Genomic DNA, 102082 nt, shown 5'->3' on the forward strand with positions numbered 1-102082 from the left:
ACTTCATTAAAAATACACTTGTTTTTAAAAGCTATCAGTGTCCCAGGATCAAAACATGTTTAAAAACTAGTATTTTTTTTAAATATTTTCACAGACTTGAACCAGCTGAATAAACCAGTGTTCAGGCAGCCAGTATCACCATCATGTTAATCCCGTTCTCAAACTAATCTGATAAGCACAGCTAATGATATTTCAAAGAGTAACTTGTGCCAAAACAGGCTATAGCTGTCATACACTGAAAGCATGTTTTTTTTCGCAGGAACACACACACACACACACACAAGCTTGCATCTTTTTCCCCTTCCACACACACACACACAGATTTATGTGCAGGCACCCCAGAAGGCACTGCAGTGCTGAACCAATCCGCTTTTGTTGACTTGTACCTCTGCCAGCTCCCACTATGAAGACGTCTGATCAGCCGAACGGTCAAATACCTGCGATACACAGCGTGTAAAATATTTACCTACATTTGAAGCACTTAGCTAATGCTGCATGCCGCACAGAGGACGAGTTCATTCACTGCGAGAGCGACTGTGCAGGATGTCATCAGAAGCAACAGCAGACGTGACAGAAAGTGGCCAAGCTAAACTGTCACAATATGATAATAATGGGATCCACAAATATGGGATGAAGACATCTTTGGAAAATGTATGAAGATACTTGATTTCGCAATACAATGCAGGCAGCAGCTACAGGCTCATGAAATGTCTCACAGGCCATCAAATAAACACCTGTTCACCCTCAGACTGTCTGCTGGGGGATTCTTTTTTCTTTAATAAGAAATCGTAGTTTCTGTCGAATACTAGCCGGTAAACCATCCTCTGCTCCGTGCACACATTACTCACATAATAACCTCCTTTTTTTTTTACCTATATTTAAATATTTAAAATTCTCCCCTTCTGCAATATCTCTGAGTGGCAGCTGCAGTGTAGTTAAGGCGAGCGATTATAGTTATGGTAAATAAACTATGGTTAAAGTATGACTAGGGTTAGGTAACTAAAAAATAGGGTTATTTTGAGCCAGTGTCAGACAAAACAAGCTCACATTTTACCTTAAAACTGTCACAAATATATTGTTAGTTGTACGAAAAGATGCATATGACATTCAAAACTGGAAAGGGTACACATATTATAAACAATCAGGAGCACCCAGACATTGAACACCGTTAAAGCTAAAAGTAGCATCTGTCACTTTCCGTGCCTCCATTGCTCCGTGTGAAACATACACCGACTGAAGGACATTTGTCAGACATAATTATGTTAGCTACATTTCATAAATCTCTCCAGTTGTTTCCCTGTTCATAATCTGTTTGTGCGAGAAGAATTTGGCTTTATCTCTGCTTGTTCCGGTCGGTTGCAGATAGCACAACAGTTGCTGCAGCATATTTTGGGGAAGCGTTTTATTTCTTTAAATCTTTGTCGATTCCAAACAAACAGAGTCAGAGTATCAGAGAGGTGTGAAACACAGTGTAAAATATAAATATGTACTTGAGGCTTGCAAAGGGTTCAAGAAGTGCCTGTTTCACTGTCTTCCTTTTTGTATTTTGCTTATTTTCTTGATTTGTTTTTAAGACATCACTTAAAAACTTCCTGGCTCTTCTCTCAGAGCTAAAAATAGCTCCCGCTCCGATTGTAAACTTCGTCTCCGATACAGTTTCCCTCCACGGCCCCAGTGTCTCATCCAGGGATCAATACCACCACACACCACAGCCCTTTACTCACACTCCAGCCTGGCAGTAAGGGATTGCAGGGAGCCGGCGGGTCAATGGCCGAGGTCCCGGTCGGTTGATGGCCGTTCGTTAAAGAGCGGTCGACACGGCGGAGCTCGGTGTTAACGGTGTCAGCCCTGATACTCCCGCTGGGCCGCTCTCTCCTAATGACCAGCCAATCAATAGCCGTCTGCCCTCAGCACTGACCAATCAAATTGACATCTCTTGTTGACACATCGAACCGGAGGGGAAGTGGAAGGCTTCGCTGGGAGTCCATTTCATTTATGAATATGTGGCTGCACTGGTGGAAGCTCATGACAGCGTTACAGTTATTTTGTGACACATTTACAGACACTAAAGTTAGTATTGATTAATTGGAGAGTGCCTATGCAGGGTTAAAGAGTGATACAAATGGAAAAGGAAGGATTACGTCCAATGTGGTGGCGTATATTACATTTTTTTTGTTGTAAAATCAGAATTCGAAGGCGTCCAATTCAAAGAAAAGGTGTTTATTAATAATTACTAATGCAGGAACAAACTCTACAGTTCCACTCTGTAGCAGTGTTTGGCACTATTTTGTTTCTGTGACAAATTCACCTGTGTCTCTGCTGGTGAACTTGTTTTTTTTCCCTCTTCTCTCTTTTGGGGTGAGATATTTTTATCGGCTCCATGGGGTTTCTTTTTCTCAACCGCACAGTTTGTATTTCTGCCTCTCTGTCTCTGTGCTCTTGTCAGCTTTTTGGCATTTGTATTTGCAAATAAACCAAACCAAAAATATTTGTATATAAATAAAGCCAGGAGCTGTTTGAAAGTAGTTATCATTGGGAAACGGCCCGATCTTGTTCTTTCGGAACGCCGATCCTTCCCTTAAATCCGTCGCCGTGTGCTGCATCATGCTCGGGTGTGTTTGCGCCAGTGAAGGGACAGGAAATGGACGTGTTGCGGAGATGAAAGGGGATTCAGGCCACGTGGCGGCGGCTACACTGGAGCCTCAGTCCTCTGTGTCTGTCGCCGAGTCGCCCCGTCCGTCCATCTGTCCGTGCGCCCTCAAAGGGACGTTTGTCCCGCCACAAGGGTCATTCAGAACACACACACACATACAGACAGATAAAGAAAGAAGCGCACCCTCTTCTGACTGGACAAATGGACACTCGGTGAGGCACTTCAGGACCACTTTAATCGCCTCGTACAATGAAAGTAGAGGACTTTGTTTTTAATGTAAAGAAATGTATCAACACTCAGAGGACAAAACAGACGTACAGCAAAGCTTCTGTTGTTCTTGTTCTGTTTTTATTGTCATATTCCAAACATACAGCATTTGGTATCCATAAAAATTATACTTTTCTCAATGGAGTTTGGTATTAAAAACCTCTGCACATTTCAGGCACAAGAAATTCCTTCAAACATAATACAAGTGTGTTATTTGACATCATGATACAGGGGTAAAACTTGACATTTACCTTGACACTGCACTTGAATTCATTCATAAAAACACCACAAATCATTCATACTATGAGCATTTTCTGTCTTATTATGAGCACATAGTGTACATGTTGTAGAAAATTGCCGGTTACATAAACTGATAAGTCCCACCTCAGCTCTGCCAAAATACCTTATGAAACAGTATATCTGAGAGGAGCTGGCGATGGAGTATTTTCAGTAGGAGACGTGACAATGTGACATCATGCTGAGGGGAAATGAGCACGAGCAGAGATATATTAAAAAAAAAAAGGGAAAAAAAAGAAATTCTACCGGCTCTATCCCTGAGCTTCACTGACAAAAATGTCTTTAGGTGGTGGGGATTATGGATTAATCTATAATAACTAGTGAAGGAAAAGAGAAAGGAAGAAAAAAAAAAACTCCAGAGCCCAGAGTCTGCCATACCACCACCAGAAATACTGCCTCATCATCTAATGTTCCCACTAATATTCCCAAATTATATCGTTTAGACCTGTATCGGCGCCGGAGAATTAATCATCGTTTCTCTGACGCGGCCCGTCCCCAGAGTTCATTAAATAAACTATATCTCCCCCTCTAATTTCTACAAGTTGTGGGGATATTTTCTTTCTTTCTCGGTTCCCTTCACCCAACCCCACCCCTCTTTTCCTTGATAATCTGTTTATCCGTAAGTGTCACATTACATTTGCAAAGCAGCTGGGGGGACCACTGCCATCTTGTATGGAGGGGCTTGAGTGTGATTACCCGGCCTCATATTTGGCGCACACTCAGACTTGTCAAATCCTTTGATCTGAACTGTCTTCATAATCACTTCAAAAAGTCTTCCTGAGAGCGTGAGGGCTTTACAAATGGGCTTCCCACTATCACAGGCCTCCACTCTTATTCTCTCTCTCGCTGAGTGTGTGTGTGTGTTTCAGTCTCTGCTTTTGTATATGTGTGTGATTGACTCTTTTTGTGTGTTCATGGTCTTCACTTTCACTCTGAGTGTGTGTGTGGTTGTGTGTATTCTGTCTTTCTGTACGTCTTCAACACGTATAAAGACAAATAGTACATAAAACACTGATTCGTGTCATAGAAATTCTTCTTTTCATGCGTAGAAGTCAGATGCCTTTACAAACTAGCAACAGCGTAAGAACCAAACGCAGGTACACTACATGACATAATAATGCCAAATCAGAATTTAACACCTTTCTCTGCAAGAAAATAATGTATTTCAGTGTTTTATACTAGTATACTTTATACCAGTGGTAGAAAATATCTAAGAACATCGTATATTTCTCCCTGAGTATTTTGATTTTCTGCTACGTTTTAGAGGGAAATATTGTAACTCTGTGCTCCTCTACATTTATCTGACAGCTGTAGTTACTCTGCACGTATAATATACAACACATTGTTATAGGTTAAAGTACCTGTATCTGTAATAATACACCAATTTGTAATGTATATAATAATTTAACGCTCTGCAAGTACTTTTGATAGCTGATAATACTCTTGTATTATTAATACTTATTAATACTCACGACATTGTGAGCACACACAACACCAGGACCCTGGAACTGAAGGAGCTAAATGGATCTCAGCCACAGTTAATGTTATTTACTTGTGCTTTTCTTGCTGCGACATGGAGCATTTTTTACACTCTGGTATCACAGTGTTTACTTTGTCCTCTCTCCTCTTCTATCAATTAAATTCAAGTCAGATTTGTTGGCCATTAAATCAGTGTCGGCTCTGACACATACGTTACGTACAGTATACAGGACGTGATAAAGGCCTCTGCCTCTCTCTTAAGGCCGTTTGTAGCTCTGGCCTTGTGGTTTGTGTGATGGATTTTGTTATCTCAATAGCTGCAATACGTGTGTGTGTGTGTGTGTGTGTGTGTGTGTGTGTGTGTGTGTGTCCAGAGAAAAGGCCTCAACTGAAACAGACAATGGTGGCCTTTCAGCATATTTTTAATATCCTGCCCCTGTTGTCTCTCCCTCTCTCTCTCTCTCTCCTTGGTCAGACCTAAAGCTCGCTCTCTCTCTCTCTTGCCATGTAGTAGATGGATGGATGGAGGCGGAAGCAGCAACGGTGGCAGCAGGGAGGTGAGGGGGTGTAAAAGGAGCACCCCTCCTCCTCCTCCTCCTCCTCCTCCTCCCTTCGCTCTGCGCTTCAACAATAGCATTTGCATATTTTTATACTCCGTCTCTCCCTCTGTCTCTCTGTCTCTCTCTCAAAGAAAAAGAAAACAGCCTGAAGCGTGAATACTCCAGCAGCGAGCAGGAAAACGGAAGCTGGGGAGACGGCGTGTCCGCTTTAGCTGGGGGAGAGAGACGCGCACACACAAGCTAAGGCCCTTACCTCCAGAGGTTGAGCATCAGGGGGGAGGACGGGGGACAAGGAGGGGTGTCGTAGGAGGACCAAAGTTTGGTGTGTGTGTGTGTGTGTTTGTGTATGTGTTGCCAGGGGACTGTGGATCTCCTGAAAGAGGAAGAGACAAAGAGACAAAAACATCAGAATCAGACTCAAACTATATCAAAACGTTACAAACCCAGTACATTTACTCAAGTACAGTATATAAGTACAATTCTGAGGTACTTTTACTTCACTTGATGCTACTTTTATATATCTATACAACATTTCATATGTAAATATTGCACTTTTTACTTTTTTACTATATTTATTTGACGCTACTTTGCAATTTCAGATTTTACACACAGATCATGATGCATTGCAACAGATTAAACTACGCAACAGTATATAAAATACTTAAAATTAGCTCTCAGCAAAATGCTGCTTGCACGGTGACGCATCACTCGATAATGATATATAATCGAAAGATATAATAAGAAATAATATATAACACTCACTTATGATGCTTTAACTGCATTTTGCAACTGTTACTTTGTGTAGAACTTTTCCTTGCGATGGAGTATTATTACAGTGTAGTATTGCTAGTTTTACTGAAGTGCAGGATCTGAATACTTCCTCCCCCTTCACGTTATTTTTACTTTGCAGATTAACTTTTTACATGCAAAACATAGAACAATAATACAGATGAATCTACGTCCACCTGTATTTGTCTGCTCACTGGGTTTTCTTTTGTTGGATGCTGTCAGTACAGCATGTAGCTCTTTTTGTCTGACTTTGTCGTTTGATTTTTGATTTTTTTTTTCCCTGATGCGCTGACGGATTACATGTTCTGTTTTAGGTTGAGAAAACGCGCCGACTTCTTAAGATAAAAACATTTTAAAGTTGACATTTTGGAAATCGAATAATTTACAAAATATAATAATACAACTCTGAAGGAGGCCATTTGCTGTTAATACTTTACATTTCGTTGATAATACTTCTCTATCTTTATCAAAGTAAGATTTTTAATGCATGACTTTTACTCGTAAGTATTTTTACACTCGTATTGCTACTTTTACTTGAGTAAAGCCTGTAGTTCAGCTTTATAGCAAGTTCATGAAGCTTTTCTCAAACTCTTTGTGTGCCTGGAAACTCTTTACTGGGAACATGATATGTTTCTTCACAGAAGAAGAAGAAGAAGAAGAAGCTACTTAGCATGAGCAGTGATAGTGATGGCCCTGCTAACTGAGACATAGAAAAAAATACAGCTAAGAAACTCAAATGTCAACAACAGAGAATGCATGTAAAAGGACAAAGCGGTGCCGCCTACACTGTTTGATTGGCAGGAGAAAGTGCAGTGCAGGGATACTGAACCATAGCAGTGAGCCACGAGAGTGCAGTGCTTATGATTTGCCATTTTCCTGATTCAAGTCTTGTTTCTAGAAACTTCCTGAAACAGGAGACCTCTTAGATTAAAGGTGTGGCTTTAAGGGTGTGAATCGGCTTCTGTATGAAGATCAAGTTATTACTGGGGCTTCTTGTGACCCCAGTTGAGTTAAAACAAACATCCGAACTTTGTAAAAATATACATACAATGTTTTGCACAGTAGCAGGAATGACTGCAGCTGAACCTTGAGATCAGCTGTTTCCTCCAACATGTTGTATTTAAACGTCAGAATATGGATCAGAGCTCTGACATGGATTCCTGCGGGTGCAGGTTTTTGTCTGAAGACATACAGTCAGATTACTTGGAGCAGCGTTACGTAACAGTGTCATTCAGAGTTTCAGCTGGAGAACACACAGGTTGGATAAATGTAGGCTAAACAGAGTTTCTGTGGCAGATGCTGACGACGTATCGAGACGTGTGTTAGTCATTGTTGGGAGGATTTGTGTTTGTGGACCGCTAATCCGAAAAGGTCTACGACAAACACAGCCGCGCGCACACCGGGGAGGGCTGAATTTAAAACACACACCCTCGCTCGCTCGTCACCAACCACAGGCGTAACCGCTGAGAATTGGCCATGCTTTGCTAAGCTTTCGTCTCACACCTACAATATGAAGGTTACAGTCTGAGAACAAGACGCGCCGCGCTGTGCAGAGGAGTGCCGCATGTAATTTCATTTTACATGACACCCTGCATTATCTCAAGTTCAGTCATACAAAGGAGGCGTCCCTGTGGAAGACCTTGATTTAGAGGTTGTAGGAATATATAATACAAGCTTTCAGTCTTTTTTCCTATTTTGACAATGAAGACATCCACATGAGCAGCGATACTGTTTGAGGCAACATATATTAATACCAGCCATGTGTGGTGCCATATGCCGCTTTGAAAAAGTCGCAAAAATGTGTTTTGTCCCAAATTGACGACACATGACATGTCGAATGTGACACTACCTTTCAGGCAGCGTGAAAAATATTCAGGAAAAAATGTGAAAACTATTTATATCAAGATAGGAAAAAAAAAAAAAATGTTCAAATCCTCAGAAGGACAGATTTAATGTGATCCTGCTCGACTAAAAACAAATCCTGGTGTTTGGTTTTTTGAAGAAAACGCTCGCCAAAACAGGCAACAAATGGAGAAGAAGCACACACACTTATACAGCGCACATGTTCACACACAGTCAGCATCACTTCCTGGAATGACGAACTGACAGTGCACGACCAAAAGCCAAAAGCTGAGAGGGATATTCGACTTGACAGTCCATGCTGAGGCAATTTTCCAACATGGCTGAACAACAAAGTTCTATTGTGCTCTATTCTGTGCTGCATTGTTTAACTCTCCTCTAACGACTCATCATTTATACAAGCTAACGATTCCCCTTCAAAGTAAAACAAAAAAACCAAACTCTGAAACGAAAACACAGGAAAGAGGCTGCAGTGTAAGAGTCCCCCCTCCAGTCCTCTGACATTACACTATTTCCTAGCACGGTTCGCAGCCTGCACTAAGGCCTGCTGGTGAGTAATGTGTGGTGGGTGGGAGCTCAGAGGGGTCGGCGGCCAGCATGCAATCCCCTCAAAGCTGCTTTTGTGATGCTGCTGGCTTGAACGCTCACGCCAGGCCTGGACGAAGAAGGAGGGAGGAGGATGAGGGGTTGGGTGGGGGGGTTAAGGGGCTAGCAGCAGCTCTGTGAAGCAGGGAAGAGAGAGTGCGCCTGTAAGTGTGGCCAATCATACTACGATAGAGGCTTTGCAGCTGTCACACATCCAGAAATCACGTCTGGTGGCTACTCGAGACTGTAAAGTTTAAGGGTTAAAAGTTCAAGAAGACATTTCTGACTTCTATAATAATAACAGGAAAACATTATAGTTTAAAAAGAGAGAGAGAATAATACGTTTGCCACAAGCTGTTGATCGACAATGTGAGTAAAGTTGACACTCATCAACAAACGCCTATGAGCTTAATAGCTAACCAGGCTGATTTAGCAAAGCAGTGTTAGTGATAGCGTGTTCATTTCTCCTGTAGCTTCATAATAATGAAGTGCAAATAATAAAAGTACAAACAGCTCAACAGCAGAACGGACAAAAACACTAAAATGACAAACGACTGAGGTAGTTTTGTTGCAGGATCTGAGCTCACTAATGTTTCAAAACGTGAGTGTATCTCTGTTACGTTAAATATTTATGACTAACAATCAAAGTTAAAGTCTGGAAAAAAACAAACATCTAACAACTAATTATTATTTATGAAGAATTCATGAAACACTCAAAAACTCTGATCTGCTCCATCAGGACTGCGTGGGTGTGGTTTGATCGCAACAACCCCACAACAGTCATCAGATTTTCATTCACATACTGCTGAACCCCGATTGGTGCGCAGAAGTATGTGATGTCACCCTTTTTACAACCCGAGCCCCGCCCACTTCAAACCAGTGAGAGGAACACAGAAAACAAAAACTTGAATGCAGAAATCTCTCTTGTTAAATAATCAAAACAGTCAGGGCCTTTCGGTGTGGACTCCTGGGGCCGCGAGCAGAGTTTTGTTGCAGGATCTGCGGCTGAATTTTGGTACAAATGGGCACAAAAACAAGAGCATGGGGTGCTTTAAAATATAAAACCTTAAAATCAACAGGAAGACAATGCAAACGGGCTAAAAGCTGAGATCTCTCTGAACGAATGAGGTGTTTTTTTAGAGACAAAATCTGAGAGAGCTTAAGTCCAACCTGCAGAAGCATAAAGGCCTTTTAAATAGTCCAAATACCTCCAACATGGCCGACAGAGGGTGAATTGCATCACCTAAACGCCCTCTGTTGCAGTTGATATAGCTGCATGTTTGTAGCTTCTAGTTTACCCAATCTGTATGTGTGTGTGTGCCAGAGCTGTAAGCCCAGGGAGGGGAAGAGGGAGAGTCATTTGGAGGAAGATGTATGTAAACCCATTTCCAAACAAATGGGCCTGACTGCACGGCAACAGGGAGAGGTGCCATAAGCGTCCGGCGTGCATAATGCCCACATGAATCAAGACTTCCCGGCTGCTGAACGTGACCACACAAGCTCGCGTATGAATAGCACATGTCACCCGCGGCCGCATATCATCAACAACAGTCGCCGACCCCAACAGCAAGGCCCCATTCTGAAGTTGAGAGTCACTGATCATTGTTATAGACGCCTTGAAGCTGCTGCTAGCTAGCAACGCTCAGCCAGTCGAACATGTTTACAATATAATGCATGCAAAACCTACATAGCCTCATACAGGGGTCTTAAAGTGTGGCCTGAGGACACACGGGGGGGCCTGTGGAGGCTTATAAAGGACCATAGAAATGTATAAGTTATAGCTCCTTTACAAATTCATGTATACTTTTGATTTTTGTTGGCTATTTTCAAATGCATGCTGTGCAGTTTGGATTTATTTTTCCAACTATGGCAAGCAGCCATTGGTTTCCATTCATTTCTATACAATATGGAAGTCAATTACCACACTTTTTTATGCAAATCATGTGTCTGTGCATTCTGAATTCATTTCCCCTACTGATCCAGGCAGCCATTGGTCTCCATTAATTTCTATGCAGTATGACAATCGATGAGCCGACTCTTATCTGCACTACTTTACCTCGTAACATTTATGTAACTTTGACAAAAAATGAATGCAGTCAAGCAAGTTTTAAGAGTGTGCTAATAGGTTGGGAAATCAATTAAAATCAATGGCTGCCTCCGACAATTTCAAAAAATGTACTCAAATGTGTAAACCTGTGCAGAGTGCTTTTTGAAATGGCCAGCAAAAATCAAAAGTGTACATGAATTGCAGCAATAATTTAAAAAGAAGCCCTTCATGGCATAGAGAAATGAATGGAAGCCAATGGATGCCTTGAACAGTAGGAGAGATACATTAAAAACACAGCAACATGATTTGCTATGATGTTAAGTGTAAGTTATTTGTCTTCCACGGGCAAAAACATGCAAAATCACTGGTAAGAGTTGCTCCAAAAATAAAGTTTAGCAAAAGTTATCACTCGGAAAATAATACCTAAAATGCGTAATGATCTTTTGAGGGTATAACAACAATGTGCATACGAGCACTTAGCCTACATTCGTGACGCTGCGTCATTACAACCTTTTAAGAGCTCATTTTGGAGTTTACATCCTTTATGTTCCCCTCCATCCAACCTGCACTGGTCCCATTAGAGCTGCAGATTTTCTGCTCATTTGCTGAGCATCACGGATCATCAGACGGACGTCGGTACGTGATGGCGAACCGTTCACGCCGTCTATCTCTGCATCACACCTGCACCTCGACACACGTATAAACTATACAAACGCGTGCACATACAAGCTGGAGAAACTTGACAGCTATGTATACGGAAGTAGGGATACCGTGTACACACTTGCAGATACATGGAAGCCAAATGTGCAGCTTTCTGCGCTCTACAAGTGGAATAGTCCTATACGTACACACTTCGTCCATGTATCGTACACCGTGCAGGCTGACGGCCTTCACCCCGAGAGGCCTGGCTCTGAGTCAGGCAACTCCAGCTGCCCCCCATACACCCTAGCATACATGTCAGCAACAGTATGTGTGCGTTTGCATGCATTTGAAAGCCTGTGTGTGTGTGTGTGTGTGTGTGTTGCGGGGTGGCAGGGTTGCCTCCAACGCGTCTCACCAAAGCCATCATTTATCCCTGATTGGGACGAAGGCAGCAGCGTTGAATTTGCGCTACAATGCGGCGCCCATAAAGACCGAGAGACGACATTTCCTCCCCATTTCCCTCATGAATATCAAAGCGCCACCAGTGCCACAACAACACATAAGGAAAAATTACAGCCCTATTATTTTATTTGCATTACCTGTAATAGGCAGCATATTGGGGGCTGTATTTATTGCCTTATCAGCACCAGCTTGGCTGTAAACATTTGCTGATTTATTAGCCAGCCAGGCTTTTGCCCAAACATCACACATAATTACTTAGCAAATAGAGCAAAGACGGTGTCGGACTTTTTTGCTGTTTTTACTACTTTGTGGGTTTAGCGATGGCTTGACCAGACTTAGCGGAGAGAAAGCAGGCAGCTTTGGTGCTGGAGGTTGACGCGTCTATTACAGAAGGGGGGATCTTAGATCTTAGAGGCTGGTTTTTCCTGCTGCTGGCTCGGACCCAGACATGCCTACAGCCTCGACAGGGAATCAGAGAATGGCTGTTATTTGTACAGCTCTATATCCAGAGTCACTCCTATCGGGGATGTGGTTAGTGTTGTTTTTTCTCTACCTGAGCGCCCGCTTCCATCCAATTATGTTGTTTGTCTTCTCAAAGGCCTCAATACCTCTAGCTTTGCAGCCCCCCCCCCCTCCTCCTCCTCCTCCTCCTCCCCCCCCCCTGCTCTTCCACGCACACTGTTCCACAAAGTTAGATAGAACTAGATCCATTAAGTTGGTGAAATGAGCAAAAAAAAAAAAAAAGCACGAGAGAGGGTTACCCTAGATGCGCCCGTTCTTCTGTTATCCAATTTTACTGGGATTTGGAGTGATTTGCGCCTAGCTCCCCGAGGGAAATAAATACTTTGATTAATGTAATCCTGGGCAGGGAGGTGCCACAAACCCCCTCTGTATCCTCGGGGAACGCCACTGTTTAACAAACAAAAACAAAAAGCAGGGACTATGGAGAGACATGCACAGTGGCTACAAACCAGGCTGCTGCAGCAACGAGACTTCTATAGATTTGATTTCCTGCGGATTTAGTTTATTTATTAATTACTCTGCTTAATAACACAATATCATTCTTGATTAGCATGTGTAATACAGTCTAATAGAATAGAAAAATGCCAGCGTGTCCGTCTACTGATTTGCATATACAATAACACTGTGGTTTGTTTTGATGCTGCTGCTGCTGCTGCTGCTGGAAGGTGGGGGTGTTTAGGCATGTGTGTCCATGCTGATGTGTTTAACATCTGTATGTATATATATGTGTGTGTGTGTGTGTGTGTGTGTTACAGAGAGAGAGAGAGAGAGAGAGAGAGAGAGAGAAGAAGAAGGAGGGATGTGGCCGAGACTGTGAGGCAACCAGCACCCAATGAGGAATGGGTGGATGGATGAGGGTGGGGGTGGGGTGAAGCTGAAGACTGACAGACAAAGCACCCCCCCCCCCCTCCTTCCTTCACACACATGCACACACCTCTTTCCTCTCTCTCCTCCGCCCCTCTGACTCAGAAAGCTGCACTTCATCTTATCTTTGCCGATCTGTCCCCCGTCACTCACCTCCTCACCAGCCGGCACTAGTGGCTTTTTCCCTGTGTGTGTGTGTGTGTGTGTGTGTGTGTGTGTGTGTGTGTGTGTGCAGTACAAGCACCTGCATTTGGATCATACAGATTTTTTTTTTTTTTTTACGAAAAACCAACCTCACTGCAACTTTTGACCTTTTAATTCGTCAAATTAATTCACGCCTCAGATGTTTCTCTAAAGCCACAAAGTGACGCATTTTAATCTGTTGCTCATTCTCTCTTATGCCCTCAAATAAAAACTTAATTAATTTTGTCCAATTGAAACACTTTTCCTGAAATTGTTTACTTCATTGCTAAAAAAAAAAAAAAAAAAAAATCTATTTTAATCATTTAATTCTGTGCCAAAGCACAAAAAGCACAACACCAACCAAACTCTGTGCTCTAAACTGCATTTTTTTGCACAACAGAACTTTATTTTAACCCAAATTATGACATCCCTGTATTGATTCCCAATCCAAAATCAATACCAACTGTGCTGATACACGTCTGAGCCATGGCTCTTGGAGGAGTGAGCACTGAGCGCTGCTGTGATAACACTAAACATGTAATCTTTACCTGCATGTCAGCCCATTTACAAGCTGCAGGCCCACAGCGCTGCACGGCTAATACAGGGCAATTACTAACCCCACGTAGAGGAATAAGAGGTGCATATGACTCTATACTGGCCTTTATTAATAGAATATTAATAAAGAGCCTCTGTCTCGTTTGGATGGGTTAAGAAAAAAACCCCATTCACGTCTGAAATTGAAGGCATGTTTAATGCTTACACTGATATTCAGTGTAGCCCATTTAATTAACGGTATAGTAGCTACATTATCATTAAGTGCTCCAAGTTGGATTCGGCTTTAAATCAACGTTTGGCCTGACGTGAGACACACTCAACGTATGTCGTCTCGGATTAGTGACTGGACCAAGGGGAAGAAAATAAATTATGTAGCCCTATAGGCAACTTAAGTAGGCCATAATTAAAACGGCAGGAATTGCATCAATTTAATCTGAATATTGTAACCAGGGGTGCACCTACACTGGGTTTACCCACCTTCTGAGGCTGACATAAATCTGTTTGTCAGGTGTCATAAATCCACCGCGGCTGCAGAAAGTGGAGTCAAAGTGATGAGACTATGAGGATGTTTTATGAGGGACAGAGAATAGATTAATGTTGTGGGTGAATAGATTTTTATCCCGCGCTGAATGTGATTATATTCATATTTTAACATATTTTCTAATTAAATCATCTTTAAAACAGCAGGAAAGGGCTCCACTCCCTCATCACCTCACCCGCGTTTCCTCTTTTTAATTCAAACGTGCAGCTTGTGATGTGTTTCGCCTCTGATTTGGGGGGAAAAGCAGGTTCATGGAAGCATCTTGATGAATTAGACAATCTGCTCCTGGAGGAGTAAATAAATGGCCTCCTGCTACCAATAACCGTCATTGTGCAGCGTGACAGAATGGGTGCATAATGCAGAGTAATAACGCGCAGTGCTGCTTTGTTGCTGCTGCAGGTTTCACTGGTGCTGGTGATGATGACGATGATGAAGAAGAACGCTGGGTAGTGCAAACACTAAATGGCCGGTCATGCATGCGGAGAAATTGCAATGCACTAATTCCCGGGATGATTCATGAGTCCTGCCCAGCCCTCGTTTGCTAATAATTCTTAAAGTCGCCGGTTAGTCATACGTTTCCACAAAGACCTGCTGGCTCAGACTTATGGCTCGTAGGCTACTGCAGATGGCGACTGGCTTAAAGCAGCGCGCGGGGCCCATCTAATCACACGCTATTTGCATATCAACGAGGGCTGCTGCTGTCATTGATAGGCTGCTGCTGCTGTCACAGGCCGGATCAATACGCGCAGGCTTCTTGAATATGTGTAATATAATAATTCATGTGGGGATCTAGCCTGCAATCAAATCGGGTGGGATGTCTTTAAAAAATTGGGTAATTAAATTAAGGTGATTTAATTGCCTCTGGGATTGAGGGATGAACCAGAGTATAGTCTGAGCCCTCGTTTTATTTAGCAAGAGCAGGAATGAGCGAGGTTCGTGCTTATATGTGCTGCCTCGCTGTGTGACATTGTTTTTCCACACTGACCCCCGGCCAGTCACTTCCTCCCTGCAGCTCGGTGATATCTTAATTGCCAATCGTGTCATCCGGCCATCAATTCATGTCTGCTCTCTGAACGGCGGCCATGAAATTACAGGAACGCACCTTTACGCTGCAAGAACATATGCATCCATTTCAAGGAGTTGTATCCGAGTGGAGTCAGCTCCCCCACACCAGACTGTGTAGAATAAATCAACAATTCTAGTAAAAACGTGAAAAGTACTCAGAAATGTGACATAAGATGAGTGTTATTTTTTGCAGTGTAAGCTATACATATTTGCATCATGAGTGAGCGCGACACCTGGCGGCAGTTAGGATCTGATTTATTTATGATCAAGGCAACAATGACTCCCAAAATCTGCCTCACCTCCACCCTGACTCACGCAACAGCTGCCTGCATCAGAGGCTTCATGCGGGAGATTCTAGTAACAAAATTTAGCCAGGATATGCAAAGTAGTTACTTTCTCGTTACGCACCACAAAATGATCGTATTTTAAATATCGCGATAGCTTGGTTGCCTCTCAAGGAAATCCACCAGCCAAGTCATCATTTGGCTGAATGAAAGCAAACAAAACTTCTACTTAAAAAAAGTCAGATTTAGGCTTCTCTTTCTTTTCCAAGACAACAATGTGATGGAAACTAACAGGTTAATCTGACGTGATCACAGTTTGATGATGTTTATACCTAAAATCACAAAAAAGACATTAAACCAGAATAACAAACAGTTGTTTTTGGTTGTTGTTTCGTTACTGTAACGCGTTACCGGCCAGCACCGGTGCTGCTTGGCCCGGGACACCGAGGCTCTTTTCATCTCGACTCCAGTGCACAAACATACAGCTTAATGCGACTAGTGTTTCCCCCTTTTATTGGGCTCACCATGGCGACCAAGTGCTGGGCTCAGAAATGCACTCCCCATCAATGAAGGAAAAGGAGTTAACCCGTGAGAAAAAAAGGAAAAAAAAAAGAAAGTAACCCTCGAGAAAACCGAACGACTTCTCCACAAGCTGTTTCATGTGTGGTGCATCCTCAGCGGCGGAGCAGAAAGTTGTGACAGACGCGGATGATGTTATCTGCTGTTAAACAACCAATATTATTATTTATTCATTGATTTTTTTAATCTGCCTTTTTTTTTAGGTTTGAGTCGTCGTGACATTTCCTCGCTCGCCCCTCGATTCGGCTCCAAAACCAAACCCGAGAAATAAAGCACAAGCCAGCCGGTCAGCATGCTCTCAGATCGCGGGCTGCTGGTGCGCTTTGTCTGTCTGGCTGCAGTTTGGGGAGCTGCGGTCGACAGCCTGCTGCATAGAAACTTTAAACAAACTTTGCAGCGGCGAGATCGATTTATATTAAACGATTTCATATTGCACTTGCCCACGCGATCCCTCAGGAGGATTCAACCGAGGGGTCTCTCTCTCTCTCTCTCTCTCACTCTCTCCCCCCCCCCCCCCCTCTCTCCCTGCTTAAAATGTGATTGATTGCACTTTTCTCCGGTGGACATTCACTACAAAACAGCACAGCTTATCCATCTGCCCGCTATTTCTATAAAAAGCAGAACGGGCTGAGGCGCAAAAGCAAACAGCGGCGCGCCTATTGATTTTTACGCATTCAGGGTAAAGGTAAAAAAAAAAAAAGGAAAAAAGAGGAAAGGACACGCATTTGTAATTCGGTTTTAAATCGAAGTTAGAGAGAATAAGACTGCGAACAGGCGCAGAAGTAGGCAGAGATGTCACGCACAGCAGCGGGCAGGCGGAGTGCAGCAATGCGCGAGAGAAGGCGAGAAACTCCAACATTCCTCAAGCGTGAAAAAAGAAATCCGCAGAGATAATTGTTGACTTACCTTGTGTCCGAGAAAAGGGGAAATAGCTTCACATTGTTCCCACGGAGCCTGTAAATGGTTATCTCCCTTTCCTACGACTCGGTGCTCCCTAAGATTTTCTTTCCTCTGCCTCAACTGAGCAGGAGCACTCCTCGGCTCCCGCTATTATTTTCACTAAAATATATGAAAATTTATGCAAATGAAAATCAGCACTAACTGTTCGTCTCTTGTTATACTTGGGGATGATTTTTTTTCCTCTCCCCCCTTTTCTTTCTTTTTTTTTTTTTTTTTTCTTTTTTTTTTTGCATGCAAAATAAATGAACTCCCCCAGCAGGGAACTTGGGGACCTTTTTTTATAATAAGCAAATAAATAATAAACACATCATATATCAGAGAGCAGCGTTTTTTATCGCCGCGCGGTGATTTCGGGGAGCCTTTTGACTCCCCCTTTTACACACATAACATGTCTTTTCCCCCTTTTTGAGGGTTATCTCTCTCCTCCATGGTGTCACGTTTCTGCTGGCCGCCTGAGACGCCCCTTCAAAGGCGTGCAGTGCGGATTGAACGGCAGTAATTTAGACCGAAATCCTCACTGTATATTAATGAATAGAGGGCCCCATGGTTCTGGCCCCTAGCCTGCCTATTCAATGTAAACACATCCACGAGGCTCCCTCGGTTTTGAGCCCAGTCCAAATTAAATCTACTGGGATGAGAAGAAGGATGGAGGAGGAGGGGGGGGGCTGGCATGGCGCACACAACTACTCCACTGCCTCATATTTGCCCTTAAATCCCTTTTGCAATAAAATCTTTGCGTCTTGTTTGATTTGGGGATCTTCTGAGGTTAGCACGTGACATGTAGTCCTAACCTGTGTACAAAGTGCAGTTAATCCTGTCAGAGGATCACGTGCCACGGGCCCCGGTCTGACCAGGTGGACTCAACAGGCTGCAGACACCCTGAACTCTTCTAATGGGAGCAGTGGGACCTATATATCTGGCACTTATTGCCACCCATGGGTGCGTCCATAGGCGCAGGGGTCCCACGCACTAACAAAGGCCCCATTCATGTCCGGGGTGATGCGGTCATCTTGAGGGATGGTGCGCGTTTTAAGGGCTATATCTATACATGTTGTTTTGTGCTTAAGCAGACGTTTCCAGCACCGCCACCCTGCACGCACAAACCCCCCAAGGACTGCTCAATTTGCCCCTTGTTTTGGTTGCCACTTTCTCTTTCACTGTGCTTCAGTGAGGTCGCCTGTGCGCGGCGTTTCCGCATGGAAGCATCCCCGCAACCTTTTGTGCGTTAACTCCTGAGCAGCCGAGGCTGCACTGGCTCGCGGCTGCAGCGCCTTTTCCTGCACTCACACCATGACACACACACACACACACACACACACACACACACACACACTCCCTCTCTCTGTGTTGTGTCTTACACACGTAGTCTAGGTGCTGCTCTGAGATTTAGGGTGCACTGTCATGGTCTTGGACGAGGTTTTTGTACTTTTATATGCTCGTAAACAATTAACTTGAGCTGGTAAAAGCAGATGTTTAAACCAGACAATGCAGCCATGTATGTTAATGTACCGAGATAAAGCAGCTACCATTTCTTCATGAAGGCTTTCCTGTCATTTTCATGGGAGGGGGCAGAGGGAGTTAAACCCCTAACCGTGGCAGTGCTTTATTCTATTACACCATCAGGTCAGGCAGGTGATTCTACTGGTTTCCAGTAGATCCTATAACATCAAATGTGCAGAGATAAAACTACACTTGTATTTCCTCAATAGAGACGATCATCTATCTGAGCTGATACATCCTGAGGACATGAGGAGTTTGTGTTAAAATGACACTTTAAAGCAGGTGTGTGTGTGTGTGTGTGTGTGTGTGTGTGTGTGGGGGAGAGCGCGTGTTGTGTAAAAGAGAAAAGTTGGTTTGATGATCACAAACTAGAGGTCACAGTTTATCAGCCTGTTTTTTATTTACCCCCTCACCCCTGAGTGTGTGTACTAATATCTCAGCACTATTTACTACCAAGTTGTGTCCCCCGTTTTGTTTGGACTGCAATTAAAAATCAGCCAATCGGAACAGCCGGAAGGAGGGCTCGTGCGCCCGGAGCAAAGGCTGGCGAGACCTGCCAATCACACCCCGGGTAACCAATCAACGGGGACGCACGGGGTAAACATCCGCGCGTCGTCGGGGTTGGAAGGGGGGGAGGGGGGCGGGACTACGCGGCCTGTCAGGGAGAGAGAGAGAGAAAGAGAGATATAGAGAGAGAGAGGTGGAGAGAGAGAACAAGCGAATGAGAGAAGAGGCTTGCGAGCAGCGCCGCGCTCTGTTATACTGGATTGTACTTCAACGGGAGTTTGCGGTTTGGCAGGTTTATATACATCAAAACAGAACAAAGAGAGAGGCTCTACAGTGCTATAAAAGAAGAGAGAGAAAAGAATAAAGCGAGGGAGAAATCTCGGCGACTGAATTACAAAAGAACTGAGGACACTCTGCTAATGTTTTCCACATCCAAAGGGGACATAAACCGGGACTTTGTACATTGTGGAGCGTTTGCGAGGCTTTTTGTTTTTTGCGGCCACCAAAAGTTTGTTTGGGACGACGCTTTTTTTCCTGTATATTTTAATTTTAATGTTCACAATTTCATCCCGGTGCAAAACTTTCTGAACGGACTGCACATGGTTTTAAAGGGCTTTTGAAAACCTGGATTTTTATCGCCGATGTCAGTGCTCAACTGTCTGAAGTAGAATGTTGTAAATACATGCGGATTTTATTCAGCTTTCTGACGCCGTTTTTCAAGCTTTTTTGGCGTTTTTACGCACGTCGATGGTATTTGCCAAAACCTACCCATACTTTTAAAGTTTGAATAATTCATGAGATACAATTTGCCTGCTCGAAAGAAGTGACTGTAAAAAGGGAGGGGGGTTATCCACAAACATATTCATAAGGGTTGACGGAATGGCCACCGCGGCTTCCAATCCTTATCTGCCCAGCAATAGCATCTTATCGTCCGGCTCCATCGTGCACTCTGACTCCGGAGGTGGCATGCAGCCGGGCAGTGCTGCGGTAACCTCGGGGTCTGGGGGCTACAGGGGAGACCCCTCGGTCAAGATGGTACAGAGTGACTTTATGCAAGGCGCAATGGCAGCGAGCAACGGGGGACACATGCTGAGCCATGCCCATCAGTGGGTGACATCCCTCCCGCACGCCGCAGCGGCCGCAGCAGCAGCCGCGGTTGCTGCAGCTGAAGCCGGATCGCCCTGGTCGTCGAGTCCCGTCGGGATGACGGGCAGCCCGCAGCAGCAGGACGTGAAAAACTCCGGTAGAGACGATCTGCATACGGGCACCGCGCTGCACCACAGGCCCCCTCACTTAGCTCCCCACCAGACTCACGCCGGGGCTTGGGGGAGCACGACTGCGGCTCACATTAACTCCATATCCGGGGGGCAGCAGCAGCAGCAGTCGCTGATCTACTCCCAGCCGGGGTTCACTGTGAACGGGATGCTGAGTCCGGGGAGCCAGAGCCTGGTGCACCCGGGCTTAGTGAGGGGGGACACCCCGGATCTGGACCACGGCAGCCACCACCACCACCATCACCACCAGCATCCGCATCACCAGCACCACGGCGGCGTCAACAGCCACGACCAGCACTCGGACGACGACACGCCGACCTCGGACGACCTGGAACAGTTCGCCAAGCAGTTCAAACAGCGGAGGATCAAACTGGGCTTCACGCAGGCGGACGTCGGCTTGGCTTTGGGCACCCTGTACGGGAACGTTTTCTCTCAGACAACCATTTGCAGATTCGAGGCTCTGCAGCTCAGCTTCAAAAACATGTGCAAGCTCAAGCCTTTGTTAAACAAGTGGCTTGAGGAGGCGGACTCGTCCACCGGCAGCCCCACCAGCATCGACAAGATCGCGGCGCAGGGGAGGAAGCGAAAGAAGCGCACATCCATCGAAGTGAGCGTCAAGGGGGCTTTGGAGAGCCACTTCCTAAAATGCCCCAAACCCTCGGCCCAGGAGATCACCAGCCTGGCGGACAACTTGCAGCTGGAGAAAGAGGTGGTTAGAGTGTGGTTTTGCAATAGGAGACAGAAGGAAAAACGGATGACGCCCCCAGGAGTGGCACAGACGCCGGAGGATGTGTACTCTCAGGTCGGCAATGTGAGTGCAGAAACACCGCCCCCCTCCATGGACTGCAAAAGAATGTTCAGTGAAACATAGAACAGCACACCAGAATATTTTATATGAAATTAAACTGATTAAAAAACACACAGACTGTCGCCAAGATAGCCACATTTTTTGATACTGTGATTGTGAGGGAATATGAATGAGACTGCAAATGTGTTATCTATTTTTCACCAGAAAAAAAACAGAAAGAGAGAGAGAGAAAAAAAAAAACAGCAAGCTTTCCCTTTTTGCTCCCAAACCCCCCCTTCAGAAAAAAACCCCGCACCGTTAACCTTCTTCCAGGCCCTGAAATGTCTTAACCTAAAAGGTTCCTTCTGCTTTTTTCTTTCAGGGGCATTTTTTAGTAGATTACTTAAAAGATGCAAGTGAAGCGAGCGACCAGAGGGTGACAACCACAAGTTCATTCCACCAGGTAATTTTGGCGCATTAAAACACACCAAGAGGAAACCAAGTATTGTTTTTTAATATTTTTTCTTCCCCCCACCCAAACAAAAATACCCCCCCTCATTATCCTGTGTTTGATTGAAGAAACAAAGGAGCAGGCATTTTGTATATTTAGAAATGGGACTGAAGCGCCTCCCCCCCCCCTCTCCATGCCTCACAATAACAGAGGGGAAAAACTGCAAAGATGTGAATAAGAGTGACATCCACGAAGCTTCCATCATGATTTCCAGCAATTCTGTTTTCTCTGAGGTGGACTGCGTGGTTTCCATTCACGCACACACGCGGAGGATTAGGGATTTTTTTTTTCTTCTTTTTTTCATGTTGAGGCCCTCGTGAGCCCAGAAAGAAAAGACAACCAGGACCAGGACTGCCCCCCCCCCCTTCTCTCCTCACCCGCCTGATCTCAAAGATCACTCTTTTTTTTTGGGCTTTTTTTTTTTAATTATTATAATTATAATTATTATTATTATTATTATTTAATGGACTTTGACACCGTGAGTGGATTCTTCTCCTTTTTTTTTCAACAAATAGAGCATAAGACATTTGAAAAGACTTCAACTGCACTTATTTGAGAAAAAAAAAATCTGAAAATCTGTTGCCAAGTGTGACTGAGTGGGTGCTGTGGATATACTATTAATGCTGCCCTTTCTAAGCAGTGTTCTTTGGTAGGTTTTAATAAACAAAACTCTGTAAAGCCGGCAATAGAGATCACTAGATCAGATACTGATCTGAGTTATTTACTTTATATTTTTCATCAGAATTACTTGTTTTAATATTTTATTCGGAATACATATGAATTATTCCAAACGGTAATTTATTTTCCCCCCCAGGAACTTGTGTAAGATGCTTTCCCTCTTTTTCTGGTTTTATTTCAACCTTCTCCTTTTTTTTTTTCTCCCCCTTTATATTTTTGGTTGTTGCCCTTATTTGTTTAATTTTGTATTATCGTTTCTAAAGGAGCACAAATCATCATAAGCTGACATTGACCGTTGTTAGGTAATAAGGGTATATTTTGATGTGATAATTTGATTGTAATTTAATTTCAGTAGTGGTTCCGTACGAGCTGATTGAGACACAATAAATTTGTTAGAATGAAATGCACTCATCTTGTGTTTTGAGATTCATATTCTTGCCGTGTCTTTTTGAAGGGGAAGGACCCTCTGTGCTGTTTATGTGTGATTTATTTTGCACAGCAGCAGAAGCTAATGAAGAAAATGGTGGACTGTTTTGTCCCAGATGAAGCTGCGAGCTAATAATAACCTCCTTCAGAATAACGCAGAACAAAGGCTCTTTGTAGCGTGAAAACACTCCTCTAAAACTGAAAAAGATGATTTATTCATTTACCAGAATATAAGGAAGACACCTTGGCGTATTGATCGAGCATTCACCGCGTTAAGAGCTGATAAGTTCAGGACGTCCACCGGCGTTGTTATCCTCCTCCCAGAACAGAAGTGAGCACCAGGCGACCGTTCAGATGAAACCTCGCGGTCAGCTGCAGGCCTGCACCTCGGTTTGTTTACATCTGCTGCCTCCTGAGGCCTCGGGCTGACAGCAGGAGCCCTAACCTCATCCTGCAGGGGCTGGATTATACTTCCGCATAAAAATAAAGAGAGAGAGAGAGAGAGAGCACGGGGAGTGAGGAAGGACGTGACAGACAGGCGCGTCCATATTGTGGGAGCTGATGTATGGAGCGTCCTGGCTGCATGTTATGTAATGTTTACGCTGCAGCTGATGGTGCAGCTCCTGCATCACACAGCGCCGATAAACACGTCATTATTAGCCTGCTTTAATTAATAGCGAGCGGTGCCAATGCAACAACAACAGAAAGTGTAATCTGCAAAATAATTGATTTGCATTCAGCGAAATCGCCAAATTGAATTGGTGAGTGAATGAGATGAAAACACGCCTGCTGCGTGACTCCATCCACGCTCACGCCAGCAGACAGCTCGCCAGGTGTGTTGTCCAGGTGCGGAGGGCCGCGGTCACTCGCTGGGCTGACGTGTTGTTGTAGGATGCGGGGCAGTGGGTCACGCAGCTTATTGATCGTGTGTGTCCGGCGCTGAGCAGCCCCCCGCACTGCTGCAGTTCACTGAGGATGAAACAGACAAGTGCTGTTTGACATGCGGATTAATATCTGGACTGTTGTTTCGGGACTTTTTGACAGGCTTAGAGCGGGAAAACAAATCATATCCAAACCTGTGAAGTGAGTGAAAGTGACGTGTTGTGTTTTATTTCCTCTAATAATTCTAAATGATAGAATCAATACTTCTGCTGTGCTACAGGCTGTCTTATTATTACTATTATAATTATTTTACAACAGGACTATTTCTCGAAGCAAATGTGTCTCAAACTTTTTTTCTCTTGACTTGTCTCTCTCGCCTATTCAGCAAAACTCAACAAAACGTGTCCTCTCGCTGCAGGATTTGAATTTCGCGGATGATTTCCCATACTAGTTGCTTAGCAACTGAATTCAATGATATAGAGAAGTGGGCATCATTTTTCTTTGTCTCCATTAGTAAAAAAAAAAAAAAAAAGAAAAAGAAAAGAAAGAAAAGTGGCAGCAGAGACGCCGCCGCGTGCGGTCCTCCTAACTTTTAGGTTTTAGTCTTTTTCTTTTTGTGCAAGTTGTGTTGAAGACATGTGCGAGCACGTGGCGTTTTGAGGTGTTTGTGAGTCTGTTGGAAACTACAGAAGCTTTCATTTCATTTTACTAGAGTTAAATGTTTGGCGCGTGCAGATGGGAGCCTATATAAAAATAAAGCACGTGCGCAGTGAGGCTCTGCTGGGGCCTGACGTCGCCTTCCTGTGCACTTGCTCATTATGCATGCAGCTCGCGCTCCTCTGTGTAACATCCAGAGTCACATGACGTGCTGGGACGAGCACCACGCGCAGGACCTTCACCACCAGAGAGGAACGCTTGAGGTTCCTCTAAGAACCGGACCCGTACCTGTGCAGACCTGTGCGTTTACACCGCGGGCCCCGCAGCCAGCAGCTCGCGTGGCCCGCGCAGAAACGTCCCCAAAAATCTAGCGCGAGACTTCAGCACAAAAAGAGTTTCTCTCATGATGGGTTCTGGTCCGCTGTCCTCCCGCAGCTTTGCCTTTTTCAGGGGTCTTCAAAACCGTGTTGGCAGCAGCATGGGCGCGCGTGTGTGTGTGTGTGTGTGTGTGTGTGTGTGTGTGTGTGTGTGTGTGTGTGTGTGTGTGTGTGTGTGTGTGCGTGTGTGTGTGTGTGTGTGTGTGTGTGTGTGTGCACCGGCACGGTCAGGCCCGAGGAGCACTTTGCTTTCTCCTGCTATTGATTCAGGACGCCAGTGGCCCAACAGGCTCGTCGCGCCCGTTCGCTCTAATTAAAGCTGCTCGTTGTCACAGCACTCTGCTCTTTGAAGCAGGGACTCCGGATTTTAGCCCATAAAAAAATAACTTTTAATGCCTAATTATTATTATTATTAATATTCCACGTGGCTGTCGACAAGCAGCGCCACTCACACTGACACGTTGTGGCCTCATAAAAATAATAAAAATAACTACACAGATTTATATTTTATACATCCGCCTGAGCAAATCTTATAATAAAAAGATACGTCTTTTACTGTGGTGTGCGATAATAGGGCCAACTTAAGTGTATTTAAATATCAAACAATCACGTTATATGTTGTTTGATGCTTGTAAATATCATGTAGTGTGTTTTATTATAAGGCGACACCTTCAGAGATGTGTTTTCATATATGACACACACACTTTAATTCACTTTTTAATCATATACACACGCTAACACGCCTTTTCTTATATTTATTGTCTGTGTTTTTGTTGGTTTAGAAGGTTAAACTGAAACACGGGCCCTTAATAAGCTGTAATATTAAGTGTAACAGACTTCTGCTGCATCGTGTTTCAGTGCAGTTGCAGTCGTGATATAGTTCCACTCTTAAAGCGACTAAAAGCCAGTAGATGTTTGGTGTCAGCCTCATTGTAACCTGGTGAAACTGTGCATGTACACAATGCCCCCCCCCCCCTCTCATACTGTATTTACTCCACGTGTCGAGCGCATGAATATGGATTATTCTGAGCTGCTCTCCACAGGGAGCTTTCCTCTTCCACGTCCACATGGATTTATCTCTGCTGCAGAAAAATATCCCTCTGTCTGCTCGTGACTGCTGACTTCTGATCAGAATTATTACTGTTATTTTACAGTAAGTGTAGCTGCTTATTTCTCTCATTCACACCTTTACTTGTGCTGTTACCATCGTCGTGACTCCATAAGAAAAAAACACCTTTTTAAGATTATTATTATTATTATTATTATTATTATTATTGCCATGTGTATTTATTTAATTTAAATTAATTCTAATTTATATTATATTTTGCAGTTGTTTTTTGTTGGCACATGTTGGAGTTATTGCATATATATATATACATAAATTGGGAATTTATGTGTGTTTAACTTGTGCAAATGCACCATTAATTAATTCTTCTTCTTGTTATTAATAGTATTATTATTGTTATTATGCAGATGTATATATAAATATAGAAGACGATATTTACGGGACACTTTTTGTCTTCTTTCTACATCAGAATATAAGATAAACAGCATGTAAACAAAAGATCACAATAAGCCTCCATATAAATACAGCTTATCAACTAGCTGTTCGTTTTTGTGGCAGAAGAAGTAGAAGGAGAAGAAGAAGAGGAAGAAGAGGAGGAGGACGGTTTAAAATATGACGTGACTCTCGGGGGTTTCCTCTCTATAAATTGTGAAGGTCATGGTTTCCTGAACAGGCAGCAGGATGGATAGGTAGAGGAGGGGTGAATGGAGTCTGAAGGCAGCTCAGCCTGCAGAGGTAATGTACTTCAGCATCTCATCAGCCTGTCTGCGTTTCAACAACCTCCCCTCTTTACACACATGTAACGCCTGTAGTGTGATTTTATTACCTCCATTTCATTTACAACAGTTAGAACTGTCCTTCTGCAAATATCGCTCCTTTTCTATTTCGCTATTTCAAGAGAAGTGAGAAAAAACCTTCAAACTTTGAACCTTTAAACTGCGTCCAAAGAGAGCGAAATAACACCTGTAATATTCCGTTATAGGTGTTTTATAATGTTTGCTGTTCTCATCATGTTCTGCTTTTTATTTCACGCATTTCTAAAAGATTTCTACTTTAGTTTAGTGACGTTTAACCGTCATATTCCTATAAAATCACAATTATCCCATCTTATTCTAATAGGTGCGTTAAGAACTTAATATTAGCTCAACTGTAAACTATAATATAGTAATATATACCACATTTCTGCATAAAATATTCCTCCTTTTTAGTGTACAGTGTCTTTTTCCACTCTTATTATTATTATTGCGTCTTTTAAGCGTCTAATTGCATTTTTTCCTTCCTCGCGCGCACACTGCAGGACTGTAAGTTTTACTGGCCGCAGAAATAATCCGGGTCTCTGCTGTAGGTCAGCCCCCAGCGAGCAGCCCGCACACGGATTTAAAAACAAAAACAAACAAAATAAAATAAATGAGATGCAGGATTATTTGTGGACATTTTCGTGTCAAAATGCCTCTTTGAGGGAGATTTTGAGTCTTTTTTGGAGGAAAACTAATAAACAGGCGCACATTTCTAGAGTTCTTTAATGTTTTACATTATTTACTGCTGAAAGAAAAGGAAATACTTTCGTCTATTATTTGTTTGTTGCAGGCAGCGACTTTGAAATCGTAGAATCACGTGAATAAAAGCAGTTTATTCATGTTTTTCTCGCACGATGATATTTCAAATTATCAAAACCTATAAATATTATTCCCACATTAACACACTCCTCTCTTGTCCTGATATCATCCAGACAGATTCACCGTCCTCCCTTGATGCATTGCACAGGGCTGCAGCTCCTCTGCAGCTTCTCTGACCGTACAGCGCCACCCAGTGGCCGCTTGGGCTGCCTCCACAGTTCAAACGCTCCTGTCATTATCTCCCCTGGAATCGACTGCCTTAATCAAAGTTAATTAATGAAGATGGCATTTTGATGGAGTCTGGATTATGAAGATTTAGATTTTGCAAAGGTTTGAAGCCACTTTGCTTGTTTTTTTTTAAGGCACCGTGTGCAGACATTTACAGGAAGTTGGTCCTGAAGTCTATTTATCATTTAAAACTTTATTGTTACACTTGTGTTGTCGTGTTAAACAACGCAGACTACGGCTTCATTACTACGTACAGCCATGAGAAAATGCTTCTGAAGCTAAATAAACCCTTTTAAAGATGCACTGTCACAAAGCTAAAACCAACACGGTTCTCATGCACACTCATTTTGAAGTCGTGCTACCACCTTAACTGGTTTCCTGCAGAACTCAGTCGTGCAGCTTTGCACTTTTGTTTGTCTAAAACTTCATCCGATCCGTCAAGGCCAAACACGTGCTCCACCCACGCCGATGACCCTCCCCGTAAAACACGGGCGGCCCTGCTTCATTGGTTGCCACAGGAACCAGGAAGCTAGTTAGTGATCTTTCACGTCTTCTCCTGTTGTTTGTTTGTGTGACACCAGAGAGAGAGAGACGTCTTTTCACTCGGCGCACATGTGTTTGGAAAGCAGTGTGCAAAAGGCGGAACACTATTTGAGGATTGTATTCGCGAGTGAGACGACTTTGTCGACGCTGACGTGTCCATAATCACTCCCATGGGTGTAGTCTCAACATGCTATATTTCACTTGTAGAAGAAGGGATTATATCCTTTAGTTGGTAAAAGAGGATATCGATCAAAGTCTTGCAATCAAACATCAAGTAAAAGTATCAGCAACTAATATATCAACAGTGAAATCAAGTCGTTGGTTCACCTGTTTTCAAGCTGGGTAGCTTGAATTTGGCAATATGGTACATTTTTTAGATCTTCTGTAAAGCAGCAATTATTAGGTGTCAGGGTTTGATAAGAGGTGCAGCATTTCCTTTAGAAAGTTAAAGAGAAGATGCATGAAATACTCCCCACAGGAAGGTTTCTCAGGACCTATTGGTATGAGTGGCGTGTGTCCATAAAGTTATCTTTGAACAAATTGCCTAGTGTGAGAAAGTGCAGGCTGCGATGTAAAACTTCTTGGTCCTTACCCATAATCCCTCTCAACCGAGAATTGAACCCAGCTCCAGCCGGGCCCCGCATCTCGCAGCGTGAGCTCGGCTGCTTCCAAAGCCTCGTGTCAGAAAGCTGGTCAGCATTTCAAAGGGCCCCGAAACATTCGTGGAGACTGACGCCCGCAGCCGCCGACGGGCCGGTGCCAACAATCGCTGTTTGTGTTGGCTCGCAGAACGATCATACAGAGAGGGGGATTCAGAAGTTGCCAAGTAATGACTTGGTAACCTCGAAAAGTAGAAAAGGGAGCGATTCTCCGAAGATGTGCCAGGACTTTCTGCTCATGAGCACAGACATCACATGGAGGATGACTTCTTCCTTAAACACAGATGTTTTTGTAGTTTCGGCTTTGAGGCGATGCTTTTGAGGACATTTAGCAGTTTGCTGTTGAGTTTAGTTTGATTTCAGGCTTTCTGGGAGTGTGAATGTACATTAATGTGTGCCTCATTGAGCGTTGGAGTTTGTTCTTCTATGTGTGTCCTGTCCTCTCTCCAGCGAGCGTCCCGGGTGGTGACGGATCTCAGCAGCAGACGGATTGACGGTCGGGGACAGAGGCGGGGTTAGGTCGGTCCTCAGGGGTCCGCCGGTGACATCTCCTGCTGCAGCTCGCCGGCCGGCCGCCAGCTCGGGTCAGCTATCCCAGCAGGCCGTTCTCTCTGGCAGCAGTTACCAAGGTGACAGCATGTCAGCGCAGCCCCGCAGCGCCGCTGAGGGCGGGAGGGGAGCGAGCAGGGAGCCCGATGCATCACCAGCTCTGATGGGTTTGTCAATACTGCTTAGATCCAGGGGGAGCCGGGCCCGTCGTGACACACACTGGGCCCCTCCAGAGAGCTAGCGCACACACACACACACACACACTCACAGCCTTACCTGTAAACACACACATACATGTACAATAGCATAGCATAGTGATAGCGACATGTCTAACCAACCCACCCGAACCAAAAAATAAGTCTGAGCACTAACATCTAATAGCTTACCTTGTGGGGACCTGCAAACACAGATATAACAGACAAACAAACAAACACACACACTCACATAAGTATCCTGCATGTGTGTGTATCATTAGATTCACATTTTGGCCCAAAAATACAAGAAAGACATGAAACAAATCACATTGCATTCACTTACATTCATTCCCTAGAGACTTATCCTAAGCTTAACCAAAACCACTACATGCCTCACCCTAAAATCAATCTTACCGTAACCTTAACCAAAAGCCAAAGATGTTGTCCCAATTCTATACTACAACCCACCATAGGCAGGTTTTGAGTACGCAGTATGTTCACAGTGGAAAAGCGACAAAATGAGAAAGACCATTTTCATCAGAAATATCTCAGAAAACAAAATATAGCATCATAAATGTTCGTAAAAACATTTTAAAATTATATTTTTATTGCCTCTTATTTCTTGCATACTAACTGCAAAAACAGTATATGTACATACATATACTTTAGTATGTAGTATAATTGGAACACAGCTTGTGTCTTAACCCTAAAATGTAATGGTTGACCTTGTGGGGACCAAGTCCTCACAATGACAGGTTTTGACTTTTGTCCCCACAATGTAATTTAATCGAGGTGCACCTGCAAATGCAAATTGCATGCGCTTAAACATTCCCATAAATGTATTCCATGTGCATTTTGGCTTAGAAACACACACTTGCAGGATACACGCTAGTGTTTTGTTGTGGTCTTACTTACACATCGACATTTGAGCAACAGAAAAAAAAAAAACACATGAAAGACAGTACGTTATCTCATTAGCATGAACACACACACACATAGCCATACACTGCTGGCAGACTGATTGTTTGAGGAGACTGCATGGATGCGTGGATTAAGCTGTTGGTGCAGGAGTCGAGAGCGAGCTGGCAGATAAAAATGACTGTGCTGTGTGCTGCAGGACCGGAGAGAGGAAAGAGAGCGAGGTGAAGGGAAAGAGAGAGAGAGCACGCTTGGGCCGTCTGACTCTGTATCTCATTAACCAAAGCGAGAGAGGGGGATTGGAAAAGCAGCATCAGCCACGTTTGGCTCAGAGGGGCTTGCAGTGTAACCATTTCTAGGCCGTGGATTTAATAGATTACTAATGATCGGCCACAGGTATTTCTAAGTTAGACATTAGAGACGGATGCCCGAAATGAGATCATTTGCTAATCCGTACATTTCCACCTCTGTGATTCTTAAAAACCCACTTTGATATGTGAATAAGAGCAGGGTATACATGTTTGAAGCGGTTGCTGTTGGGACGTATGGAGGAAGGGGAGGTTTACAGCTAATCTCGTGCCGCTATCTCCGTGTTGACGGAGAAGGTGTGAGGATATAAGAATATACGATTCCTCGTAGGCTCTATATCCAATCTGACCAATCCTCTTAGCAAGAGAGAGTTGAGCTCTGCCCTCCCCAGAGAAGTCTCCTTTTTATTCAACCTATTATGTCAATGTTTAATGCCTAAGGAGGGAGAGGAGAGAGGTAAAAACATCATGACTGAAGCCTTGACGGAGCTTGTTTGCTTGTCAGTTCCTCCTGGTTGTTTTGCAACTGCAGCGACGTCTGGATCTGCTGCAGTTCCCGCAGTAGATGAGCGAGCTTTACAGCCAGGTGAAACTGCCTGATTCCAACTTAAACAATTTCACGTGCGGCGCCTAAATGCTCGCCTCCGCAGCGACAGAACGCGACTTACACATCGGCAAACACAGAGGTTGCTTGCACTCAAACACGGGCGCCATTCGAACGGCTTCCGCTGCCGTTTAAAAGCTTTGCTCGCTGAAATAAAAGTAATTAATTGGTGTTATACACCAAGGACATAATTATCTTTTCCAGTAACTGGCACATATTTAATTACCAGTAATTGTTCCCTGAGCCTTGTTCAAAAGTGTTGCGCGCCAGACAGTTCTGATATATTATACACTAATCCTGCACTTGATACTCAGTCAATTAGGAAATGTGTGTCAAAGAGCAATCATGTAAACAGCATTGTGGAACACACACATCCTTCTGAGACGCCTATGTGGGCCTTCGTCGTGTCCACACACACACACACACACACATCTGTCTCACTGCTCTGCACTTTGTTTCCCCCCCAAGGGTACAAATCCCTACCTATCCCATTCCTTCCCAAGGTGTTAATGCCTGCCAGATTGGAGGAAAGTAATTTGAGATCATTTCGCAACAAAGGCCGCAGATACTGATTAACACGGGGGCTACTTTCTAGCCAAGTGGTGCGGTCCCATTTAGAAAGCGTCAGGAGCTAAATTTACTCCCCTGTGCCTTGGGGTGTGTGGGGCCAGAGGCTGCAGAGGGGCCCTTGAACATGAGAACAGGGTTTAATAAGTAAACAGGAGAGGCAGAGAACAGTGCTTCTGATCAGGGCTTATTTGCCCAGCCGAGCCCCTGGTACGCGCTACTAGCTGATTAGCCCTGCCGATTGTACCTTGTAATTGCAGTGCCTTGACCCCCTCTAGGCAAATATTAGATTTTAGTGGTTTAACCTTTCCAGTCGTCAGAGCGGGGTAAATTGCCCAACCAGATGTTAAGGAGCCCAGCGGTAGTCCGCAGCCCTTCTGATCAGCAGGGAAAAAAGCTCGCAGATTGAACCTTTTCTTTCTAATATTGTCTCAATTTCCTCTGGCCTTTCAAGCTGATTTTTCGCAGCGGTTTCCTTCCCCGAGAAATGGTCATACTCCGATCCTTATCCCCTCCTCTGATGTCAGGTTACAAGTGAGATATATTATTTAAAATCAGTCCAGTCACAGTCATTAGCAGGGTAGGGGGGGGGGGGGGGTGATCAATGAAAAGATCAATGGTAGATATTAACCTAGCAAGTAGTCCCTTAGTTCAATCACTCCTGCAATTTGTCAACATTTGCAACACATCCACTCAAACAGGTTTTTTCCCAAATGATACAGGAGAGCATTTTTACATAGAAAGAATCTGGCTTGTAAGGTTACTCACTTAAAATGTTTTTGTTTTGGGAAAAAAAATAGATTTGAAGGTCTCATTTCGGTTATATATTATTTCCTCATCTCAAATTATTACATTTCAACCGAAATAGTTTGCAACCGACTGCCAAGACTTCTGTTGTGAAACGCCACTTTCTCCAAAAAACATTAGCCGTCCAACGCAGCACAGAGGGCACACTCCCTTGTAAGTACGCTACGCTGCAGCGGACAGGGAACAAACAACAAATTGCAGACGAAGCAACAGGGTGTAGATGTCGTCGAGCTGCCTCACATTCCAGCTCTGAGCCGAACGCGAGGTCAAACGAGCAGCAATTATACAATCCCATTCCTCGGATAAAAAGCATTATTTTCCGCCAAATCCCTCTCTGTAATAAGGCGGTGATTGATGTGCGACCGCATGCGAGAGCTCGCTCGAAGCGTCCGTCCAGATGAAATGGAAACAATATGAAAACATTCTCTGACGGATTGGAATTTCCCCGACTTTTTAGATCCAGCCCGGCATTTCAGAAATTCACCCAGATATGTAAATCTCCCTCCACCGCAAGACGAACAGCTGTGCCTGGTTTCCATCATTCTTTGCAAACCTGTAGGTGTTGGTGCAGCCAAAACAGGAATTTGAGGAGTTCACAGACACTGAACATAAACACTGTCCCTGCTTTACAATATAATCTTCTAATTCATAATCTTATATGTGGAATACCCTTAGAGCTTGATTACAGCGGCGGGAAGTGTATATGTACGACTTTGGGCCTGTTCCCATGGGTGGGTTCTGTGTTTTCATGCTTTCACACGCTTGTTTGAGACTCTGGGCCTTTAGGGAACCCCCGCCGCCAGGAGAGTGCCCTTTTTTGCAGACTGAGACCATTACGGGAAACACTTTCGGACAGGACGGGACTGGACGAGGATGGTGGAGGGGCGGCGGAAGTTTTTCTTGGGTCATTCCCAGCCATTTCCAGAGATCTCGGGTTTCTCCCCATCCAGTTTCGGATCCAGATCCTCTTCCTCCCCCGACAGGCCGGGCAGGGCTCGCAGTTGTGTCTCCAGGCCCCCTTTCACCCCGCATGTAATAGTTTCCTTCCTCCCTGAGCCTCTCACCTGAAAAAAGAGTCGGATGGAAGACGGGGAGGAAAATAGTCATCTTTTCATCCCAGAGATGGACTGAAGTAACCCTTCAGCTGGAGAGGAAACCCAATACTGCCTCCAGCTCGCTGTCTGGGAGGACAGAAAGGAGAGGGCACGGGGAAAAGGGGGGCAACTAAAGTGGTTCCATGTGAGAGATGGAAGTGAAGTCTGGGAAAGACAGGGATCGACACCCTGAGCACCCCTCCCTTTTACTCCCCCCTCAAAACCACCTTACAGAGTCCCCTCCTCCTCTGGTCGGGTCAGAAAACGAGATGACAAATGTTCAGATCTACTGAAGAAGACCATGTGATATGATCAAAAGCTCCAGACGTCCCTTTATTTAGCCAACTTATTACTTATTTTATGTATTTTATTTCCCCGTTTATTTTGTTTTTAAATTGTGTTACATGAACTTCTTTGGCTAATTTAAAGCTCTTTAAATTGCCTCTGTGTTTTCTATTCTGTGCTTTGTCTTCACTCATGTTTTCTTCCTCTTCTGCTCGGCTCCACTTGTTCTTTTCTGCGCTGTACGAGTTTATTTCTTTCCAGCCTTTGCTGTCGGTCTATTCTCTTCTCCACTGTGTGATCTCTCTTTTGCTTCACTTTAGTCGTATTTACGTCTCATCCAGTTGCGTCTGCTGTACTGTGCACTTTGCTCTCTGCATTATATTCTATTTATTTGCATTGTGTGCTGTTCTGTCTAATCCTGCGCTCCTTTTTATTCTATTTCAGACTGTTTAACTCCATTAGACTCAGTCACAGTGAGCTCCACCCGACTGTTTTCTGTTTGAATATGAAACCCTCTCCTGGTGCAACAGAAGCAGCAGCAGCAGCAGCTCCGGTCTGTTCAGGTAGATTTCTCCCCTGTGGAGCCGCTCTGAGGAGGAGGCCTAATATCTGCAGACATCTATGGCCATCGCCCAATCTGTTGCACGCTCCATTCATTTCACGCACTGCCAGAAGTGCTTTGTAATTATCCTGATATTGATGAAGGCTGATTCCAGCAGGTAATCGCTGGCAGTTCAGCTGTTTTTACGCATCTCAGCAAAATGTCTCTATCCATTACCAGTGGCAAATTAATTTCCACTCAATGACCATACTTGTTGATAATCTACGAATTGGTGTGTGTGTGTGTGTGTGTGTGTGTGTGTATGTGTGTGTGAGAGAGAGAAGGGGGATGAGAAATCCCTGACAAGGCTCTGAACCATAACATATAACTTGGTTTACCTCACACAAAGATAACTGTGGGTGTTGACGCTACACACACACACACTGCTGCTTCAGTATCACTGTGTGTGCTTATACTGCTTATTGAAGTAGCAGTAGTAGTGGCAGCAATACATGTATTAGTAATCCTAACAGTATATTAGTAATACAAAATAACACCAATATCCCGAGAGGGAAGGGGAAAAGCAATGGGAATAAAAATGGATTTAGAGCTATGAACTGGAATGAGAAGAAGGAAGGAAAATCGCAATAGAAATGGGAACAGGATCAGAAAAAGAAATAACTAGAAGCAGGAAAAGGAATAGGATTAAAAATGGGAATGACAGTATGACAAACAGTGGGAATAAAATGTAAAAGAGACAGGAACAAGAATAGGATAAAACAGAATAAGTGGGAAGAGCAATGGGTATGAAAATGGGAGTAGGAGTTGGAGTAGAAATGGGAATAGAAATATGAATTAGCATAACAACACAAATGGGAATATGAATAGAAATATGAACAAGAATAAGGAAAGACCACCAGACCACCCCCCCCAATCACGGGACTCCATTTCCTGAAGAGCAGAAGCCAATCAGCACTCAGCGCTGAGTGGAGCGTGTGATGCTAACAGGTGGGAATGAGGGATTCTGTATTTTCTGTTCTGCCTTCATTTCAGCTTCCACACATTTTACAAAATCTAAGAAATATATATCGTGAATGACATGAAATCTGTTTTGGCATAAGGGCACCAAGGTTATATATAGTTGATGTTGTGTTTTAAAGTTCCTGAGGTCTTAATATACACATTTATTCTGCCAGATCAACATGTGCTTCCTGAAGGCATGCAGCTACGTATCTTAAAGATGTGTGATTCATGGTATAAATGACCACTTATACTTAAATACGCCATTTCTACGACCTGCTGTGATGCATTGTGGTGTATTGGAGATCCCTTCCACCAAAGCACTAAGGGTAAATAAATACGCTTTAAAAGAGTAAATGAGCTTGAGCAAAGTGGCCCTTTGAGTCCCCATGTTTGTGGAGCAACCATAATGGATTCTTTAGAGCCGTGAACGGTTTATAGGCATGACAGCCATGTTTCGGCACGATGGGCTTATCCCTACGCAAGGCGCTAAGGATATTAGGGAATCAGCGTAAAGCAGCATGGAAATGATGACTGGAGCAAAGCCTCAGCTCGCTGGTGTTATAAGCCCTCAATTCTCCAGCACTCCTTCCTTGGGAAAGAGGGGGAAGGAGCGGACTTGGCACAGCTCCACGGTGTGATATCCTCCATTATTTCTTGCTCCATCTCTGTTTTAGCCATACAATTAAAAGGATGTCACCCAATCTGGGGATGGGGAGGTCAATGTCGCCTATTGTGGTGTTTCCTTTTCAAGACGGTGCTGGAATCCCTGTCGTCCATATGGAGATCTGTTGGAGCAGTTGGATGGGAGCCAACTCCCTAATGTCTGGCACTGAGCTACAGTCTCATATGAAGCCTTGATGGCACATGCCAAGCATGAAAACAGACGCCCATAAGGTTCCTTAAATTTACTGTCACGTCACAGCGCTGTTTACGGCACAAATCACAGCAACTGTCGGTGTTTGGTTCACATTAACAAGGTGTGTCTTCTCATTAACGTGAAGTGACTGGTCTCCAGTTTGGAGTCAAGTTACCGCAGTGAGTTGCAGGGTTTACCTGAGTCCACACCAAATGAATATCTCCACCCAATCCACCCACGGTGGCTCGCCTGTCTGAGACGGGCCACGGCAGAAGGATGATTTATGTCCCACCTCTCACCCCCCACTGTAAATTAGAGACCATGGGTCGAAACTATTTTTCTTGGTGAGCAGGAGGACGCTTGTGGCTAAAAAACGGGGCAAACACTGTTTATCATCTGCCTGACGACAGCCCTCCTCGGGGCAAATTAACCACGCGGCCGTATCGACTGGCACGGGCCGGGAGTCAGTGCCCCTTCACTTTGATTAATCTCCCCGTGTTCCTGTTCCAACTCTATCAAAGTGATCTAAGTGAAGACACACAGCATTGATCTGTAAACACAGCACACCACTGTACCGAAAACACACACACACACACACACTGAGAAGGAAGGCGGCCACAACTACTGGAGGTGAGCTTCTCCTCAAGTTATGATTAACCAAAGGAAGTCCTGTTTGCGTGGATTATCAGTGACAACGCCTCTTAACAATGGAAAATGTCACAAGTTACAGTTCTCGTACATAAAGGTCTTAATATCCAGTCTGACACCATATTTTTCTGTATATTAAAAGAGAAAAATCAGACAGCTTTCTGACAATGCACTTTTCAGCTCATTCAACGGGTTGTTTAATGATTTATGTAGCTAAATGTTCCATAAACAAACACTTCATCCTTCAGCAAATTTGGAGACACACACAGCGACACTTGTTGTAACTTGAAATTCAGCTTTTTTTTTAAATTTCAGATCTAACAAGAATTCACGGAAAACAAAGATACATGTGATGTTTTTGATGTTGAGTGATTAACAAGTCAAATAGGTCACATAGATCCCCATCAGAAAATTAATTCTGCAGGCATAATTCAACTTAATAGTACATAAACACAGCTCAATAAAACATAGGATCAAATGATCAAATGTACACATGCTGTTGGGCAAGGCACTTGACCTCCTGCTGCTCAACATCAGAAAGGGAAAACTGTTGATACAGAACATGTGTTGCACTGAAGAGCCCACAGTCATCGCTCCCTGCAGGAATGAATTATTATTTTCATCTCTAAAGTTTGGCTTAAGGTGGCAGCTTGTGCTCATCTATTCAAAATGTTGCACTAATCCATTTCTGCACTGCCCAGCGCCGACTGCACCACATATGCAAAACAATCTGTTTTATGTGTAGCCTTGCCAACGTGTTTGGCAGACTGTGACTGAGCATTTTCTATTGTGTTATTTCTGATAACTCGTGTGGATCCGCTGCTTTAAATCCTGTGGCGTGACATTTACGGCACCCCTCCTATTGTCAGTGATTTTACATGGAAGACAGATGGTGCTCACATGCATTTCGCATTAAAACCGGACAGGGCATCAGAGCCTGGGTCTCTTGGGTCAAATTGTTTTTTGATATTTGTGTGCGTTTGTAGGGTCAAAAAATGACACCGGACATGGTGATCATGTGGGGGAGAAAAAGGCCAAAGATGAGACTAAAATGATCTTTGAACGTCTGATAAACTCTTCTAAATTAAAGCTCTGGTCTGAATAATGTCACATCAACTAAACACTCAATTTACTGTTATTTAGGAGTTTTCTTCTGCAAATATTTGATGGTAAAGTTGTGAATTTTGTAATTTTTTTAACCTGTAGACAAACAAGTTTTAAGTAGTTTTGGCATTTAAGATTTAGGGAATGGCTGGTGTTAATTTATAGCCCCCCCCCCCCCCCCCCCCCCCCCCCCCACCCCCACCCAAACAGGACATGAGGAATAGTTTTAGTGTGCTGGATCACTTTTTGGCTGCACCATGTGGCCGGCATGTTTTGAATTTCCATGATCATACTGAACAGCACAAGTTTTCAATGAGCTGTGAGATTGTGATGTGGACTGATGCCTAAGAGATAAAAAAAAAAGTGATGTAATCAAAGCAGCCAAAGTCCCTCTACTGAAGTGTTTTAAAATGTTCTGTCCTTGTTGGAAGTTACACATTTTATTTGCCTCATTTGTCATTTCAGGCAGGTTGTGCAACGCTGTGGTCTGTTGTAATGTGGCTTCAATCATCAACTTAATTCTCTTCTTTTTACTTTCATTTATTTTTTTTTACTGTTTCTGTTTCTGTCTTTGTTTTGTTTTTTGTTTTATAAACCTTTTTTATTTCACCTGCATCTCAGTATTTTACCACAGTTTTTATCAGTAACTTCTGTGAGTCGTCACTGTCTAAAAGTCTGTTGTGTCTGTACCTCCAAGAATTATATCTCTTAAACACACTTATGTTAGAAAGCTGTGGAAACCTTTTATTTGGGTGCATTTTTATTTATATAAAGTTTAATAACAGCAATTAAAAAAAAAAGAAAATAAATAGTAACGAGGTTATGAACACTGACTGTCAGAAGGTTACTGGCTATATTTTCAAAATATTTGCTTTAATTTGTATTTTATAATTCACAGCATGTTTCTGCTTCTGACGTGCCACAACTTCCGCCGCTGTCGTCACTGCTGTCAGCAACAAAAATGGCGGCGTCCTGTGTGCGAACCGTGGGACAGTTACTCGGAAAATGTGGGAATTGCAGCTCGAGTATCAACACAGTCTCGTCGCAGTTAAGCCGACAGGTAAAGTGCGATGTTGTCTGTGATAAACTAACCAGTTCTGTGTGTAAAACAAAACGCCAACTCATAGAAAGTCACTACAATGCACAAACACTGACGTCCTTGAGTTAGCATACTCTTGCAGCGCCTGTTAGCCGAAACTGGCTTTACGGATATTTGAAATTACAGTAAACCAACGCTGCATTTAGTTTTCTTATGGTGTGATAGACTTTGGGGTGTCTTAATTTAAATTATTCAACCCTTAACTACAATTCGGCTATAGTTGCTGCTCCACATATTGAGCGAGTTATCATAATTCAGCTAATGTTACATATCTTGTCCTCCTCTCCAGGTCCTGAGCAGGCAGATATGTGTGAGCTCTGGCCTCCACAGAAAGAACCTGGCGGCTGCAGGACCAGAGAAGTTCACGATGGAGTTCATCCAGAAGCAGGTGGAGGAGTTTAACATCGGGAAACGGCACCTGGCTAACATTATGGGAGAAGACCCCGAGAACTTCACCCAGGAGGACATCGATGTAAGAGACTGAGTGCTTTCTGCTTAACCATCATATTTGAGTGTCTTTCATGAATCCACTGGCTCATAAAGCTCATAAAAACCTACTTAAAATAATCTCAAAAAACAAGTAAGTGGACCAGTAAGTGACGCTATTTGGCTCAGTTTGTGAAATATTGATATATGGGTAAGGACATGAGTTCTGGGTATCAGATATTTTGTGGAGGACAGCAAAGATCAAGGAGCTCTGGAGCCTTTCTGAATACTATGAAGATATTAAGTGTAAAGTCTGTTTGGATTTTTGAGCATTAAAATGGGCAAAATGAATAATTGATATAATTTATACTAGCATTTTAATTGATATATTACTCCATTTAAAGGATACTGGTGGTGATATTGTATATCAACAAAACCAGCAATCTGAGTGTGTGTGTATTAATCCGCTACTAAAAATAGTCCCAAACAAATGCACTTTTTAGTCCTGTTTGAGAAACGTTTATTGGAAGCTACAGTGCCCAGCTGTTTTAGGAAATCACGGAGCCTTTTTTGAAAATGAAAGTATGTATGTGTGGCCTCTAATTAAAGAGGAAGAAGAAGGATTGAGACATTAAGAGCTCCTGAGCAGTTGTTGCTGACATTCAGTCTCATGGTTACAAACAAGTATTTACATTTTTTACAGCTCCTTCTGGACAGTCACACATTTGTCCTCCTCTCATGAGACGGGGCTTAAAAGCCACAAGCGGTTAAAGCATTCAAAACATTGATTAGGTTCTATCTTTCACGCTGGAGAAGGTGGTGTGTTTTAAAGCTCTGTGGTCTCTTCACATCATCATCATCATTAGCATCGGGGCTCTGCCAGCGGCAGGCAGGTGGGGCCACCTCTGGCTAATCCACTGCATCAGGGATATTAGCAACGCCCTCAAACACACACACCCACATGCTGATTCCAGATTTTGGCAATCCATTCGCCCTCGCTGCTCCAATCATTTAGCTTGATTTCCCACTCTCCCCTCGCCCCCGTCCCCCGTGTCCCTCACAAATAATGAAGAGAGCTGTTGGCGCCAGGCTGTGAAAGCCAAAGCGACGGCTAGCAGGCCAAACTGAGATGTGTGGAGGGGAAGAGGAACATTTGGGAGGACTTGCAGAGGAGCGGAGAGGGGCGCCTGATGAATCCCTCCGCCCTGGTTTGGAGTCCAGACTCTTCAGGTGTGACGGTGAAGAAGACCCAGGAAAAATCAAAAGGATGTTTACGCTGATCACAGACCCATAAATATCTCCTAAGAATCATGTTCAATATATAAACCATCTGCTTTTTAAACTGGTGCTGAAACAATTAGTTGATTAATTGATCAGTTGATTGGCAGAAAATGGATACACAACAATTCTGATAATTGGTTAATTATTTACGTCCTTTATCAAGAAAAATACAGAACTTTCTTTGGTTCCAACTCCTCCAATGTGAGAATTTTCTGCATTTTTTTCCTGTTTTATGTAAATTAAATGTAGACAATGCAGGCGAACCGTGAGCTGAACACTATTATAAACTGTATGAGATTTAAATCATAATTCGTCGATTGATTATCATTTAGATTTATTAATTCATCGTTTTGCCTATGAACTGTCAGGAAATGGTAAAAATAAAAATGCCCGTAGTGATTTCCCAGATCCCAAAGTGAAATTAATTGTTTGTTTTCTCTGTACCACGGCCCCCAAACCCCCAAATATTTAATTTAGCGCTAAAACAATTAACCTATTATTTAACTAGTCGAGCCACAGAACAGTTTAAAGAATGTATTAATTGTAAGTATACCCACATTTTGAACTGAATATCATCTCATATTATCAAACGTTTGTCTTTTTTTGCTTGAAAACGACTTAATTTTCTGTCGATCGACTAATTGATTAATCAACAAATAGTTCTGATTTGGTTTTTGTGGTCGATTTAGTTTGATCAAAGCTTTGCGTCCCGCTTTGTCTGGTCACGTGACGCCGGAGCAGACGGCCTTTTTGCCAGTTTTCAGAGAGACGATGAAAGGCGGTTTTGATTTCCTCGTGTTGTTGAAATTAGTAAAACCTGCCTCCCTCCTGCGACGTGCCGCCGCTCAGCTGCACGGGTGACGGTTGGACTCTTTCTTCCTCCGTCACTCCGTCTTTGCCCCTCGGGGATCTCTGCCATATTGTGCTGAGACTCGGGGGACACACAGGTGTGTCTTCATCTGTTCCTGTCTTTCCCTTTTCCTCTTTTCTTTGTACCCTTTAACTTCCTCCTCTTCCTGTCTCTCACAACTTTACACACACACACACACACTTCTCAGGACCAGTCCTTTTCTTCCTGCTCTCCGTCGTTTTGACAACCTTAAAGCAGCAACCTGCTCCCTCCCTGCAGCACCTGCTGCCTCGCTAATTGAACCGACAGAGAGGAGGAACAAGAGGAAGAGGAAGAGGAGAGATGGTGGGATGGAGGAAGAGGGGAGATGAACAGGCTGTCTTGATGAGTGTGGCGGGGCCAACACACTTCCTGTCTCCCTCTCTTCTATCACACACACATTTACAGTGCCATCTGTAGCCCTGCTAACAACACACACACACACACAGAGCAGAGGATGAACTTGGAGTGAACTGTTGGACGTCCACAGTGTCCTCTGCTCACTGTCAACCAAGCCAAAAACTTGTGCCTTTTTCTGCTTGTTTTCTCCTCTAACTCTACATTAACACACACACACACACACACACACACACACACACACACACACACACACACACACACACACACACACACACACACACATCACGCTCGCCTTTTCCGTGAACCCGCCAGCAGCTTGTGCCTCTTCTTCTTCTTCTTCTGTCACTTTCACTGTCGTCCGCTGGTGTGACCTCTGGTGTTCGGACATGTCAGCGTTGTCATGATGTGCCATCAGCGCGTCTCCCAGGCTGCCATTTTGTTTTTCCTGTTATTTATTAAGCTTTTTTTTTTCTTCTCTCGCCACCAGAGGAGCATCGCCTACCTCTTCCCCTCCGGCCTGTTTGAGAAGAAAGCCCGGCCCCTCATGAAGGTACGTCTGAGCAGGTTAGACTCTTAGAAACTTTGAAGTTTAAAGGCTGTAAATGATTCGTTTTTTAGGATACAAGTTCCTGTTAAACTGATGTTTTATCGGTTGGTGTGACGTGTGGTCATGTGTCGTTTTCATTCACTTTCACAATAAAAGTCAAAACAAGAAAATGTCAGTGAACATTTTGCCGACCTTTTAAAAATACTGACTACTTCTACCCTAGTTTAAGTACGTATTTAACAACCTTTTTTATTCTGCAAATATAGAAATGACAAACAAATAAAATAATCTGTTTTTATTTGCAGCATCCAGAGGAAATATTTCCCAGGCAGAGAGGTATGTAATTCACTGCATTATGTTTTACATTGTATTGTGTAAAGTGCTTCACAACAGATTCTTTGTCTTTAAAGCCGTCCAGTGGGGAGCAGACGGACGGCCGTTCCACTTCCTGTTTTACACCGGCAAACAGTCCTACTACTCCCTGATGCATGTGAGTACCGCAGGCAGCTGTCAGGTTTTTATGTGAGGCGGAGGTAAATCTTCATCCAGCTCAAATCCCTAGTTCTTCCTCACCTCCTCCTCCCTGCCTCCTGCACCCTCGGGTCATATCCCATTCAGACAGAGCGAGTTGAGAGAAGGCCGCGATGTCCCCGAGGACAGGCAGCGTCGGATCCTCTTTTCCACACAGAGAGCCTTAGAAGAAAAGAGCCGGGGTGAAAGAGAGGTGGGAGATTAGAGGGAGGGGTGGGGGAGGGGCGTCAGGTGAGAAGGATGGAGGGGGTCAAAGGTAGTCAGGTTTAAAGGGAGATACCTGCACTCCAGAGGGGACGCCCTGTTCCTTTTTAAAACATAAAGAACCAACAGGATTGGTTCTCGCACTGCGATGAGAACTTAAAGGACATTTAATTTAAACGTATAAATGATAAACAAAATAGGAAAGAATGAATTTCTAAACCCAAACAGCCATTAATAAACAAACAATGTGTTTTTGTGTCCGGGTTCAAAATCCTGTTTGAGGTGTGGCTCGTCTGGCTTGTCAGACTTTGTCCCGCCACGGGGAGCGAGTCCTCCATGGGGATTTTTTGGGGGGGGGGGGTGTTGCTACACCTTTCACACTGCTCCTCACCTCTAAGCAGACGACCTCCTCTTTCTTCCTCCATCTTTTGTTGCGTTCACACGGCTGCCGCTGACCTCGTTCAAAGACGTTTCCTATATAAGAGGCGTGTGTCTGTATCTGAAACACAGAGAGGCGTCTGAGTGCTCACACACACACACACACACACACACACACCATTGTGCCCTGCAGCTGCAATCTGCACCCCCTGCTGTTGGTTTAAATAGGTATGTCAGACGTGTCTGAGAGCTCGTGCTGCCTGTCTCTTATTTTCCCTCTCCTCTTTGCTGTCTCGTTTCCTCTTCCTGTTTTCCTTCCCATCTTGTGTCCGTCCCATCTTTTTGTTGTTGTTGTTGTTATCACCAACCGTCTCTCTCACACACACACACACACACCTCAGGAGTGTTGCCAGGAGGGGGCAGTGGCGTGTAAAGCAGCCTTTCTGGTCGGCTGCTCTCCTCCAGCGTGGTACATTAACCTGCTCGCTGCTCCACTGAGTCCTTTATGGCCACAACCTGCAAACACACCTTCCCCCTCCACGTTAACCCCGTCAAAACCTGAATACCAAAATAAATACACGGCAGTCAGGAGTCGCTGTCCCACCAGAGAGCCTCCTTTTGTTGTCGCCCTCTGGTTAAACTCTCTCACAGCTGAAGAACTTGCACATAAAACCCACTTATTGAATAGAAATGTGGAGCTCTAGCTGTCTGTCTCTGTAACAGCCTCGACTTAAATGTATCCAGATCCCGGCCCTCTCCTCTTTCATCCGGCCAATCCATGCGAATTATTCCTCGCTATTGTAGCGCCCGCTGTTTGCAAACGTGTAACGCAAGCCCCCTTATCCAAGCCCCCGTCCTCTCCTCCTGCCTTCTTTTTTTTTTCAGATTTTCTATTACGCTTTTTTTGCAAAGAAAATTGGTTTTTGCTTGATGTTTGCTTTTTTTTTTTTTTGCAAACCCCCCCCCCCCCCCGTACCCCTCTGTCGCTGGTCGGAGTGGCAGCGGATTAGGCACACTCTATCAAGAAGGAATTAAACAAACATCTGGTGAATAATTGACGGGGAAATGAGTTCTCACCCAGGCGCTGGGCGGCTGAGGTGGGGGTGTCTGCCTCGGGGACGTGACCAGCATGCCCACCCTCTCCCCACAACCGCCCACCCTCCGTCTGTCTCTGTCTGTGCCCATCACCGTGACGCACTCCCCCTCGGGTTATTCCCGACGCGAGACTGATCTAATGACGAGCGAGCCCCGAAACTGTCCCGTCATTTATTTAGTTTCATGTTTTTGCTCCGGCAGGTTTTCCTTCCAGCTTCGCTTCAGGCAACGTACACGCACAGGTGCCCGGGTCAGTCCAGACCAGGATCTGTGACGTATCACACATGAACGAATGAAGGCACCATAAATTCATATGAACCAGATCCACATTAGATTAGCTGCAACTAATGAGTATTCTCAAGTTCCTAAAGCTCAAGGCGACGTCTCCGTGCTGCTTGTTTTGTCCGACCAACAGTACAAAATGGGGGGAAAAAGCAGTAAATAATCACCTGTGAGAAGTTAAAACCAGCGAATGTTTGATCAGGTCCGGTTCACAGTCTTTCCCAAAGGTGTTGGATGGGGTTGACGTTGGGGCTCTGAGCAGGCCAGTCGAGGTCCTCGTTCTTCACGGAGCTGCCTTTTTGTGATGTGCGCTCCTGAATGTTGGATGTGCTTTTTGTTGCGTTTTAGGAAATGTACGGCAAAATCCTGAACATAGAGAAGTACCAAGACCGTCTGAGGGCCAAGGGACTCTTCACCCAGGACGTCAAGCAGATGTAAGTAGAGAGAGTGAAGATTAGTGGAAGTACTGATACTACAGGTACAAACTCTTGTATTAATACACAAGATAAACTTCAGAAAATTACTAAAAGCATCGACCGTAAAGGGATCAGTCTTCTTCAGCACTTCTGTCATTGATTTTTTTTATCTTTCTCCATCAGCTCTCTTGGAACGAGCAGGTGGCTCACAGAGGAGGAGCTGGAGGTGCTGCTGGTCGAGACTATCTCCTCTCATGATGTAAGAACCGTGTTCTTCCTCTTCCTCGTCTGTCTCGTCTTTTTTAAAAGGTGGAGTTTGTCTCTCGTATGACACTCGCACGTTGTTTTCTTCAGTACAATCGCTTCATCCAGCTGATGGAGCGCATGCTGTCGTTGCCATACTGCGCAACAGAGCAGGAGTTTGTCCTGCGTTACCGACGGCAACTGGAGGCCCAGTCCAGGAAGCAGATGGTGCCGCCGCTGGAGAGAGACGAGAGGGGCGTTGCCTTCACCACCTCAGACGGTAGAAACGCACACATTTACTCGCTCTGGCCATCATTGTTCATCAGTTATGCTCCCAGATCTCAGAAGTTATTTTGTTATAACTGAGAGAAATTAAAGCCTGAACCTACAAAAATTGGAGACCCATAAAAGGAACTTTTATCTCCAACAAACCAGGAAATCCAGTTCAGCTTTAATGTAAAACATTTGACAAATGTCTCCATAAATGTTCGTTTCCCCCCTCTGTTGCAACATCATCAAACGGAGGCGTGTTTCCTCTCAGGTCGCAGGAAGTCGTCTGAAGCCTCGGTGGTTCTTCGGGACTGCGGCTCCGGACGCGTCACCGTCAACAACCAGGACTACCTGCACTACTTCCCCGTGCTGCAGGACAGGTAGGAGAGCCACTCTGAACAGATGATAAACCTTCATTCACAGATACCGCTTTCCTTTAAAATGCAAGACATGATTTGTTTCACCCCCCCCCCGAAAAAAAAATTAAAAAGCAGCTTTTTCACTCTTCACAGCATCGCCTGGTTTTTTATTTATCTCCTTGTAGTAAGTTAATTACACAGTTGAGTGACTGTGTGTATGTGTGTGTGTGTGTTTGTGCGTGTGTGTGTGTGTGCAAATGTCCAGAGCTGGTGTTGTCACGCAGTGTGAGGACGGGCTGTAATTGGAGCAGAGAGGTGACAATTGACTTTGTCAGCAGCCATAGGCCATTCAGCCTGAGACGCCATCCAGAACACAGACACTTTCTTTTCTCACACACACACACACACACACACACACACACACTTATCCTTTTCCTGCTGAGTCAGCAGTTACTCTGTAATATGTGGTGGTGAGATTGTAACAGAAAGCTTTTCATAGTGCCGGGATCCTCTGGGCTTGTCTGAAAAGTCACCCAACCAGACATTAAATTAGCTAAGCCTGCGTTGATACCGCTATCTGTTAAATAGCACTCGCTGCTCCTGCTCTGCCCATTCAGCCGCGGTTCATTCTTCCTCCTCCTCCTCTTCTTTTTTTTTTTTATCCTCTCCTGGTCATTTTCTCTTCCCGGCTCTCAGGGAGCAGCTGATGTTCCCGCTGCAGTTCATGGGCGTGCTGGGCCGCTTTGACCTGGAGTGCACCGTGAGCGGCGGCGGGCGGTCCGGCCAGGTGGGGGCGCTGCGGCTCGCCGTCTCCCGAGCCCTCCTCAGCTTCCTGTCTGAGGGAGAGGTGGAGACCATGAGACAAGGTGAATGGTTGTTTTACAACTACAGATCGTGTAACACCTCTTGAGGTGTTGTTCTTTCAGCCTTTGTGCACATTTAATACGTTTCTTTTGGTTTAACGTCTCTACTTTTGCCATTTTATCTCCTTTTAACATCATTGTTATTAACAACCATCCAAAAACAGCTCATTAATCCGACCGAACAGTCGAATCTGCTTCCATCAAACACCTGAATGCATGAAAAGGAGGATTTTCCAACAAGAACAGAAACTACATGAGCAAAAACACTTTGACAGCATACTGAAATTAAATGAAATCAATCACTGAGTGGGATTCTGCAGCTGGAGTTCAGGTAGGAGGTGAATGTTAACACACTTTGTCTGTTATTTCCAGCTGGTCTGCTGACCCCCGACCCCCGAGTGAGGGAGAGGAAGAAGCCGGGCCAAGAGGGAGCGCGAAAGAAATTCACCTGGAAGAAACGCTGAGGAGGACTGCTGGTTTTAATGTGCCCTCATCTGAACTGATCCCTCCTCCGTTTCCCAGAGGCCACCTCACTTGTGTAGTTTATTTAAGCTCTTGGAAGAACGAGGCGGCCATGTTTGAAGCCCAGACTCAACGAGCTGCAGTGAGCAGCTTCAGCCACCAGATGGAAGTGTGTGTCAAGGAATAAAAAGTTGAATATATTTATCAGTATGTTGAATAATAAATACGGTTTTTCATATAAAGATATCAGTTTTCTTTGTATTCTTTCACCTGTGACACATTTTATTGTTATTTCCACGTTTTATGCACATTCTCTAATGTCAGCATTAAAGTTTGGTCATGTGAGAGTTTAAAGATCCTCACATTTGCTTGATGAACTACTTAAATCATTATTTTACTTATTAAATTAATTAATTAAATTTCTGTCGCCCAACTAATCAGTTGCTTATTTAAACCTAAAGTTTTCCAAGCCTGCTGTGCCACAGCCAGCTCTGTCCACCAGATGTCGCCAAATGCGCACAAATGTCGACCAGGTGTGACAGCTTTTTCTAAAGCAGCTTTATCTGCTCTGAACAATTAGGTCATTAATTGAATGAATGCTGATTTATAAGTAAACAATATCCGGTGCAGTCCATCTGCCTGAAACATAGAAACATGTTAAAAGTGATTCTGGTTTTTAAAAATGAAATGGTGTCATAGTTTACAGTCTAAAATAAAATCCTGCACAGGTCCAGGTTTAGATGTTAGCCCATAATCTAGACTGACACGCGCACTATTTACCTGTAATCAGGCTTGTGGGTTAGTGAGGCGGATGTTGAGGGGTGTGTGTGTGTGTGGAGGGGTGGAGTCTTGTAGTCTCCCATTGGGTGACCGTCCAGACAGGCGTACTAGACAGATTACTACCGCTACCAGAATACAGAAAGCAGTCTGAGGGCGACGGGTGAGCCGCCGCAGCCTGGAGCCTACCTGTCCCCCATTTCTCATCCAGGTTGGAGGTGGTTATTGTCTGTGTTCTGGTCCGATGGAGGCAGCGGTGCTAAACCTCGCGGTGATGACGGAGGTGGACTGCAACAGCAACACCCTGAACGCCGAGCTGGAGGTGAAGAAGCTGCAGGAGCTGGTCCGGAAACTGGAGCGGCAGAACGAGCAGCTGCGGACCCGGGCGGGCGGCCCGCATGTGCTGCCTCCGTCCCCGGCGTTCGTGCTCGGCAGCGTCGGTGGATACTGCCTCCCCAGCCCGCTGCCCACTCTGCTGTGCCAGTCGTCCTTGGGGTCGTTCACGCCCCCGGAGGATCCTTTCGACTATTTCCTCCCGCACACAGGCGGGGATGGAGCGGCTGCTGCGGGGGAGGAGGAGGAGGACGGATCCGAGCTGTCGGTCCTGGATGAGCTGGAACTTTTGGACTTGAATTCTGTGTCCTGCTCAGACGAGTCTGATGAAACATGGTAACTGTCCAGTGTCTGCTTTCATTTCCAACCATTTGTTGCTTTTTGCAAAAGCTTGAAGTCTCCTGCATGCAAAGGCCACATGTGTGATTTATCTCCTGATGTTTGCGCCTGATTTTCTTTCTTTCTTTCTTCTCTGGATGTAAGCTTTGTCCCCAGCCCGTCCAGCCTCACGCAACACCCAGACAAAGCCTCACACCTTGGAGGTGAATCAGGCAGCTAGGAGAGGCCACTTGTTATCAGGCCCGTCATCAGGGCTGCACCTCTCTCCCTCTGTGCAGGAGACAGATCCGTATCAGTGCCACACATAGCTGGATGCTTTCACATCAGTGTTGCTCTGTAGTCCCACACAAGGAATCAAATCACTGTTCATGCTTCATGCAAAAACCACAATTTCCATGAGATAGTCTGACTGTTTTGCTTAAATTTCTTTTTAAAAACTTGCAGAAAAACACTCCAATCCTAATCTGAATCTTTACAGCCTGTTTATTTGTCATCTTCTTGGGTGGAAAAAGACATTTTTAAGTTGCAAAAATCAGGAACTGAAATCTTGCTGATTTTGTTGCAGCTTGCAGGGCGTGCTGACCATCTCATGCAGATAAACCAACAGGAAGCCACTTGGTTTGAATATTTTCAGAATAGGTAACTAATTGATTTTGCTTTTTCAGCTAATCAATAATTAGAAGTGGTTTTACTAGAACCCAAAGTGAGGTCTTCAGATTGCTTATTTCTTAGTCTAACAGTCAAAAAAGTAGCCAGGTATTAACTATCAAAATAGGAGCTGATTCATTTACTGATTAATCTTAATTTTCTGTCAGTAGACTATTTGATCAATAGAGTAATCAATGCAAATATTGCTGTTAAAATACAGTTAATAACATGGATGTGTATGTGCTCTAGTTGCCAGTTTATTAGGTACACTGAGCTGAAAATACAGCAGTCTAATACAAAATTACAGCTACAAATTCCTACATTTATGAAGGTTATAATATTTAGCTTTTATGGCCATTTTTTTAATATCAGTGAGGCTTGACTACATAGTAGAAACACAGGAGATCAAAGTGTCTTTGAAGAGCAGCTGATTCTGCACTGCAGCGCCTTCAGCTTCATCTTTTATTTGGTGTGTTCATATTGCAGGTATGTCCCCCTCCCCGAGTCTAGGAATAGTATCCGAGGTGTGTTTGCGTGTCCCCTTCAGGTCAGACCCTCACCTGATGTCCGTGAAGGTTTTAATCTATAATTCAGCTCCCTCCATGTTGCCTGCAGAGCAGAATCGTGGAGGAGTAGTTCAGCGCTGTCAGAATAATCTGATCCAGTCCATTTGAGCAGAGCAGCTCCTCTTCCTCACATCTGAAAAGCTCAGCATCACCTTCAGACGGGGGAAGAGATTTCTTCTGACTCAGGGGGAGATGAGTTGGTGGCACAAAGGAAAGATGGAGTCGTGATCTGTCTATTTCTCCATGCAGTCCCTGGCATGGAGAAATAGTCCCAGTTTTAAAATACTCCTACAGACATGTCTAGAATGCAAAAACAAGAACAATGGCGCCTTTTCTGATTGTGTTTCTATGACAAGAACTAAAAGCAACTATTTTGATCATCGATTTATTATTTTGAGCCATTTTTCAAGTAAAATTGTGAAAGAACGCTAATTATTCTCTGTTTCCAGCTTCTGCTGTGTGAGGATTTGCTGCTTTGATCTGATTTGCATCAGTGTGAACCAAATATCTTTGAGCTTTGGACTGTTGGGCAAAACAGGACTTTTTTATTTATTAATCAATCGAAAAAAGAACTAGCAGATTAATCGGTGCTGAACAATAATCATTAGTTGTAGATCTACTTTGGTTTATGACCAGATATCTGCAAAAATAAATATTAGCATGCTAACAAGCTAAATGATCAGATGGTGAGCATTATACCTGCTGAGCATCCACATGTTAGCGTTGTGGTTATGAGCTTGGTAGCTTGCTGACGTTAGCGTTCATTGTGCATTTATTTCTACAGTGTTGAATGTTCATAAATAGCAGTGAAGACAGTTTTCTGACTGCGTGTTTTCATTCTGCGTCTCTCTCTGTAGGTTGTATTCGTCATCGAGAGTCAGAGAGTCCTCAGACGACTCCCTCACACCTCTGCAGTGGTGCCGGCAGGTCCTGGACTGTCCCAAAACAGAGGTGGAGGCCGCCAGGCGATCGCTGTCCCTTCGACTGGAACAAGGTACGAGGCAACGGGCTGCTTGTGTGTGTGGAAAGTGAGTTTGATTAGCCCCTTGGGGAGCAGAGGGGGGGGTTGTCAGGTTATTGTGCATCATCACAGAGATGATTTAAGTCCGTGATATCACACCTTGGATTTGTTGCCAGACTGTTCAGAGTACTGCGAGAGCACAACACATGAAACCTAGTGAAGTTTCTCTCTGCGTTAAACATGATGAACTTTAATGATTTGCGGCAGTTTGCAGCAATCAGATACTGTGTTTTCTTTTTAAGGACAACAAACACAAAGATATCTGCGTCCTTTCCAAGGTCTCCATGTCGGGGCCCTGGGTGCTCAGTTCCCTTATTCCCTGTTTGGCCATTTCTCACTGGGAGATGCCCAGTACAACCAGTGTTGGTCCAATAACTGTTACAGCAGTGGTGAAGTAGTTCAGTTAAATATCTGTTTCTGCATGTGTGTGGATGTTGGAGGGGTGTAGGAGTTGGAGACGTCTCTGTGGAGTTCAGCTGGAGTTCAGTCTCGCAGTGTTTACAATTTTCAGATTTGTCACTTCTCTAATAAAATGTTATTAGAAGAGTATTTCATGTTTTAGACTTGCTTTTTCTTCTCTGCGTCCATAAGACGTCTTTTCCTTACCCGCAGTTTTTTGTTTCTCGGTCGCACAGCTCCGACTAAACTGAAGGCTGAGGCAGCAGATTAGTTTGACGGGTGCTGTTCTCCTCCAGGCTATTTTAAACTGATGTACACAGCTTTTAGGTGTCTTGCCAAAAAAAACCTCAGGAGCTCACTGACTCACACAACACACACCTTGGCCAGGAAGAAGTGCAAAATAGTTTCTGGTCTAGACTTTATAGCTAGATGCTCCCGTTGCCTTGTGAACGAAGCAGCCTGGCACCAACATTAATGTCATTTTTGTTGAGTTTTAGATCACCGGGTGGGTAAAATGAGACTGAAAGCAAATAAACAACTGGTAAATGTTTTGTCATGGCCACCAGATTGTCTATTTTAACAGCCATGTTGGTTTGTTTTAAGCGTGTCTTTGTATTATCAGACTTAGGTTTGATTAGTGTATCTTTTGGAGGCTTTTTACCATCATTTACATACAGAAAAACAGTGCTGGAAGTAGTTGTAGGTGTTAGTTTGTGTTTTTGTTATTTATATTTTCTCGATTAATTGATTTTAATCCATTAACCATTTGCACTTAGCTGTAAATACTGTACTGCTATCCAGAGATACTTTTCCTTTGTGGCCACATTGAGCAGGTTGCAGTTAGCTCACCTTCATCACTACACTGTGACTAATGTGCTCAGCAGGACTGTGGACCTTACAGACTATAATCTGTCCACGCCTCGTAGCATTAAGCAGATCAGGCCCGGGTCACCTGACCTGCATGTCTGCAATGATTACAGCCATCACTTAATAATAACATGCACCGCTGAGGAAGAGGAAGTAGCAGTAATGCTGAGCACATTTGAGGAAGAATATATCAGCTGTCATGGTTACATCGACTGACTGGATGTCTGAATATCAAGCAAATAGACCTGTGACTCTGCGTTCAGTGTTGTCATGGTTACCGCACGCACCTCAATCGACTTTTTCATATGTGGAGCTTGTCGACAGCCGTCCTGGAAAAAGCAGATCAGGGTTATCAATCCAGATGTCAGTGTGTTGCAGAAACGCTCGTCTGATCGATGTGTGTGTGTGTGTGTGTGTGTGTGTGTGTGTGTGTGTGTGTGTGTTTGTGTATGTGCGCATGTGTGTGTGGAGGCGGCAGAGGGCTGCGTGTGAAGTGTGAATGTAGGCGACAGCTCTCACGGCCTCGGCTGAACAGGCAGCTTAACACCCTGAAGCCTTTAATGAGAGAAGATGGCGCTGGACTCACCTGCGTGGGAGCGCTGGTGTCCGCTCTGCCTTCCCACACCTTCAAAATAAAGTCATTATCTGCAGACGTCTCTATGAAGCACACCGTTGCTGGACTGCTCTTTTGCGTCAGTTCATGAAAGTGTCTACATTTGCTGTTGTAATTGAATATGGTCTGGCGTGGTGAAGGCACGCCGTACACTTCCACCACTAAGTTTATTTTGGTGTCTATGGGAAGGGTTTTTCCTTTTTTTCCCCATTAAATCTTTTTATTTTTTAGATTTTTTTCCCATATTTGAATCAAGAGTGTAAAAGTAGACGACATTGTGCGTTGTAGAAAGCCCTCTTGGCTTAGCTTAGCTGAGCACAAATACTGGAAATGGTGGGAATCAGCTAGCCTGAAGTGAAAAATGGCATGTTGTGGTTTTACAGGTGGCTAGTACAACCGGCAGAGACTCCAGGAAGTCACTGCACCCGGCCAGAAAATAGTCTGGCACATAACCCACAACACTTTAACGATATGCAACATATTTATTAGTGAGCTTTAGAGGTGCTGGTTGGCTGATTTTGTTACCTTTGGACAGAGCCATGCTTGCTGTTTCCCCTTGTCTCCAGTCTTTATGCTAAGCTAGGCTGTAGATTCATATTTACAGTCCAGACACGAGAGAGGTATCAATTTTCTTATCTGTCAACAAGAAAGCTAAAAAGCATATTTCCCATAATGTGGAACTATAGGGCCGGTGATTATATACAGTTAAAATAAATATTAAAATATTATCGGCACATTTTTCTGATATAAAATATGGGAAACTGAGAAAACCATGCCTGTATATTGCACACGTTGTTGTCTAGTGTCCACATGCTTTCGGCCAGCGTTGTGGTCTCTGCCAGTATCTGGGTCACAGTAGTCGACCTCGGACTTGGCTTGGTGGTCTGGAGTTGCAGCTTGTTGCATCAGAGGCGGTGGGCCGACCCTCTGCCATACTAATGGTCGTCTGCTGGAGCCCGTGCATCTCTGTGAGAGGAGTCCTCCCACCAGCTCGGCCCCGCTATCTCTCTCCGCCTAAGGAGTACAGTGAAATGGAGAGCTGTTGCCACGGCAACCGTTTACATGAAAGGAATGCACCCCCCCCCCTCCCCCTCTTCATAGTTAAATGGCTTATATTCACATTGACAGGTAACAGAGAGAAATCCTCTTCCTGCATCTTTGGGAGGATGTAGACTTCAATAACACACACACACACTCTCACACACACACACACACACACTTTAATAAGAGATGCACAATGCAGCACATTTGTATTCATCTTTGTTCCCAATATGCTGCATGGGTATTCATATCACAGCTTCAAACCAGCCGAAGTTTCTGCTCTATGTCTATGAATAGTGACTGAGGTGTGTGTGTGTGTGTGTGTGTGTGTGTGTGTGTGTGTGTGTGTGTGTGTGTGTGTGTGTGTGTGTGTGTGTGTGTGTGTGTGTGTGTGTGTGTGTGAGTGAGAGAGACACACTCAGCATCAGGTACAGCAGCAGTGTATGAGCAGCTCTGTTGTGTTGAATACAGCTTTGTTGTGGAGCTGTTGAATAGAGCCGTTAGTGACAGTCGCAGTGCTGGTGAGGTAACGGCTGCACAGTGATGCCCTCTCTTCAAACGTGTGTGTGTGTGTGTGTGTGTGTGTGTGTGTGTGTGTGTGTGTGTGTGTGTGTGTGTGTGTGTGTGTGTGTGTGTGTGTGTATATTTCTGCATTTGCATTATCAGTTTTAGAGCTTTGAGGTGATTCAGAGAGGGTTCGTTTTGAGGTTTATCTTAGGAGTTGTGTTCATATTGTGAATTAAAGGGTGAAGTTAGTCCTGTACTGGTGATATTAGAGTTTGAATTTTAAAAAATGTGTCGATCGATAGCTGAAGGAAATCTCTATTTAGTTTGCTGTGTTGTGTGTTGATGTGCAGGAGGTGTGAGGGAGGCAGAGAAGAAGCTGCGACAGTAAAAATACCAACCACTATCATTATCACCATGATCACCGTCGCCACCGTCTCTGTTGTTACCTTGAAATAATGATAGAGAGCTCCAGAGGGGGTGTCAAAGGAGGAGCTTTCTGTTTATTTCTCCATTTTACTATTGTTTCTTTTTATTCTTTAAGCGAGGGCTCGACAGGTGTCACTGTCTCGGGCCGCCCCCTCAGATCCACCCAGACGTTCTACAGCTCTAACATTAATGATGTAAATAAATATAGACATTGCAGCTGTACAGGATTCTTTAAAATAGTTTTTTTGATATAAAAAGAAATGATCCTTCACCGGCACCTTAATGAAACGCTCATTGATCGGGTACTTTGGTGTTTAATACACACTAATGATGTATGGTACGTTTTGTTGTCTCCTCCTGCAAACCCACTCCCTCCTCAGTCTCCAGGTGGCGTAGCTCCCTGTCCGGCCCCTCCCCTTCCTCTTCCTCCCCCGGCCCTCCCGCCCTGAGTCGAGTGGCCGGAGTGTCCCCCATCAGCGCTTCCCCCTCAGCCAAACCCTGCTCCACCCCCCAGTCGTCTGAAAGACATGGTAACCACACAACATGTTTGTTTTACAAATATTTAACTCGAGGTGTTTGTCAGCTCTGACAAATATTATTAAACTCAAATTCTACTTTTGCTAAAACATAGTCGTCTCTCTTTTTACCCTCCTCCCCTCCCTCAGCCCCACCCCTCTCCTTCCCGCACCACCCGGGCCTCCATCAGACTCTGAGTCCTGTAGGGAAGGAGCTCTCCCCTGTAGCTGAGAGGACTCCCACGTTCTTCCCTCACAGCCGCAGTAAGCCTCACATCTTACTTCCTGCTCTTCTCGCCCCACAGGGAACCGAGTACTCTTCTTGTAATCCGACTATGAATGTGCAGGTGGAGATGCTCGGTGCAGAACTGGGTCAGCCACAAGCTTTTTAGATGTTATTTCAACTGTGTTCTCATGTGAAGTCGTGGGTGTAAGAGAATATATTTTCGCTGCAGCTTCAAGCTACTGTGCCACAGCCTCTTGTGCATTATTCGTGATGGAAAAAAAAATAATGATCCAGACACAGCAGAGGGCGAAGCTGCAGGGGACGAGAGAGGCCACACTGGGGGACTGTTCAGTCTCCATGTAGCAGCAGAAACTAACTGCCACAGGGGCGCACTGGTGGCTTTTTTTCCCCCCCGAGGCTCAATTCCATGACGGTGCTAGTCCAAACAGCAAAGTGGAATTAAAAAGCCAGGGCCTACGCTTCTGCCTTTTGGTTCTTTTTAGTTATTCTGTGTGTTGTTCTAAATATAAAACTCACTTTCATCTATCTGCCTCATTTACGTGTCACCAGTATGATAATATGTTATTCAGAGCCATAACCCGGATTTTAGAAATACTGGGTCCAAATTCCACCAACCAAACTGTGAAATCTTGTAAGTATTTGAAAAAAACACAAAATCTAACTTATTCATTCAAATAACTGTTAATTTCCAATTTGGTTAATCTCCAACAAGTCGACATACACGTTATCTAAAGGCCTAACGGGCAGCTTTTTACTCATTTTTTGGATCTGTAATGAGCCTGGACCTTGAGGAGCAGTTTGAGCCATAAAGGTTTAACACTTGACTTTAATTGCACCATGCAGACTTTTCCAGTTTGTCCGGTTTTCTTTGTCCAAGATTTGAGATGTCTGCAGGTGAGATAGTATTAAAAAAATCAAGATTACTGAGAGGAATCAAAAGACTGTGGAGACTATTTATGTGGTTGAAAGTAGTTTAAATGAACTACCATTAGAGTTAAGTCAGAAAATATGTTGTTTTGTAAAAGAAAGAGGATCCAAAAAGGCTAATAAAGGGTGCTGAAATCTCAGCCAGACCACATAAGAGCAGTATGTGACAAAAGTAATTAGAATAATACCAGTGATGGAAGGGATTATTTTAGAGAGTCGTCATTAACCGGGGAGAGGTTGGTATAACCTCTCTGATAATATTTCTGCCTCACTGGTGCTTAATAGACTCTAATTCCCAGAGCCAAGTATCGGCCTCCATTAGTTTGGATCCTTCATCTTTATGCAGAGGACACTCCGAAGACTCGAGGGTGCTTTTCTCATTAGTGAGCTACCAAAACTGTGACTGGCTAGTTTGTTTAACACCGTGTCAGAAACCTGGAAAAGTAAGATGAAATCAAGGAGAAGTGAGGAAGGTTTTCTTACACTGGTTGTCTTTTTGTTTGAAGGCCGCGGCCTCCGGTGCTCCGCCCTCAGTCCCCAGTCCTCCATGGACAGCGACCTCGGTGCTTCAGAGGTGGAGGACGACTCCATCACTCTGGGATACAAACTGCAAGACCTCACTGACGTCCAGGTCATGGCCCGACTGCAAGAGGAAAGTAAGTGACTCAAATACGAAGCTAAGCAGGACAACACGCGGTTGTTTGAGAATTAACAGGCCTAATGATAGTATTTCTGTCCCCAGAACAGCTCTTGCTCTGAGAAACAGTGTATAATTAAAACTCCAAATTGCAGGGAATTTGGGCCACTGCACGCTGGCTGTATTGTTCCCTATTTTATCTCAGTGGTTCCCAAACTGGGGGGCCGGAGACATTGCAGCGGAGACACGAAAATATGGAGTGAAAAAGGGTTTAATAGACCATTTTCACAGCAGACATTTTGACTTGTACACAGGTGCAAATAATAACATGAATTGCTTCACTGCATTACGATAACTGTTAATAGTTATTAGTTCCAACTGTGTTTTTCCTGCTATGACAAATCGAAACATTCTGACTTTTTTGTGCAGTTTAAATTGCATTTTTAATTTGCACACGGGAAATAATTTGTGTTCTTGATTATGTTATTTTAATTTCATTCAAATCATTATGTTACTTGTGTCCTCGGTGTTGTTACCAGCTGATAAAAATACATCAAATGTTTTTACGTTTCGAGAATATAAACTCAAACCTCTCAAGCAACTTCGTTTTACACAACAAACAATCCCAACTCAAGGTCCACTTACTATTTCTTATCCTCCTTCTTTTTTGTAACTGTGAAGCAGTTTGTGACCCTGGTTTTAAAAAACTATTTAATAAAGTAAATTATTTGTTGTTTGTATCTTAACCAAGTCTTTTCACTGCTATGATGAAATCAAAACAGCGACTGAACTTGCTTGTGGACAGATCCCTCCATCTGCTGATGAAGACCATGTGATATGGTTGAAAGCGGTCCTTCAGTTGGGATTGTTTGGTCAAACTACATTTGCACAGTTAAAGATATATCTGACCAAAGTACTTTCGGAGCTGCAGACTCATTTAGTTCGGTTCAGTTCTTTTGTAACATAATTGTGTATCACTCTTAGAAAAACTGACTTTTGTATTTCTAGCAAAGTCCAGTCAAAATAATTTAATAATTATGAGTCATTTGACAGTTATTTCGACTTGTTTCTGTGTCACTGTGTGCCAGCTCACTTCTTCTGACGTCCATCTGTCTCTATTGTTCCCTCCCCTCTAATATTTTAACATATGGCACCAGATCTCAGAGCTCATCGCTACTTCAGCTTCATTAACCCCAGGAGGTGATTGTGTGTGTGTGTGTGTGTGTGTGTGTGTGTGTGTGTGTGTGTGTGTGTGTGTGTGTGTGTGTGTGTGTGTGTGTGTGTGTGTGTGTTTGTCTGTCCTGGCCGTGTGTGTGTGTGTGTGTGTGTGTGTGTGTTTGTTTGTCCTGGCCGTGTGTGTGTGTGTGTGTTTTGCACGCTGGTCCTTATATCTCGCCCTCCCAGGTCTAAGACAGGACTACGCCAGCACATCGTCCCTCCTGGCCAACCGCCGCAGCCAGAGCTTCACCTTCCAGCTCAGCGCCGGCCCCGACCTGGAGGAGGAAGACGAGGAGGACGACGAAGACTACGGCCTCCTGCCCCCGCCGCAGCCACGCCTCACACGCCTGCCGCACTCCCACACCTTCTCCAGCATCCGAGACTGGCGAAGAAGCACAAGTTCCCTGTCCACCCCTCCTTCCACCCCCTCAACTCCTCCGTACCTTTCCGCTGGGTTCACTTTTCAACCTCAGCCCCAGGGACAGGGACTGGGACTAGGACTAGGACTGGGACTGGGCAGCCCCTGCGCAGCCGAGCAGCAGGGCTTCAGACCAGGATCAGGTGAGGAAAAGACACTTTTAACATCTCTTACAGGTCTGTCCAGATTCTGTTTCTCTTATTGGAGTTGGGGGGAAAAGATAATTAAAGCTGCAATTAATCAATTAATTAATAATCCATACAGTTGGAGGACTTGCAAAAGACAGATAAATAGATGAACAAAGGTCAAAATCAATGTAGCAGCGGCAGAGAAAAGCCATAGATCCTACACCCACAATGCAACTCTCCACACCTGTTGGGAGTCTCCCTTTTCATTTTTAGCGTCTTAACTTTGAAATGTACCACTGTGGCTGCTGTCAGTAGCACTAATCACTTCTCTCACATCTCTTTGTTTATGTGTTTTGTACGTGAAATATTTACGTGTGTATTTGTATATATGTGAATGCTGTTGGGCGCATTGTTTTGGGGAAACTTCATCATGGCGTCCAGCCGAATATGAGAGTAAGTCGACATTGTCAAATATATTTCTAACCTCATAAACGTTGAACATTAATACAACTTTTCCAAAATGAAAACAGCCATTAATTCATTACTTATAAATGTGTTTTATAAATTTAACTCCATGATTTTGACCATACTTTGACGCCCCGGACTGACCCACGCTGATGTCCTAACACTTAATAATAACTTTGTCTAAGCCTCTTGTACAGTCGCTCTTAAAGCTCTCAGACTGGCGCGTGTTTCCGCTGCGAGGCGGAGACGAGAGAGAGTTTGATGGGATTAGAGTTAAGAGTGTATATGTGACTGAGGGGGCTGGAAACTGTTGTACGGTAAAGGAGATCACAGGCAGCTTTATGTGCCGTCTTAAGGGATGGAGTCGTAATAAAAAGAACAGCTCACACTATACAGTATGATGTCATCTATATATAATAGTATATTGTATATATTTATTCCAGGGAGTCTGTTTTTACATTAAAATCTGCTTCTTTTAAGTGAATTTATTTATGTTTGTGTGGTTGCTTCTGCCTGTCTCTGTCAGATAAGCTGCGGAGGAGCATGCCTAACCTTGTCAGAGCTCCCAGCATGCCTAGTGTGCCCATTCCAAACAATCCTAGCGCTTCCCCTTCTTTGCTTCGTAACAGCCAGAGTTTTGATTCGTCCAGTGGGCTGGCTCGACTGCAGTCCTCCAGTAAGACGCCGCTTCTCTTGTTTCAAGTGTTTTTTGGACACATGCACGGGTCAGTTCACTCATTTTAGCTTTCCTTTCTGCGCCTCCAGTCCCCTCACCAGGTCAGCTGCAGAACAGGGTTCAGAGCGTCGGGAACTTCACCTCGTTGTCACGGCAGCCGCTGAAGGCCACCGCCTACGTCAGTCCCACTATCAAGGGCTCGGCCTCAATGCCGACCTCCACCAGCCTCCAGTCTCTGAGCAGCAGCAGCAGCAGCAGCAGCGGGGGTAACAGCGGGGTCGGCAGCGGGATCCCTCTGCTCAGTAAACCGGCCGGTGGAGGGGGGACGTCCACCTCCACCCCAAACACTCCCCGCAGCAGCCTGCCCCGCCCTGCCTCCTTTGTCGGCCCCACAAGCTCCACCCCCCGCAACAAGGTGGCCCAACCAGCACGAAGGTAAACCCTTTTTATTCCTTTAATAACTAACTTTAATACTGGATTAAGGAACAAGGAGTTTTGTTAGTGTGCTAATATAAAGGTACTGACTTCGGTGATCCCCTGACTTCTAGCGCTACCATCAAATTTGGTAAAGACATTCGTGTCCCCCTCAGGATGAATTTTAATAACTTTGGTGATCTTTTAACTTTTCATCCAGCTTCATCACCAGGTCAAACTTTTCAATTTGTCCAGTACTGACGTTCCCATCAGCCTCAGCTGTACTTTGTGTTTGGTGCTAATTAGCAAATGTTAGCATGCTAAACTAAGATGCTGTCCATGGTAAACATTGTACCTGCTAAACATCAGCATGTTAGCATTGTCATTGTTAGCTTGCTTTCATGCTATTGTGCATAAGTACAGCCTCACAGAGCTGCGAGCATGGCTCTTAGTTGTTAGTTAACCATAATCATTAGTCAAAAGAGTTAAAGAAGTTCTACAAACCAACTAATGTTCCAAATTCACTTTGTTTTGCGCTCCATTGCTTTCACAAAACGTGTCTTAAACAGCCTGGTATCAGACCTTGTTTATGATCTTATCAGCTGATTTTAGATTTGACCATTCTTTCATTATTTTTTTCTCCATTAGTTTACTGACACCTCCAAAGAGCTTGTCCACCCTCAGTGCCCTTCGTGACGGCGCCTGGAGAGACGGCTGCTACTGATGAACGGATGAGCTGGCGCAGTAGTGCAGTGGCACCCCGCTGGCTGGGGTAACTCGCTGCACCTCAACATGAAACGTTTTCCTTGGGGACATTTGAATGGGTTTGACCAAAAAGCAACTGTTAAGTTGACCTTAAATCTGAGATCCTGCATAGAATAGTTCAATGTCATCCTAAAGGACCACAAGTGAACTCGTCCATTCAATTCTATGCAGAATTTCTTCGGGGAAGGCGGGTTGTTGGTCCGTGCCAAGGGGGAGTTGTTCCCTGTTGCTCTTGTGCAATAAACCACTGACTGTGGGGTACCAGTAATACTAACCTGCTAAAGAGGGCTGCCAGTTTTTATGAAATGAGCCTCACAATACTGTATTTATTTATATATTTATTTTGAATAAAATTTTTGACTAATCAGGTGTTTTCCCTCTGGCAACAAGCGCCAATGATGCTGCTAAAATTTAATCAGTCCCTGTTAGTTTGGGCACATTTGGTCTAATTTTTACAACAAAGACATTAATGTATTCGTGTACAAAGCTAACTATTAAGTGTGCATATATTGATGCAATATTATTGAATTTTAAATGTGAATCTTGACCAAAAGGAAAATGTCTGAATGTGTTTACAAAATTGTCTCACCATGGCGTCGCAAACCGTTGTGCATATTAACACTTTGAAATTGACCTATAAGGGATCTGTTCTTGTTGCACTTTGTATAAATCTCTGAACTTACTGATATTTTTATGTTCCGTTTACTAATGTTTGCACTTCTTTTACAATTGATCTTTTGGATTTAGGGGGAAAGACGGTTAATTCAATGTTTAGGGGAGATTTCACAGTTATTTTACACGGCATAATGTAGCACCCTTTGTTTGTAATATCTGACTTGTGTTTTTAAATGACCGTTACCATGGCACATTTCACACAATCCTGACACTTTTGTTACTGTGATGGGCTGAATGAGTGAAACATTTTAATAAAACACTTAATACTTAATTAAATGAAATGTCTTTTTCCTTACTACAACTCTTAACTATAACCAGCAAACCAGTTTATACACCGCCTTCATTTTTAAGTGATTTAACACTTTTCTTTAATAACTGCTCTTAACAGTTAAATGTTGCCACCTAGTGGAAGACTTTCAAATAGCTCGGTGTGGTTTTAAAACAAGAGTCATTAAAGCCTGCATGAAATATTGACTATAGACTATAGCATTGGTATAGTGCCATCTCTTGAGATTGTTTATGAATGCAGAATAATAGTAGGCACCCGTCTTTAGTCAGCTATGTATTGGATTCATAGAGTTTTGAAAGCAGCAGGTCATTAATAACTCCAAAAAACGTGACAAAACACCCCCTCTGTACTCTACCCCACTTACTACTGTCTGGGTTCCCCCTTGTATAAACTGAATTGGATGACAGTGCAATATTGTCCACAAAACACAAAGTACAGCTAAGGCTTATGGGAATTAAAATAATAATTGCAATATTTTACTTGTTTTCAGCACTTAACTTTACATAGACATTTATGATGTCTGTCCCACTCATAAACAACATGATAGTATGCTTATGCCTTCCTTTGCAAAGTACCCGGCAAACAAAATACTGCGTTCATTCTGTCAGATGGGTGTCTAGTCCAGTTGCTTATGGTGTTGGATCCCTCATCAGTTGTTTTGAGGCTGTGGGTTCAATCCCCACTTAAAGCTGTGATTTTGCAGTCAGATGTCCAAAAGAGAAAGTGAAAAGCTGTAAGAAGGAAAAGTGAAGTGACACATATGAGATGGCTCAGTGTGTTAGGAAACTGTCCCTTAATGAAAAGCTCGTGAGTTCAATCCCGCCTCTAATTTAGGAACTTTTAAGTCAGGCGTCAGTAAATTTAAAAGCCAAACACCCAAAGTGAAGAAATAAATGCGCCTGGAGAACAAGTTCAAATGCAAATGGGCCTTGGTGGCGTGGTGGGTTTGTCTGTGACCGTAATACATCAGCGTTGGAGCTGATGCAGTGTCTGGTTCAAATCCACTTTTGACCGAAGGTTGTGAGTTCGATCCCTTTTCTAATTTCACAATTTTAAAGTTGGATGTCCAAAAGAAAAAGTGAAGAGCGCAAAGAGAGAAAAGTGAACTGTATCAGATTGAATAGCTCAGTCTGTTAGGAGACTGATCAGAAGGTCTGAGGTTGTGGGTTCAATTCTTATGAATCTCAGTGCATTTTTAAAGTCCAATACCCAAAGTGAACAAATAAAAGCACCCGGAGAACAGGTTCAAATGCGAAGGGGCCTCGGTGGTGTGGTGGGTTTGTCTGTGACCGTAAGACATTGGCGTTGGAGCTGGTGCAGTGTCCGGTTCGAATCCCCTTCGTGGCTGGGACCTGGAGCGTCACGACACGGGTGGTTGCATGAGTGGTGGCACGGGCGGTGGAATCGGGAGGGGGCCGTGTCCCCTCCCGAACTTTCCACAGATAGACACGGGGGGGTTATGAGGAATGTAAATTTAAAAAAAATCTGCTTTGCAACATACATTGAAAAAAATATAGCCACACCCCCCCAGTTCCTGTTTCAATCATTTTTAAATGAGAATTGGGTGCTGGAGCACATGCTGCAAACATTTGGGTAAGTGCGATTGCATTTCAATTTACATGGACAAACAAATAAGATTCAACGTGTAGTTCTTTCATTAACTTGGAAATCATGTCGGTATGCATACTCAACTAACCAGGAATTACATTTAGCAAAGTTAGCATGTTTTAATCCCACATGTTCTATTGTTTGGCTAAAGCTAACATGCTAAGCGTCAGAGGCCTTGGAATTCAAAGGAACTCATTTACTTGAAAATTCAGGTTCACAAACATGGAAATAGAAAATTAAGACTGACTTGGTTTAAAGAGGAGGATTATTTCTTAGCGTTTACTTTCAATACCAACACTTTCTATCAATCAGACAACAACTCAAGCAAACAAGTTTGAAAACATATACTGCCGTGGTTTAGTGTGTAACGTCAAATTTAACAAGTGACGAGCACCTGCAGCCAATTACCTGGACGATTGATAGATAATCAACTACATGAACGTTAAAGAGATTACACTCGTCAAACAAATCAAGTAAATCAGTTCCTTTCAATTCCAACAGCCAACAAGTCAATAAGTTCGATAAACAGCAGAAAATATCACTTTGGAGCTTAGCATGTTAGCTTTAGCCAAACAATAGAACATGTGGGATTAAAACATGCTAACTTAGCTAAATCTAACTCCTGGTTAGCTCAGTATGCATGCTGACATCATTTACAAGTTGATGAAAGAACTACACATTCAATCTTATTTCTTTGCACATGTAAATCAATTGAAATGCAATCGCGCTCACCCAAATGTTTGCAGCATGTGCCCCCGTCCTCTTCGCCTCCAGGCAAAATGGCCGACTGTCAAACAGGAAATGGGAGAGTCCAATTCTATTTATACTGGGGGGGAACCCAGACTCTACTAAGTGGAGTAGAGGACAGTCATCTGTTATTTGAATGATTTATCGTTGTCTTTATTGTTTTTGTGTGAAAATATTGTACATGTGGATGAATTAAAGAAGAATAACTTTACAAATTGGAGCACCTTCTGAAATAAGGGCCATTTGTTCCCTTTCAGTCAGACACACTCACCACTGTCTCCTCCAGACCCTTCAGGTCCTCTCTGGCCCGCTCGCTCTGTTCATTCAGCAGTCTGGACAGAAAACACCAACGTTTACAAAACACACGAAGCATTGCATCAGATACTCATCAACAGCCGAGCAGTCAGCGGCACCTACGTGAGTTTCTGTAGCTTTGCATCCTTCCTCCACCCTCCATGACTCTCTCCTGCTCTAACAACAGACCCTGGTTTAGACTGAGAGAGGAAGACAAGTGGCAATCAATAAAAGGCACCGACAACGGGCAGAATTAGAGTTCTTTGGCTCCTTCTGTGGCTATTAATGAAGTCCCACATTTAAATAGGGCTGATCTTGACTCCTCAAAAACCCGAGAGTGGAAAGTGACTTTGAACCCACAAGTTCACGACTTACATGCAGCAGCTTCACTTCACACACACTCTTCTTCTCCTCAACAGTCTCTCTTTGAAAATCTCTTGAGTGGAAATCAGTTGTTAGGTCATTATCTACAATAATGTTGGAACTACTGCTAACATGCTTTACTTTCCTACTGATAGCATGACATACTACAGTAGACATGGATATTAATACAGTAGAGATAGCTGCCTTGCATTGCACTACTCTTTTGGAACTGAGTGACTTGATTTGTTGACTTGATCTATCAATCCTCCAGGTGTTGTCCTCAAACCTTTTCAATTTCATTTTAAGTGTTGACGAGGTCCAACACCCTCATCGGACTCATCTCTGGTGAGGATGAGTCTGCCTACAGGTGGGAGACTGACCCTCTGGTGACCTGGTGCAACAACAACAACCTGGAGCTTAACGCTTCAAAGACAGTGGAGATGGTTGTAGACTTTAGGAAGAGCGCAGCTGAACATCAGCTCCCTCATCAAGAAAGCCCAACAGAGGATGTACTTCCTGAGGCAGTTGAGGAAGTTTAACCTGCCACAAACAATGCTGGTTCACTTCTACACTGCCATCATAGAGTCCATCGTCACCTCCTCCGTCACTGTCTGGTACGCTGCTGCCTCCACCAAGGACAGGTGCAGACTGCAGCGTATCATCCGCTCTGCAGAGAGGGTGATTGGCTGCAACCTCCCATCTCTTCAGGACCTGTACTCCTCCAGGACCCTGAGGAGAGCAGGGAAGATCGCTGCTGACCCCTCCCACCCCGGACACTATCTGTTTGACCCCCTCCCCTCTGGCAGGAGGCTGCTAAACCTAAACCTAACCCTAACCCCCCCCCCCCCCCCAACACAACACAAGTTATACGTTATATTAACGTACCTTTACCTTTATATTTTTACATGTTTGTTGTCAGCACCATCAGACCATGGCAAATTCCTTGTAATGTATGTTACTTGGCAATAAACAGTTTCTGATTCTGATTATCTACAATATTATTGGAAGAGTTTTAGAAACTACAACACCACACTACTGCTAACATGCTTTACTTTCCAACTGATAGCATGACATACTACAGTAGACAATGAGATTAATAGAGTAGCGATAGCTGCCTTGCATTGCACTACTCTTTTGGAACTGATTGACTTGATTTGCTGTGATCTCCTGAACGTTCGTGGTTGATTATCTATCAATAATCCAGGAAACTAACATTATATTCTGTAAAGTTGACGAGGGACAGATTAACTAAATAAGATTAATAATTTACAGGTTAATGAGAGAACTACACACACACATCTTATTTAACTTTTGGTTGTTGTCAGACTTAGTTCAACTTTCCTGTGCCGCGCAGAAGGTGCTGTCCATCTGCTGTCTGCTTGAATCCATGAGAATGCAACATAAGTCAGACATACAAATGAAAAAATGAATCTAAAGAATTTTTTTTCGCCGCTAGCCAACTTAATTAGCTCAGAGTGTTAAAAGACTGACTTGACGTTCACTATTTGTGGGTTCAATCCCTCCTCCCGTCTGAGAATTTTAAAGTTGGATATCGAAAGGAAAAAGTTAAAAGCTCAAAAAAAAACATGGCTGAAGGTCTCAGATGGAATAGTTCAAGGTGTTAGGAGACTGACTTGAAAAGCGAAGGTTGTGAGCTCAATCCCTTTTCTAATTTTAAAGTTGGATGTCGGAAGGAAAAAGTTAAAAGCTCAAAAGAAAAAATCGCTGAAGGTCTCGGAGGGAATAGTTCAAAGTGTTAGGAGACTGACTTGAACAGCGAAGGTTGTGAGATCAATCCCTTTTCTAATTTTAAAGTTGGATGTCGGAAGGAAAAAGTTAAAAGCTCAAAAAAAAAAGATCACTGAAGGTCTCGGAGGGAATAGTTCAAGGTGTTAGGAGACTGACTTGAACAGCGAAGGTTGTGAGATCAATCCCTTTTCTAATTTTAAAGTTGGATGTCGGAAGGAAAAAGTTAAAAGCTCAAAAGAAAAGATCGCTGAAGGTCTCGGAGGGAATAGTTCAAGGTGTTAGGAGACTGACTTGAAAAGCGAAGGTTGTGAGATCAATCCCTTTTCTAATTTTAAAGTTGGATGTCGGAAGGAAAAAGTTAAAAGCTCAAAAGAAAAGATCGCTGAAGGTCTCGGAGGGAATAGTTCAAAGTGTTAGGAGACTGACTTGAACAGCAAAGGTTGTGAGATCAATCACTTTTCTAATTTTAAAGTTGGATGTCGGAAGGAAAAAGTTAAAAGCTCAAAAAAAAAGATCGCTGAAGGTCTCGGAGGGAATAGTTCAAGGTGTTAGGAGACTGACTTGAAAAGAGAAGGTTGTGAGATCAATCCCTTTTCTAATTTTAAAGTTGGATGTCGGAAGGAAAAAGTTACAAGCTCAAAAAAAAAGATTACTGAAGGTCTCAGAGGGAATAGTTCAAGGTGTTAGGAGACTGACTTGAAAAGCAAAGGTTGTGAGATCAATCCCTTTTCTAATTTTAAAGTTGGATGGCGAAAGGAAAAAGTAAAAAACGCTGAGAAAAAGCTTTAGAGCAACTCAGATTGCATAGCTCAGTCTGTTAGGAGACTGATCAGAAGGTCTGAGGTTGTGGGTTCAACTCTTGTGAATCTCAGTGCATTTTTAAAGTCCAATACCCAAGGTGAACAAATAAAAGCGCCCGGAGAACAAGTTCAAATGCGAAGGGGCCTTGGTGGTGCGGTGGGTTTGTCTGTGACCGTAAGACATCGGCGTTGGAGCTGGTGCAGTGTCCGGTTCGAATCCCCTTCGTGGCTGGGACCTGGAGCGTCACGACACGGGTGGTTGCATGAGTGGTGGCACGGGCGGTGGAATCGGGAGAGGGCCGTGTCCCCTCCCGAACTTTCCAGAGATAGACACAGGGGGTTATGAGTAATGTAAATTTAAAAAAAATGTGCTTTGCAACATACATTGAAAAAACATAGCCACACCCTCCCTCTTCCTGTTTCAATCATTTTTAAATCAGAATCGGGGGCTGGAGCACATGCTGCAAACATTTGGGTAAGTGCGATTGCATTTCAATTTACATGGGCAAACAAATAAGATTCAACGTGTAGTTCTTTCATTAACTTGGAAATCATGTCGGTATGCATACTCAACTAACCAGGAACTACATTTAGCTAAGTTAGCATGCTTTAATCCCACATGTTCTATTGTTTGGCTAAAGCTAACATGCTAAGCGTCAGAGGCCTTGGAATTCAAAGGAACTCATTTACTTGAAAATTCAGGTTCACAAACATGGAAATAGAAAATTAAGACTGACTTGGTTTAAAGAGGAGGATTATTTCTTAGCGTTTACTTTCAATACCAACACTTTCTATCAGACAACAACTCAAGTAAACAAGTTTGAAAACATATACTGCCGTGGTTTAGTGTGTAACGTTACCCACTGACGATGGTCAAATTTAACAAGTGATGCGCACCTGCAGCCAATTACCTGGACGATTGATAGATAATCAACTACATGAACGTTGAAGAGATTACACTCGTCAAACAAATCAAGTAAATCAGTTCCTTTCAATTCCAACAGCCAACAAGTCAATAAGTTTGATAAACAGCAGAAAATATCACTTTGGAGCTTAGCATGTTAGCTTGAGCAGAACAATGGAACATGTGGGATTAAAACATGCTAACTTAGCTAAATGGTTAGCTGGTTAGCTCAGTATGCATGCTGACATCATTTACAAGTTGATGAAAGAACTACACATTCAATCTTATTTCTTTGCACATGTAAATTAATTGAAACGCAATCGCGCTCACCCAAATGTTTGCAGCATGTGCTCCCATCCTCTTCACCTCCAGGCAAAATGTCTGACTGTCAAACAGGAAATGGTAGAGTCCAATTCTATTTATACTGGGGGGAACCCAGACTGTACTAAGTGGGTTAGCATACAGAGGGGTGTTGTTGGTTGTCAAGGTATCCTAAACAGCAGCTATTGTGAATATATTTTAATGTTAATAGTGCAGGAAGAACGTTTTAACAATGTTGTTGTTTTTGCATGGAAATATTATATTATGGATTAATTGATGGAAGATTAACTATGGTTTGCAGGTGAACTGACTCCTCCTACCCCCTGACAGACTGCACTATGTTCATGTCAATTTGTACAACACTTTGGCTTGTTTTTAAACGTGCTATATAAATAAACTTGATTGTATTCGATTTATCTTCTAAGTTTATTGAACTGAATTTCAGTACCATGCACTGTTATTAATTATTAGGATTTACACAAGCCTTGTATTTGCATCGATAATATGTTAAGGTTTGATGTAAAGTTTCAAAACAAGTTATTTTTTTACTGGATATTTTCGTTTGTTTCCTAATCAATATGTAATTCTTGACAAATAATGCAATTTTGTTTGGCAGTTGAGATAAAAATAGGCAAGCAGAGATCTCAGTATACCGACAGAGGGCCACGCAGACCCCAATGATGTAACAGCATCTCCCGTCTTACCAAAGATGGTCAAGACAAAAAGAGCTCTCACTCTGTATCTTTTTCTTGGTACAAGTACGATCATTACAGACTCGGTCATTTTGAATGCGGCAACTCACAGCTACTTTCAAACAATAACTTACATTAATTGTTAGTCTACAAAGTGTTAGTGTTACGCATTTTAACATTTTTATACGTTTTTAATTCAGTGACTGTCAAAACTAATCGGTCGGTTGATCGGTTGCTGTATTTTTTCACAGCGTGACACGTCTTTCCATGATAAACGATCTTGGCCACACACGCCCAGCCTCAGCACCAGCTCATCCTTTCTCCACGGGGTTTTTCCCCCGTTCGTGCGCACCAACATTACAAGAAACCATGAGAGGGATGAGGCCTTCGTGATAAGGACAAACACCGCTGGACCTCGTTCTCCTCCTCCCGAGCTCGTTTCTCGCGGTCCGGTATGTCTTTGAGCTTGCTCCCCCTCTCGCCATGCCCGCTGCTGAACGCTACCTGCCGCCGCTGCTGCTGCTCTCTCTGCCGTCGTTGCTTTTGATTTCTTGCCTGGATGGGGCGGTGAGAGCAGCGGAGGAGGGCGGCGGCCTGCCCTCCTCCTCGCCCGGGGACAATGGCCTCACCGTCGCGGTCGGAGACCCGTCTGCCACCGACCCCTCCGCTCTGATAGCAGGTAAACATAAACAAAGACGGGCTCCCCTCGAGCCCGTCATTGTTAGAGAAAATGGAAATTAGCTGCAACAGAGGAAACACAGTGAGTCATAACTGGACCAGGTAGCAGTGCTGTGCATCCCATGTTAGGCTGTTTGGTTATGTTTAACTGAGGCCAATATAATTCATAATTAATAATTTTGTGATGAATTTTCTTTAGATTATATTTGTAGCTGAGGATGTACATTAAAATGAGGTTTGCTGCAGATTTCTTTGATTGTTTGTCAGGGGTCTTTTGTGAAAAGAAAATGAAGAGATGCTTATATTTGGTGCATTGCCTGTCCAAAGTCTAAGTAAACCTGTCTTCATTAATGTTTACTATGCTCCTTTTAAGCCCTTACCTATCCTAAACGCCATGCTTTCTATTGATAAGCTATTGGACATAATTCACAGGCAGCCTAATAGGATTAAGATGTCTAATGTGGAGGTTTGAAGGATTAGGGTTTTTATCTTTTTGGCCTGAGCAGGTGATGTGTAAATGGGGAGCACGGTAATCCTGTGCTGCTCTGCTGATACAGTAGGTGAGCCTGTGCTCATTGATGGCCTCTGTTGTTTACGTTTGGTGTGGGCATGGATGGTGGGTTTACAAACTGTAAACATCCGAAAAACAAAACCGCTGAATGCTTTCTAGGAACTCCAGCAAGCTCAATACATCCAATACAAAACAAAGACCATTCTTCTGTAGGGGTAACTTACAAGGGTTAAGTTTTTAGTCCATTGAAGGCTTAAAAACACAACTAAATATAAATGCAGTCGCTCAACAACAGCAATATATTGAAAATTACAAACTTGCTAGATATCAACTATGAGGTCTGTAGGTATGAATGCATAAGTCAGTGAAGAAACGTCTAACATGGCAGAGCAGTGTAGCGCTTCTTCTCAATTCACTTGGTTTTGATGTATTTTTCATTCTCCCACCGACTCAGCTGTGTCTGCCTCATCACTTTTTCATGGTGAGGGAAAGGTTACTGAGTACTGCTGAGAGGAAGTGATGGAGGCTGGTCTGCATGCAAATAGGAACACATGCAGAGACACATGTGTTACCAAAAATAAATACTTGGATTTCTTGTGGAGCTACTAGATCTACTTCTAATTCATCTAGACAATAGACAATAGAGGATCAATACAAAAAGTGGGTCCAGCAAAAGCCACAAAGGGACATTTTGAAAGACTAAATCAAATGACCCTTTCTCTCCAGAGTCCCAGTTTGCCCTGAAGGTCCTGGTGAAGGACATGGTGACCCGTCAGCCACTGGCGGGTGCTTCGGTGGACGTTTACATAAACCACACCCTGAGGAGCTCTACCAAAACAGGGGCGAGAGGTGAGGTCCTGCTCTGGGTAGCTTACAGTCCGGGCCTCAGTCTGACTCTGCTGGGCAACATGGAAGGCTACGTGCCCAGCCCCCTGCCCTGGAGCACCACCAAGAGACCAAGTGAGTAACACCCACTACCACTTTTTACACCTTTGGCTATCCAAGAAAGACTGGCTGATATCTCATCATCTTTATATCCACACGTCCACACAATAATTGTTTACTCGAGCACAAACTGAAAAGCAGTTGTTGGTAGTTTCTGATGGAAACATTCACAGGCGATGTCAAAAACAATGTGCTGTCGTTAAATGTGGGGATAACCGCGCACATTTTCAGACAGGCAGTCTCTCCTGGAAAGCATTCATAGTGTTGCACTCAGTTGTTCACGGGAAAAGTGACAGAAATAGTTGTGAAACAAATGAAAAAACAGAGCTAGAGAGAGAAGTTCAGACCCTGGCTGCTTTCTCACCTCTGCACAACATAACTTGCAGCAAAACACAAAGTGACATTTAGGTGCTAGCAAGTGTTCATGCACATGAGCGTGTGTAGGGAGACTGTCGAAACCCTTGTGGTTGTTAACACCCACAACACACTGAATCCTGACCAGCTCCAGGGTCACGGCTAACCCTCACCTCCCCTTGAAGGAAGGCAAGTAAACAGGATTTTCCAATAAGGATCGATCGGTGCATAAAGGAAAAAGCAATTAAGGCATTTAGCCAATACGCTTTCTCCGAGAAACAAGCAATTGAAAAGGCTGCTCAAGGACGCCTTACTCTTCATAGACATGCATTATTATTTTTTTTATTATGGTGTGGGAGGCTGTTAAAGGTTGAAAAATACTAGAAGGTAAATCAAGCAGGCGTGAGCTTCATTAGCTATTTGTAAGCTTTTATTTTCAGTAATGCCAGCCACCCTATTCACACAACTGAATAATTCATGCTCATTAGAAATTAATGAAGTGTCTGCGACAACATACAACTTGTCACTGAGGTTTGTTCATGATGAAGCAATTTATGTTCCCAGCGTACAACCAAGTGTAACTGAATGCCGTGTCCTATAGTCATCTTATTGATCGTCACTACAGCAGCGTGTGGAGTCGAGGTGGGAGAAACATATCCCTGCCTCAGCAAACTGTCTTTGTCCTGCACCGAATCAAATGCAGAGGGGGGTGGGGGCTCTTTAGCCACACCGATCTCCCGCTAAAGAGGGCCTGGGTCTTACTCTATTGTCCCTGCTCCCACTTCCTCTTACTGGTCTGAATCAGACAAAAAAGAAGCATGGAGGTGGTGTTCGAAAGCTAAGATGGAGCAGGTGCTATGAGGGATAAAATCTGAGGGATGTCATCTGTCGAGACCTGCTTTGCTCTGCGTTATCTGAGGCGCCTCCCTTTTGTGCTGCTGAGCCAGACAACTGAACCCTAGAAGGAGATTTGAGGTACAATGCCATCTGCTGGTGGTACCACAGGCCTACAAGTCACCATCAACTCCTTTTATGTCCAAAAAATAAAGGAAAATGACAGAAAAGCTTGACTTCTCTCCTCACTTATTATCTCTTATTACATCCTAAATCACTTACAACGTGTAGATAATATTTTAAACTAAATGTAAGATGTCATTTTTCCTTTTGTGTTTTGTTTCTGACCTTTTGTTGTCTTCCTGCAGTTTTCTCTGCTGTGACGTTGCTGCTGCTCCCTCACAGTCAGGGGAACATCTGGCTGTTTGAAGACTCCGTACTCATCACCGGAAAGTTACCTGGTAAGTTTACACAATTTTTAATTTTTTGATTTAAACAGATTAAAGTTGAAAATTAAGAAGGGATTGATTGTCAAGAGTAACTGCACGGATTGTCACTGCATTGCAATATTAAAATGTGAATAGGACAACTGATACAAGTGTAGAGGTACGATGCATTGCTTAAACTAAATCATGTGGCCAAAATTCATCTTTTTTTAAATGAATGCCAGATTAAGAGCCTCTACTGTAAAATTGAGAGAGTCCTGTTACAACAGCGTCTTTAGATTAATCATAAGCCATCTTGTTTTCACAGACAGCTCGTCGCAGCCCAAGGTTAGGTTCCCCAAGAACCTCCTCACACTGTCTGACAAGAGCAACATCTCCTCAGTGACGGCGTACCTGACCGTGCCACAGCACCACCTAGCTAAAGACTGTGCTAACTGCACTCCAGGCATCATCATCAGCAAATCAGGTGAGCGTTACAGAAGGCCTCATTAAAGTTTAAAGCCGTTTCTTCTTAGTCTGGAGTGCTTGATGTTTTGGTTTGGTCATTAATTTTAGTCTTGACAAAACATATTTCTCAAAATACACTGAATGGAATGAAAATATGTGCAAACAGGTTGATAGTTTTACAATTATTTAAAGAATTTGTAGGACACAAGGGTCAGTACTTTTAAATTGAGCAGATTTTGCAGCTTGTTTCATTATTTTATGATAATTCTTTGCAAAACTGTTATATGGCAATGTTTAAACTTCTAAAAACAAATAGTGTGAAATTGACTCCTCTTCCCGGATTACTTCTCCTCGTGTCTGCAGTGTTCAGAAGCATCGAGCTGAAGGCGGTGGCAGCCGTCAATGTCCTGCTGTACTCTGATGGTGAGGAGCTCCAGGTTCGAGGGCCCATTCAAATCAGCCTGCCCCTGGGACACAGCACGCGACTCAGGGCCTCTGATACTGTGCCAGCCTGGGCCTTTAACCTAAAGACAGGTAAGAATAGAGATTACAGAGAAGCCACTGAATTACATTACAAAATAAGACTGACACAAGCTGCAAAAACACATGCAAAATAAGATGAGTAGATAGTTAGAGAGCTCTAGACAACAAGATTTGTCCCTAGCTGACAACACTGACAGATAACTCAATGATATGATTCATTCAGTGATACTGTAATAAAACATTCTTATGGTGTTTGAAGGTGCCTGGGAGAATCAGGGTCTGGGAATAGTGAAAAGAGTCGGTGATGAGCTGGTTTGGACCTACACCGCTTCCCATCTGGGCCACTGGATCGCTGCCCCCCATCCCTCATCAAACGGTACATCTACCCTCATTAGCTCATGTAAATGCGGCTTGTGTAGTGGTCTACTGAAAATTTGTATTGGCTAACGTTTTATGTCTATCTATACATTTTGAAGATTTCGATTACCTGGGACATGGAAGCTCTTTGGATTTCATATCACACCACACCTACCTGTTGATGGGAATACTGGGAGGAACGCTGGCTATAGTGATTGGATTTCTCTCCGTGCTGCTGTGTCACTGCGGGTAAGAGATCTGCTCGGAAATGCAATCAGGGTTTAGCAAATCTGATCAAACCACATCCACACAGTCCAGGTGAAGCAGATTAACAGAGTTTTTTAGTGTTTCACTTAAATAATAAAACTCACTAATGAAACTGTCTATCCTGATTACATTCTGTTTCTTCCATATACAGAGGTTCTTATCGAGAGCCCAGGAGGAGAGCACGATTTTCTAAACTCACAGTGGTGAAAAAAGACCAAACCACCTCCACCCACATGGAAGAGGGTTTGCTGTTCCGTTCTGGTGACAACAGCCTCGCTTCCTGCAGTGTCCAGTGTGAACCCTCGTCCACGCCGAGGCACAAGGCCAACTACAACATCTATGTGGAGGATCCAGGGAGTCGCCCGGCAGCTCCTTTTTATGAGAACATTGCCCTGGATCGGATCAAAGGTTCCCAACCGTCATCTCATTACATCAACAGTGAAGAGGTGGCTCGGCTTAGGGAGAAGTCAGATCAGAACCGGGCCAACATGAACTCTTCAACTGACAACTTCTTTCAAGATAAGCTGGTTCATATCTATAATCAGCCAGTGGCTATTATTCAGGCGCCAGAGCTTTTCAGTGCTCAGGAGCAGCAACTATCAGGCTGCAAGTCTGCTACCTTCCCCCGCAATGGAGTAGAGTATGATGCTCACTCGGAGCCTGCAAGTAAAGACAGCTACACCCAGACACTACCCAAAGTCCCTCACCACCACTCCCAAGGTGGAAGCAGTCCACAGCAGAGCAACCAAGATGAACCCCAGCCTCTGGAGACTCCTCCGCAAGGCCAAGGCCCCAACGCCAGTGTGTGGGGACGCTACTGTAACCTCCTCGAATCCTCCGTCTCTGTGCCTGGGACTCTTAATGAGGCAGCTGGTATGGAGGCCTTCAGCAGTGTGCATGGTGTACCCAGCGAGCTGCAGGGGATTTCAGAGCGCACCTTGCTGGAGCTGACCCGGGGAAAGTCCTTGTCGTCTCACCCCAGGGCATGGTTTGTCTCCTTAGACGGGAAGCCTGCCGCTCAGGTTCGCCACTCCATTATTGAGCTCCAGAGCCGCCACCGCCCACCGAGCAGCAACGACACCAGCCTGGATTCAGGGGTGGACATGAACGAGCCTCAGCAGAATATCCGCGAGACGGAGCGCGACAGGCCTTCGATCAGGGCCTCTTCCCTGCCACACCACAGCCGAGGGGGGCGTTATGGTGAAGAACAGGACCTGAGCAGTAGTGAGAGTGGCACAACAGCCACCTGTACGCCAGAGGACCCTTACCTGAGGAACATTTTAGACGGGAGCAGTGGGGCTATTCCCAACATTCCTGAAGAGCGAGACGGGATGGATACATCCAGCGCTCAGGAGGACAGCGAGTCGAGGGGTACGCCGCCTCCACGGCGCCTGAGGAAGGTGAGGGAAAAGGGCAAGACGGAAAAGAGGAGTGCCAAGCATGTCCGCGAGGGGAGGCCTCTGACCAAGCGAAGTTAGAGCGTGGCTCATTGCAAACATCAAGACAAGAATTCTTTCATCAGTGCTTAATCTAAACCACTCACCATTTAATCCATATCGAGCTACTTTCACCACATGGTGTCATCAGTGCTGAGTGATTCAAATTAGTTTTTACCACGTGTGCTCACACAGGCATTGTTGTTGTTGAGTTATGTGATTGTACAACTTTGCCAAAGAATGCATAAGCTAGCTCAAGAAATAAAGCAGGATCTATGTCATGTTGAAGCATTATGTAGCTGCTGTTTAGACAAGTTTGTGCACCATGTTCTTTCATTCTCCCGAATCTGAAGATCACCAGCGAGATTCTTCACAGCAAAATGTCCGTGTGAACACGATATCCCATAGTCCCCAGCACTGGCATTATAGAGGGTGCCTTCTTACTGCCTGTAATCATTAGATATGATTACATAAAGGCACAGGATTTGTCTATAGTTAGTAAAATCTGGCGAGTTTGCAGGATGGACACAGATACAGGTCTATGTGTAGTGCACTTATCCTCACCATAAATGCCTGCTGTAAATTAAATAAGAAATAGAAGCTTACCCGGTTTGCAGTGCTGACATCCTGTTTTGATCTCCCTCATTTTACTTCAAAAGAGACTCTGGGGTTCATTAAAAGATTCAGTTATGTCATTATTGGATTCAGCTCTGTCAGAAAATTCAAGTTTTGAACTCACATGAAATACTCCTTTATATATCGGAGTAAAACCCTGATGTACATTGCAAAGCTAAGCTGCCATTTTGAAGTTATCACAGCTGATATTCAAGGTTTTAAACCTACGATTACTTTAGAATGCATGAAAATGAATGTTTCCTTGTGTGTATGAAAATATTTTTACTGTAGAGCATTACATTAAGCCATCATAGCTGTTAGATTACTTGGTGACTGAATGATTCATTTCATTGTCTGGTCTTGGAAGGAGACTCTGTGTTGTGCTGCCAACTGTAACTGCTGTAAGGAACTATTACAACAATACCAGCCCAGGACTTCTACACTATGATTATGGGCACTAAAACATGTCAAGGTTTGTTTTATGGGATTCATTAGTGTGACTAGAGAGTATGGGACAGTTCAGATTGCCTGTCTGAAACAACTGCTTTGTTGGAGGGGTGCACAGCTCTGAGGGAACTATTTGATATGTTAAGTAAATATTAAGTTAAGGAGGCCAAAACCTGCGTAGTTTCCCCCAAAGTTTTGCATTATTATTGTTTTCTTTTTTAATTACATACAGTATTTTCCCTTGTAATAATTTTCTTTGCAACATAAATTCGGTGCCTTGGAGTTTTTGCTTTCACAACCTGTATTCCCAAACCTCCTAACACTTGACAAAAATATATTTACTTCCTGATCAACATGACTATGGGATTACTTCATTTTGTATTGAGAGATATTACTCAAGAAAGAAAGATGGGTTTTAAACAAATTTTTCAATTGAAAGTTTAAAAATAACGGTGCTGAACATATGGTCAAATTTTGCACAGGCATTCTTTTTCCTCTAGCGCCACCATGAGGTTGACATTTGTGGTTTTGTGTGCAAACAACTATTGAATGGATTGCCATGAAATTTGGCCCCCCCTTCAGGATGAATTGTAATAACTTTGGTGAAACTTTTCAGCTAGAACCACCATCAGGTCAAAATGTCAGTTTGTCCAATACTTAAGTTTGACTGAATTCTTACAAAATGAATTCCCATCAGCCTCAGCTGTAACTAGTGTTTTGTCACATGAACGCCTGCGTTTCATATCTGTCCTCTACTAATTGACATGCCAGCTTTTGTCTTGAGTCAAATAAAGCACACCACACTTTAATATGTGCCCATTTGTTACACTGGCACACAGCATTCCCAGAAACCTATTGAATTTTCTGTGTGTAAATACGACAACAACAAAAGCAACAATACAATACTGAATACTAATATCATTGGCCATCCACAATAAAGTTTGGCAAAACACTTTACTAGCAATATTTACCATAAATTCAACTTTAAAACTTTGCAGCCACAATTTTGCCATATTTAGTCTTCCGTCATACTGTAAAAATTCTCAGAGATGAGTTCACTTTGTATGTAAAAAGCTCGTTTCTGTAGCTACATTCATGTGTTCTTTTGTATGTATATAGTAAATCAACATTTTATGTGTTATGTGGCTGTGATTTAACTCCATGTTGTGCTGTTTTTCCCTCCATCTAAAAGCAAAGGTGCAGTGAATGGTTGAATGAGCCAGTGGCATATGACATGTGTTATCAATCAGAATTTTTTAAGGTTAGCCTAAAGAGCGAGTGTCTTTTCAAGGGAGTGTACAAGAAGCCTGAGCTTTGTAATTTTAAATGTAGCAACAAATTGAGCACTTAATCATTCAGTATGCTTACAAATGAAAATACTTTCTCCTGCTATCCATCAGCTTGACACACATTATGTCCCAGCTTACACAGCAAAATGGAGGGGTAGCTTGTGAACACGTTGTGCTGATGAATCTTGACAAGCAAACCAAACCTACTGCCACTCCCGTTTTAAAGTGATCTCGCTGAATGTATTTGTATTGATTTTAATGTGTTCTATAGTGTGCTCCTCTTGTGTCTCGCCATTGAAACTCATGGGCTTTTGTTTCCTCCGAAATGGGCACCTCTTGTGTTTACCTCTGTAACGATGGTAGTGTTATTAGTCTTGCCTTTTTGTGCACTAAATTAATAAACTTACTTGATACCAATTATTGTTAATTATTGTTAATGTTTATTTGTTGTGTTTTCAGGTTGTCTGTCCCATTCTCGTCCATGCGTTATCTCAGGAACGATTTTTGAGGGAATTTCTTCAAATTTGACATAAACATTCAGTTGGATTCAAGGATGAACTGATTAGAATTTGGTGGTCAAAGGTCAAAGGTCACTGTGACCTCACAAAGCAGGTTTCTGGCCATAACTCAAGAATTTACGAACATATTTCACAGTTGGTCGGACACTAAATAGGTGACCTCAAAATAATAATAATTTAAGAATGAATTGGGCTATTCCAGATTACACACACATGTTGTGACGAAGTTTTAGTTTCAACTTTGAAACATATATTTGATTATGTAGAAATGTAATTTTAGCAAATGACACAAACACAAAATTAATATTTCAGATATATTTCAGATTTACTTTCTTTTGAAGGGTTACACATGTTTACTAATTGACTTCTTCCACTAAACACTAAAAGGTCAAAAAGTGCAGATAACTGACACCTTAAACATTCAACCCATGTAAGATCAAACATTAAAAAACATATTTTAACTCTCTGTCTTCCTCTGATGCTGTGTGTTGATTAAGACTCCAGCCATTCTTAGCTCTGAAATGAGCCTGTTGTTTGTATCTTTAATGGTTACCATGCCTATCCTTTTGGGTTGCAGTCTAGCTCGCCTGGCAGGAAATGCCACTGTAGCCGTGTGGTCTGACTCAGGTCTCCACAAACCTACAAAAAGGTTCAGGTGTGGTTGCTCTTTGATTTTTGTCACTGTAGCACACCTGTCAGGTGAAACAGGGCTGTGTTTTCTCGCTGTCTTTTTTGAGGAACGTGCACTTGAGTCAAATGTATTTTTTCCTCCCTTCGTCACGGTGTCTTTTGTAGCTATGCACAAGCCTTGAAACCTGTCAGTTATTGACTTTTGAGGGGTGTTTAAAGTTACTGCAGAGTCTGTTAGCACCTCTAAGTTAAGAGAACCGTGTGAGGGAGTGACTTTAGTGTTCCTGTCCCAAAGTGCCACACCTGGAATAAAAAGATCCTTTAAGTGGTTTTCTGGTCGTTTGGCACAGTCACTGAAAAGGCAGGAGGCCAACTTAGGGAAGGTCTTCCTCTCACTGGTTCTCCAAGTCAAGGGGTTATAAATGACATATCCATCCAAGGGGCAGGCGTTCGACTTCCGCAGGATCCCGTCCACACACTCTGTGTGGAACTGAAGTGTGTGTGCGAACACGTGAGAGGGGAAGGGCGAGAGAGGAGGGGATTCTGTAAAGTTCTTTGCATTACATTTGTTTAAACCATTATGATTTTATAGTTTTATAGTTATAATATATCTTCTCAGCAGTCTGGGTTCTGATAAGCTGTAAGTAACTTGATGTACTTCACAGATAAAGAAGAAAAATAGACTGAGTATTGAGTTCTTGGATTAGAATTAAGTTAGAAAAGAATATTTGAATTTCCTCTGATTTAGTATTGAGCTTTGCCCACTTTGGTTAGAATTAGGATTTCTGTGTATCGAAACACAACCTGAAATAATATCATAAACATTGGTTTGATCTGATGTGATTTTATGCTGACTTTAAGATAATAAGCACACAGTGAAAAGTCTTACCTTGTGATGGCAGGGCAGAGTTCGGACGCGCTGACCCAGGCGAAAATCCTGCAGACAGATCCGACACTGCTGTCCCTCATGCAAGAGCCCAGACCCCGATCTCACCCTGACCATAGGTAGACACTCTAACACATTTTCTGGTAGAGGGTCTGCAGCTACAGGGATGATGCTGTGCAGCGAGATGGGAAATAATGAGCAGAAATTAGCATATTATCAGTAAACAGTTATTCTAAGACATCTTTGCAGAGTGAATGTGGCCACCTTCACCTACTAAAGATAAAAATGATTTTCTGAGTGTATTCAAGAACTCACCTGTTGTTTGCTGGCAGAGAGGTCGCTCCCCTTGGTTCATCACTCAGGTCTTCTGCCACAAGGTGCCACTTTTCTCTCCTTTTCTGTTTGAGGTTTAGTTAGAGCTTTTATTTAGCTCCTTATAGCAGCAGTTATACTCTCGGATAACTGTCAGAAATGCTTGAAATATTACAATTAAATTGACAATGGCCGGTTTCATTAGATATTTACAGTGTATTACTGCAACATGTGGCATTAAGACCACTGCAAAGTTTAGTGTTATCTGAATCATTGCTTTTTTTCTAACGCTTGAGGCCTGAGGTGGGAGATTAGCTGATGCAGCGCAAGTATTATTTCAAAGCTGAATTTAGGTAGCTTACTGTGCGTGAAGCGAATGGATGCTGTGGGTGGCAGCCTTTCTTTGAGCAGTCCTCACATAGATAGAAGTAACTGCAGACCGTGCACCTGAAAAGATGATAACAGCATGACTAGAAAATTACAATAACTTAAAATACACCACGGTATGTTCATTACAGTATACTGCCAATTGCTATCCTGTAAATACAGTGATTGAAGTGTACAATGCAGAGCACTGAGTTATGACTGCTTACTTGAAACATTTTCCAGTGACAGGGCAGATCCGGCAGCTGTGACAGAGAACCCCCAGGTGTTTGTCCGGCTTCTCTCTTTCAGCAGCAGTGAAGAGCGCTGCTGCGTTTTTCACCTGCTCCTGGAGTAACTTCAAAGAGCTGAAGTCCTCCCTGCACAAAGGGCACTTCACTGTTTCTTCCCTGTCTGAGAGTCTCTGGTGATCCGCCCACACCTTCATGCAAGAAATGTGGACATTATTGCCACATCCGAACCTGGAAGAGACAAGGACAGCACATGAGAGCACCGAAAATCTGTCTCCACAAGGCTGAAAATAAACATTTTCTACATCATTTCTTTGTGTTTGAATGAAATGTCCTCCTCTGGGAATATCAGGAGATTTGAACCTAATTTTACAACATCCGAAAATCTGTGCTGGTGGTTTCCTCCAAACATACTGTATGTCAACAGCTGGATGTGCTGTATTGGGACAGATAATGCCTCATGGGGTCATGTTCTGGCCAGTAGTGCAACAAAAGTTGACTAAAAGATCTTACATCATTGTGAAACATGACCGTACTGAAACAATAACAGTGTGTGAAACATCGACCCCAATCCGACCACAGCCGCCTACACACCTGCAGAAAGACACCGGCTGTTTTTTCTCCAGCAGCTCTTCTTGACAGATGGGACACACATCCTGGGCTTGGATCACTTTCCGGCAGACACTTCCAGCCTCCTGGCCCACGACTGGTTGGCTCAGGGTCCTAGAAGCAGCAGAAGGATCATTTTCCATCCGGTGGGCTTTGGTTTGGTGTAAACCATGGAGCACCTCCAAGATCTGCCTCTCCACAAGTCCATGCTGAAATGAATCTAGAGCAGAGTTATTTTTGACATTGCATGTCAACCGGAGCACATGTACAAGGTTGCAAACTGCTGCAAACTACACAGGAAAGGTTCCAGAGTTAAACTTAAAATATGTGCTAGTCTGATCTATTAAATCAGCATGGTGATGTCCATATAAGACATGTTTAGAAGGAATTGTATCACTGCTCTGAAGCTAAATGTAATTTTCAATGTGTCACAAACCAATCAACTCAGGTCTCAAAGAACCAAAACTAAACTAAACCGTAAACTAGTAATTATTAAGTCTCTTTTCACATTTTTTAACAATGTATCTGAGTTGGTACCGTATGCAATCAGTGTAAAAATAAAAACAATTTATCAAAACAACTTACATTCATGTTCTCTGGGTAGTTTGAATTTCCGAAGTAAAACCCTGTAATGATAAAGATTAGAGGTTTATTATACAGTTAGTAGTGCTCATATAATAGTGAATACATACTAATACATAAACATAAAATGTCTGATCAAAAAAGTAAACAACACTAATAATCCAACTTATTTTTACAGACACAATTTGGTCAGTGTCCAAATCTGAGACTAGATACCCAATCCCAGTTATTACATCGAAATGTCAAAATATCCATGGTTTTCCAAAACAATATAAAAGGGACCTTGGGAAATATCATTGGCTAAAACCTCCTGGCATGTTAATCTTTTTCTGTGTGTTTCTGATACCAGCAGATGTGTTTGCATGGCTCCTGCTCCTTGATGAACACAGGACAAGTGCACGTATGTGGGTCACCCAAGCACACCTGAACAACATGATCAAGACAACATGTTGGAGTAAGGATACACACATTTTGGGGTATTTTCAGCAATCTGCATCCTGAATAACAGAATAATTTACCTTTAAGGTCCTGGCCTCTCCGTCCTCTCTGAGCAGAAATCCTGTGGGGCCGAAGGATTTCAGGAGAAATACAGTTGTGTTGAGGGCTTGGTCTTGGTGGAAACTCACAGCATCACTGACTGTGTTCCTCCAGACAGTTTTCCTGAACATCCTCTCACTGCAGAATAAAGATATTTATCAATCATCTACCCTGTAATAATGGAAATGAGGGCACATGGTATCTAAAACTGCTAGGAGGTTAAATGTTATATAACACCTGGACCATCCCCACCATACAGTTATAAAGTTGGTCAATAATAGAAGAAATAGTAGCTATGTAATAAAAGTTTTTACCTGGACCTTCGTTCATTGAGTACATGCAAAGCTATAGTTGTACTTAAACAAATACTTTTCAGGCTCACCACCTTTTAGAAGACACCAGGATACACCTTGCATTTGGCTGTTTAGATACGAGCAGGTAGTCAGGACAGGTAGCTAGCTACTTAGTCTTCACGACTTGTATGAATATGACTGTACCAGGATATAGCTCGAAACGTTAGCCGCACGTCCAATTTGAACACAGCGAAACGACGGTTGACATTACGTGGCTAGCTTAACAATAATTGGGCTAATTTAACTAACGTTAGCTTACGTATTTTCACGACTTCCGGTTAATGCAGTCTGTTGAGACCTCCGTATCTTTTGGGAAGCGTTGAAACAAACGCCAAACTCTTTCGGGTTAATACACTTACCTCAGGAGGAGTACACACCTCAAAAAGTACCTGCATTTGTCGGTAAATTCCGAAAGACGAGCCGCAACTCATTCACTTGGCAGAGCAACGTTGTAGAACGCCGTAGCCATGGTAACCTGACTGTTACCCTGCAGAGGGCGCCGTTGCTAAGGAATAGAAATCCTCTTGCTGATTGGTCCGTTTTATACTGCCAGATTCGCAGCAGCTATATAATGAAAAATAATCCCTTTTGAATAATATACTGTATATTTATTATATATTTCACAGCCAGGCCAATATTTTGGGTGGGCTCACCATGTTGACCTAATAGGATTATTAGTGGTCTTTTTTTTACTGTTAATGTTAATGAATATTATCAGCAGTAGTATTAGTATAACAGCCACTACACAGGCACATTGAGCAACAGCAGCTAAACAATAAAGTAAATTCAAGTCGCTTGTGATTTACAGAACTCAAACCCTAAAGATCAACAGCCAAGTTTACTTTATATCATACATTATACATACTATAAATTATACAATTTAATGGTTATCAGTTATATCAACACTTTGTAATGCCCATTACAATGTAGGGATGTCCCTCTGTCTGCCTCCACAAAAGGCAAGCATGTGATGTCATCCACAGCCCCAGTCAGTTTTCATCAGGACAGCTCAGTGTCGCCTCTGACTCTGGTGTGAAACACACACTGAAGGACTACTCTTGAAAAATCACAAAAAACAGTGTTTTTCTTTTCCTCCAAAAACTCTCAAACAGAAGGATTACTTTTCAAGAAGTGGCAAACACTGTGCTTTATTATTTTCTTCTCCTGCAAAGGTATGTTTCTTAATACTTACAGTTTGTCAGCATGTAGACTGTGATTACTGGTCAAGCACTGCCGTGGTTACGGTGCTGAAAACAGGTCAAATGTTAATTTTCGAATGTCACATTGAACTAGAAATGTTAAACTTCAGACTATGTTTTTCAGGGCACATAGAAAACAGGGACGCACACATGCACATAAAGATGTTACAGAGTAGAGAAACAAAAACATAGGTTAAAATATATTTTATTAAAACGTGCAAACAAGGTATCTTTTAACTTTGCAGTTGGCAAGGTAAGAAAAGAGTAATATTTTTCCAGGGGGTGAAAAACTGATTTCCTCGATACTTACCTGCCTCTTTACATGAGTATTAAAGAGTGAGCAAATTCACGTATACCACATATAGAAGGCTACTCACATGAACTCATATTTCACTTACTATATATTTAGGTCTCCAGGCAGTGGAGTGCTAAGGTATTGAGAGACAGTTCCTAAATTTGAGCCACATATTTCCTGATTTCAGCAAAATAATGTTTGCAATATGATGAATAAGCTCAACCAACCTGCAGTCCTGTCCCACCTAACAAGAAAAATCTGCCCACATGGCGTACATACAGTGGTGAAATAGGATTTCCTAGACCAATGTGTTTCTAATAAAAGCTACTTCACATGGTAAAGTGTGTAAATACTGTACTGGTACAGATGGCCCTCACAGTAAGGGAGTAACTTCACTTTGAGTTATTAAGTGTCGTTATGGGCCATTACAGAGATATACTGTGTGTCTTTGGGTGTGTTCAACAATATATTAATCCTATAAACTGTCAAAGATTTCCTGAAATAGCAGTCGGGGGAGTTGGAAATTAATAAAGTTTATGAACTGTTTTTTATTCCAAATGAGAAACATACTGTAGCATGACTGAGAGGACAGAGTTCGATTGTTACGTTACAAAATAATAATGCTGTAGCAGAAATAAGACCGCTGAATTTAGACTAAAGGAATGTGGTGTTGATTTTAAGCTGTAGTCATGGAGCTTAACACTCTGTAGGTACATAAGAAAGTAAGACACCATTTAAACAAGATCTCACCACTGCTACATTATTATGAAACTAAATATGATAAATGTGTTAAACTAATGTGCAAATATGAATCTTCATCCTTCATCAAAACCTCCTTTGGAGGGTTTGGACTCCTTAGAAGTTTGTTGTCACGATCAGGCGATTTCCACAAAGATTTTATTGATTTTTATTGTATTTTGTAGTGTTTTCTTGTTGTTTGTATGTGTATACAAGCCTATGAAGGGACAATTGTTGTAAACTAGCTCAGGCTGTAGGTCCATTATGTACTCTTGTATCTATGGAAAAAACATTGAATAAATAATATATTTTAATTTAAAAAAAACAGTAGCACTCCTAATAGCCGATGCCAATATTTATCATTTTAAAACATATAAAACATCTAGCCTCTGTTACTATTTTAAACCAAGAACCTTTGAGCCTCATGATGATATTGATATTTTTTGTATTGATTGCTTTGTAGATTGAAGGGCGTATTTGTTTTTGGAATTAAACTTTCCTCGTACAATAAAGCAAAGGCATTTCAGTTCATCACTGAAAACTTTTTAAAAACAGTGGCTGGAGAAGGTGTAGCTCATCACGAATCCCGAAAATCCAGAAATTAAATTATATAAAAATAAAACAATTTTATATGAGAGAAAGAGTGACGGGGACTTAAATTAAGACAGTAACAGTGCCAACACAACCTCTGTCATTGCCACTGTTACTGCTAATCTATTGTGGCTTGGTTATTATGGAACTGTATGTAAGCGAGTTTGCAGCACATGCTCTTACTGTATTTGCCGTATTGATGTCTTTTGGCTAAACTTTGGTTAAACTTGCTCATCATGCATAAAAAGCTGGCAGGAAGGAAGCTGTGGGGTACAGAGGAAGCAAAAGGTCAAATCTGTAACCCTGACGTCCAAAAAGGGGAGACCTGCCTTTACAAATCCAATTAAAAACATGGGATTGGAGTTGCACTGTTTTGTTTACGTGACTTTTAATTAGGGCAAAGGTTAGGGAACTGGACGTCGTTCAAAAGAATTGTAAAGTATAGAGTTTGATTCAGTGGTCAGTTGTAATAAACTACCTTTGTTTCCATCATCAAGTCAAACAAAAATGTACAAAGAAATTTAAACTGTAAAAATACAATATGCAGATTTTCTGATGTAGGATTGTACCGTGGGTGTGACGGCACAGAGCACGTGAACTGGGGTTTCAGCTCCTGTCAACACATCGTGTGTTGGATCACGTTAGCAGCTGCTGCAACTCAGGAAGCGTTTTTCTTATCGAGCTCTGGGGGGAAACTATTTTGGATAGTGCTAAAATTTTTACCTGTTCCTCCAAATCGCATTAAAAATAACTTCCAATGAAACAGAAGTAGGAGTGAATGCTGCATGTGTATCCTTTGTCCAAGTGTCTATTCTTTCCTTGTAAAGAAACAGATGATTAAGTCTTATGCTTTTCCTTTCCACCTTCCTCAGAACACCCGTGATGATCGGAGCGCAGATGGATCGTGCTGATCGCTTCATGTTCCTCCTGATCCTGTGCGCCCTCAATAAGGTAGCTGTTGTATCTGAACTGTGCCGTTTTTTCGCCTGAAATATGCTGTTTTTAGCCAAACATGTCGCCTTCACATGACTCAAGAGAAGCAGTCTTCACCATAGCAAGTTCATTAGATCAAGAACTTCAAAAATGTTCTTAAACAAAAGTGACAAGCAGCTGTTGCTACAGGGTATTAACATTTACAACAGGTTTCTCAACCAAAGATTTTTTATTTTATCCTTTTAGATACTGTTTTTGTTTCTGTATTTCCTGGAATTGGTGACATTAGATCAAACTTAAATCTGTGTATGATCTCCTGCTTTTAGACTGTTTATAGCCATTGCTAAATTTCTACAGTTCTTACAACCTATTAGCTTCTAAAAAGCAGCACTCAGTCCCTTCCTGTCATTTCAAACTCTTTATTTGATTGGTCCTGGTGCTGTATTTAAAGGGATACTCCAGTGAGTATTGTACTTTAAAAGAAAAGTGGTAAAACACTGAAGCAGCAGAGGCTGAGATATGCTAACTTTTTAAGTCCTGATATTGATCCTACATTTCCCATAATGCAACTTGAAAGCATCACTCATTAGACTGCCTTGTAAATGTCAAAATCTTGATGCCACTTATGTAATAACTTCTGACTCTTAGCTCTTGTCAGCTGGTAGACTAGAGAGACAGGTTTTTTTCCTTTATTTACAAAAAGTAATATTTCTGATAAAAACCAGTCAAGTCACGTAAACTAAACAGAACTGAGCGACATAAACTGACCTGATGAACAAGGGGGGAAATATACATACTGGCTGATTGAGCCATTTTGACGCAAAGGGGAGAGACTAAGACCAACATAACCATTAAACAAACTACAATAACCACAAAACATGCCAGTAAAGCACCTCCTAATATTAACTAAGGAAAAATAATGAAACCAATATATCAACTATGTCAACTGTGAAGGAAACAATAACAAAAATCAAACTAGAAATCGCCGCCTCTCCCCATGCTGTAGGAGGAATATGGTACAGTCCAATTAACAATAAACACTATTTAAACAAGTCTCAGGCAGCAGAGACTCCTTTAGATGGCCAGCCAGACAACTGCAGCAGCAAACCCCACGACCCAGTAACTCAAAGAAAACTGAATTAACTTCAACAATTCAGTAACTTGAGTTAATAAAACCAATATAGCAAAGCTGACTACGAAAGTTAACTAAATGTGTGCACTTGAAATAAACAACTGTGCTGTCAAAAACTGCTAATAAAACGAAAAACTGCTAATAAAATGAAAAAAAGAGTGTTATATGAAACCAAAATCTGTGTCCAGTCGTTTGTGTATTTTGAGTGAGAAACCTAAACTGAAGAAACAGAGTTACCTCCATGTTGTTCAGTGTGTAGCTGCTGGTGCAGCATCAGACATCAAACTGACTGAAATATGAATGGCATTAAAATTATCTTGTGTATTTTATCTTAAATTCATGTTTGTTAGAGCTTGCTTGACAGCGGCGGTCTCCTTTTTGTATGTTTGTGTGTTTGCATGCTGACTTTTCACAATCTCAGCTGCTCGTGGGGGCAAGCCCTGAAGACGACTACCAGGAGCACGTGAATCATCAGGGCGAGCATCAGTCGACGAGGAACCAAATCGCCATGGCCCAGTACGAATGTTTCCAGCGCATTGTGAAAGAATCGCACCGCAAGACAAAAATAGGTGAGAAGATCTCAAAAAGCCTGTTTTTCATAGAACTTTTTACCATTGCACTCTTAAATATTACTGTGTCCTGTGCTGTCAGTAGGGCCAGAGTGCAACACAACGTGGGATGGGTGGCTGTGCTGGGATGCAACTGAAGTCGGCCTAACAGAGCAGAGCTGTCCAGACTACTACAAAGACTTTGACCCTCATGGTAAACTTCTTTGCCATGTGTGATGAGTTAATCCAGCAACAATACATGAACCATTACTAGCTTCCTTAACCTTAATATTTTAGTGAGACGATCAAACTGGCAATAAGTTTGGACAATTACCAACTTGGAGAATAAAAAGACCCTCGTATCTGCAATAATTAAGTTTAACTTTCTGTTTTTAAAGCTTCATTTCTAGTATAAAATTATATTTAAATAAACTATTTGTTCCCTTTCTTCGAGAGTTCGATGTGAAGATTGATACCACTCTTATGTCTGAATGTTAAGTACGTGCTTAGCTTAGCATAAAGATTAGCATAGAAACCCTAGCCTCACTTTAGTTTAAAAGCATCTAGCAAAAGGCTATGTCACTATTTAGCAAATTGTATCTCATTTGTTTAATCTGTATACAAACACAAATGTAAAATGATGGTTTCAGGGAGGGTTACATGTTGGCTAGCTGTTTTGCTTTGCTATGCTAAGCTAGGCTACTCTAGCTCTGTACGCCACAAGAGTGGTATCAATCTTATCTCTCTCAAAGAGCATTCAAAAAGAAAGTGAGTGTTTCCCAAAAGGTTGAACTATAACTTTAATAAGATATTTAGATTAGCGTCACACCTGATGCCTAAATCTCAAATGTGTTAACAGCGGTGGCGTCTAAAGTGTGCACAGAGACGGGCGAGTGGGGACGCCACCCAGAGAGCAACAGGACGTGGACAAACTTCACAAACTGCAAAGCGAACAAGACGCATCATGGGACAGTAAGGAGGAATGAAGACAATAATAAAGGCACCACATCCAGTAAAGCAGCTTTGACTGAAGTTATATTCATTGTTTTCTTGTAGGCGGCAATGACTCACTTTTACTTGGTCATGATTGGTCACGGCCTGTCGCTGGTGTCATTGCTCATATCATTGGGAATATTCTTCCATTTTAAGTAAGTGTTTGTATTTTTAAATGTATTAGAAGCCTTGTGTTTTTAGTGTCACACATATGAAAAGCATATTGGTAAGATGCTTTAATACCACATTTCCAGGCTTTTGAGTTGCCAGGTTGTGAAATCCACGACTTTTGTATAACTTGGATGTTTTATTAAGACTTTCTGTTTATACAACTTTGATGTCCAAACTAAAAATGTCCTTATTTACATTTATAACTCAATATATGATTTATTAGAATATAAATCTGTGTGACTCACTTTTTAATAATCCATAAGGGCTGAAGGAGTGATAAATATGAATAAATCATTAGTGTTAATGTCTTGTCAGTTTAATGTTGGTTCCAGATACTCAACATTTCTTCCAGGAGCTACTTTAAATGATTAAACTCGGTGGATGAACACCAGAAAAGGGGATTTTAAGGAGCTCTAATAAAGCTCACACTTCCTGTATTGGTAGTTTTTATATAAAATGTTTGAGCTAGTTGTTGAATTTCACTGCAAATCTATGTCTCGCCTTGAAATATGGACTCCTCTTCGGCTGCCCGCAGGAGTCTCAGCTGCCAGAGAATAACCCTCCACAAGAACCTCTTCCTCTCATTCGTGCTGAACTCCGTCATCACGGTCGTCTGGCTCACAACAGTCGTAAAGAAACAGGGACACACGTACAACGATTCTGTGAGTGATTTGACTTCATCTGTTTTTCCAGATATAACTTGGCTTTTTAATCTTAAGTGACATTTTCCTGCCAGGCGAGCTGCAAGCTGCTCATGTTCATCCACCTGTATCTGCTGAGCTGTAACTACTTCTGGATGCTCTGCGAAGGCATCTACCTGCACACTCTCATTGTTGTGGCAGTGTTTGCAGAAAAACAGCACCTCATGTGGTATTATCTGCTGGGGTGGGGTAAGTGAGGATTCATGTAGATATTTCTTTATGCATGTTTCACTCTTACTCTCAAATCTCATAAATGTTATTTGCTTTTGCAGGTTTTCCACTCGTACCGGCGGTGATACACTCGATAGCACGCCACTGCTACTACAACGACAGGTGAGCCTTCTCTATCATCAGCTCCACACGTGACCGTTTCTCAAGATGATATTGTACTCGAGTCATGCGTTTCCATGATCTGATCCATGTGTTCGCAGATGTTGGGTCAGCTCAGATACTTCCTTGCTGTACATTATCCACGGCCCCATCTGCGCTGCGTTGGTGGTAAGTCCTGAACCCCTGGTGGGACATCCAGATTTACAGCCTCAGTGGACTACAGTATACATGCTTTGACAAGTTAACATACATAAAATGTGGTTGCAAATCCTTTAGAGTCAAAGTACAATTTTGAGGTACTTGTACTTTACTTGAGTGTTTGCATTTTATGGTACTTTATACATCTACACATCACGTTTTGGAAGCCATTATTGTACTTTTTACTTTGCATTACTTACTAGTTACTTTATAGATTCTGATTATTAATAGCTGTATTATTTTTTGTATTTTGAGTAACAGTACTTATATTTATTATTATACTTAAATAGGTATTTCCATTTTATGCTATATGTCAGAGGGAAACATTGTACTTTTTACTCCACTAGATTTATTGAAAACTTTAGTAACTCGATTATTATTACAAAAGATAAATAAACACGGGACTTCACAGTCAAGACCAGAGACTTCTTCACTTTTGGGAGATTTTTGCCTTCAGTCTGGTCATCGTGAAAGTGAAACACCATCAACTGGATTGAGGACATGTGACTTTCTTGGCCAGTCAAACACATTCATCTCCCAAAATGTATTTTCTAAATAATTTGGTTTAAATCCTGGCATTTTCTTTGTCTTTGTGCCTTCTTGATTCCAGGTGAATCTCTTCTTCCTGCTGAACATCGTTCGGGTTCTCATCACCAAGCTGAGGGTGACTCACCAGGCCGAGTCCAGCCTCTACATGAGGGCTGTGAGAGCCACCCTCATCCTCATCCCTCTGCTCGGCATCCAGTTTGTCCTGCTCCCCTACAAGCCCCAGGATCACTGGGTCTTTGAGATCTACCTGTACATCATGGAAATCCTCATGCACTACCAGGTCACTACATACGTATCCAAATACGAACCACCAATTTAGTTTTACCCAAATTAAAAGCTCTAGACGTGTTGCATAACTGTCAAATGGCAATATCCCCAGTAGTCTTGCAATGGTGGTTTAAAATCCCAAATATTTCTAGAGGAGCATGAACATGTGGCACTGTAAACAGTGCAGGCCCTTGTGCAGCTGCTTGAGCTTAAAGGATTTCCCATCTTGTGTATTTTCTCATGCAGGGTCTGTTGGTTTCTACAATATTCTGCTTCTTTAACGGGGAGGTGAGTAAAAGCTTGATTAGTACATTTTTCAATAAATTTCATTTGAAAATAACCAAACCCAGTCCTGACAAAGTATCCGGTTGGGTGGCAGAACTTCACTGCAGTCCTCTTTTCTAGAGAAGCACAAACGTATAGCCTTCTTTTCCTGCCACCCTCTTTACTTCCTCTTTGTTTCTTCCTGCAGGTCCAGAGCGTCCTGCGGAGACACTGGAATCAGCAGCGGATGCAGTTTCCCGGCACGTTCGCCAACGCCGACTTCTTCCGCTCGGCCTCCTACGTGGCGTCGTCGCTCACAGAGGTGCACCGCTGCTACAGCATCGAGAGCCACACCGAGCACATGAACGGAAAGAGCTACTCGGACATATTCAGATCGGACAGCCCTTTCGTGTGAAGCTGGCCCTCGGCGCTCACCGCTTCTTTGTTACGAAGATTGATGTTTTCTTGGAGTTATGCTACTGTTAATGACTTTTAATAACTTTTCTTTACTTTGATGTTTTTTTCCATCTCCCAGCCAAAAAAAAAACTCACACATTTGACTTTTTTGAAGTTTTCTCACGAATATCACCAAAACAGAAGGAGATTGAGACCAAAGACACGGTTTCTTCATCATTATTTGCATCCCACAAATGTTCAAAGAGGCTCTCCGGACATAAGGAAGACCCCATGAATCAGCCAGCCTCAATGTAAAGCATGAACACAAGGAGTTCATGCTTTTTTTGCATCGTGTGGCATAAACTTGGAAACCCCTCAGTGAACACAAAGCTGCTCTGACTGACTGTTATGATCTTGCTAAGAATTTTTTGGGGGGGCATTTTGAGGGTTGATGTAATTTAAAGAGTTTAGTTAGGAGGCACATGACTCTGTGGCAGGCAGAAATAATCTCGTTGGTTAATGCAAACATCATGGAGTCGCTGGGAGTTAGCCTCGTGGCTAGCTTGACTAGCAAAGAAGGTGGTCAAAAGGTCGGCAGAGAGGCAAAATTTAAAGTTTTAAAGAGACAAACAAGAAGAAATAAACAGCTAGCTTGCTTTGCTAAATGTCATTCCTGCTTTTCTATTTATGTATTATTTCATTTAGCTAAGTTAAAAACAAAAAATGAGGTTCACAATTACAGAAACACGTTGTCTCATCACGTCTGCAGTATCTCTTAAGTTAATGCTCCTTTAGGCTAATTATTCCAAAATGCTGGAGAGATCATTGTGAGAAAGTCAGAGGAAGATATGACTGAAAACTGCTTGTATTTGTACATATATTTGATTGTGTATGAATATGAACTATATCAAGGCGCAAAATATGAATTACAACTTTGTATTTAGACAGCCTTTAGTGTACTTTGTATATTTTTCAAGTCTACTAGGAACACATCATTACTCATGTTGTATTTCCCACAAACTGCAGCTGGTTAATTAATACTATAGAGTGACATGTCATGTTTTTAGATGAATTCTTTAAAGCTTTTGATGTCCAGGAAACAAATTCAGCAGGAACTGACTTGGACTGATTCACGGATTTATCACTCGCACTGTTATTGTCATTAGCATCCAGTAATTCCACAGTATGCGTCATTTCCAGTTAGAGAGAAAACTTAATTTTCCTGTGGAGAGCTGCTGGTTTCAGCCTTCCAGAACAGGAATCATACTGACTTACTGTAATTTTATAAATCACCTAAAGTGGGAAAAATAATCTAAAGGAATAGTTTGACATTTGGCTTTTGTGTTGAGAGTTGGATGAGAAGCTCGAGACCACTGATTGTTTGTCTGTTGTGTGAGGCTACAGCCAGGAGGTGGTTAGCTTAGCATAAAGACTGGAAACAAGGGGAAACGGCTAGCCTGGTTCTGTCCTGGTTTGATTTTATTGGACAGAGCCAATCATTATTTCCCAAAATGTCAAACTATTCCTGTGCAGTACTGAATTAAAACTATGCTGAGATGCTTCCTATAATTACTTTCCTCTGTTGGAGTCACACATTTCTCCCACTCTCCATGTCACAGATATTGTATTTTGCTATTTTCGCTAACCCTAAATACAGTAGCTAGATGTGCTCAATTGTGGGTACAGTCATATTTATTATGTTACACTGGACAAAGCTACAGGCTTTTTCTTCAAGTGACATTTTGAAAAAAAACACCTATTTGCGTTCTTGCTGAGAGTTGGAAGGCTACAGCCAACTGCCGTTAGCTTAGCTTAGCTTAGCATAAAGACTGGAAAAAGGGCAACAGGCTAGCTTAGCTTTGTCTGAAGGTAACAAACCTACCAGCCCCTTTAAAGACATGTAAAAGTGTGTGTCAGAAAACGTCAAACTGTTTCTGAAAAGAAAACTTTAAAAAGACGAGTCTAGCATCTGTATTACTTTGCAGTACCCAGAATATCAATAATGATAGTATTTGTATTGCTATTAACACTTGCTACTAACTCAAGGTTCACTTACTAGCTTTCTCTGGAGCTTTCAACCACTTTCTACTGTCACTTCCGTGTCTGACAATGGTTCCATTTGCTGAAGAAGACCACGGGACTCAGTCGAAAACCCTGTAAAAAGCTAGTAAGTGAACGTTTAGAATATTTTAGTGCAGATTTGTTTCCCAATGTCAAGAAAGAACCTTGATGTTAAAAAGTATTTATATAAAACACAGATGTGTGTTTTCCCATGTCGGAGCTGTTACGTGTGTTTTATGCATTTCAAAGATTATTTTAGTCACAGTTTGAATCTCATTTTCATTTTTTGTAACATAGTTTTGTCAATAAATCCCGACACTGCTTGTTTATAGTGAAGTAATAATGCTGTAAATAAAAACAAGCTGTTTTAAACTGAGACAGAAGAAAGAGTGCTGTTTGTTTTTCTTTCATTTTCCCAGTTTCATTCCCCTCAAAGACAAAAGAAAGAAAATATGCAAGTGTATTTTGTTTCCCACATATTTAATTAAGGGTGGGATTTCCTCGTCTGACCTTAGAAAATGTCTCCCACTGAAATGAATATTGTTTCCAGACAAAGCAGGGCGTGTTGCTGTCTGTTCCTCGTCCAAAGCATATATGTGAACAGGTACAATTAGGAAGTCCCAAAGGAAAAGCGCTATATCTATCCTTTCAGAGCATCGTTTATCAAATTCAGAGCAGAGAGGCTGTAAAAGCACTTAACATGCCACTTTTCTTTCAAGTGTTAAATACGGCCATCTGCAAACACGAGATGATCAAAAGCATGTGTGCATCGAGCGTGACCGTTTATCATTGCGAGTAATATTTACGAGGGACTTGCATGCCTTTCATAGTCATGACCTCAATCCACAAAGGATTCTGGTATCCATGGTTTTGGACAGTACATGGGGCATCGCAGAAATCATGAGACCGTCTCCTCCCATGTTTGCGCAGAACACTAAACATCTGACATTTTTACAACTAACCACGCTTTAAACTCTCATCCTGTTACATCACTATGGGAGACGGTATCCTGTGTGGTTTTCTGATGGCACACATTTCCTTTAAAACAGAGATAAAAGTCCCAAAAGCTTTAAAGATCTCAGTTAAAATGTTTTTGTTGTTTACCTATCACAACAGCCCCACTGCCTTTATTTACCTCAGAGCAGTGGATGTATTGCAGGCTTCCTGTTTCTAAGAATACATTGCCATTGAACTCTTGATCTGTCGGCTCTTGTGTGCTGGTAGCAAACACTTCCTCAGTCTCATGACTAACACTTGTTTACTGCCTTCACTTCCGCATGCTTCCACTGAAACTTAAAGCATTTAGCCGATGTTTTGTGTCCAGACGGGTCTCCGCCGTGCGAGTCGGTAGCATTTGTCAAGGATATTTCCACAGGACATGACTGAATGGAGACATAATCTGCCAGATTGCCAGTGACAATCCTGCAGATGTGGCTGCAGAAATTGTAGAAGTTGTAGAAAACAGTCACATAAATCTGCTCCACACTGTCGTGGCCACATTTATCTTTAATTTGGCATTTACTGCAGCTGACGCACTAATCTGGAGTAATTTCCCCTGAGTGAGAAACACACCATTATGAACTTATGTAACACACAGTGACTCAATATTTCATCGGCCTCAGTACATTCCAGAGGACCTCAGATAGTCCCAAGAGTCATCAATAGCAGAAACAACTACACGGCTTGAATTCTGCCAACTACAACGGGTAGAATATCTGTTGTGGGCCGGCGTTAAGCACTCACTTTTTAAAGGGACTCTCTGCTGGGGGATGGAGTGGAATATAACATAGTTTACTTCAGTATTATTTGTGGGCCATTCACATCCTTTTTTCCCTCCCTGAAGAATTAAACGTCCCACTCGTCATGAGTGTGAGAGCATCCTCGGAAAAACCCTTTGATGCACAAGATATGATGCACTTTACCTTCCCAGCAGCGGCAGAGGGGTTACGTTAGGAATGCAACGAGATAAACAGAAAATTAAAGCTCACATCATTGCGACATTGTTTGATCTACTGGTGATTCCTGGGCAGCAATGAAGACTCAAAATAAACAACATCTTTTGCTTCACAAGCTTTACACAACACGTATTTGATCAGAAACACAGCTGATGAACTTTTTCTCCTTTCAAGGAAGAATTACTCAAGCTTCGAACAATATGCTGCAGGGGTTTCCAGTAACTTCCCTTGATTAGAAACCCTGAATGTTTGCAGCATTTTCTGGTTAAACCGCACTCACAAAACAACACTCTGCCATGCACACACACACACACACACACACACACACACACATCTGGCTCATGGCGTGATCTGGCCACTTGTGCATGGGGATGTCTCACTCTTGAGAACAATGGAATGAGTTCTTGGCTGCGCTCGAGGGTGTGGAGGGCGTACAGTACAGGGGTTGGGGTGAGCAATGTGGCCCGGCTGTATGGATGTGACCCGGGTCTGGGTGGGACCGCAGGAAGTCTGCCGTTCGCCGCACGGCCCTTTCAGACCGCTGCAGGGTCATGAATTATCTGAGCAGCTCATCGCAGAGAGATGTCAACACTTGGTTGTCTGGTAGCTTCGCCACTTTGGTGTTTCTGGAGGGACGTCATGACCGAACGTGTGAATGCATCATGTGGAGAGTTCATTTCCAGATTGCTAGCCAGGGGCGTAGCACTCAATGCTTTCTGTCCTTTACAGCTGTGGGCCTCCACAAATGTCATCACCTTTCACCCCAGCGGCAAGAAAAACCTGCCAGATTTCTATTGTCTCAGAGATTTTAATTTCGAAAGAGCACAGCTGCTTCTTAACTGCTCTAATTTTGACCAAACTTATAGGATGATCTGGTTTATTACGACATTTCTCCATCATTTCTGTTGAGGCTTGTATATAACCTTTAAAATTGTCTGACCGCTTGTGTTTCTCACCCCGTTTGACTTTGGTATACCTACGATTTGAGATCATATTGGACAAACCTGCAGCGCACCATTTCGTGTGCCAATGCAGGAAGTGGTGTCACCGTTAAGTGGAAAGATAATTTAGGCTAGTATGAAAGCTGAGACCACCTAAAACATTACTAATAAGCCAGCTGAACTGAACTACAGCTATAAAAGTTACCTTTCTGATTGGGGTGATCAATGAAGAAGGTTATTCTTCTGATATTAATTTGTCAAGTCTAGCAGCAGAACATCTAAGACACCCCTCCCTCTGGAGTCGAACACTTCAAAACATCTCAAACAATAAGCTTATTGCAGTTTTAAAGAGCCCAGTTCCTACTACCCGGGGCGGCGGGCCAGAGTCCACTCGTACGAGGCGCGTCGCCGCTCTCGTCTTCAGCGCCGTCCTGCCAACAGGAACTCCCTCGCTCCTCTCCCAGTTTCCTGCCATTGTTCTCCTCGCTGCCACCAGGCGCAGGCTCCTCCCAGGATCTGGGAAAAGGTGGGATGTTAAAGCGGCCCATTTCCCTTTCGATCAGCTTCGACCTCAGCCGGTGGAGGAGGGGTGTGTGTTAGAGTGTGTGTGTGTGTGTGTGTGTGTGTGTGTGTGTGTGGATCGAGAGGCAACACCCACATGAGGAAGAGCTTTCAAGTGCTACTGACTTTTATGCATGAATCTTCCCTTCATTTCACTTTTTGATATCATGTTCAACTGATATCTTTGCAGCAAGTTCAACTGCAGTGAACTTTGACCTCTTGACCAATAGATGCCTTGACAATGTTGACCTCAGCTGTGCTGCATCATTCACCTCACTAACGACGGAGCATCGGCTGTCAAACGAGAGTGTCGAAGTGTCTTTTAAATAAACTGTTAGCATTAGCGACCAGCTACAACAATCCCTGCGAGTCGTCACTGCGCTTGGAGAACCAAATATTAATTAATTCGAGCTAATGGCTGAAGCAAGACAGCACAGGAAGTGGCTGCATGATGACGGGGAATGATGGTCAGGGGTGCAGTCAGGTACGAACCAGGTGACTGAGGATTGGTGGGAAGAGCTGCTGGTTTATATATATATACTTATATACATATATTCATTTCAATCAAGCAAGTGTAGAATTCCATATGTGAAAGGTTCACTAGAAATCTTCTAAATCTGCACAATAAACTAATCACTGTATAGCTGTATAATGATTAGTGGCTATGATATATGTTCTCTAATCTAATCCACTTTCTCTGAACACTTTCCCCTAATTGTGTACTTTTTTTTCTGTGTTTTTATGCCACTGAGGGTAATTTAGTTTGATCCTTTCTCATGATCCTTTCCCAGTGTTCTTCAAGTGTTTTGGAGGGGCGTCGGTGAGGTGGGGTTGGAGGGTGCACAGGAAGGAAAAGGAGTAGCTGGGAAATCTCATCGAGGCTCCTCGGCGAACAAGAGACACCCCAGCCAGGATCTGGGCGTCGCTGCCAAGTCATCTCAGGGTCGCAGACTCCAACGGTGCACGTTTGGATGAAGCAGACACGATTACGCTACGTGGAACACACTCGGTTTTTCACAGAATTTGAGGCAGACTATGTCGGGCTTGCAGAGTATTCAAACGCTTGCATGCAAGAAGGAGACGTAAAGAAGAGAAAGAGGATAATTCATGTATTTCCTCAGGAAATGAGAAATTACTTCTTCCTCTCTGAGATGAGCGGGAGGCTAATTAAAGCTGTAAACCAGCACCCCCATATGTCCTTCTGTAATAATAACAACAATATTTATTTACGTATGTTGTCTTGTTTATATGTATTCATGTCTTTCATTTCCCGTAAGCAGTGAAAATACTTGACTTGACTTGCAGGAAAAAAGTCAGTTAAAAGGTTAAATTCTGGGGTTTGAAGGCCTTCAATTTCAAACAGTTTCAATGTATAAATCTTGAGCAGCATCAACAAAAAAAAATCAGTCCATCAGCTTTAACAGCAGCCTGTTATGTCATTGATTTTCTGTCTTATGTCATTTAGTGTTGCTCTTGTATATAAAAACTTTCTTGCAACACTTATGTAAAAAGGTAAAAAGATACTGCAGCGCTCACAGAAAAGTGCAGTTTAGATTCCTTCACCTCCACTTTTACCTAACATTTTCCACGCTCGAAATGAAAATAGCAGCCCCGGCTAAAAATGACCACCTCGACAGATGTGGAGCGAGACCGGGCTGCAGGAAACGGTGAGAGTGTCACGTCTTTCAGCGAGCGCCGAGAGGAGAGGTCGACCCAGAAACATGTGCTGCCTGAACTTTGGCTCTTTTTCTTCCTGTAAGGACGCCTTCTCTCTCCCTCTCTCTGGCTCTCTTGTTCCCTCACACACCCATGAGCATGCAGACACATGGTGAAAGAGAGGGGAAAGCATGCAGCCGGGACTCCTTTTCAAGCTGAAATCAGGCTTTTTAGTGAATCAGTAAACCAGTTTCTATATTTCAAGAAATAAGCACTAATGCAGGGTGGATACAGCTTAAATCATGTCAGAAACAAAAGCTGAGACTACAATTTGTATGACTTCATCATAAGACAACCCCCAGAGCCCCGCTTCGTGTTCGGCTTTTATTTCCATCTCATGGGGGACTTTTTCACCTGGGACGTCAGGTGAAAGCAGTTAACGGTGAAGGAAAAGCTTTGTCTCCCTCTAGTGGTGAGATGGTTTCATTTCAGTCCACTGATTTAAACTAATTTTCAAAGCAAAATCTTGCTGTTCATGAGAGTGAACCGAGTGTTTATTATGAATTTTTGAACTTTTCTGGCTTTGTTTTGTGGGAAGAGCACAGTCACTCCAAAGACAGACATTTATTCCACATCCATAGTCAACAACAAACAAATAATTTGCAATTTACAGTCATATGTTGCATTTACAGTTGAAGTTTTAAAAAGGAGATACAACGGTTTTCTGTTGAAAGAGTAAATGAGTTCCTGCACAGAACTTAATAATTTAGGTTCAAGCATGATTTAAATTGTTTATTCCATTAAAGTTAACAACTACAGTCATTGCTATATCAACTCTTGCCCTATCCAGGCCTCTGGCTTGCATTTACTTGCAATTTATTCACTATAAACCTTCAGTTCTTATGCAATCTGCTCTAAAACATATCTTTAAGATTTAATATTACTGGCTGTTTTGC

General features: G+C 43.0%; 6 protein-coding genes across 8 annotated transcripts; 5 read left to right on the forward strand and 1 right to left on the reverse strand.

Moving 5' to 3' along the window:
- The first annotated feature begins 20080 nt into the window (after positions 1 to 20080).
- Positions 20081 to 29424, forward strand: LOC139306704 (POU domain, class 3, transcription factor 3-B). Its single transcript, XM_070930654.1, has 3 exons — positions 20081 to 21286; positions 21645 to 21725; positions 29356 to 29424. The coding sequence occupies exons 1-3, from the start codon at positions 20081 to 20083 to the stop codon at positions 29422 to 29424; spliced, it is 1356 nt and encodes a 451-aa protein (XP_070786755.1).
- A 9907-nt stretch (positions 29425 to 39331) lies between these two features.
- On the forward strand, positions 39332 to 48350 carry mrps9 (mitochondrial ribosomal protein S9). Its single transcript, XM_070930760.1, has 11 exons — positions 39332 to 39463; positions 39792 to 39974; positions 42946 to 43008; positions 43311 to 43341; positions 43416 to 43495; positions 45844 to 45929; positions 46095 to 46170; positions 46266 to 46434; positions 46696 to 46804; positions 47480 to 47649; positions 48019 to 48350. Exons 1-11 carry the CDS (start codon positions 39365 to 39367, stop codon positions 48108 to 48110), a joined length of 1158 nt encoding a protein of 385 aa, XP_070786861.1. The 5' UTR covers positions 39332 to 39364; the 3' UTR covers positions 48111 to 48350.
- A 779-nt stretch (positions 48351 to 49129) lies between these two features.
- LOC139306769 (SLAIN motif-containing protein 1-like) lies at positions 49130 to 62014 on the forward strand. Of its 3 annotated transcripts, XM_070930718.1 has the most exons (10): positions 49130 to 49554; positions 51629 to 51765; positions 56026 to 56175; positions 56311 to 56424; positions 57841 to 57990; positions 59376 to 59750; positions 60177 to 60188; positions 60727 to 60876; positions 60966 to 61311; positions 61939 to 62014. In XM_070930718.1, the coding sequence occupies exons 1-10, from the start codon at positions 49130 to 49132 to the stop codon at positions 62012 to 62014; spliced, it is 1935 nt and encodes a 644-aa protein (XP_070786819.1). The 3 variants fall into 3 exon arrangements, with proteins under 3 accessions (XP_070786819.1, XP_070786820.1, XP_070786822.1); XM_070930719.1 differs by lacking the exon at positions 60177 to 60188; XM_070930721.1 differs by lacking the exons at positions 49130 to 49554; positions 51629 to 51765; positions 56026 to 56175; ... (1 more) ...; positions 59376 to 59750; positions 60177 to 60188 and having other exon boundaries at positions 57848 to 57990.
- An 8966-nt stretch (positions 62015 to 70980) lies between these two features.
- On the forward strand, positions 70981 to 77297 carry fam171b (family with sequence similarity 171 member B). The gene is given in 8 exon segments (XM_070930870.1): positions 70981 to 71176; positions 72371 to 72646; positions 74188 to 74280; positions 74573 to 74731; positions 75076 to 75246; positions 75455 to 75571; positions 75672 to 75801; positions 75971 to 77297. Coding segments are annotated over 8 exon segments (2469 nt in total).
- Positions 77298 to 80484: 3187 nt separating this feature from the next.
- Positions 80485 to 84425, reverse strand: zswim2 (zinc finger, SWIM-type containing 2). Its single transcript, XM_070930896.1, has 9 exons — positions 84276 to 84425; positions 84104 to 84180; positions 83761 to 83801; positions 83161 to 83395; positions 82546 to 82797; positions 82315 to 82399; positions 81956 to 82038; positions 81644 to 81812; positions 80485 to 81244 (listed from the first exon to the last, which is right to left on the reverse strand). The coding sequence occupies exons 1-9, from the start codon at positions 84423 to 84425 to the stop codon at positions 80582 to 80584; spliced, it is 1755 nt and encodes a 584-aa protein (XP_070786997.1). The 3' UTR covers positions 80485 to 80581.
- A 3927-nt stretch (positions 84426 to 88352) lies between these two features.
- Positions 88353 to 93971, forward strand: calcrlb (calcitonin receptor-like b). The gene is made up of 12 exons (XM_070930610.1): positions 88353 to 88421; positions 89957 to 90104; positions 90187 to 90297; positions 90943 to 91055; positions 91140 to 91231; positions 91783 to 91909; positions 91984 to 92137; positions 92221 to 92281; positions 92380 to 92446; positions 93087 to 93305; positions 93539 to 93580; positions 93765 to 93971. The coding sequence occupies exons 1-12, from the start codon at positions 88353 to 88355 to the stop codon at positions 93969 to 93971; spliced, it is 1410 nt and encodes a 469-aa protein (XP_070786711.1).
- The last annotated feature ends 8111 nt before the right edge of the window (positions 93972 to 102082 follow it).

Source organism: Enoplosus armatus, chromosome 24, assembly GCF_043641665.1.
Source record: "Enoplosus armatus isolate fEnoArm2 chromosome 24, fEnoArm2.hap1, whole genome shotgun sequence".
Classification (NCBI taxonomy): domain Eukaryota; kingdom Metazoa; phylum Chordata; class Actinopteri; order Centrarchiformes; family Enoplosidae; genus Enoplosus; species Enoplosus armatus.

Excerpts from the sequence above, each read along its gene's own strand:
- LOC139306704 (XM_070930654.1), top strand. The coding sequence starts at position 20,081 with ATGGCCACCGCGGCTTCCAATCCTTATCTGCCCAGCAATAGCATCTTA. Across the intron at positions 21,287-21,644 it reads TGTACTCTCAGGTCGGCAAT|GGGCATTTTTTAGTAGATTA; the intron begins GTGAGTGCAGAA and ends TTTTTCTTTCAG. Across the intron at positions 21,726-29,355 it reads CCACAAGTTCATTCCACCAG|CGAGCGTCCCGGGTGGTGAC; the intron begins GTAATTTTGGCG and ends TCCTCTCTCCAG.
- calcrlb (XM_070930610.1), top strand. The coding sequence starts at position 88,353 with ATGATCGGAGCGCAGATGGATCGTGCTGATCGCTTCATGTTCCTCCTG. Across the intron at positions 91,910-91,983 it reads GACACACGTACAACGATTCT|GCGAGCTGCAAGCTGCTCAT; the intron begins GTGAGTGATTTG and ends TTTTCCTGCCAG. Across the intron at positions 92,447-93,086 it reads CCATCTGCGCTGCGTTGGTG|GTGAATCTCTTCTTCCTGCT; the intron begins GTAAGTCCTGAA and ends TCTTGATTCCAG.
- zswim2 (XM_070930896.1), bottom strand. The coding sequence starts at position 84,425 with ATGTTCAGGAAAACTGTCTGGAGGAACACAGTCAGTGATGCTGTGAGT. Across the intron at positions 82,798-83,160 it reads CAGCCGGTGTCTTTCTGCAG|GTTCGGATGTGGCAATAATG; the intron begins GTGTGTAGGCGG and ends TGTCTCTTCCAG. Across the intron at positions 81,813-81,955 it reads TCTCTGCCAGCAAACAACAG|CATCATCCCTGTAGCTGCAG; the intron begins GTGAGTTCTTGA and ends CTCGCTGCACAG.
- LOC139306769 (XM_070930718.1), top strand. The coding sequence starts at position 49,130 with ATGGAGGCAGCGGTGCTAAACCTCGCGGTGATGACGGAGGTGGACTGC. Across the intron at positions 49,555-51,628 it reads GACGAGTCTGATGAAACATG|GTTGTATTCGTCATCGAGAG; the intron begins GTAACTGTCCAG and ends CTCTCTCTGTAG. Across the intron at positions 60,877-60,965 it reads GGCTCGACTGCAGTCCTCCA|TCCCCTCACCAGGTCAGCTG; the intron begins GTAAGACGCCGC and ends CTGCGCCTCCAG.
- mrps9 (XM_070930760.1), top strand. The coding sequence starts at position 39,365 with ATGGCGGCGTCCTGTGTGCGAACCGTGGGACAGTTACTCGGAAAATGT. Across the intron at positions 39,464-39,791 it reads CGTCGCAGTTAAGCCGACAG|GTCCTGAGCAGGCAGATATG; the intron begins GTAAAGTGCGAT and ends CCTCCTCTCCAG. Across the intron at positions 43,496-45,843 it reads CCTACTACTCCCTGATGCAT|GAAATGTACGGCAAAATCCT; the intron begins GTGAGTACCGCA and ends GTTGCGTTTTAG.